At 42.4% G+C, this 131,228-nt stretch overlaps 3 protein-coding genes and 2 long non-coding RNA genes across 21 annotated transcripts in view; 2 read left to right on the top strand and 3 right to left on the bottom strand.

Annotated features, from left to right (window-relative positions):
* ska1 (spindle and kinetochore associated complex subunit 1) overlaps positions 1-4,258 on the bottom strand; it is a 16,692-nt gene extending 12,434 nt beyond the window's left edge. For 2 of the 4 annotated variants that reach the window (XM_037766187.1, XM_037766191.1), the window contains exons 1-2: positions 4,229-4,258; positions 3,658-3,668 (exon numbers count right to left, since the gene is read on the bottom strand). The gene's annotated coding sequence lies outside the window, so the exon portion shown is untranslated. The other 2 variants (XM_037766188.1, XM_037766190.1) reach the window with 2 other exon arrangements.
* The window catches only part of LOC119486230, a 33,871-nt gene extending 28,772 nt beyond the window's left edge, over positions 1-5,099 (top strand). The window contains exons 1-3 of one of the 2 annotated variants that reach the window (XR_005206489.1): positions 4,257-4,423; positions 4,533-4,645; positions 4,947-5,099. This is a non-coding gene — a long non-coding RNA (uncharacterized LOC119486230). Of the gene's footprint in view, positions 1-4,256; positions 4,424-4,532; positions 4,646-4,946 lie in introns of those variants that run through there. The other variant, XR_005206490.1, reaches the window with a different exon arrangement.
* Positions 5,100-26,646: 21,547 nt separating this feature from the next.
* On the bottom strand, positions 26,647-58,607 carry si:dkey-30c15.10 (uncharacterized protein LOC559353 homolog). 13 transcript variants are annotated; one of them, XM_037768009.1, is made up of 25 exons: positions 58,449-58,607; positions 57,684-57,777; positions 57,396-57,563; positions 56,899-56,967; positions 54,474-54,658; positions 54,045-54,137; positions 52,044-52,136; positions 51,252-51,339; positions 47,090-48,037; positions 45,939-46,270; positions 45,767-45,852; positions 44,359-44,488; positions 43,352-43,487; positions 39,034-39,228; positions 38,711-38,837; positions 37,503-37,551; positions 35,747-35,800; positions 35,619-35,663; positions 35,513-35,534; positions 33,533-33,642; positions 33,019-33,072; positions 32,387-32,473; positions 31,041-31,148; positions 30,807-30,964; positions 26,647-27,950 (listed from the first exon to the last, which is right to left on the bottom strand). In XM_037768009.1, the coding sequence occupies exons 2-25, from the start codon at positions 57,769-57,771 to the stop codon at positions 27,785-27,787; spliced, it is 3,591 nt and encodes a 1,196-aa protein (XP_037623937.1). In that variant the 5' UTR covers positions 57,772-57,777; positions 58,449-58,607; the 3' UTR covers positions 26,647-27,784. The 13 variants fall into 13 exon arrangements, with proteins under 13 accessions (XP_037623937.1, XP_037623942.1, XP_037623940.1 ...); XM_037768014.1 differs by having other exon boundaries at positions 35,631-35,663; XM_037768012.1 differs by having other exon boundaries at positions 51,252-51,336.
* A 2,517-nt stretch (positions 58,608-61,124) lies between these two features.
* tango6 (transport and golgi organization 6 homolog (Drosophila)) lies at positions 61,125-116,947 on the top strand. Its single transcript, XM_037766972.1, has 18 exons — positions 61,125-61,392; positions 64,056-64,714; positions 64,827-64,943; positions 68,167-68,326; positions 68,607-68,713; positions 69,831-69,993; positions 73,114-73,181; positions 74,953-75,065; positions 76,516-76,692; positions 76,921-77,047; positions 78,812-79,015; positions 81,477-81,620; positions 83,039-83,563; positions 93,678-93,735; positions 93,887-94,045; positions 104,535-104,686; positions 108,066-108,179; positions 116,575-116,947. The coding sequence occupies exons 1-18, from the start codon at positions 61,341-61,343 to the stop codon at positions 116,749-116,751; spliced, it is 3,276 nt and encodes a 1,091-aa protein (XP_037622900.1). The 5' UTR covers positions 61,125-61,340; the 3' UTR covers positions 116,752-116,947.
* LOC119486679 lies at positions 113,650-126,030 on the bottom strand. The gene is made up of 3 exons (XR_005206578.1): positions 125,959-126,030; positions 117,488-117,555; positions 113,650-113,780 (listed from the first exon to the last, which is right to left on the bottom strand). It is a non-coding gene; the product is annotated as an uncharacterized LOC119486679 (long non-coding RNA).
* Between the last annotated feature and the right edge of the window lie 5,198 nt (positions 126,031-131,228).

Genomic DNA, 131,228 nt, shown 5'->3' with positions numbered 1-131,228 from the left:
ACACTGATGTACCTTGACCTTGGAGTTCACCTCTAATCTCTTTGGAAGTTGTTCTGGGCTCTTTGGTTACTATTCGTATTATCCGTCTCTTCAATATGTCATCACTTTTCCTCTTGCGGCCACGTCAAGGGAGGTTGGCTAAAGTCCCATGGACCTTAAACTTCTGAATAATATGTGCAGCTGTAGTCACAGGAACGTCAAGCTGCTTGGAGATGGTCTTATAGCCTTTACCTTTAACATGAAGGTCTATAATGTTCTTTCTGATCTCCTGAGACAACTCTCTCCTTAGCTTTTTGTGGTCCATGTTCAGTGTAGTACACACCATGACACCAAACAGCACAGTGACTACTTTTCACCCTTTAAATAGGCAGACTGACTGATTACAAGTTTGAAGACACCTGTGATGCTAATTACAGGACACACCTTAGTTTAATATGTCCCTATGGTCAAATTATTTTCAATCTTTTCTAGGGCTACCATCATTTTTGTCTAGGCCAGTTTCATCAGTTTGTTTTTTAAAATGATTCTGTTGAACCACAATTCAAAAGCAACAGCTGATTTTCATTAGTTAATTTTCAGTAAATTTTTATTTATTATTACTTTTGTCAGTTTCAAGTTATTTCAGTGACCATTGTGGGTTTTTCTCTCTTTAACGGAACGTTACCAACAACTTTGCCTACGTCTGTATGTGCGACCACACTCAACTCTACAGATTTAAAGCATACTGGTGCAGTGGTTAGCACCGTCACCTCACAGCTAGAGGGTTGCAGGTTCAAACCTGGCTGGGGTCCTTCTGTGTGAGTCTGTATGTTCTCCCCGTGTCAGTGTGGTCTTTCTCCAGGTTCTCAGGTTTCCTCCTACAGTCCAAAGACATGCAGGTTCATGTTGACTCTAAATGTCCCGTAGGTGTGAATGTGAGTGTGAATGGTTGTCTGTCTCTATGGCTGCATCCCAAAGCTCTTAATTGCATCCCTGTTTCCCTCACTTGCGTCTTTTCCTTGCGTCTTAGTCCCTCCCACCAGGGAAGCATAGAGAGACGCAAGGAAACCATGCGAGGAGAGAGGAAACGAGGAAATACGATTTAAGCGACATGAGACGGTCGTTTCCTCTGAAGCGTCACGTGAAGCGACGTCCGTTTCTGATGACAGCAACAGCTGATCACATCTGGATCAGCTGTCAGTCAACTTTAACAGCTGTTTGTGTCTGAACTGTACTAATACTTATAAAGACAAGTGCAAGCTGCAGCCTGTATTTCTACTGTGGACTGAGTCATGCTTAGAGGACCAGGAACCATCTCTACTGGCACAATAACTTTATATTATTTATTCATTATTAGCGTCTGTAGTTATTGATATTCTGATTGTGAGTTAATTATTTCATAACCCAGAATATGACCATGGTGTTTTTGAACACTGGACATTATTTATTAGGCTAAAGGGAAAATGTAAATGATGTAATTCATATCAAACTGACATTCAGGAATCATCAGCCTCATGTGACTGAATGGAAATGAGGATAAATGATGTAAAAGGTGTTTGTTGCTGACAGACAGACTCTCCTTCTCTCTCTGACTTTAATAGTTTCATTAATAAAAGTTAACGGGGGAAATAACAGATCATGAAAAGAAAAATCATTCTAAAAAATGCAGAAAGTTATTTTAAGTCAGTTTGTCAGGTTTTATAAACCCCTCTGACTGTCAGGCTGCTTCACTGACGGTGTGTGAAGCAGAGATACTGCAGGTCCTTCTGCTGCTGCTCAGAGCTTCAATTAACACAGATTTGAACTAGATGGTGAATCAGAAGACAACTAAACTATAAAACGTTTAATCTGTGATCTGTTTTCACTCTGGTATAAATCTCCAGTGATGTTGAGAGGTAAAGTTATCAGATCAGTCTGATCGGCAGCAGCGTCCAATCAGTAACTGATCTCCAATAAGGGGGCGTGTCGGTCGGTAAAAGACTTCCGTGCAGGATACACTGGTGTATCCTCGCTCATAGCTCCTCCGGCAAGCCTCCTCGATCCTCGATGCACAAATAAGGGCTTTGGGACGGTCTTCAAAATGGCGCACCAGAACAACTTCCGGTTCAAGCGAGGATCGAGGAGCGAGGAAATGAAAATTAAGAGCTTTGGGACGTACCCTATGTGTCTGGAGACCTGTCCAGGGTGTACCCCGCCTTCACCAAATGACCCTGAATGTGATAAACTGTGACAGATGATGAATGGAAATTATGTGACTTGTGTCTTGTATAATTAAATGAAATTGAGGGGAAAGTGAAAAAACGAAAGCTACAGAAAAAAGACTGAGTAAAACCTTAAAGCTGCAGTAGGCAGAAGATTTTTGGCATCACTGGAAAATAATTCCATAATAACCTTTCAGCATATAAACAACATCAAATCTAGCCTGTGACGTGAGACTTTGACCACTCACAGGTCATTTCAGAGAGAGAGCGTTCCTATTGGCTGTTCATTCAACGGAGGCAGCTGTCAATCACTCACCAACTCCGATCAAACGGTTAAACTAGGCACCACTGATCAAATTTGAATCAATATGCTGTTATTGTAATGCCTATTTCTCTCCTCAGACGTTCCCAGAATCATCTTGTAGTGTACTGTTTAGCTGTAAAATGATAAAGTTTGCTCCGACTGGTGGGCGGTGCTTGGTATTTCCTCAACTGATCTCAACATGGCTGCCAGGTCATAAACTTTCACAGCTCTGACTGCTTGTTTTCCACCAGAAGACATAGAGACACATGATTTTTTTCAGATTACCTGTCTCACGCACTACTGTCAGGATATAGCAACTGTTTCATAAAAATAACTTTCTTTAATCATGTTTGCTCCATTTCCATCCACTGCAGCTTTAACATACGCAAATATATTAACCAAAACATTGTTAAACATGGTTTCCGATCAGGACAATAGAGAATTTAGAGACAACATTTCTGCTCAATATACATTTTTGCAATTGTACTGTTATCTATTTATGTATCTATTATCATTGTATTGGGCTACTAGCCCAGATCTAAGTAGTGTAACCTGGTCCAACGTTACGTTAGTCTGGATGGAACAAAGCAGTGAAATCACACTAACACAATCAAAGGTTTCCCCGGTTCCTCTCTTAACACGGAATCATTCAGCAGACTTCAGCGTCAATCACAGTTTAACACGAGACGTTTGTCCACCAAACGGAAGGTCGGGGGTTCGATCCCCGGCTGCTCCAGGTCACATGTCGATGTGTCCTTGAGCAAGACACTTAAACCTAAATTGCTCCCGAAGGCATCGGTGTGTGAATGAGTCTTTAGATTCGATCCTGATGGGCAAAGTTGGCACCTTAGTAGCCTCTGCCATCAGTGTATGAATGTGTGTGTGAATGCTGACATGTAGTGTAAAGCGCTTTGAGTGGTCGGAGGACTAGAAAAGCGCTATATAAATGCAGGTCCATTTACCATTAGCGCTAGTCGTTACTTCCGTGTTTAACTTTATCTGGTCCAACTAGTCAGCTAACAGCTAACAGCTCATTTTAACGTTGCCGTTAGCTTAGGGCTAATAACAGGCAGCATTGCTACAAGAGGCTATATATGAACGACTGAGACTCCAGCAGGCTCTCTGTCTCCGTCTATATGAAGCCGTCACAGGTTTAATGAAGACAACTTACACAGAGTCTTCTGCTTCTGCTTCTGCTTCTGCTTCTGCTTCTGCTTCTGCTTCTGCTGCTTCTGCTGCTTCTGCTGCTGCTGCTGCTGCTGCTGCTGCTGCTTCTTCTTCTTCTTCTTCTTCTGTCGTTCCCGGGTTCACTTCAAGCTACATTTGAAATGTGGACCAGAGACGTGACGCCCAACGCGCAGGCGCACACGCTCTCCAAGGCCTGTTGAAGGAGGTTGGATCTTACGTCATCAACGCCTCATATATTTGGAGTACAACACATGCGCAGTAAAATCTGGTGTGCACTCGCCGAAATTGAGCCAATCACAACGCACGACCGCAGCTTCAGTTACACTGCGCATGCGTCATAACCCGTACCCCCAAGACCCGTGTTCCGTCCGTGTTTTTATTGGTTTTGTTTTGATTTTTTATTAACATAATATAAATACAATAACAATTATGTACATTCAAAACTGTTCATGCCAGGATTACAATAAAAAATAAAATACATTAGTAAAATAAGAAATCTAATAACCAGTAGAGAGATATAGGTGTTCCCCCCGTGTCCCAGCCTCCTTTACTAGACTCTTCTTCTTCTTCTTCTTCTTCTTCTTATTCTTCTGGCGGCACATTGCTGCCTCTCACAGGTCGGACTTATGTTGTAATTCAGAGTTTAAAATCAATTCAATTCATAGTCTTTATTCAGAACCCTTTATTAATACCAAAGAGGAGCTATCCTGTTGCCATGTAAAGACCAGAGGCCAGGGACACACTCAGTATGGTAAATACTACATTTTAGATAACATGTAAATGTTAACTGTGTAATAATAGTCTGCCTGGGCTGAAGAATTAAAGCTGCCTTTACATTTAAGGTTTTATGTTGTTTGAAGGAAGAACACGCAGCCATCAACATGAACCTACATGATCTAGGAAACAGGACGTGATGCTGAACTTCATCTACCAGAAAGAGCTCTTCTTCCTCCCACAAGGCTTTGCAGTTAAGGTACTGCTATCAACGTGATGCACAACAGTATGAGATAGTTGGTGGTGTCAAGGTGTCTGTCCATGCATTTTCAGTTAATCCCATTTCTTAATGCATGATAGAAATGATCACACCTGTAGACGTCATGGAGTGAAAACAGGGATGTCTTTGTGAGTGAACATCTTAGAAGAATATCTGAGGAATGAACACAAATGTTGAAGGTCTGATACTCGTCTGAAGGTAAATATGGGATGTTTTTAATGGAGGTTTGGAGCTGTATGGTATCTTCACACAACACATTTTCTTTGTGGTGTTTCTTCAGGCCCTGGCCCTTCACAGACATCCAGATTTGCTAGAAGCTGATCAACAGCCGTGCAGATAATTCCTTCTGTTCGAGCTGTGCATCAGAGATGCTCATTCCTCCTCCTCCTCCTCCATGTTCACCTCCAACTGCTGCTCTTTTCAAAGCTCAATAAAGTCCATTAATCTCTGCAGTCATCAGATCAGTCATTTGAGTCCACAAGAATCATAAAACAGATTCATATCTGACATCTTAGAGGATTTTTGTAAATTTGAATGCTATATTCTCATGAGACATTTTCTCATTTACTAGCATTTCTTATTGCATTTTGCTAGCAGCTACCTGTTTGCATTAGTTTCATGGAGGAATGCTAAAAGTGATCAAGAAGCTACTTTGATGGATGTGTTTAAACTTAGTGAAATATTCAGTTGTAGCAACAATCCAAGCCAGTCCTCAGACTTCAGTCTTCATGATATAAACCTCTGAGCTTTGATTCAGTACAACGTTTTGTTAACTTGTGTTCCTTAGTTGTAGAACCATTTCAGAATTTATACAACCTAAAGTGATGCCATGCGTAACTATAGTGGTTTGGATGCCAAAAATAAAGTGAGGCCAAGGGGCGTGACAAAGCGAGAATGTAATGGAATAAGGCGTCTGGCTAGCAGTGTAGTGAAAGCAATAATCCTCTGCATGGCTATGGAAAGGCTGTCCTGCACCGAGATTCCAAATATAGCTGTGATGGGGTTAGGATCTACGGGAATATGAAATACATTTTTGATAAGTGTTGAATATTTCTGTCCAATAGTCAGTTAACCTGGGCAGGCCCACAGCATATGAAAAAGATTGGCAGGCGATTGTTTAAATCTATAACAGGCATCACTTAAAGTGGCAGTAGGCAGTATATTTTTGGCATCACTGGGCAAAAATCCCATAATAACCTTTCAGTATATTGTAATTCAAGTGTTCTGAGAGAGAACTAGACTTCTGCTCCTCCTCATGGCTCTGTTTTCAGGCTTTAGAACATCTAGCCTGTGACGGGAGACTTTGACCAATCACAGGTCATTTCAGAGAGAGAGCGTTCCTATTGGCTGTGCTCTGGTCATGTGACCGGAACTTGGCGTTCCTTTACCAGATTTCAAAATGGCGGCGGCGTCACAAACTTTCTCATTTTACAGCTAAACAGTACACTACAAGATGATTCTGAGAACATCTGAGGAGAGAAATAGACATTAACGTAACAGAATATTGATTCATATTTGATCAGCGCTGCCTAGTTTGACCGTTTGGTCGGAGTTCGTGAGTGATTGACAGACGGCTCTCATAGACGGCGGCTGGACAGCAGACCTCAGATCAGCTGTGATTGGTTGTTTTCCTCCAGTCTGTGAAATCTTGCAGATCAGGACTAGAGACCTAGAGCATTCAGAGGATGGATGGATCAAACTAGAGACCTAGAGCATTCAGAGGATGGATGGATCAAACTAGAGACCTAGAACATTCAGAGGATGGATGGATCAGACTAGAGACCTAGAGCATTCAGAGGATGGATGGATCAAACTAGAGACCTAGAGCATTCAGAGGATGGATGGATCAGACTAGAGACCTAGAGCATTCAGAGGATGGATGGCTTTCCTAGCTAGATTGACAATAAGGGGGTTTCTGAGCAGTTTACACAACACAAGTGCTCGCCATCCAATCACAGAAAAATGCAGAAATCTCCAAATGTCAAAAGTTTTTGATCCCAAATCACAGCATGTCTTTTTCTATGGTGTTCCTCAAGGTCTTGGTGTCTTAATGTGGTATTTTGAAGGGATTATTTATCATTTTTATCAATTCTCCAGTGGTGAAAAATGGTTAAATTTAGCACCAAATCTGTGTAACAAATGGTATCAACCCAGAGATTGCTGCAACAACTTATGAGACATAATAGAGCATGGGGATGACCATCATATACTATTTTAATTAATAATTCATGTTTATTTCTGATTTATGACGAGAACAATTTGACACACAGTGCTGAGCTGCATCTCAAGTTAATCTTCAGGTTCCAGCTTTCAGATGATGTACACCACTTCTATGTGACATCTACTGTTGACCTGCTATCTCCCCCTAAAGACACCCTGGACCCTCTAAAAAGAGGTCTATTGTGTGTCACAGAGGGTTAAGCTAGTTCAGTGATGAAAAGCAGAGTTTTTCATTCAAATGAGCTCAGAATGAAAATATGCTGGAGACATGAAGACAAAAATGTATAAAAGAAACAATTTGTGTCACAAAGAAGTACACCTTTCTGCCACAGAAAGAGAACTTTTGAGAAGTGTGTAAATGTTTGACCGCAACTCTACCTCGACTGAGGATCATCAATAACAAACGTATATTTGAGAACTTGTTGTGAGAAAGGACTCATTCTTATCCTAACCCCATTTACCACAATTCATTTTTGTAAGTGTATAAATGACAATGGCTTCCATTTTCTTTTTTTCCCCCCTAGAATAAAAACAAAACAAAAAAACTCTGCAGCTTGGGCCATACTACCAGTGAATACTGGATTTTAGGTTCTCAACCAACAGCCTGGTCTGTTGGTACATTTGTTGCCATCAGGTTTGAATCACATTCAGACCACTTCAGAATTGGTTTGTGAGCAGACCAAGACCAGTCTCCATGCAGTTGGAATTGTCCAGATCCCAGTAAGTTTAAAATAGCCGTGCACATATCTGCCCAAATACCAGTTAACTGGTCCCTGCACATCAGTGGTGTCATAAAAATGGCACAACAGAGACAGTATTTTTTGAGGTGTTTAAAGAAACATGGTATGTCCACAAAAACCCTACTTCTACTGGTCCACAATAGAAAGCATCTTAACTGGATGCATACTGGTCTGGTTTGGCAACATTACATCATATGACCACAAACAGCATCTAAAATGATTGAATCACTGTTACCACAGTTACACCACTCGCTGCAGGAAGAAAGCTCTTTGTATCATGCAGGACACAAGTCATCCAGCATATATACTCTGTTCTTTTATCTCCCTTCAGGGAAGCACCTACAGAGCATTAGAGCTCAGACCTCTCACCTCAGAGACAGTTTTTACCCTCAGGAAGGCAGTCAGACTACTGAACAGTAGCACTAAATGAATGCAGAGCTGTGGATTGTTTTATAAATTTTATTCTCAGGTATTGTAGTATTTATCAACTGTACCATTTATAGATTTTAAGGGCTGAGAGAGAGCCTGGGTAAAATGCATTTCACTGTACTTTTAAATGCATATGACAAATAAACTTGAAGAGTGTTGTGACATCAAGGGGTTTTGCAAACACAAGAAAGGAATTTTAGAAACAAAGAAGTTCTGAAAGCAGTTTATTGGCATCAGATCATGTAGGTGGAACAAGACCTGCAAAAGCAAAGACATTGAGTCAGTTGGTTGATAGAATCCTAGATATTTGATGAAGTATTGCGTGAACCGAGTCTTACCAGCAAGGTCTTAGAAGGCTCCTTTGGTTGGAGCTTTAGAAGTCCATCTGATGGGTCTGGGTACTGGCATGGGCTGGAAAACAGGCTCTCCTGGGGTGTAGCGGGTTTGAGCAAATACTGCTCTTCCTCGCTAGTAGCTTGAACGAGAGCTGAAGGAGTAGACTGGCTCCAGATCAGACACGTCACTGAAGACTGGCTCAGGGTCATCACCAGCATCGTAGCCATTAGCAGGTCCAGAGGTCCAGCTGTCCCCTACATAAGCACTACCTGAGCTGCCATAGCCACCACCATAGTTGCCACCTGGAGCACTGCCATCATACCCATACCTTGCATAAGCAAGCCCATCTTCACTGACCTCAGGGCTGTTAAGGGGTTCATCCTCTAAATTAGCATAGCCACCATCAAACCCATTATCCACAGCCACGTCGGTGCTGCTGTCACCGCCAGGTCCAGCACTTGAAAGGTCATCTTGAGGAGCAGGAAGTTCAGTAGCTTCAGAGCTTGGGTTGGGTGGACTTGGTAGAGGGGAGCTGCTGTCTGGGTCAGAACTCACACCCAGTCCACTGAACCAAGTCCCAGAAGAAAATGGCTGCTGCATGAAGCTTGTGGCAGCACCGTTTGCACCATGTCCTGGGGACAGAAAAACAGAGGACTTGGTAACAAACATTCATTTTAAGGCTGTTCAGTAGTTGACAGAGCTCTCAACTCAATACATTTAATTAGACCAGCTCAACACATCTTACCCTTTCCCACAGGGCCACAGGTGATGCTTCCAATCAGCAGACATGAAATCAACAACACCCTGTAGATACATTTCACTTTTAGATCAGGGTTTAACTTTAACAACTTAAGCCAGTAATTCAAGTAAAATACTTACCTCATTCTGCAGTTAAATGGGTCAATTCTGGATAGAGTTAACACTGATTTGTGACCTGTTCCCAAGACACTGCAAAATAGAATATTTATGGTTAGCAATGATGTTGCACCCATAATGACAATTAAAGCATTGTAGCTGAACCAATAAACTATTTCATACCTGCTAGCACACCCTGCAGCTCTTCCCAACAGTAGCCCTTCTGTAGTATCTACAGGAGCTAAGGGCTGCTTTTAAATGATTCTCAATGCTGGAGGACTTGATTGCTCAGTAGGAACAGCTGGTGGTTAATTGAGCTCCTCAGGTGAACAGACAGGCGAGAGCTTGTCTGCCTCGCAGCATGGAAACGGCCTCTGTTCTCTACTGTGTCCTGTCGTTACAACTGTATTTTATTAAAATATACATTATCTATAGGCTACATATCTACAGACTATCAGACTAGGAACAGGAAGTGCATTATTATCATACTGTCGGAGATGTTTCGGTGTTTTTGCTCTGCTTGTGCGTAGCTGACACACCCGCTCTCTGGAGCTCTTGCAGCGGTGCCAGTGGCGCGCAGGTCCCCGCAGGTCCCCGCAGGTCCCCGCAGGTCCCCAGGGACCGCCAGTCCAATAGTCTTATATTTAAATGTTATAAAGATGTTAATAAAATGTACCCTATTTCACAATATTACTACTGACATTCCTGACGTATTACATCACAACGTCTGCTGTATTAGCCGTGTGTTCACTACGTGTTTTTTTTTGCATATAGAGCGGAGAAGTGAGATCACAAGTGGTCACTGTAGACACATTCTAATGCCAGGTGTGAACAAGCGTACTTAAAGCTGTCCACTTGCGATCAGATCACTGAGAACACATCTTAATACCAGGTCTGAACAGAGCCTCAATCACCAACTCTGATCAAACGGTCAAACTAGGCAGCGCTGATCAAATATTAATCAATATTCTGTTACTGTAATGCCTATTTCTCTCCTCAGATGGTCATGTTGAGATCAGTTGAGGAAATACCAAGCACCGCCCACCAGCCGGAGCAAACTTTCTCATTTTACAGCTAAACAGTACACTACAAGATGATTCTGAGAACATCTGAGGAGAGAAATACACTGTAGTGATACCAAAATCACTTCACACATCATCAACGGCCTCTTCCTGGTAATACTAAAACGCTTATTTTGGAAAAATGTGCTTTTGCACATTTTGGTGTATTTATAATGGGAAATATATATTCAATGCAATTTGTAGACGGTCCCTGACCACTTGTCTCACAGCCGGCCGCGCATACAGACCATGGATGTATTTGTTATGGGTCCAGCTCAGAGGACTAAAGGCTCGTTGTGATTTAAATGAGCTTGCAGCTCATTGTCTACCTCACTACGGTTAGAAAAAGCCCTCGTTGGTGTTTTAACAACGTTTCCTTTATGAGTTATTGATCCGGTAAGTTCAAATCTGTCAATATTTTTCCAACTTTAGTGAACTAGTTTAGTTCTGCATTTCTCTTCCAACATGAAAAAGTGAATCAACTCTTCATCTGTAGAACGGTGTTGAATATGTTCACCAGTATTATTTTGTCCTGTGGTACACACATTCACCAGGGTGTTAATTATCTCATTATTTAGGATTACTGATACTAGATTTCGTGCTGACTCGCTCATAGTGACACACACGTTTAGCAGCATCAAGATCTGTACGGATAATGACCTAAAACCAAGATGGCAGCAGCGCCATGATGACGTCAGATTTCATTCAATATATTCAGGATTTCATTCCATATATTCAGGGTTCATTCAATATATTCAGAGTTTCATTCAATATATTCAGAGTTTCATTCAATATATTCAGAGTTTTATTCAATATATTCATTTTATTCAATATATTCAGAGTTTTATTCAATATATTCATTTTATTCAATATATTCAGAGTTCATTCAATATATTCAGAGTTTTATTCAATATATTCAGGGTTCATTCAATATATTCAGAGTTGTCTAACGTATCGAGACTATTTCTCCAGCCTACATATTCCATATGTATGGGGAATGACCTCTCCTGGGGCAGGTGACGTGGATACTTATATAAGACACACCGGCACTGCCGGCCATGCCTAGACGCAAGTCTATAAAGCGCATGCGTTTGCGTGGGATCATTGCCATTTTGACCTCCACTTTGGAGCAGGTGCAGTACATGTGATAGAAAAGAGGACAAAGAAGAAAGAAAAAAAGCTAACGTTAACCCAAACCAGAATACTGGATCAGGGTTACAGCATCAAGTCCACTTACTTGGTGTAAGGAGCGGGCGTCTGTCTTTGGCGGCCTCCCCAGACTGCTGTTGTCCCTGTCTGGTAATCGTGTCTCCGGTGTGGCTAATTCGGTTGACCGGGGTACCTCCCGCGGATACGGAGCACGTAGGCTGTGTCTACACGCTGTAATCGCAGAAAGCAGAGATTGTTAAGAGAGGTTTCGGATCCCTCTCCCGAACGCAACCCCAGCACACAGGGCCGGGCGGGCGTCCCTGCACCGGCACCTGCGTCCCGAGAGGAAAGAGACGCTGCTGGCAGTGGCAGCCGACATTACGAGAAAAAAGAAAAAGAGGTGTAAACAATCTCATGTGCCGCTTCCAGGTTCCATGTATCACAGGACTGGATACCTGGTGACATCACTTCCTTGGCATTAGAGAGTTGTTTCATTTCTAGGAAAAAATAAAATAAAGAAAAAGAGTGCAAAAGAGAGGCATTCTTTGGATTTAAAAAAACAAAACACTTTTGTTCAGTCAGTATGGAAGACACTGCAGGCCATTCCTGTTTTGGTTGTAACGTTAATTTGCCAATGGAGGATGGGCATGACAGGTGTGTTTCATGCTTGGGATATGACCATGCACTGAGGGCTAAAAATGACCCAGCGTCAAGCATGGATTGTTTTATTATGCCTCTTCGCACAAGGGAAGCCAGACTTCACTTTTTTAGAGGGAAGCGCCCCCGCTCCCTTTCCCGGGTTGAGGGGGCGGGCTAAGCGCCCAAGGCAAACCACATGGGGTCCCTCTTTATCTGGGTCTACCTTTGCCCGCTCACAGGCTGAGAGTCCTCCTTCGGAGGATGAGGCCCCAGCTTGGCAGCAGGCTGAGCAGGGTTTAGGGGCAGCTGAGCCACCAATGGCTTTCTGGTTTAAGGAGGTCATTGACAAGGCAGTAGGAGCGCTGAGATTCCCCTGCCTGAGAACCCAAGGGCACCGCCCTCTCGGTTTGAGGATAAGAGTGAAGCTCGACCTGCCCCAACCAGAGTACCCCTCCTTCCAGATTTTGAGGAGGTAGTGCAGAAGCAATTTCTTGCACCTACAGCAGCACACAGGTGGTCTGATGTCAGTAGGCGGATGGCAGACATATGTGGAGCTGAGAGGATTGGTTGTGGGCCACTGCCTCAAGTGGACCAGGCATTATCAGCCCTTATGTCTCCTTCTCAATCTATGCTTGGTAGGGTTAGCTGCCCTAGCAAAAATTGCAGGACCATGGATGGTCTACTATTTAAAATGCACAAGGCTATGGCTGTTCAAAGAAAGCTGGCCAATACTGGTGCCATCCTCTCATTGTATCTGCGACAATTGTCACGCAGGTCACAGGATGAGCAGGGGGATGTGGGCCTGGCAGAAGAGATACACCAGGCTTCTTCTCTTCTACCTATAATAATGAAGGAGCAGGCTGAGGCAGCAGGCAAAGCTATGGCGTCCCTTTGGACAGTGAGGCGCCACCTTTGGCTGTCGCAGTCCTGGCTGCAGCAGGAAGACCGAGACAGCTAGTTCCTGCTAGGTGCAACCCGGATGTGATTTGATCTTACCTGCCCATAGGGCTGGGCCTCTTTATCAGGTCCCCCTGTTGGGGTGATAAGTGTCTCCCCTCAGACAGCTTAGCGTCTTGCGAGCTGACCTGAGCGGCTTTCTTCCCGGTAGAGGCCTTAGCGTCTGGCAGGGCCTGTTAACTGGTTGGAGTGTAAATAGTGTACATTTGTAAATAGTTTGTTTGTTGTGGTGTACATACTTATTGGTCTGCACAGTCTCCTCGCGGTGTGTCTGACAGAGTTCCCCATACATATGGAATATGTAGGCTGGAGAGATAGTCTTGATACAATAGAGAACGTTTGGTTACGGTGTAACCTTTGTTCTCTGAGTGAGAGACTATCCCTCCAGCATGAGGCCGCTCGGAGACACGTTACGATCAAATCTAGCAATGATCCCACGCCAACGCATGCACTTCATAGACGTGTAGGCGTGGCCGGCAGTGCAAATAACAGTGGAAATTAATCTTCTTCCTCGTGTCCAGCCATCTTCTATATCACGTCCTTCCAGTGGTTGGCGCAGGCGAGCGCAGCGGCATTTGTTTCGGCCAGGTCATCTTTGGTGCATTATGGAGCTCGGCTACATCTCATGATGTGTTCCATGGTTTGGGATTCGCCACACGCACATGCATCTGAAGTTGTTATTTTCCACTTCTTCATGGACACCTTGCAGCGTCCTTTGCCGGCCCGCAGGCGGTTCAGTGTTTTCCAGACAGCCCAAGGTTGATCATGGCCAGTAGCGAGGCATTCATCTGGGGTGATGCCTCTCTCCATCCATTGGGTTGTCTGGCTGCCAAGGCTGCTCCACTGGTTCTACCATTCAGTAATCCTGGCATCAGTTGGGGTGGTCTCCAGAACTTCAGTGGTGTCCAGGAAACTGCTCCTTGAGCTGAGCCGTTTCTGGGCAGCAGAGTGCTCATGAAGTGAGTGCCGGTTGTCATTGGCCTGCTTTGTGCGCTCAGCTTTTGTGATGACTGCTCTGCGAATGTCAGGGGGAGCGATGCCAGAGAGGGCATAAAGGCAGTGTATGGGGGTTGTTTTGATGCACCCAGTTACTATCCTGCAGGTCTCGTTGAGGATAGGGTCTATTTTACATGCATGGTACGATCTACTCCATGCTGGGCAGGCATATTCGGCGGTGGAGAAGCACAAGGCTAGTGTACGCAATGTACTTGGGTGAGCCCCCCACTTTGAGTTTGTTAGTTGTCATAGAAGGCTGTTCCTGGTGGAGACCTTGGCTCTCGTCTTTTGGATGTGTGCCTTGTAACTGAGGGTTTGATCTAAAGTTACTCCCAGATAGACTGGGTGCTGGTGGTTTTCAAGCTTTATACCGTCCCAGGTTATGTCAAGCTCACGTTTAGCCTCTCTGTTTTTGAGATGGAAGCTGCAGATTTGGGTTTTCCCAGGGTTTGGGTGCAGGTGGTTTTCCAGATAGTACGCTGACATATTTGAGAGGCCTCGTTCCAAGGTTGACTCAATTTCTGGAAAGTTATGCTGCTGCGTTGCCATGGCTAGGTCATCTGCATAGATAAACCTGCTGCATCCTTCCGGTAGGGGCTGGTCATTGGTGTAGACATTGAAGAGGAGAGGGGCAAAGACACTGCCCTGCGGCAGCCCATTGGTCTGGTGGAACCATCTGCTTTTCCTATTGTTGAGTGTGACGTAGAACATCCGGTTGCTCAGAAGACATCTTATAACGTTACATCATTTTGCATCAGCTGTCATGTCGAAGAGTTTGTGTTGGACAGTATCATAAGCTGCTGACAGATCGACACCGGCAATGCCCGTTATCAGCTTCTTCTGATAGCCATCTTCAATGTATTGGGTGAGGTTTAGCAGTTGGCCTGTGCCAACAAACTCAAACCATCAACACATAGAATCAAGGAGAGCAAATATTTTCTACAGATGCTTTTTCACCACATGTTGCACAGTTATGATGTGCACTGATTCAAGATGACACCCAGTAGGTCATAACAGCTGATTCTAGGAGGAGTCAACCGTCCACAGTATGTGAGGACACGGGACTGTGTGTCCGACATGGTGGTCTGCAGTACGGGGGCCTCGCAGGGAACGGTCCTGGCTCCGTTCCTCTTCACCCTCTACACTGCAGACTTCTAACACAACTCACCTACCTGTCACCTGCACAAGTTCTCTGACCACTCTGCAACAGTCGGCCTCATCACAGAGGGGGACGACAGGGAGTACAGAGAACTGAATCAGGACTTTGTGGACCGGTGCCAGCGGAACCGCCTCCAGCTCAACACGGGGGAAACAAAAGAGCTGGTGGTGGATCTCTGCAGGCGCACACACTCCCCCCCGACACCGGTGAACAAGTACCTGGGTGTTCACCTGAACACTAAACTGGACTGGACTGTCAACTCAACGGCACTTTACAGGAAAGGCCAGAGCAGACTCTACCTGCTCAGGAGACTGAGGTCTTTTAGAGTGCAGGGGGCTCTCCTGAAGACCTTCTATGACACGCTGGTGGCATCAGACATTTTTTACGGAGTGGTCTGCTGGGGCAGCAGCATCTCGGCTGCGAACAGGAAGAGACTCGATAGAGTGATTAGGAAGGCCAGCTCTGTCCTGGGATGCCTCCTGGACCCAGTAGAAGTGGTGGGAGAGAGGAGGATGAGGGCTAAGCTGTCATCCATGATGGAGAATGACTCCCATCCCATGTAGGACACCATCTCAGCACTGGAGAGCTCCTTCAGCAACAGGCTGCTCCACCGAAGAGTGTGAAGGAACGCTATCGCAGCTGTCAGACTCCACAAGCAGCACTGCTCCCAGTAGACCACAGAAGTGGTCAAGAAGTGCAATATACTGTACACCGACTGTCTATCAATACTACTCAGGTTTAACTCAGTTCATACTGTGCAATACTTTCATGTGGAATCTCATTCCATTCACTGTGCAATATCAATGTTTCACCTGTTCAATTGTGTTAACATTCTGTTTATTGTCAATACTGTATTACTTTGTCTGATGCCATTAGAAGGTAATTTGTAATTTTCACTAGTGCTGTCTCTGTGCTATGGTGCACTCTAAATCCTGACTGATAATCCTTGAATAAATGATTGTTCTGTAGAAAGTCACACAGCTGACTGGTGACTGCTTTCTCGAGGATCTTAGAGGTAAAGGGAAGGTTAGATATAGGTCTATAGTTGGCTAGGACCTCAGGATCAGGAGTGGGCTTTTTAAGAAGAGGTTTAATTACAGCCAGGGTTGTAAGAATACATGGCTCAATAGAGCTGTGGCTCTCTGTCAGCCTGGCTACAGTGCTGAATAGAAACCTAGGGTTGTTCTTATTTTTCTCTATTAATGATGAGTAATGGGCTGCTCTGGCATCACAGAGAGCCTTCCTATATGTTTTAAGACTATCTTGCCAGACTAAATGAGATTCTTCCTGTTTGGTGGAACGCCATATCCTTTCCAGTTTCCTCGATGCTTGCTTTAATTTGCGTGTTTGAGGGTTATACCATGGAGCTGACTTCCTTTGTTTTATTAACTTCTTTTTTAGAGGGGCAACAGAATCAAGTGTGACTCGCAGTGAGTCTGTAGCACTATCTACAAGATGATCAATGGGTGGGGCTAAAGTTAGCATACGAGCCCTCTGTTATATTGAGACATGGTATTGAATTTAATGCTGATGGAATCGCTTCCTTAAATTTAGCTACAACACTATCGGATAGACATCTAGTGTACACACTTTTATCTGATGGTGTATAGTCTAGTAATAAGAATTCAAAAGTGATTAAATAATGGTCTGATAAAAGAGAGTTCTGTGGAAAAACAATTAAATGTTCAATTTCAACGCCATATGACATAACAAGGTCGAGGGTGTGGTTAAAGCGGTGAGTGGGTTTATGCACATTCTGCGAGAAACCAATTGAATCTAATAAAGAGATAAACGCAGTACTGAGGCTATCATTATCAACGTCCACATGAATATTAAAATCACCTACTATAATGACTATCTGTTTTCAGGACTAGGCTTGATAGAAACTCTGAGAATTCAGATAGAAATTCAGAATATGGGCCTGGAGCGCGGTACACTCTAACAAAGAGAATTGGCTGTTGTGTTTTCCAGGTTGGGTGTGAAAGACTAAGAACAAGGCTTTAGAATGAGTTATAATTTAGTTTAGTTTTAGTTGCTATGTATAGCAGACCGTTGCTATGTATAACAGGCCATTGCTATGTATAGCAGACCGTTGCTATGTATAACAGACCGTTGTTATGTATAACAGGCCGTTGCTATGTATAGCAGACCGTTGCTATGTATAACAGACCGTTGCTATGTATAACAGGCCGTTGCTATGTATAACAGACCTTTGCTATGTATAACAGGCCGTTGCTATGTATAACAGACCTTTGCTATGTATAACAGGCCGTTGCTATGTATAGCAGACCGTTGCTATGTATAACAGGCCGTTGCTATGTATAGCAGATCGTTGCTATGTATAACAGACCGTTGCTATGTACAACAGGCCATTGCTATGTATAACAGGCCGTTGCTATGTATAACAGGCCTTTGCTATGTATAACAGGCCGTTGCTATGTATAACAGGCCATTGCTATGTATAACAGACCGTTGCTATGTATAACAGGCCATTGCTATGTATAACAGACCTTTGCTATGTATAACAGGCCGTTGCTATGTATAACAGACCGTTGCTATGTATAACAGACCGTTGCTATGTATAGCAGACCGTTGCTAGACCGTTGCTATGTATAACAGACTGTTGCTAGACCGTTGCTATGTATAGCAGACCGTTGCTATGTATAGCAGACTGTTGATATGTGTAACAGGCCGTTGCTATGAATAACAGACTGTTGCTATGTATAGCAGACCGTTGCTATGTATAACAGGCCGTTGCTATGTATAACAGACCGTTGCTATGTATAGCAGACCGTTGCTAGACCGTTGCTATGTATAACAGGCCGTTGCTATGTATAACAGGCCGTTGCTATGTATAACAGACCGTTGCTATGTATAGCAGACCGTTGCTAGACCGTTGCTATGTATAGCAGACCGTTGCTATGTATAGCAGACTGTTGCTATGTATAGAAGACCGTTGCTATGTATAACAGGCCGTTGCTATGTATAACAGACCGTTGCTATGTATAGCAGACCTTTGCTATGTATAGCAGACCGTTGCTAGTTCGTTGCTATGTATAGCAGACCGTTGCTATGTATAACAGACCGTTGCTATGTATAACAGACCGTTGCTATGTATAGCAGACCTTTGCTATGTATAGCAGACCGTTGCTAGTTCGTTGCTATGTATAGCAGACCGTTGCTATGCATAGCAGACCGTTGCTATACATAGCATAGGTTGGGGCACGCGTGCGTAAAAGAAGTTGGTAGTAGTTCCTTTGTTTTTTTGTTTACGAGTGGCGGTAAACATTTGTTTGCTCGTGCACGAGCAAGTTTGTGATTGAGGGAAAGGACATGGTGCATTTGAGCAGGTTTAGCAGGGTAAGTGGATTTGTGGAGTTTTGTATATGGTTTAAAATATACATTTTATACAGCCTTTGTTTCTTACCTTGTAGTTGGTAGAGAGATTTAGTTCCTGGTGCCAGATTTTGGTTCTGCTGGTAGCAGGTGGACCGGGTGACAAGTGCGGGTTCTTTTGTGCATATTTTGTTTGATGGGGCGGAAGTTTTCCTGGTAGGCTGAAGCTGCGTTCCCCTTTGGGTTCGTCCGGGGGATCTTGGTAGTGTTGTGGCAAACGTGGGAGAGGCTTCGGCTTCGGTAGCATCTCCGTGGATTCGGGAGGGTTGCTAGTTCGCTAGTCGCCCCCCTGAACCAGCGGGCTTCAGTGCTTGAATACCCATCTCAAGTAATCGCATGAAGACTAAGGGGGAGCTTAGTCAGGGGCTCTGGCTGTTTAAGTAGCGGGGAAACTTCAAACCGGCTGAGGATTCTGTCCTCCTAGTGCGCACAGAGGAGCTTTGTGGCGTCTTTCTGGTCCTGTTTGAGAGTAAAGTTTGTTTGTTGAATTGTTTGTTTAGAAGGTGAAAATGGCTGAAAGTGAGGCCTTCATTGCTGCTCCATCCGAGGAGGCTTTAGAGAAGTGCACAAAGGAACAGTTGCTTAAAATTGCTGAACATTATTCTGTGGTTGTGCCAGATAAGCGTCTTAATAAAGAAAGCTTTAAAGTAGCTTTGAAGTTGAAATTGATTGAAATGGGTGTTATGACAGCAGACAGAGAAGAGCCCTCTCCTGGTGGAGCTGCTATTTCAATTCAGACACTGGGCTTAACATTTGAACAACAAAAAGAGCTTCTCTTGCTGCAGATGGAGCATGAGACGCGTAAACATGAACTGGATGTTAAAAAACAAATTGAGGTGGAGATGATACGCCAGCAGACAGAAAAGTCCAAGGTAGATCTGGAGTTATCGGTTGTCTTTGGGTAAAGATGTTAAAGGGCCCAGTAGGGATCAGGATGGGCACGTGTTTCACAGCGTTTCAGGTCTTGGGAAAAAAGAAATGGGCAGACATATGTTGAATTGACGCGAAATCTGACAAGTAATTTTAAGCGCTGGTTAACTTCTCTTGATGTTACTACTTTTGATGACCTCTGTGATTTGATTGTTTTGGAGCAACTAAAAAATTCACTCCCAGGCCGAATAGCTACATATATTAGTGAACAAAAAGTCACCAAGGTGGCTAAGTCAGCCGAAGAATTTATGTTGCTCCATAAAAGTAATTTTAGAGAGCGCACTGCTGTGCGTGATGACTCCGGATGGAGGGGACATGGACATCAGGTTAGCGCTGCTCCTTTTGACCTGGCACGTACAGGGAAGGCTGGTCCATTTAGATCTGACTCTAAGCCTCGAAGCAACTTTGACAGCAGTAAAAGTTGTAATTATTGTCATGAAAGAGGTCACTGAAAAGCTGACTGTTCTTTGTTACAGACAAGAAGCAGAGGAGGGAGGCATCATGGCGTTAAGCTGCTTTCACTGCGTCCGTTGGTAATGGAGGTGTTTCTGATGTGCTTACTTCTAATTCTTGTGAAGCTGACGTTTTGGCAGCTTACGCTCCTTTCATTAGAGGGGGTTTTGTTTCACTTGTAGGAAGCGATGCTAAAGTCCCGATAAAAATCCTGAGGGAAACAGGGGCTCATGACTCCTACATAGTGGACTCTGTGTTGCCTTTGTCGGCGGAGACTGACACTGGTGAGCGTATCCTCAGTCGCGGGATGGGGTTGACAGTTTTGCCTATTCCCTTGCATAAAATGACTTTGAGTTGTGAGCTGGTGAACGGTGAGGTACCGGTGGGAGTGCGCCCGGCGCTGCCCATCGACAGTATTTATTTCATTTTGAGAAACAGCTTGGCTGGTAGCCGTGTTTGGGCCAACACTCCTCCCTCACCTGTTATTACACTCTGTCCGGTTGACTCTGGTTCTGACGACTGCTCCAGTGGGTTACCAGAAGTCGGTTCGGCCTGTGTGGTCACACACGCAATGGCTTGGGCCGAGCTGGATGCGCTGTCAGATGGTAAATGTGATGACGTTGAGTTGGAGGTTCCTCCTCTCTCTGATTTTCCGTTGTCAGTGTCACATAGTGAGCTGAGTGACCCCTCTCTAAAAGAGATATTTGACTCTGTTATGTCTGCTGTGGAGATCGACAGTGCTGTCAGTGGATACTTTTTGCAGAATGGGCTGTTGTTCAGGAAGTGGATTTCTCTGCGTAATGATGTTGTGGGAGATGCAATATTCCAGTTGGTGGTGCCGGCTAAATTTCGTCCACTTAAAAGTGGGCCACGATGAATGTGGACTCTTTGGCGTCAGAAAAACATATCTCAACATCTTAAGGCATTTCTTTTGGCCGCGCATAAAAAGAGATGTCTCCTCATATATACAAACGTGTCATGTGTGCCAGTTAACGGGAAAACCGAACCAGTGTATCAAGCCCGCTCCACTGCAGCCCATTCCCGCTCTAGGTGAACCATTTGGTCATCTTATTGTGGACTGTGTGGGTCCGCTGCCGTGCTCTAAATCAGGTTGTAAGTATTTGCTTACCGTTGTGTCAGAGCACTAGGTATCCTGCTGCGTACCTGTGGCGCTCAATAACTACTAAAGATGTGGTGAAAGCCTTGTCTCAGTTCATTTCAGTGTTTGGCATTCCAAAAGTTATCCAGAGTGACCAGGGGTCAAGTGTTAAAGCTTTTGCGCATAAAGCATAATTAGTCGTCGGCTTATCATGCGCAAAGCCAAGGCGCTTTGGAGAGATTCCATCAGACTCTAAAATCACTCCTTTGTGCGTATTGCACTGAGTTGGACAGGGATTGGGAAGAGGGTCTTCCGCTTTTGATGTTGGCTGCGAGGGAGGCAGTGCAAGAGAGTACGGGGTTTAGTCCTAACGAGCTGGTTTTTGGACATACTGTACGTGGCCCTTTGGCAGTGCTGAAGGATAACTGGGTGGATACCGAGCCGCCAAAAGATTTGATTGACTTTGTAAACGGTTTCAGACATCGATTGTTTGTAGCTAGTGGTATGGCTAGGGAGAAATTACAAGTGTCCCAAAATAAAATGAAAAAGATGTACAGCATGATCGTCGTACAGAACGCCATGAGTTTAGTCCAGGAGACCAGGTCCTGGCTCTCATGCCAATTGTGAGGTCGCCATTTCAGGCTGAGTATACGGGCCCTTACACTGTCTCTGAGAAGATCTCCGATTTGAATTATTTGATTGCAACACCAGGGAGGAAAAAACAAAAACAGCTGTGTCATATGAATCTTCTCAAGCCATATTACATACATGTGTCTGATGCTGATGCGGGACAGGCTGGTGTGCGTCCGGATCTGAGTGTCAGTCCAGTCTTTGTTGCGCATGAGGGAGATGGCGTGCCGGAGCCGGATGAAAGTTTGCTCTGTGGCCGGTTAAAAAATTCTGAGTCGCTTGGAAACTTGGATAAAGTGTTGTCGCATTTATCTGAGTCAAAACGTAATGAACTGTCTGAGCTTGTACGGAGGTATCCCTGTCTGTTTGGCGACTTGCCATCACGCACGGATTGGATAGAGCATGACATTGATGTCGGAGATGCGCGGCCGATTAAACAGCGGTTTCATCGTATGTCACCAGATAAGCGCAAATATCTCCACTCAGAAGTTGATTACATGCTCCAAAATAACATCGCTGTGCCGTCGTCCTCTAGTTGGGCCTCCACTTGCATTTTGGTACCGAAGCCTGACAAAACACCTCGGTTTTGTACAGATATGAGAAAGGTAAATGCTGTGACAAAACCAGACTCCTTCCCGTTGCCACAGATGGACAACTGTATCGATCAGGTGGGGTCCGCCAGGTTCGTAAGTAAATTTGATTTGCTTAAGGGATATTGTCAGGTTCGTCTGTCTAAGCCCGCGCAAGAGATATCCGCGTTCATTACGCCGTCCGGGTTATTCTCCTATGCGGTAATGCCATTTGGACTCAGAAACGTGCCCGCAACGTTCCAGCGCTTAATGAAGAGAGTTGTATCAGGTTTGGAGGGCTGTTCTGTATATTTGGACGGCGTAGTTATTTACGGTGACACCTGACATTCTCATCTTTAGCGCATTCGTGCACTGTTTGAGCGGTCGGCAGAGGCGCGCCTCACCATCAATTTAGCTAAGTGCGAGTTTGCCATGCAACGGTGACATATCTGGGTCGTGTGGTAGGGTGGGGCCGTGTGACTCCTGTCCAGGCCAAGGTGACATCAGTAGCTGAGTACCCACAGCCTTTAACAAAGAAACAACTTCAGCATTGTTTGGGGTTAGTGGGGTAAAATAGGAGTTTTTGTAAGAACTTCTCCACTGTGGTGTGTCCTCTTACTGATCTGCTGAAGTCCAAAGCAAAATATGTCTGGTCAGCTCAATGTCAGCAAGCATTTGACAATGTGAAATCTCTGTTGTGCTCTTCTCCTGTGCTGCAGCGCCACAGTTCCATCATGCCTTCATGCTCCAGGTGGATGCCAGCCAGGTGGGAGCAGGTGCCGTCTTGCTCCAGGGGGATGATCAGGGGGTGGTGAGACCAGTCAACAGGAGGAGCTCCCCTGGTGGTTTACACGGATCACAATCCTCTGACGTTTTTACAGTCTCTGAGGTGTCATATTAAAGGAATCGATAATGTCTTAGCAGATGGATGGATGGATGGATGGATGGATAGTAACTTTTTGGATCCCGAGGGAAATTCAAGTTTCCAGCATCACAGTTCCATAGTGCAAAACATGTTAGTAAAAAGGCAGTAAAAAAGTTCGTAGTGCAAAGTACAAAGTACAAAAAAATATACCAGATATAAAAATACAAGGAGATGAAGAAAACTGTTAAAACTGAATATAGTGCAGAGTAACAGCTGTGATACACAACTATTAAAAAGTGAATATAGTGCAGAAGAGACTGTTAAAAGTGAGTATAGTGCATTATTATCTGTCCTGCAGACCGTCCTCCTTTGTCCCCCCCTCCCTAGAGAGGTGTTGTACAGTTTGATGGCTCGGGGGACAAAGGACTTCCTCAGTCTGTCTGTGGAGCACTTTGGGAGCAGCAGCCTGCCGCTGAACGAGCTCCTCTGTTTGGTGATGACGGCGTGCAGAGGATGGCTGGCGTTGTCCAGTATGGCCAGCAGTCTGTTGAGTGTTCTTTCCTCTGCCACCGTCACCAGAGAGTCCAGCTCCATGCCGACCACAGAGCCGGCCCGCCTGATCAGCTTGTCCAGCCTCGAGGTGTCCCTCTTAGTTGTGCTGCCCCCCCAGCACACCACAGCGTAGAAAAGGACGCTGGCGACCACAGATTGGTTGAACATCCGCAGGAGTTTTGTGCAGATGTTAAATGATCCCAGCCTCCTCAGGGAGTACAGTCTGCTTCGGCCCTTCCTGTAGAGGTGGTCAGTGTTTATTGTCCAGTCCAGTTGGTTGTCCAGCTGCAGCCCGAGGTACTTGTAGGCATGGGGGTGGTCTAGACTTCCTGAAGTCTATGACCATCTCTTTGGTCATAGCGACAAAGTCCCCCACCAGGCTCCTGTACTCCTCCTCTTGATCACCCTTAGCACATCCCATAATGGCCGTGTCGTCTGCGAACTTCTGAATGTGACACGACTCAGAGATGTAGTTGAAGTCCGCCGTGTAGAGGGAGAAGAGAAGGGGGGCCAGTACAGTCTCCTGTGGAGCACCGGTGTTGCTGACCACAGTGTCAGATGTGATGTCCTTCAACCTGACATACTGTGGTCTGCCGGTGAGGTAGTCCGTGACCCAGGTCACCAGGTGTGGGTCCACTTGCAGTCCTGGCCAGCTTGTCCTGTAGTACACGGGGCTGGATGGTGTTGAAGGCGCTGGAGAAGTCAAGAAACAGGATTCTGACTGTGCCGCCCGCCTCCCTTGTCAAGGTGCAAACTCCGTCGTACCATTGACCTACAACAATGATAAATAAAAATGAAAATGTAAACAAAAAACAGTTATTCATTTCCAGTTTTAAAAATCCCCACGGAGCCACTGGAGAGGGGCTGAAGAGCCGCAGGTTGCTGACCTCCGGTTTATATAATACATGTCACATAGAAAGGCTGAAATAAAATATGAATCTGTGATTCATATTTGTATACAGTCCCTTATTGTCTTCACTGTGTAACAGCATTAGACTACAGGATGCTAAACGCCTTTGTTAAACTAAGTTGTGTGGAAACAAACCAAAATGTCGACACAAGTATTGTATCTGTCTAACCTTCCTTCTGTCAATGTGCCTTTGTTATTCACAGTAACAAGGCCATCCACCTCAGTATCATCTCATGTGTCTTTACCACACAGGAGCCATGGAAGGAAGAGAGCAGAGGTTGACACACCAGGATGTTGTGCACAATGTGTTCCTGCTGGGTCACATTGGTAGAAAATTCACTGTGGATGTTCCCGGTCCCCAGACAACCTGCTGACCTCCCCTCTAGCACCACCATAACACCTGCATTTACAAATGTGCACACAAAGATGTAACACAATCTAATCAGCAAGAAACTGGTCAGATTGAGTGATGAGATGTTCACATGTTGAGTTTTAAAAGGACAGATCTGTATAATCAACTGGGGAACATATGTTTACAACCTTACGTACTGAACTTCAATTACTGCCATAAAAATTGGCCAATGCTGTGAAAGGTGAAAAACCCATAGAAATGCACTGCTCTGTACCACCGCCCAGCACCCAGAGTATACTAATGTTGTAACTAGGGATGTCACGATACCAGAAATCTAGTAGTTGATACCAATACCAGTGAATTTCCACGATTCTCCATACCACAGTAAATAAAAAAATAAAATAAAAAAAATCCCATGTAATGTGTACAAGTGTCTATATAAACTGGGGGAAAAAAGTTCGGAAACTTGTGTTTGGTGGATTATTTCTCTGTTGTTACAATGCTAATTGGCATTGTATCTTACATTGTTGGAAAGCCTGTTTATTTACCTTCACAATGATGTCCAACTTGTAAGGATCATACATTTGTGGGATGAGCAGCACAGCTGATTATGTCGGGAGCGCCCAAGAAAAATGTTCCAAAATGCTCTGCCAATGGTAAACAGTGTATTCTCATAAGGCTACCAGGAAGCCTGCAATGACTGCCCTTCACCGTCGGGCCCGTTAGCGCTGGTGTCGACAACACAGACAATGGAACCTGAACATGTGGGGGAATGTCATGTTCAGTGATGAGTCCAGGTTCTGTCTCCCAAAGTTTGATGGCAGGGTCAAAGTATGGAGACGACGCGGAGAACGCTATGCTGATTGTTGAACGGATGGAGTAACAGCTTTTGGTGGGGGCAGTGTCATGGTGTGGGGGGAGGGCATCTCCCTCACTGGCTAAACAAGGCTTGTCATCATTGAAGGCCATCTCAATGCAGTGAGATATCGGGATGAGATTCTGCAGCCAGTGGCGATCCCATATCTCCACAATCTGGCACCTAACTTCATCCTCCAAGAAACAACGCTCACCCCAGAGCCAGGGTTATCACAGACTACCTCCACAATGTGGGAGTAGAGAGAATGGAACGGCCTGCCAAGAGTCCAGACCTCAACCCAATTCAACACTTGTGGGATCAGCTTGTACATGTTAGAGTGACCAACAAAACCACGCTGGCTGACCTGCAACGAATCCTGGTTGAGGAATGGAACGCCATCCCACAGCAACGTGTGACCAGGCTGGTGATATATCCTCAGATTGCAAGCAGTAGTTTAAATTCACTGACATGGTGATATTTCACTGGGTAAAGGCTCCCAGAGGTGGGGCCAGGTCATTGTTTTGCAAGTCACAAGTAAGTCTCAAGTCTGTGACTCAAGTCCCAACTCAGGTCTCGAGTCCTAAACAGGCCATATGAGCTCTTCATCAAATGTGACGTCATTTTAACAGCAGAGTAACTGGATCCAACTGGTGCTCAGTAACAGAACGTTAGTTCTTCATAGTTTTCTCCTGAAACTTGATTGGATGCTGTTGGATCGGTTCAAACTAAGTGGATTTGGGGAGTCAACAGTAAGATAATCAAATGCAAGTCTCAATAACATTCACTGGAAATAAAGACTCCAAAGTTCAATAAAAACAAAACACCACTTTTCAGAGATTTAGCAATAATTCATTTTGTTCAGTTTGTACCAGCACTAGCAGGCAAACACCCTGCCTGGATTGCTAAAGACCATAAATGTAAACTGGTTTCTGGAGCCATTTCAATCCATCTATTTTATTGACACCTTCAATTAAGTGCATAGAATGAGAGTTCACAAGAATAACATTTAGAACAAAGTGACATGTAAAACAACAGGACATCAGACAGAACAACCTACATTCATTCTTTTACCTCACCAGTTCTCTCATCCACTGTATTACACATATAATATGGGTTTAAATGTACAATAATATGGGCTTATATATGTGCAGTAACACAAATCATGTACTTAGGAATATGAGTGACAGCAGCAGGCCACTGGGAAAGAAGTAAAACCCCCAAGACGCCAGTGACACGTTGTACAGACAATAGGGATAGAGTCACATTCTGACTGGTTACTTCTTCAGTAAAACAGTCACGTGTGTTGTTCTATCATATTTTACAGAAACAGCCAAACATCTGTTGGTTCAGTGGAACCTGCTTCTACCTAGAAAGATCAAAAACCCAACGAAAGGCTCAACTCAACTCTATATTCTAATAATTCATAGTGTTTCCTGCCATTTCAAATACATTCGCATCCTACATTAGTTTAGTAGAGTTAAAGATTTCCCTCTCCTTCCATAATTATTAGTGTATCTATATAAATGCGTTTAACCTTCCAGTTTAAAAAATGCAAAAATACAATTATGAATCTAAATACATGTGTCAATTATCTCAAAAATAGATAAGCTATAAGAAGTTTCACCGTAGCTATTGAAAGTGACCAAATCATATTGCCAACAAAGGCTAAAGCAGCTGATTGCCAAAGAAAAAAAAGTCTAAATAAAACCTTTTCCACAAAATCATGATAAAGAAAAACTCAAATGGTAACTTAGCAAATAAAAGTGAAAACCAACAGTAAGGATTCAGATGAAAATAAATAGAATCCAAATTAAAGATATCTCCCAAAAAGAAAAATCAATATGCGATGCATGATGTTTAGCCTTGTTTCATTTGAACTGTGAAACGGAGGCTATAAAGGAGGCATCCACGGTGTTTTCATGAAGCCCAGGCAGCAGAAGCTATAAGGAATCACATCTGGTGTAATTACAGGATGCTCTCCCTCAGGTTCCCACTGCTGGACGTGTTGGACCGCTGACTCTCTGTTTGGGTTGCTGATGTTTGGTTCCACGTGTGAAAGTCCAAATGTGCTTGATTGAGTTTCTCCATCCAGTCCGATCTCTCCTGTTTGGTGTCGGCTGAAAACCAACACCTGAACAAGAACAACATGCATCAGCATGGTCAGCACGGTCAGAGAAGCCAGACCGGTTTGTTATCGGTGCTGTCGAGGCTGTTGAAACATCTATCACAGTTGAAGTAATTGTCCTACTTTGGTAAACTCAATGTAAACTCATGGACAATTACTGACTTTTCTACTTCTTCCTCCAAATGTAGACCACATCCAGTGGCACACAATGTGCAATACGCTCTAAAAGAGTGTAGAGGCTGTTCATCTTTAGTCTTTTTACAGTAATTATACGGTTTCCCTATGGCAAGCTGTTTTAACATTTAATACCTCAGCTTGACTATCCGGAATTAACATTAGAGATATCTACAACTGTAATTGTAAGAAGTTAGAATAACATTGTGACTAGTAAGAATTCCTATTCCAGATATCTATAAGGTCATTGTGACTACTCATAACCCCAGTTAGAGATGTCTACAACATCATTCTGACTAGTCATAACTCCAGTTAGAGATATGTACAACGTCATTCTGACTAGTCATAACTCCAGTTAGAGATATCTACTACGTCATTCTGACTAGTCATAACTCCAGTTAGAGATATGTACAACGTCATTCTGACTAGTCATAACTCCAGTTAGAGATATCTACTACGTCATTCTGACTAGTCATAACTCCAGTTAGAGATATCTACAACGAACATTCTGACTAGTCATAACTCCAGTTAGAGATATCTACAACGTCATTCTGACTAGTCATAACTCCAGTTAGAGATATGTACAACCTCATTCTGACTAGTCATAACTCCAGTTAGAGATATCTACTACGTCATTCTGACTAGTCATAACTCCAGTTAGAGATATCTACAACGTCATTCTGACTAGTCATAACTCCAGTTAGAGATATCTACTACGTCATTCTGACTAGTCATAACTCCAGTTAGAGATATCTACAACGTCATTCTGACTAGTCATAACTCCAGTTAGAGATATCTACTACGTCATTCTGACTATTCATAACTCCAGTTAGAGATATCTACAACGTCATTCTGACTAGTCATAACTCCAGTTAGAGATATGTACAACCTCATTCTGACTAGTCATAACTCCAGTTAGAGATATCTACTACGTCATTCTGACTAGTCATAACTCCAGTTAGAGATATCTACAACGTCATTCTGACTAGTCATAACTCCAGTTAGAGATATGTACAACGTCATTCTGACTAGTCATAACTCCAGTTAGAGATATCTACAACGAACATTCTGACTAGTCATAACTCCAGTTAGAGATATCTACTACGTCATTCTGACTAGTCATAACTCCAGTTAGAGATATCTACAACGTCATTCTGAGTAGTCATAACTCCAGTTAGAGATATCCACAACGTCATTCTGACTAGTCATAACTCCAGTTAGATATATGTACAACGTCATTCTGACTAGTCATAACTCCAGTTAGAGATATGTACAACGTCATTCTGACTAGTCATAACTCCAGTTAGAGATATCTACAACGTCATTCTGACTAGTCATAACTCCAGTTAGAGATATGTACAACCTCATTCTGACTAGTCATAATTTAATTTTACATATCTAAAAAGAACAATATAGATATCTTCAGTTGAGGGGAATTAAAGATATCTTGAACTGGAATTATGACCAGTCAGAATTATATTGTAGATATCTGAAACCGGAATTACAATTAGTCATAATTCAATTGCAGATATCTGCAATGTGAATTATGGATATCTGCAACTGAATTGTGGATCGCCGTAATGACAAACCCCATACACGTGAGTGGCAAAAGTGGTTTGATTCGTTTTAGGATATCTAAAATTAGAGTTTTGCCTAGTCAGAATAGAATCAGGGATATCTTGAATTTGCAGATATCTCTAATGAATATCCTGTCTAGATATTAAATGTTAAAACGGCTTACCATAGTTTCCCTGTACATTTCTCGACACTGCCCAATCAGTGATGTCACAGAAGGGGTGTTTCCTATCAACTGTCAAAAGTAAAACACCCTCTCTAACATCACTAGTTGGCTGCAGCCAGAAAAGCTTCATGCTTCATGTAAACAAAAGTGTCTGAACAGACAGGCGGTCTGGGATTCACAGATGAATCCATGAACATGAAAAAAACAGAAAAATAAATCCTAAGATTTCAAAGTCATAGCATTATAAAGTAGTAAATTTACGTGTTATTTTAGAGGGGAAATAGTGTGAAAATGAGGAACGTGGAGCATCTTGTGAAGTTATACTTTAGTTTAGGTTTCACTAATAACCAAATAGTTCATCGTTTGGCACATCAGCACCACATTATCTTCAGTATCAGGACCTGGAATGGATTGAACAAGAAACTGAGTTTATTCTGAAGAAAGAACCACACGGACCTGATGGGGAAACTGACTCTTTAGAGGAGGAGGAAATGACTTTATTTCTCGTAAAGTTATGACTTTATTCTCCTAATATTACGACTTTTTCTTGTAAAGTTATGACTATATTCTCCTAATATTACGACTTTTTCTCGTAAAGTTATGACTATATTCTCCTAATATTACGACTTTTTTTCTCGGAAACTTACGACATTACTCTCGTAATATTGTGACATTTTTTCTTGTAAAGATATGACTTTATTCTCATAATATTACAACTTTTTTTCTTGAAATATTGTGACTTTATTCTCATTAATTTATGACTTTTTTTTCGTTTTAATATTACGACTTTATTCTCGAAATATCAGATTTTCCCTCCCCCTCATATGTGGCCCTAATACTTCGTCGTACTCAATTATAACTAAAACAAATTGAGTGTATTTCCACGTCACTAACACCCACAGATCTTTACTTTATTTTCAAAGTGTTTCGTTTCTATTTAATCTTACTTGGCCAAGGCGTCCTGGCTGGCGTCCTGGCTGGCGTCCTGCTGCTGTGGGATGTCGCTAACCAGCTCAAAGGTGAAAGGTCGAGCACACGAGTCGCTCTTCACAGGCTTGACACAGCGACTGGGGGAGCTGGACAGAGAAAAGCTGCCCTCTGCTTCCTGGGAGGTTAAAACAGAAACAGAATGAAAGCTACTGAAAGTACCTTGGAGACTCAGCCTGTTGGTCTATCCATACCTTAGTTTCTTTGTCATTGGGGTGGTTCCAGTAGTGCATGCTGCATCCCACCAGAACAAAATACCGGCGATGCCACACCCCATATCCACTGATCAACTCAAACATAGTCTGGGAACAGATCCAGAAAAAGAGTGAGATTAAGGCAACTGAATGCAGCGAAAATGCAGTTTAAAAGATTTTTCCAACATTTAAGGAAAATGTCTACCCCATCTCTTCTGATCAGCGTAAAACTGTTATACTCAGAAGAGAAGCAGATTTACACTACACTCCAGTTGGAATGTAGCTCCCATCTTTGCTAAACTCTGTGTGTTTTAAGATACTGACACTTGTTTTTAAACTATTATGACAAATTAATTCTCTCAACATTTCCTTTGTGAATCCTAAGATCTAAAGTCTGTATGATACTAAATTGCTTGTTAGCCAGACGAGACGAGCAGAGACCCAATCTGTCAAATGGGTTGACGTCTCTCAGTAGATGTCTGCACACCACCTGAAGCTAAACCATGACAATACTGAGCTGCTCTTCCTTCCAGGCAAGGCATCTCCCGTTCCTGACCTCTCCATCATCATTGAGGACTCGGTGGTGTCCCCGACTTGGAGTGAAAGGAACCTGGGTGTGACACTGGAAGACCAGCTGTCTTTCGCTGCCAACGTCGCTGCGACAACCTGTTCCTGCAGACTCAATCTCCACATCAGGAGGTTACGTATGTTCCTCATCCAGGAGGCGACGCAGGTTCTGGTCAAGGCTCTTGTCATCTCGCACCTTGACTACTGCAACTTGCTCCTGTCCTGACTGATGTGTCTCCATGTGCCATCCGACCTCTGCATCTCATCCAGAATGCAGCAGACCGGCTGGTCTTCAACCTATCCAAGTTCTCCCAGACCACCCCGCTCCTCCACAGCCTACGCTGGCTCCTGGTGGCTGCTTATATCCGATTCAAGACACTGGTGCTTGCCTATCGTGCTGTGAATGGCTCAGGCCCATCCCACATCCAGAACATGGTCAAACCATACACACCCCGTCCACTACGTTGCTACTGCCAATCAGCTACTCTCTCACTACGAAGGGGGCCCAGCTACCCAGCTATCTCTGAAAACTCATCTGTTCAGACTGCACCTGGCTCGGTCTCCTATTGTCTTTAAATGGAGCACTCAAAGTATATCAGCATATGTGATGAAAGTGATGTACTTGCACAGTTCTTGACCTTCTTGGGGTTGTGCCCACATGGTTGAATGCACTGATTGTGAGTCGCTTTGGATAAAAGCGTCAGCTAAACAAATGTAATGTTAAGATGGACATGTTTGCAATGTATCCAGAGAGTTGTGCAAAATATCACATTACTGACCAGGAAGCCTCGGTGCTGTACACTAGAGTGACTTTCACTGTCCAGTCGCAGGTAGATGTTGCCCTCTAGAGGTGAGAGAAAAGGCACCTGCAGTCCGGGGAGGAAGAGGGAGGGGACACACTGTTAAACTGGTATGATGTGGAAGACATGTAGAGAAGCAAGAAACAGAAAACCATATCTTTAAGAATTCCATTCCAACATGCTTTTCATCCACTTTGGTAAAGAAAAGCTTCCTGAAAATAAGCTCTTCTACTTTGAAGAGATTTAATTTCTACTCGATAGATATAGTGTCATTATGAGGAGGTATCACCACGATGTGTACTGCATTTTGGAGTGAAATTCTTGTATTATATTTAGACCACGCACGCACACACACACTATGTCATTTCACAAAAATGTAGAGTTTGGGAGTCAAAATACCAACATAATGGATATTGTCTTTGATTTTTGAGATCAGATGGGGAAGAGCTTGACCAGATAAAAGAAAATTCATTCACCACAAACAAAAACTGTCAAGAGTGATGCAGCGGTTCATTTGTACGACTGAGATCATGAGTCAGAAACAAGGTTAGTTTTTGCAGAGGGAAACGGTGAGAAGCGAAGGGCTGGCAGTGTGGTCAAAAGAGTGAAACCTTTTCCTGAAATTCATGTCCCAGCAGCCTCCTGATTTTGTCTTCAAGTTTCATCTGAGAGGAGGAAGCAAGACAGAGAAGGGGAGGGCAGACATGTTACATCACCAGTGAGCCCACCCACATGTAGAAACCTCTAACAGAATAATAAAAGCACCAAAGGGGTGTATAGTGGTGTCTGTAGCACTATGCTTCTTCTCTGGTCAGTCAGTGCCGGAGGTCAAAAATGAAATGCACAGAGAGGTGCAAACACCTGGTGACAGGGGATGTGTTACATGGGCCATGCTTTTCCCCTCTGAATGCTATCATTCAATTAACAATTATAGTACCACAAAAAGTATTGACATGTCTGCACTTACACAATAATCAAACTGCATTCCTGAAAGGTTATTTTTTACAATACTTGCCAAATTGACAAGATATCAGAGTTAACGTGGCTAGGGCTTGTTTTATATCACTGAAAGTTTCCAGAGAGTGCATCTCTTCCCTTCTCAACACTACCATGACAGATAACTACCTTATCCAAAGGGAACTTGCTGTGTCCCAGCGAGGCCAAAGTGATCTTATGGGAGCCCACCAGACAAAAGTTGCTGGAGCGGCGAGCGTTGAGAGCAGGAAGAGCTGCAGCTGAAGGAGCAAGAAGCACAGAATGAGAACATGAAATGGTCAGTCAGCAATGCATGACCATTATGACCAATGAGTTTAATGTTTAAAATAGAATTGCTTCTAGCGGGTGGAAGAAAATATTGAAAAAAAATAGAATAATGCGATATTATATTTTATGATACTGTATCGATTCCCAAAAACCCTGTCTCGGTTTTTATTGCATGGCTTTGTTGAATACTCAATTCTGATTGGTCAATCACAGCGTTCTATGATCTGTTATTTCTTTATAGCAGACCATTGCTATGTATAGCAGATCTTTTGCTACGTATAGCAGACCGTTGCTATGTATAGCAGACCGTTATGTATAGCAGACCGTTGCTACGTATAACAGACCGTTGCTACGTATAACAGACCGTTGCTATGTATAGCAGATCTTTTGCTACGTATAGCAGACCGTTGCTATGTATAGCAGACCGTTGCTATGTATAACAGACCTTTTCCTACGTATAGCAGACCGTTATGTATAGCAGACCTTTTGCTACGTATAGCAGACCTTTTTTCTACGTATAGCATACCGTTGCTACGTATAGCAGACCTTTTTTCTACGTATAGCAGACCGTTGCTACGTATAGCAGACCTTTTTCTACGTACCGTTGCTACGTATAGCAGACCGTTGCTATGTATAACAGACCTTTTCCTACGTATAGCAGACCGTTATGTATAGCAGACCTTTTTTCTACGTATAGCAGACCGTTGCTACGTATAGCAGACCTTTTGCTACGTATCGTTGCTACGTATAGCAGACCTGTTGCTACGTATAGCAGACTGTTGTTATGTATAACAGACCTGTTGCTACGTATAGCAGACCGTTGTTATGTATAACAGACCTGTTGCTACGTATAGCAGACCGTTGTTATGTATAACAGACCTGTTGCTACGTATAGCAGACCGTTGTTATGTATAACAGACCTGTTGCTACGTATAGCAGACCGACCGTTGTTATGTATAACAGACCTGTTGCTACGTATAGCAGACCGTTGTTATGTATAACAGACCTTTTGCTACGTATAGCAGACCGTTGTTATGTATAACAGACCTTTTGCTACGTATAGCAGACCGTTGTTATGTATAACAGACCTTTGTTATGTATAACAGACCATTGCTATATATAACAGACCTTTGCTATGGGCGTAGTTCTGATGTCGGACTCTGGAGGACCGTTTTTGTGTCAAATTATTGATTTATTAAGTACATAGCCGTGTAATAAGCAGGATAATATACAGCTAGCGGGTCATTGTTGTGAAATAAACCCCTTCAGGGCGATGAGAGACCCCTCTGCTTCACGGCGAGGTTTATTTCACAATAATGACCGGCTCTCTGTACATTATCCCTTACTTAATTAATAATTTACATGTGAAGATTAACTTCATTTCATTTGCAAAGAGATGCACCCTCTCAGTGTATGAGCCCTTTCAAAGTAGTGTTTTGATGTTGGATGTTACAGGGACTGTGATAAATGCAGATCCCACTGTTCTGACTGCATAAAAAAGTTAACTTCTTTAACTCAGATTTTATGCATATGGTTGTGTGTTCTTTATAGGATGACAGTTTTCCTAAAATTAGAAAATCACAATATGTCGCCTTATACATCGCAATATATTGAATTGTTACCCTTTTATCATGATACGCATCATATCGCCATAGCTCTAAAATACAATACATAGCTCTAATCGCCTCGAATATCAAAATCACATTTTATTTTTTTGTATACAAAATTCTTGTAAACATTCACTAGCTATTCCAGAGTCATTGTCGAGACGAGTAAAACGGGGGAAACAATGAATTCTCCTTGTACTATTACAAATACTGACCAAAATAAAGCTCAACTTACATGTCAGACCTTTATTGGATCTCTGTTGAAAACAAAAGAAAAGGTTTATGTGGGAGGTGGAAACACAACAATGTATACTGTATAATATTTGAGCATGAAGTAAAACCTGGATAGTCACGGTGAGAGTGTTCAGAAGCTTTCTTGGTTTGATCTGAATATGTAAAGACAACATAAATGAATTAGACTGTTATTAATAAATGCACACCTGGCTCATTATTTGGCTCACTGACTTACCCTCGACTTGGTGGTGGTCCGGTCCATGCTGCAGTTACTACCTGAAGTGTTGGACTAGATGGCACAAAAACAAGCACATTAAAAACCCACAAATGACATCAGATCCAACAGTGCTGTGCAATTCACCAAACAACTTGTTAAGACAAATAGCGTGATAAGATAACTTGCATGCTAGTAGTACGCTAAGCCATGCGTGCTGCCTGACCCATCAAATAAACCTCTTCATCTACCTCACAATCAACAACGCATTCATCTCTGTCTTAAACCGTTAACCCTCTGAGACCACGCTCCAAAGTTGGACTACATTTTAGCGAGGAAAAACTGGCATGGTCATTTTCAAAAGGGGTCCCTTGACCTCTGACCTCCAGATATGTGAATGTTGAAATTATATGTATATTATATGTGAAATTATTCTAAAAAATGGTTTCTGCATACTGGGGTCCATACACAGTCTTGAATTCCATAAATTGGGTATCACTGTAAAGCTGAGACTCTTGTGGATCCAATGAGCCCAACTGTATTCATGTGTGATGATGTTAGTCCCCATAGGAGACATTTATGATCTCCAGGTATAAAATGACCTGTGGTGACCTCTAGGATAATCACAGCCTCATGAAACTTTACAACCATAAACTAGAGACCTAGAGCCTTCAGAGGATGGATGGATCAAACTAGAGACCTAGAGCATTCAGAGGATGGATGAATCAGACTAGAGACCTAGAGCCTTCAGAGGATGGATGGATCAAACTAGAGACCTAGAGCATTCAGAGGATGGATGAATCAGACTAGAGACCTAGAGCATTCAGAGGATGGATGGGTCAAACTAGAGACCTAGAGCATTCAGAGGATGGATGGATCAAACTAGAGACCTAGAGCATTCAGAGGATGGATGATAATGACAATAAGGGGGTTTCTGAGCAGTTTACACAACACAAGTGCTCGCCATCCAATCGCCGAAAAATGCAATTCTTGCAGAAATCTCCAAATGTCCAAAGTTTTTGATCCCAAATCACAGCATGTCTTTTTCTCTGGTGTTCCTCAAGGTCTTGGTGTCTTAATGTGGTATTATGGAGGGATTATTGATCAGTTTTATCAATTCTCCAGTGGTAAAAAAAAGAGGTTAAATTTAGCACCAAATCTGTGGAACAAATGGTATCAACCTAAAAACTGCTGCAACAATGCTAGAGTCATAATAGAGCATGGGGATGACCATCATATTCTTCAAATCATAATGTTCTAAGCCCTTATACACTTTTACAATTCATTTTAAATAATTCATTCATTAATTAATGTTTGTTTCTGATGTATGACTAGAACAACTAGACACAGGGCTGAGCTGCCTCTCAAATTAATCTTCAGGTTCCAGCTGTCAGATGATGTACACCACTTCTATGTGACATCTACTGTTGACCTGCCATCTCCCCCTAAAGACCCCCTGGACCCTCTAAACAAGACTAAAACAGGTCTATTGTGGGTCTCAGAGACATGCCAGCTAACATCACGTTAAGCTAACAGCATGTTAGGCTATCTACCATGCTGCCATGACTGGCATACTCCCATGTGTCAGTGTTATGGAACATAGAGGATATGAATAACAATACAAACTTGTAAATGTGAATTTACAATGGAGAAAAATACTTCTGGAACCTGCAGCCCCAACCTCTACGCTATTCTATTCATTTGATTTAAATTCATATTTTAATGTATACGTAACAAAGAACGACCGCACATCAAAATGTCAAATGTTTTGTCTCACCAGGCTGTAGACCTCCACATCAATCTCAAAGGATGAGCGGATATCCTTCCTGAAATATCAAGGGGACAAAACAATATCATATGCAATAATCTATAGAATGATCACATTGACACAGGGATAGGATTCCTCGAATTCAAAGGGCAAGTGAGCAAAATCATGTTTCAGAGCTTCAACATGAAACCGGTGCAAAAAGATCCAAGTTAGGGATGGAACGGTTCTGGTAAAAAATACGAACCGTTCGGTTCGCTAGTCAGGGTTAGTGGTTGATAAAACGGCAACTGTGATTAAGCACTGTGCAACACGTGTGGTTGATGCTAGCGGCAACACTTTGGGTAGGAAAGAGCAACTCTTTCTCCCCGCAGCATTTAAACAGCCTCTACATGCAGACTCAGACAGGGCAAAAAACATATCTAAAGCACTGAGGAGGTTTATAGTGAAAGATATGCAGCCTTATGCAGTCGTGGAGGACGCTGGATTTCAGCAGATGATTAACGTAACGTTGCTTGAGCCACGCTATACACTTAAGCAGCACAGTAATTCCAGCAGCACAATCCCTGTAATGTGTTTTATATTTATTAATTCTTTTAAATAACACAGTGGTACAAAATCCAACAGTATTCCTCCAAATACTGCACTTTATGAGTGGAAAAACTAATCTTTCAATTAAGAGCTGATAATCAGGGAACTGAGACATATGTTATACTGTTGTTGTTTTTTAGTATAGTTCTTTCTGGTTGAGCTTATGCTTCAATTGATGTTGATGGCCTTAGTCTATAATTACATCATATTTATATGAAAATAACAAAGCTGCATTTCTTGTCTGCACTAATGACTATAGAAGACATATTCTTTCAGTTAAGATTTGACAATGAAGAAGTGTTTATGTTCCTTATGGAAGCCATACTTTTGTTAAGGCAAACATTTGTTTGTAAATGAACCAAACCAAACCGAAAACCGTGACCCCAAAACCGTGATATGAACCCAACCATGAATTTTGTGAACCGTTACACCCCTAATCCAAGTGCATAAAAGAGTGTCCCAATTTGGCTGAAGTTGTCTGGATGTGACAATTAAAAAAATATAAATATGAACCAAGACACCCAACAGATTGACAAGTGATGTCCATCACTGATTGAAGAAAAGGAAAGTAAGATGTAAATGCAGCAAATTAGTTCTAGCAACAGTGCATAAGATTCAAAGCGGCTTACAGCGTTACAGACGTAGGGAAGGAGATGGTGTCTCCATTCTGAGCATCAGCAGCCGTGGCCAGCGGGGTGGCGACGATGTTGCAGGGCCCGTAGCGGATCAGGACAAAGAAGTAGTGACTTGGCCGACCTAAATAGTTACATAAACAACTCAGTCCCTTCAAAGTGGATGTCAACCACTATACTGGTATTAAGGCCTGGATTTTAAAATAGAAGTTGTTCTTTTTCATTGAAATCATACAAATGCATCATAATAATATTAAATGAGGCAATTAAAAATGAAACCAAATAATAAAAAGAGTAGAAATGTTTCCTTGCTGTGCTACCTGTGCGGTTGTGTGAGGAGCAGACAAATTCCACCTTAAGAGGCAGCTGAATGTTTGTGATGCTGACAGTCCCTCTACAGGCCTGCTGGGGAACATACTCAGTGTCCTCTCCTGACTCAGTGTCCTCTCCTGACTCAGAGTTCCTCTCCTCCCTCAGTCTGGCCACCTCTGCCAGCAGGGCACAATGTTTCTCACCTGAAACAGACAAGTATCACAAGAATAAGAAGAAACACAGAAGAAACTTACACTTACTTTTCTGAACTGTTCTATTATTGTTGTCGCAATATCGATATTGAGGTGTTTGGTCAAAAATATTGTGATATTTGATTTTCGCCATGTCGCTTTGGAGGAGAGGTGCAGATGTAATATTAAAGCTAGGGTAGGCAATTTGTTGTATAAGCATTTTTGGCTGGACCGCAGAGGGCCAGCCCTACAAACGCAAAAGTCTGTCACTGAGTGACTGACTGAGTGATGAAGTTACAGGATTGGTCGGCCGACTGTTGGAGTTTCCTTATTGGCCGTTGCTCTTTCAAAATGAAAAGGCAGAGAACAGTTCAGTGTTAAGGTTTTCTGGGGAGCGTGTCAGCGGTTCAATGTATCATTACATCGTGCTGTTGTTGTGCATGAGCTTTTGTTTATGTTCGTTTAAGTTCCGTTATGTTGTGCTTCGTATTGTGTTACCGTGCAAATGTTCGCCTCACTTTCCTCCATTTGAAATTGATAAAAAAAAAGATAAAAATCTGGTATCTGTGACTGTCGTAGGCCTGAAATAAGCCTGGCCTACCTGCCTGTCTACCTTCCTGCGTACTTGTTCGCACTCTGCCAGTGCACTCATTGTGCCTACGCAGAGTCTCCCTCAAGGCTACGCAGACAACATTTCCCAACACTAACATGCTAGCTTGACAGCTCTGAATACTAACAACAGCCATGTTGGTTATTTACTATATTCATTGTGTTAACAAGTGCACGAGTGTTGAGAACGGGCCAAATGCTTGGCCTGTGCAGGGGCAGGCTTTACCGTTTGGCAAGGTAGGCAACTGCCTAGGGCCCCCAACTGCTATAGATTTATTATGATGACAGAAATAAAAAAATAACAAGGTCCCCAAAGTATTTAAAAAATGCAACTCAACTGTATACTACTTAAGGTGTACTTCCACTTCAGAGGAAAACATTGTAGTACTACATTTACTTGACACAGAAATGTTACGGGTTACGTTGCATATTTGGATTTTTCTCACAAAATATAACAATCAAAATACGATATTCATTAAACTATCAAGCATCATGTTAGAATTGAAAGCTCCACCTTGAACAGAGGCCTGTACTACGAAGCGGGTTCAACATACCCAGGGTATCTTCTCGTTATCTGCCTTAACTAACCCTAACAACCGAGATCCGCTAAGCGCTCCTACGACGGTGGTTATGAACTCGGTAAATCAACCCAGGGTTTCTCCATCTGGATATGAGCGCGTTCACATAAAAGGGGAGGTGTTTGCAGCATATAACCAATCACAAACGTGGACAAGACTACTGTCAGCAGAGCGGCATATTATACAAACAAAGAGTAAACTATTATATTAGACAAATACGAAGAAGTTAAACACACAGTCCAGACTAAAAGTAACAGTTGAAGCAGCCACATGCAGGAAGGACAGCTGGCAAAAGAAGAAAATGCCGATGTGTCAATTAACAGATTTATTAATTTAACGTCCTGAAAAGGTTTTTCAGGGGTGATCTACCCCCGGTAAGAAGTGAACCACCGTCGTAGGAATAAAAACCCTGAAGGGTTAACCCTGAAATTACCTCGCTAAATGCAAATCCTGCTTTGTAGTACGGGCCTCAGACGTTAAGTAAATGTATGTTTACTGTGCTGATAATCGCTCTTCAATTGAGGTGAACATTTGAATGCAGGACTTTTACTGCTTTTGCTGTGTGACTTCCCATAATTAAATGAACATGATCGACTGCAATATTGACGTTTAAAATCTATACTCCACTCATAGAAAACTCCGCCGCATGTGACATCAAGCGCTTCCTAAACTAACAGCCAGCCACCAGCCAACTATGGAGATGTTTTGCCATCATTTTTGGGGAGCGGTTGTACCGCTGTATGCACACGCTGCATCGGCAGCCGGTGAAAACTTTGCTGAATGTTGTGGCTGCAGTACAGAGTAGAAGAGTAATACACTGCATGTGAATCATTTTGACTATCAAAACGAAAATGCCCTGAATTCAGGTGAAGAAGTAGTCTTATTTTGATGCAAATATTTGTACAGTAGCAGGAATGTATCACATCATGGAAGTAAAACCAGTCTGTTTATTTAAAAATGAAAGTGCAATAATAATATTTTGTCCCTAAAATCAATGATTATCGTGATAAATAATTGTGATCTCAATGCTGATCAAAATAATCGTGATTATCATTTTTGCGGTAATCGTCCTAGTTTTACTTCAGAAATACAGTAGTAGTTTTCAATAGCTAACTCCGCCCTTGTATGTTTTACTCCTTCCTGCACCCGCAAACATTCTGTCAATAACGATTCTGTAAATATGACATGTGATATTTGTGTTTTGGTAAAACAGTATCAGTTCAGAGAGTGGTACTGCAGCAGCGGCGAGAGGCTTCCAAAATTAAAACCCACAAAAAAACAAAACGCTCATTAATTCAGATGAAGTTCTGTGAGAAGTTGATGAGAGAAAAGCTACTAAAATCAGGAAGACACCACAGTAACACGGTAAAATAAACACGTGCCCTTTGGTGGATTATGTTTTTGCTGAATTACAGGAGATGCTTGGACAGATTCAGAAAAGATGGTGAATTCATCGGTACATTTGGTCGGTAATTAGAGCTGCGTTATCTTCCTTCTTTTGTTAACAGAGTTCTGCTGATAGAGACACCAGCTCAGAGCGGGACTGTCTGCAGAGCCCTGAAGCCCCGCCTCTGCTGCTGAACAGAGCATTGTGTGCTTGTTTATTCAAAGTTTATTAATATTGACCTTATCACATGTCCAAATTGCACCAAATTCGACAAAGCATTCCATGGGGTCCCCAGCAACACTCAAGATATGCGAGGGACATACCCACAGACAGAGATTCCTTGCTTTATAGTTAGATGTTGGTGTTTTATGAGAATGAGACATGTGATAGTTGGATAAGGTTAGCAATGACAATGATGTGCTCCTTTCCAAACACTCTCATGGCCTTGTCCTCCTCCAGTAGTTGGGGGGAGTGGCTTTGGAAGGAGGCCTGAAGGGAGGGGCTAGGATTTTTTCTGTTGGATACTTTCAAAATCTAGCTCACTCTTGCTGGTTCCAAAGTTGCCTACCCCAATTTTAAATTCAAAATTCAACACATTAACATAGCAGCAAACCACTATTTGCAAAGTAAAGATATAGTGGAGTAATGTCTACCTGAGCACAGAATGAAGTCAGTCTTTCTCTATGTGTGTTGTAATCTGAGCTTCTCCATGCATTGTTTACGTAGCCAAGCTGGAATGCATTTTAGTGCATGCAAGTCTCTCTGTTGTGCCCCACTGGCTAGCTAATGGCCGCCACTATGCAGTGCGCTCATACGGCGGTTACCACAGATAACGCTGTCCCGACCAATGGCGTTAAAGAGTAGCGCCCACCTCCGATCTCTCCAGGGTTAACACTCATAGCTTTGTTAGCCGTCTCCATGTTGAGAGCCATGTGGAGGCAATAGATATGAATTATGTATTAAGCAACTTTAAATAAACAGACAAACTGGTTTGTATGTCTTTTGTTATTAATACTATTGTTATTCTGTTCATATTATTTTATCAACTGTATGTAAAAAGAATGCAATTGCTGTTGAAGCAACATTTTCTATAATAACAGAATAGTGTGAACATGGCTTCCCATCTGCGGTACACAAAGAAGGGACCATTAAAGCTTCAGTAGGCAGTATATTTTTGGCATCATTGGACAAAAATTCCATAATAACCTTTCAGCTTATTGTAATTCAAGTGTTCTGAGAGAAAACTAGACTTCTCATAGCTCTGTTTTCAGGCTTTAGGACATCTAGGACATCTAGCCTGTGACGGGAGACTTTGACCAATCACAGGTCATTTCATTGAGAGAGCGTTCCTATTGGCTGTGCTCCGGTCATGTGACCGGTACTTGGCGTTCCTTCACCAGATTTTATAATGGCGACGTTCTAATTTTACAGCTAAACGGTGCACTACAAGATGATTCTGAGAACATCTTAGGAACGTTTTATAAAAATAACTTCTTTTTTAAATCATATTTCCTCCCATCTCGCCTACTTCAACTTTAAACACAAAATGTTGTGTACATACAGGAGACCAGCAGTAGTTTCTCAGCTTCAGCCTCCTCCAGCGAGCCTCGTCCATGCTCCTCATCAGTACAGCAGCTCAGAGCCTGCAAGGTCTGGTTGATCACGGTCTGCAGCTTCCCTGCTTCTTCATTAAGAGCCTAGATATAGACAGGACAATATGCAAGATTGTGGGTTACTCACCTGTACTGTGTTTAATGCCATCAGAATGAGGCCAATTTCATCAGTTGTACTGCAGTTTACCTTTTCAATTGACTGAATTAATAGTATGTAATAAAAGTATGTACAGTGTTTTCCATTAACCGCAAGTTTCACAATGAACCGAAAATATTTGTACACTTCTTAACAGGTGAGGTCCACGCCGTCTGCCTGGGGGATTCAACTCGGTGGATCAGGGACAGCCGCTCGGTATGGGAGGATCCCCTCATGAGACCTTTCCCTGGCGCTGGCTGGCCTTCACCATGCGCATTTCTTCTGCGGCGGTGTGCCGTGACTAGGTCTAGGTCGGCTTGGAAAGGCCCGGGGTGAAGGTGGCTCGTGGCTCTGGCCGTGAGCTTTACGGCACCCCTCGGCACTTCCCGTGGCCGTCGACTTAGTGCTCACTACCCCCTCTCTCCCTGTAGGGAGGCAACACACCCGACCCGCCTTGTAAACATGGAGCCCATCCCGTTTACCATGTTTTGTAAGTGCGTCTTTTTTGGTGTCATCACGTTCATATCTTTACAACCAATGTGTTTATGATGAAATTGTTTACTACACACAATTATTTTCAAGAGCAGAGAGATCTAGCATCTCAATTTTGCTCACAAAGTGCACCAGATTCACGCATTTTAAATAAATCCCCCTAGAGGGTCTGAGGTCCACCCACCAGTCTCACTAAATCCTGTGGACAACACTGACGTACATACTTAGATCTCATCCTGAACACTGATTGACCTACTGTGAAATGAATTGATTACCACCACCAACAACAGTTAATGGGTTAGTCTTGTTGAAAACAATGCCACACACCGCAATTTTCTCCTTGGTGTTGACAGAGGGTTGAGGTTGGGACTTCTCTGAAGCTCGTCTCTGAACCCCAGGAGTGACACTCTGAATGGTGGGCAGGTTTTTTTGCCTTTGTGTGCGGTAGGCATCAATACTGTAAATCACAGAACAAACCACAATCGAATTACAGACACATGAGAGTACCAACCAACTACACAGTCAAATTTACGTATGTTAAGATTAAAAAGGTATCATATGCAGCATTGGACCCCACGTGGAGATGTAACCCCTAGCCAATAACAGCGTGCATGGTGTGCAGCCCGTTCAGGGCGTCAAATACTGCCGCTTTGTTGCGCCCCTCTGCGTCTTATACTGTGGCACAAGACCCCCTTTAGCGTCTATATGACACAAAGCAGTGGTATTTGACGACCTGGGATGAGAACGGGTTGTTACATCACTGTTTTTATGTGCATTGTTGTAGCACATCAAAAAAAAACTCACATGCTAGCATACGTCTGACGTATCATCATACATTATATTTATATAACCACGATAACATTTTTCCATTTTTCTAGGATGATGACATAAAACATGACAACAGACATTCAAAGTTTCATTGGAAACCCTCAATAGAAGCTTCGAATGTAAAAGAAAAAGAAAAAGAGACATTTGGTACAGCCCTACAATTTACAGCTGCCCTTGCATATACATTACAGCCACTTTGTGGTCACGTATAGGTAATAATTGCATTATATGCATCTCCAGTCCATAGATATTTATATTTATATTTATGTGTGCCTCTCTTCAGCTTTTTTTTTGGACGATAATTACGTATATCGTTTTTCTTAAAGAAATATCGTCAGTAGGGGAAATTCAATATCGCCCAACCCTACTGTGTGCAGAGAGCTGCTGTTGGTTTGTATGTTTGACCGAGAGCAGGGGTGAGTCAGACACACACACAGGCGCATACAGGCGTTTAAAAGTTTACTTTTTTATGCAATCAGAACAGTGGGATCTGCATTTGCATATACAGTCCCTGTAACATCTAACATCATAGCACTAATTTGAGAAGGCACCTGGACTGAGATGGAGTATATCTTTGCAAATGAAATAAAGTATTGAATGACTAAACTATTAGTTAGCAAGTGTTTTCAATATTCTCTCAAACCCTTATTCATAAGTGATTTTGATTTGATTTTAAACATAATTTAACAATGCTATTTCATTTATTGTGTTTTCTTGGCCAAACCACCAGTGTGAAGATGTCAATGGTAAAAACCTTGGTTAACAAATACAACATTGGGCTTGTATTTCCTGAGATGTGTCACAGCTCTGTTGTCTGACAAAAGACTACAACTGATGATTCAAGACAGAGAATTCAATCTGGGTTTATTCCAAACATAACTTGTACAAATGGCTATGTTGTCATTACCTGTATAGAGGAGCAGATTCAACGACGGTCTGTCCTGGAGTCCAGAGCAGAGAGAGAGGATTGGACTCCTGGCTTGCTGCCAGTCGCTGTTGGTGGAATATGGAACATTTAATATTTTTCCAGGTTCTGAATTTATCAGAAAGTTCAGCTCAAAGTTATGAATTTTTCTTACCAGAGGGGTGACCACAGCCTCTACAGACTCGCTGAGAGGAGAGAGAATGCCGCTGTGAGGAAAAGTCAGCAGCTCATCTCTGTTGCTTTCAAGCTTCTTGCTCTCATCATGTTCTTCTTCCTTGGACTCCCCGTCTTCTTTCTCCTTCTCTGACTCTGTGTCCATCTTATCTTTGTCTCCAGAGTTAACGCCAATGCCACTGTCGTGGTCCCCAGTGTCTTCATCATCCCCCCTCTCCTCCTCTATCCTTCCAGCATATTCCAGCACCTCCTCGAACATCTGGTCAATTATTTCAGCGGTATTGGTCTCATCATGAGAGCTCAGTTCAGCATCTGTGGAAAGAAACATTCACAAATGTATAAGGCCCTTTCTGAAACAAAGCCACCCATCTTGTTTCAGGTTTATGCCCAGATACATTTATTCCCTCAAGGGCACCTATGCAATACCAACAGTGTGCTTGTGGCCCCACATTAGGGCTGTCCCGAATACGATTTTCTGGGCTTTGAAGCTTCAGTGAGAAATATTGGAAGGTATTTGAAGCTTCATGGTGTGGCAGTCTGACATGTTCTTCTGTCCATCTCCCGTTTCAGTGCCCAAGACAGTGCCGCTGCCGTACACACAAGCACCTCTACACACAACAAACAGCGATATCCGTCTGATAGTTACTGATAATTAATGTTGAATATGAATAATTTAGTGGGATTATTCCTTATTTCATGGGCTATTTTGGGATTTAAACATTATTATTACATACTTACATAAAAGCAATTGCCAAGACCATGGCAGTGGTGGAAGCTTCGAAGCATTCGGGTCAGCCCTACCCCATATTGGTCTCTCTACTAATAAATATTAGCCAACACACTGCTGACAAATTTAGAGTTGCAAAGATATACACTTTCAAGTAAAACAGAAACAGACATAGGAATTTTTCCCGAATAACATCTGTGCATATTTGCAGTGTGGAGAAGCATGTTCAAATCTTTAGTCACCCTGTGATCTAGAAAACATGCTGCGCTCAATATGAACCCAGCATATGCAGTTTACCAATGGTCAGTGATTTCTGTCTTACCAACTAACTATTTCACCCATGTGCTCCACTTCTCCTAAGGTGTCCTCGGGAGCTCACACCTTCACCTTCTTACTGTTCTCACCTGACATACTTGTCTCTGCCCTGGACTCCCTGGAGGTATTGGTCTCAGACAGGGTGGAGACATTGATTAGCTCAGGCTCCAGGATAAAGGTGACTTTCTTTGAGCTTTCTCCTCCCTCTACCTTGGGCATTTCTTCTACAACACCCTGCCTTTCATCTACTGCATCTAGCTCCATTTCCTCTGTCTCCAAAATGTGTCTCTTTAAATTAGAGCGGTCTTTCACAAAGTCTTCTAAACAGCTTTCTGACTCATCCTCCTCAGGTCTAGGTTTCTTATCTTCCTGCATTTCAGAGGAGCCAGCAATCTCAGCAGAGACATTACCCCAATAACATTCACCATCCTGGATGTCAGAGGGTTCACTGTGATCTGCAACACTGCCTCTATTCTCTTTTTCCACTCTGGATGATTCCAGCTGCCTGTCCTCCTTTTTAACACACTCATCTTCCTCCTGTTCTTCAGCTATGATAGTCTCTTCCTCCTTGCACACCTTGCCTTGAGGATATCTCCAGGACCTTAACTCCTCATCTGTTGAAGGCTCGATCCCCTCTTCGCTGTATGAAGAACCATCAATTTCTTCCCATGAAAACATCTGAGACCCGCCCTGTTCAGTTCCTATGGAAACATCAACTTGTTCCTTCATGTTTGATTCTTCTGTACGAGTTGATTCTAGCATGCTTTGCTCATCACCTGTAGGCAACTCGGACACATTCTGGTCCTCACTGAAAGGTGCTTTGGAGCAACTCTGATCCTCGCTAAAAGACAACTTCAATACAGTCTGGGTCTGTGGTTGTTGGGTCCCTAGCTGCTTTTCTTCATTTCCTGTCTCCTCCCTGACTTTATCAGCTCGATGAGTACTTTGCTCCATCCATTCCATGTGCAGCCGACCCTCAGAGTTTTCAAGCTCTACAGACTCTTCAGGAGCTTCAGAGTCTGCGGGTGCCCTTTCGCCTGTTGAAAAAGTAAACTCACATCTTAACACTAGGCTACCTAAACTTCATACTTGGGATACTTTTGAGTAGGTACTGACAATTAATATGTACACTGATCAGCCATAACATTAACAACATTCAGACCACTGACAGGTGAAGTGAATAACATGGATTATCTGGTTACCATGGCACCTGACAGTGGGGGGGATATATTAGACAGCAAGTGAACATTTTGAACTTTGAACTTTGTGTTGGAAGCAGAAAAAATGGGCCAGCGTAAGGATGTGAGATACTTTGACAAAGGCCAAATAGTGCTGTCTAGACAACTGGGTCAGAGCATCTCCAGAACTGCAGCTCTTGTGGGATGTTCCCAGTCTGCAGTGGTCAGGACCTACCAAAAGTGGTCCAAGGAAGGAGTATCGGTGAACCGGCGACAGGGTCAGACTCGAGGCTCATTGATGCACGTGGGGAATGAAGGCTGGCCCGTGTTGTCTGATCCAATAGAAGAGCTACTGGAGCTCAAACTGCTGAAAGAGTTAATGCTGGTTCTGATAGAAAGGTGTCAGAACACACAGTGAGGAGCAGTTTGTTGCGTATGGGGCTGCATAGCCGCAGACCGGTCAGGGTGCCCGTGCTGACATAATGTTATGGCTGATCGGTGTATTAATTTATACGAAGAAGGCGTCGAAAGCTATTTAAATTCCTTAGTGTAAGATACTGATTGTGTTGGGAAAAACATAACACACATTGACAAAGGAAACACATCTGGCATGATAAAGAACGCAAGGACTGAATTTTAGAAATGTGCCATCTCTCTTTGTACTTGTAAAGAACACAGTAGGGGTGCACTAATCACAAGCTTTCTATCCTGATATTGATTCTGGTACTTAAACTTAGGGTATTGGTTGACTACTGATCTGAAATCGGTGCTCTTTTTTCATTTGAAAATAAAAGTCTGTACCTTAGGGCTGGAGCGATTCTCCAACATAATCGACGTCGATTTGCATAACGTGTGTCGATGCACCGCAAGAATGGCTGCACCCAATCAAAGCATGCATTCCCCCGGAGAACAAGCTGGAGCTAAACAATCTCACCCCCAATCCCGAAGTGGGGAAGTATTTTAGACAGAGACCCAACAACGTTGTGTTCTGTAAAGTCTGTATATTGGAAATGGCTTATCACTGCAGTACCATTGTTATGCACGAACACTTCCGAAAGCAAAAGCATCCCAGAGCGCTTTGTCAAGAGGGCAGCGGCAGCAAGACAGCCTCATGTCCTGTTTACTTTTTGTCCTGACTAAAGCATGATATATTCGGATTATCAACATGCATTTCAATGTGTTCTTCGTCGCCCTCATGTTAATAGTAATTTCTGCACCGCTGCTGTATGAGTGAGAAAATGGTTTAAACTAACGCTACAGACTGTGCTACAGACAGTGCTACAATCTGTATGTCTTTTAAATTATTTCCCTTGCCCCACACTGATGCCAAAATACATTTGCCAGTGATTATCTTAACTGCATATTGCTCTAGTGATTAAATCAATCCATATCATAACCATTTAAAAAAGGTCCCATATTGTAAAAAGTGAGATTTATATTATAAATTGCTTTCACTACTGTGAAAGTATCAAAACGCTCAATCCACACAGCCCTTATTCAGAAACTGCTTTTGAGACAAGCCATCAGGATTTCTGTCCATTTGTGATGTCACAAATCTACAATATATAGAGCATTTCACAGTTTTAAAGGGACTCTATGTAAGAATCAGAAATTGCTTGTTAACAGCGACACCTGTGTCCGTTAAGTCAATGAAAGTCAGCGTCCTGTTGCTCGCGCTCGCTCTACATAGACATGAACGAGTATCAGTCAAAACAGTGAGGCGACACACGTCAGCTAAAAGCACAATATCACTCTATATTTCAGCTGCTTGGCAGTAATGTTAGCTGACCAAACAAATGTTTCTCCGTGAATCAATGCTGATACTGTGTTTTCTGCTTCAGACTCTCGTCTTCTACAGTATGTAGTGTGCGCGCATATAGGTGAGAGGTGGAGCGAGTGAGAACAAGAACGAGCGCGGTGCGTGAGTGAAGGCAAGCAGGCAGGCAGAGGAGCAGAGCAGCAGAGACTCCGGCCCTGGAGAACAAAGCTACGGTCTCCCCTGTGTCTTCTGACCGCGGTCGGAAGGCTGGAGCAGGAAGAGTTGACACTGTTTTGCAAGACGGGCTTCACTAGCTTTTGTAGTTTGTGTTGGAACAGTGTAGCCACACGTGAGTGCAGATGAGACACCGACCCGATTTATATGTGTAAGAAGTTACAAACAGTACCTTCAAACAAACATTCTAAATGCGTCCCAGTTTATTTCCTGTTGCAATGTATGTGAATGCATCAGCTGACAGGAAGTACACATGGACCCAAACTGTTGCCTGAACATTACAGAATGTAAACATGTTCTAGTAGAAACACAATACAAGCACAAACCTGAAACTGAGCACAATATGGGACCTTTAAGTTTTAAGTCAAGTACTTTAGTATAAGTACTGATTGTCCAGTTCAGGGAAAGGGTTGCTGTGTTACATACAGTGATTCAATTAATCTACAGTATGTGTCACAGCAATCCTTTTGAACTTGAGGTCTAGTATTCTGATCAGGCATCTGACCGGTATGGTCTATTATCCTGTTACATTTGTTTGTTTTTAAGAGAATATGAATAAACACAATATTGAAATATTAATAAGAACATTTTTTATATTTATTTGGGGTAAATTAAGGGTTATATTAATCGGAATTAAACAAAAAAATCTTCAGAATAATCAATCAATTAGTCGTTAGATTAATCGATAAAATAATGGTGAGGTGAAGTCCTAGTATACCTCACTGTCGAAGTGTTTGCGATCATTACTCTACTTGTAAAGTAACATCAGATTGTAACTACACATCACTTCTGAAGTGTAGATGACCAAACAACAGCATGTTTAGGGTTGTACTACAAACTTTATACTATATTGTTCTAGCAGGTTTATAAAATTGTAGTGCTCCAACTTTAGTGACTGTGGATCAGGTGCATCACTGTTTGGGAATAGATAACTACTTTAAAAGAGTAGTGTTGGGTTTTGTTTTTACAATTGTCATACTCCGAGTACATATTGGTCCTGCAGATCAGTTTAGGACATTCCTATTTCTATGGCTACCGTCTGTCTGCTAAAGTCCTGGTGTGTATTAATGAGGACGGTACCTGTTCCATCTGAAGACTGCTTCTCTGCATGTGATGTAGAAGCTCCAGGGAAGCTGGCATCTTTCATCTCTGCATCACCATCTATCTGCTGGAAGCAACAATATCAGCACAAAGAAACAGAATTAAGAGGTAGTGATGCAGAGCTTTGTTTCATGTTTATCGGTGTAATGTAATCAAAGTAAATATACAAACTAAAAGAAAAGTAACGTAATAGTGCATCTTGCAGTTATTGAGATTTAGGCCATGCGTCCAACAACCAGAGAAACACATATACATGTTTCCAAACACCTCAAAGGTGACTCTATGGAATACATAGAGTTATCCCTGCAAATTACAGAGATCATATCATTTCAATAAAATCTATGAAACAAAACGGGAATCTGGGATTTCTGTGAAGCAGTTGCTCACCTTGTTCTGGTCCTGCTATGACATCTCAGATCAGACAGTTAAGGTTCACTACTGATCATGACGTGTGAAGTGAAAAGATAATCCGTTGTGTGAACAGCCAATTTCCCCAAAACAATACCAGACTTAAATAGGTGCACTATTTAAGAAGTGAACTTTCTTCCTCTAAAAAGACAAACACCTGGAGCCACGTATTAGGTTACTCATTTATTAGCCGATAAAAGCTGTATACTTGTATGCTCGCTGATATTGCCTTGTTCTGTAATCCAATTTAATTCTTATCACTGCCAAAATCAATATTGCCCATTCTGGTGGCTCCAAGTATTGGCCGTATGTGGAAGCACAAAAGTGACCAGAAAGAGAAGGGTTATTTGGTCACAGACTCACATCCCGGAGCTGCATAGGAGGGCATTGAACTCTCCCTCTAGGTCTAGGAGCCCAGGTGTAGGAAGATGATGGGACACAAGGGCTCCATACCTGCTAATGTTACATAAACTGGTGTGTAAAAGAAATCTCAACAAACTGGGTAAATGACTCACTAAACATAAAAATACATCCACAAAAAAACTATTCAAAATAGGAGTTGTCATTGATCTGTAGAGTATGTCATTGTTACTCTGAACGTACTATGTCAGCCAAAGGGGACATCCTATTTGTAAATGTTTAATAACCATCGTATGTCACTTAAAGTGGCAGTAGGCAGTATATTTTATTTCCTTCTCATGGCTCTGTTTTCAGGCTTTAGGAAATCTAGCCTGTGACTGGCGTTCCTTCACCAGATTTTACAATGGTGGCTGCATCACAAACTTTCTCATTTTACAGCTAAACTGTGCACTACAAGATGATTCTGAGTACATCTGAGGAGAGAAATAGCCATTAACGTAACATAATATTGATTCATATTTGATCAGCGCTGCCTAGTTTGACCGTTTGGTCGGAGTCGGCGAGTGATTGACAGCCGGCTCTCATAGACGGCAGCTGGACAGCAGACCTCAGATCAGCTCTTACTGCTTGTTTTCCTCCGGTCTGTGAAATCTTGCAGATGCCGTTGGGAGCACCGGAGGACACAGAGGAACATGATTTTTTCCAGGTTACCTGCTTCATGTACTACTGTCACGATATAGCGACCGTTTTATAAAAATAACTTTTTAAATCATATTTGCTCCAATCTCGCCTACTGATGCTTTAATGGGCGGCTGGAGCTCAGGAGGTAGAGCACTAATCAGAAGGTCGGTGGTTCGATCCCTGGCCCCTGCAGTCGTGTCTCTCTCTACCACCAGTGTATGTAGTGAATGCTGGCTTGTGTTGTAAAGTGTTTGAGTGGTTGCCAAGACTAGAAAAGCACTATACTGTATATGAATGCAGTCCTTCTACCATGGCAGTCCAAGAACAAAACGGCCTCGTAGAGCCACTTCTCATCTATCAGCATCAGAGAAATGCTGAAAACAGTCAAGACTGAGTGAGTTTGATCTCGTCGATTTTTTATGAGCCAAGTCAACCACATCTACATCTACTTCAATATTAGGGCTGTGTATTGGCAAGAATCTGGCAATACGATACGTATCATGATACAGGGGTAACGATTCAATATATTGCGATACTGTAAGAACGGCAATATATGTCAATTTCTTTTCAAATCTAATTTGACGAAAACTGTCATAGTATAAAGACACACCATGAATTTGAAATTTGAGTAAAGTCACTATGTGAATTGGGAACATCATCACACATGACAGTCATACCCAATGTATGTAATTCATTGACTGTTTAGGGACCCCAGTATGCAGAAATATTCAAACATCATTTTAGTATAAGTGAAAATAACACATGTATACTGCATTAAAAAAATGCATGCGATTATCATAAAGTGGGCATGTCTGTAAAGGGGAGACTCGTGGGCACCCATAGAACTCATTTTCATTCACTGATCTGGAGGTCAGAGGTCAAGGGACCCCTTTAAAAATGGCCTGACAGTTTTTCCTCACCAAAATTAAGTATAAATTTTGAGCGTTATTTAGCCTCCTTTGCAACAAGTTAGCATGACATGGTTGGTACCGATGGATTCATTAGGTTTTCTAGTTTTATTTTCAGTTGGTTTATGGTGCCAGTACCTTCACTCTAGCTTTAAAACTATAGCTTTTAGGGCCTGCTACAACGTCCGAAAGATAGAATAGCGGCCGGGTCTGCCGGCGGGCCGTCAGGTTTAACCAGAAGAGGTTAATTAAAAATCGATACAACGTTTGGGAGAATCGATACAGTATTGCAAAACATAATATCGCAATACTCATGTGTAGGGATATTTACTTACACCCCTCTTCAATATAATAGAAAATTAAGTATGACAAGACACTACTGACAGTTGTGACAAAAACATCATCACAAACCCACCTTAGATAACGAGGGATCAGAGGTGCTCCTTTTCAGCCAGGCATTCTCACTGATTGGTTGGAAATGCAACCGGCTCAACTCCCGTTCCCGTTCCTGATCAGTGAAACCACGGAAGACATAAACTCTACAGGTGCTCCGGGGAATGAATGACATTTTATGTACGAAGTATAAATCAGTTCATTCATTCTTAAATTCATATAATTAAGGGTACTGCAGCTACTAGTAGCTTTAGTTTAGAAAGATTTATGGACACCATTGAGGAGTACTGATATATTATATAATATAATATATGTGTGTAAATGGTTTATATCACCAGACTTTTGAGTTCATTTGCCCATCTCAGTAAAAGAGCTTGAGCTCTAGAATGGTGTTGATGCAAGTCATTTAGGTACTGCTAATACATTTCTGTAAAAAAGCCTCTGAACCAACCTGGCGAATGTGAGAAGCCTGCCCGGAGCTGGGTGCAGGAATGCCTTGGAGTTTCTGCTGAACGGCAGACACCAAGTTGGAGCGGGTCCGCGGGGGGGGGTTGGCAGGGCGCAGTGTGGGGTTGGGTCCAGCCTGGAAGACTGGCACTTTAAAACACTCCATTCGCTGATTAAATTCTCCCTCACCTGAAGGGAAAACATTTATAGAGACTCACTTTCAAACATAAATAGAAATTATGTCAAATTTAAATCTAGAAATTGGTAGCAATATCCCAATCAAAAGGTAATATTGTTCCATATATAGAAATTAAGTTCCAATCTGATATGTATATTTTCCCATACATTACAGCAGTATGGTACTTCAAGATAATTTGAGCTGTCCTTGACATTTATTAAAACTAAAACAACAACAACTTTTTATTAATTTTTCCCAGCACCTCTGAGCGAGCTGCCTGACACTGAATGTCCTTTTCTGGCCGTCTCCCCATTGCTTAAATATGCCTGCTGGAGGTTTGGCAGATCCAAGCATGGCTCTAATACTAATCTTAAGCATCCACAGTACAACAAACATTTCAATGCAGGATCTTATCAAAAAAAATCATTACAGGAAGCTACACCTGCCAGGCATTGTTGGGCAACAAAATAAGCTGACCTGTAAACGCTCTTCTCTAATGTTACATTGATTCTCTCTAGAAATGAGTTAACGGTCTCACTGTAGTTTTCATTTGTGAAGTTTTGTTTGTTTTTGTAGCACAATGCCAATAAAGCATTTTGGCTCTTGTGGAAAATGGATGTCCCATCAATTCAAATATTATTAATGTTCAGTTCATTAATTTCTATGATACAAATTATTTATGACAAAATGATCTAAAAAATATCAAAATTATTACAAGAAAATCTACATACATATTCAAGTAAGCAACACACTAAAAATATGGTTCTCTCACTTTTTTATAACGCAGTTACACGTTTCGTCAACCTTCTTTTCTAACTGACTTTTAATCTTTTGCCTGCCTCAGTACTGATATAACTGAACTCATGTCACAATTAGGGTTGCAAAATTACGGGAATATTTAAGGTGGAAACTTTCTATAGGAAAAGGAATAAAATGGAAATATAGGGATTATTTGGTCAGGCTTTATTTATTATGTCATATGCAGATATAAACAAACATTGACCATATCATGAGCAGACACTAGGGCTGTACCAAATGCCTTTCTTTTTTTTTTTTTACATTCAAAGCTTTTATTGAGGTTTTCAAATGAAGCTTTGAAAAAATGTCTTCAAATCTTATGTCATCATCCTAAAACAATGGGAAAAATATGATTTTGTGTTATTGTGGTTATAGGAATGTAATTTATGGTGCTGTTAGATTGCTGCTAAGCCACCCGTTAATACAGGTGCGTGCCTCTCTTTGTGTTTTTTGACCGCAGTGAAAATTATGTTTTTGAAAGGTTAAATAGCAATATGGATTGAAGCAGAATATTTTGTTAGATAAATGTAAGGGGTACAGCGGGATAATGTTTTGCCTTAGTATCTGCTTGTACTAATCACCTGGATTCTCTCTCTCCTCCTGCCTCCAGGTTTCCCTGCGATAGATCAGACAGACAGCTAACTTGTATCATATATAATACACTGTATTCTTTTGGCCTGTATTGTTTTCTAATCGATTATCAGTGTGTTTTCTTGTGGCTCACGGACAAAATAGATCAGACAAACGGTGAAACTACCGCTGCAGGTGGCTAGCCGACTGCAGAGCTCTGCAGCACCAGGCCTGTGTGTGTTCAGCTGTGTCATTCTTAGAGCGAATTAAAGAGCAGGCGAGAAAGCAAATAAGTATTGAAAAAGTTTCAATTCAGAATCGATGTGTCTTCTGATCGGCCTTTGCAAAGACCACCGATCAAACTATTTAGATTGAATATCGGCCGATAACGATCGGTGAACGATTGATCGGAGCACCCTTACAAAACATGCCATAAGACCTTCCCCCCAATTAAGTTCACTATTTAAATGTATATTTATATTCAAATTGCGCAAAAATTCCCAAATTCCCAAACTTGACTTCCATCCCTTTGCAACCCTTGTCACAATCAATTTAGCCGGAGTTTAGCCTTTGTGCACTAGTTGTTTTTATTAAGGACTTTGCAGCTGGGTGTGGCAAATGTTTTAACTGACTGTGAGCTGGAGTCCGACCTTACTACCCCAGGCTTGGCCCTCTGGCCGCTGTTAGATCTGAGCTGAATGCCAGAGACCATTTTAGTCTATGCATTTGATAGGTCATTATATTGACTTCCAGCTATTATCGTTTCAATGTCTGTAAAAGAATAGAAAATAGAAAACACAAAACTAACTGTGTATTCAACAGTGACAAGTCTGATGTTCATTCGCAGAGGTTTTTGAATGTGTGTATTCATTTGTATCCTCACCAAGGAGATACTTTCTGAAGCCGTCAGCCCCAGGATCCAACAGGCGCCGCTGGGCCAGAGGAGCTCCCCCTAAAACAACAAACTTCAGTATTTATCGAACACACTGTCACACTGGCTCCACACAGATGGATCAGCGCCTTGACAATAGTAGTTCTTCTCTAGCATGCATATAATCCAGCTTGACTGTTGCCTTGACATGTCACCATCTTGAACAGTGCCATAAACACTCCCAAAATACTCAGCCATTCTCTTGTATGTACAGACTGATTTCCTGTTTATTAGGTCCACCTAGCTTAAACTAATACAACAGACCTGCGATAAATTCTACCTTCATAAATGTTTTTTGTTGAATCCTTTAGAGGTGTTGATGCAACTTTAAGGTGGGGTTGTAGTTTGTGAACAGTAGTCTGTTGACTTGCATTATACTGAGGATATGTTTCTACTATTTAGTCTATCCACATTGATAAAAATATGCAGGACAAAATATTTAGGATTACCCTCTGGTCGCTGGGTGAGTTGCTGGACTGGGGACTGGACTGGAAGAACCATCGGTGTGTCTGCCTTGGTCTCCTGCTCAGTTAGCCGTCCAGAGGTGGATGGTTCTGGACTACGATTCTCCTGGCCAGCTGCTTCCAGACGCCGCCGCTTCTGGTCATCATTCACCTCTGAGACATCAGACAGAAAGATGAACAACGACAAAAGTCACAAATATAACTGCAAAGACTGCTGTGAAAATGATAAAGTTATGAACCTTTACATTCTTGTTAATAGAGGCACAAACAAACCTGATGGTGGGAGGACATTGTCTTCAGAATCTGACAGAGGTGTTCTCTGTCTTTTCAAATTGACACTATTTCCCTCGCCAGCTTCCATACTGAGCTGCAAACAGTGACATGACAGACTGCATCAGATGTTATTGAACAGAAACCTTTTACTAAAACAGCGTCAAGCCACGTCAGTTTATTTACTACTTCTTCCTCTCTCAAACAGCTGCTTCCTAGGATTCAAACTGCCCCGTGAGAGTTCAAAACCAGATACAAAGGAGATTTCTTAACAAGGACATGCAGGTAATGATGATGGGCTAACGTTAAGATCATAGAACTAACGTTAGCCAAGCCATGGAAAAGACCTGGCTAAAATGACTGCAGCTACATTTCACACGTTTTGACACAGACAGAGGAAACTCTAATATTGGATCAAAACGCTTCAGCATTAGCACAAATCCAATGATCCGTGACAACGCCCAGCGGGTCAGCTCAGCTCGCTGCTCGCTAGTTAACCAACATAGTGTTATCTGGTTAACACGGCCCACACTACAAGAACCCCAGAGCTAGTTACAGTGCATTAGCCAGTGGTACTGTTCCGTCTCCGAGCAGTGAAAACATGTACACTTGAAACTAGCTAAAGGAGCTAACGTTAGCAACACTGTGCTTTGAGTCCGTTCTGGTGAGCTCACTTCAAGCTATCGCTAGCTAACGTTAGCAGGACCACGTTGTCTTAACAGAGTTAGCAGAGTCATGTACATGCTCAGCAAGTCGTTTTTGTCTTACCTGAGAAGAAGTGTGTAGTGAACAGGTCAACTGTTGTATGTTTTCAGTGAGTCTCCTGCAGGTCTCCTCCTCCAACTTTGAATTTCAGCGGGTCTTCAGTCGTTAGCGGAGTACCGTAAATACTCTCGAAGAGCGCCAATCAAATAACAGGCCCCTGATTTGCTCTGCACCACGTCGTTTTACCGTACTAAATGGAGTAAAGACGCAAAACAAGATTCCACTCACTGACTACGTCATCACAATGGTATTGTAGGAGAACTTTGACAAAACTAGCAGTGAGTGAGGTGTGGAGTGTGGCACGTAGCTTTAACGTAATAATAACGAATCATAAGATGTTATATGTTGGGTGAAGTTTGTTTAAAGCCGCAGTGGCTAAAATATGATTTTAAAAGAGTTAAAAACGCCACTTTTGGATGTGTAGTCTTTCTAATTACGTATTTTCAGTCTTATACTTTACTTAGACTTTCTTTACTTGCAAAATTATGTTTTAAATTGACAAACATCATATGTGGGATTCATCGAGCAATTCAAATAGGATCCAAACAACATTTGTCTCTTGTTGCCGTTGACTACCGTACATATTTTTTCCAAAATAAGGTCCCATGGTGGTCCACCGGAAGGGGCGGGACTTCATCTCTCTATATCTCTCCTCAGATGTTTTCAGAATCATCTTGTAGTGTACTGTTTAACTGTAAAATGAGAAAGTTTGTGACCCGGCAGCCATGTTGAGATCTGCTGAGGAAATACCAAGCACCGCCCACCAGCCGGAGCACAGCCAATAGGAACGCTCTCTCTCTCTCTGAAATGACCTGTGATTGGTCAAAGTCTCCCATCTAGATTTTCTAAAGCCTGAAAACAGAGCCATGAGGAGGTGCAGAAGTCTAATTTTCTCTCAGAACACTTGAATTACAATATGCTGAAAGGTTATTATGGAATTTTTGCCCACTGATGCCAAAAATATACTGACTACTGAAGCTTTAATGCCGCCAACATATTTTTACACTCAGATTTTTTCACACATTGAGTATTGTTTTACTAACTGGTCACTACAGGTGTAACAACACCTAAAGGGACTGTTTGTAAGAATCAGAAATTGCTTATTAACAGCGACACCTGTGGCCGTTAAGTCAACGAAAGTCAGCGTCCTGTTGCTCGCTTGTGCTCGCTCTACATAGACATGAACGAGCATCGCTCAAAATAGTGAGGCGACACACGTCAGCTAAAAGCACAATATCACTCTATATTTCAGCTGCTTGGCAGTAATGTTAGCTGACCAGACGAAGGTCTCTCCATGAATCAATGCTGATCCTAGTGTTGGCTTTTCCTGCCTCAGCCTCCCGACCGCGGCCGGAGGGAACAGGGGAGACGCCGGAGTTTTGGTCGGAGACGATAACGTTTCTCTCTGTGGAGCCCCGTCACTTCACAAGACACGGGAAACCTCTGTTGGTCTGGAGGAGCTGCAGCAGTTATTTCTGCACAAACATCCACTGTACATTCATTAGATATTCTCAGAGCTAAACTAACTCTTCTGCAGTGTGGAGTGTGGGCACATGCACATGAGCTGGAGCGAGCTGAGTGAAAGCAGGCAGAGGAGCAGAGTACAGCAGAGACTCCGGCCCTGGAGACCAAAGCTACGGTCTCCAACGCGTACTCCAACCGCAGCCAACACTGTTTAACAGACGGGCTTCACTAGGTATAACTTTACGGTTTTGGTGCTTCCGTGTAGTTTGTGTTGGAGTCTGAGTCTGAACAGCGTAGCCACACGCAAGCGTGCATGGGAAACCGACCCGGGTGATTTATACATGTAAAAAGTTACCATCAGTCCCTTTAAATTAATATAATTACTTTTCAAGAAAGCAGTGAAAGTGTATTTTGTCATTGTAGCATTCTCAAAAAATATAATCTACTGAACTTTGAGAATTGAAAAAAATTCCCAAATGTTTCTTTTATGTATAAGGCTTTGCTTGTGCTTGCCCCACCTCCTTTAAATTATTTCATTAAACAGATGACTGACAGTGGCATTGGCACCTGGGCCACCACTACAGGAGACTGTGAAGTGTCACATATAGGCACACCACATTTGGTCAAACTGTCAGTAAAGAGAAGTAAATATTGGAATGGCTTACCAACCGCAATAACGGAGTGCCCTACATATTCCACCTTTAAGACCCATCTCAAACAATGGCTTAAGGCAAATCAGAACTGTGATCACTTTTAACGTACCATGTTTCATAATTTATTTTGTCTCTTCTACTTGTTTATATTGTATATTTTTATCTGTATATTGTTACATGCCTGGAGACTAAGGATGGAAATGAAATCAAATCATAATTCTTGCTAACTCCTTCATGTTTGCATCCTGTATTTTGATTTTCATTAACATGCTCTGTGCCTATAATAAACTAATAAATGAACGAAAATGAACAATGCAGTGGTGGTTATTCATTAAATCTCTTTTTCTAATATTTTTTTTAACACTGTGCAGTGGTGGAATTATTAATCAAATCATTATTTTATAATAATGTTTGTTTTATCTATTTATGTGCAGTGTTTGTAATTATTCATCAAATCATTATTTTTGATAATAATGTTTGTTCTATCTATTTATGTGCAGTGTTTGTGAATAATATTGAGAATTTAGTATTTGTGTTTTCCTGCCAGATGAGTGACAACAGACAACTTTGCTCAGTTTGTGTGACCAGTGTAGCATGAAAGCTCTACGTCATATCTACGGGACGATGCGTGGTGACGTATAATTTCAGCGCCTTTTCAGATGCAGCATGTTTTTAGCCGAATAGTACATCCATGATTCAATCCATGGCATGATTAAAACAAGTGCTGTAATCGTATCAAGACTTGACTGTGAAGTTCAGTTGTCTATGTGATGGCGAGATGACTTCAGCTATCCTCTCAGCGATTCACACTTTAACCAAACCTCTTGGCGGTAAGTGGAGAACTTAGTTTGACAGCCCGATAATAATAACAGAGGTAACAGTAACGATACAGTTAACCGATGGTGAAATAAATAGTGTTTAAGTACAGCACGGCATGGAGAGCTCTTTGCACGCATTACGGACCGTATTTGAAGAAGCGTGAATAAATGAGTGTTTCGTAGTCACTATGCCAGTTTGAAGTTGTAAAGTCAGAAGCCTACATGTACACACGTAGGCAAAATTGTTGGTACTCTTCCGTTAAAGAGAGAAAAACCCACAATGGTCACTGAAATAACTTGAAACTGACAAAAGTAATAATAAATAAAAATTTACTGAAAATTAACTAATGAAAATCAGACATTGTTTTTGAATTTCGGTTCAACAGAATCATTTTAAAAAACAAACTAATGAAACTGGCCTGGACAAAAATGATGGTAGCCCTAGAAAAGATGTAAAATAGTTTGACCATAGGGACATGTTAAACTAAGGTGTGTCCTGTAAATAGCATCATAGGTATCTTCAAACTTGTAATCAGTCAGTCTGCCTATTTAAAGGGTGAAAAGTTGTCACTGTGCTGTTTGGTATCATGGTGTGTACCACACTGAACATGGACCACAGAAAGCTAAGGAGAGAGTTGTCTCAGGAGATCAGAAAGAAAATTATTGACAAGCATGTTAAAGGTAAAGGCTATAAGACCATCTCCAAGCAGCTTGATGTTCCTGTGACTACAGTTGCACATATTATTCAGAAGTTTAAGGTCCACGGGACTGTAGCCTACCTCCCTGGACGTGGCCGCAAGAGGAAAATTGATGACATATTGAAGAGACGGTATGAATGGTAAGCAAAGAGCCCAGAACAACTTCCAAAGAGATTAGAGGTGAACTCCAAGGTCAAGGTACATCAGTGTCAGATCGCACCATCCGTCACTGTTTGAGCCAAAGTGGACTTAATGGAAGACGACCAAGGAGGACACCAAATCATAAAAAAGTGAGACTGGAATTTGCCAAAATGCATATTGACAAGCCACAAAGCTTCTGGGAGAATGTCCTTTGGACAGATGAGACAAAACTGGAACTTTTTGGCAAGTCACATCAGCTCTATGTTCACAGACGCAAAAATGAAGCATCCAAAGAAAAGAAAAGAACACTGTACCTAATGTGAAACATGGAGGAGGCTCGGTTATGTTATGGGGCTGCTTTGCTGCATCTGGCACAGGGTGTCTTGAATCTGTGCAGGGTACAATGAAATCTCAAGACTATCAAGGCATTCTGGAGCGAAATGTGCTGCCCAGTGTCAGAAAGCTTGGTCTCAGTTGCAGGTCATGGGTCCTCAAACAGGATAATGACCCAAAACACACAGCTAAAAACACCCAAGAATGGCTAAGAACAAAACATTGGACTATTCTGAAGTGGCCTTCTATGAGCCCTGATCTAAATCCTATTGAACATCTGTGGAAGGAGCTGAAACATGCAGTCTGGAGAAGGCACCCTTCAAACCTGAGACAGCTGGAGCAGTTTGCTCACGAGGAGTGGGCCAACATACCTGTCGACAGGTGCAGAAGTCTCATTGAGAGTTACAGAAATCGCTTGATTGCAGTGATTGCCTCAAAAGGTTGTGCAACTAAGTATTAAGTTAAGGGTACCATCATTTTTGTCCAGGCCAGTTTCATTAGTTTGTTTTTTAAAATGATTCTGCTGAATCATAATTCAAAAACAATGTCTGATTTTCATTAGTTAATTTTCAGTAAATTTTTATTTATTATTACTTTTGTCAGTTTCAAGTTATTTCAGTGTTATTTTTCTTTCTTTAACGGAAGGGTACCAACAATTTTGCCTACGTGTGTATTTTGAGTATAACGTTATTTCTATCAGTCATGTGTTAAGACAGAGATTAAAGCCCCCATTGTGCAGCTGTTCAGTCAGTAACGTTAAAGTACAATGAGAGGTAGCAACTGTGTGAACTTCAGCTATGAGCTCATTCTTCCAGATTTACAGATCAACTTTTTTAGATTATAATTTACAGTCTTTAATGCACATTTTTCTGTAATATGTTCATATGTAAATATATTAATCCTACTCGGTGTACACACAGTATATAGACATCTCCACATGTACACACTGTACATAATCATCCAGTCCATGTACATCATCCAATATTTCATTCTTTGCACCGTTTGTATTGTTTACAACTTGCAGAACACTTGACTTGTATATAGATATTTTATTTTACTTTTTTTATATTCTTTTATTCTGTTATATATATATTCTGTGTCAGTACATGGAGAGAGCTGCATAAAACCAGACTCAAATTCCATGTATGTATATACTTGGCGAAATAAACCTAATTCTGAGCTGACCCGCTGCACATTCGCTAACACATTCATGTTATTTATTTGTCTTTTGTCTGTGACGTTATCCCTGACGGTGCTTGATAATTTGTCAGATGAAGCACAGGAAAACAGGCTACATACAATCAATAATCCTGTACCAGAATTAGTCCTACACAACCAGGGTTGGAAAATTAGCACCAGCCAAACAGCCCAAAAAACTATGGTTATCTATTGAGTGGTTGGTAGATTTTGGGATCCACCAGCCACAGGGGCAGGTAGACCAAAAACATTTATTTCCAAATCTGTACACAACCATAATGCAATGTTCTGTGCTATTGTCTGTAGAGTCATCTGTGCATGATGCTCGGTCCTCCCATCAGGAGGCTCTCCTGGCAGCGCTGCGGGCCAACAGGGCCCTTCTCCTGGAGCAGCTTCAGAGTGAGAGCAGCTTTGAGGAGGTGAGGAGGCTGAGGGAGGAGGTGATGACGGCGGCAGACTGGTTCTCCCGTGATACAGAAGACGCCACGTGGGCCTTTGTCCAGGAGTGTCTCCTACTGCTCCTCACCTTAGCACGACACCTTTCTGTTGAACTGGAACTTTTCAAGCAGACCCCCGCTCCATCTGCAGCTAAACAATGCACCCCCGAGATGGCTCCACCTTTACCTCCTGATGTCCTCAGTGTCACCCAGCAGAAGACGCTTGGAGCAGCTCTTCAGTTTGTGGTTTCTCTGGGGCTCTGCCCATACTCAGCCCCTGGAGTGGGTGTGTCACTGGGTCGCAGGTCAGCGTTTGGAGCCATGGTGGAAAAACTTGTACGCGGCGGGACGGTGCCAGCAGCGGAACGCCGCCTTCTTACCACCACGAAGGTCCTATTGCAGTTGGCAGAACTGTCATCACTCGCCACATTGGTGTTCACACGGCATCTGGGGGACGTGATGGCAGCACTGTGCCAGCTTGGCTACCAGCCACACCGGGCAGAGAGAAGTGGCACAGAGGAGGAGAAGGTAGCACATCTGGATATGATGGGATTCGGTCAAAAATTCTTTTGATGCGTGTAGTCGAGAGAAATAAAAACCATCTGTTTTTTTTTCTTTCTTGTAAACGTTTTACCTGCAGGGGCTCAGTGCTGAAGAATGTCGAACTTGCAAGAAGGCCCTCAGAGGTCTTCTAGGGAAAGTCTACCAGCCAATCGTTATCAAGGAGCTGCTGATCCTCCAAGGTGGACCCAAGCAGGTGTGCATATCTATAAGCCTTTCCCATTTCCCAGTTTGTATATCCTTGATTCCTTTCCTTGACTCCTCCTCACGTCTTCCACGGGAGATGCGAGCGGAGGAGGCAAGGAAGAGACATGAGGACATAGGAGCTGAGGCAACAGGCATTTAACAAATGAGACGTCGTTACCTCGGAGCCGCCATGTTAAAGCGATGTCAATTAAATATGACATGTGGCACAGCTGCATTGTTTTATTACACCACTGTATTTTATGATCTTTGTCAGATTAGCAGAACAGTGTTCATGACAATTTATAGGCTATATTTACTATTACTAATTCAATTCACAACGTGGCATCATGTGACAAGAATGACTGGACACGCATTACAGCTTTTATATACCGTATTTTATTGTGTGAAGCACTACAGATGTTTGTATGCAAAGTACTATACTATACAAATAAAGATATAAAGACAAATATATATATATAGATCTCTATATATATAGATAGATATCTATATATAGATATCTATCTATATATATATAGATAGATATATGATATATATATCTATCTATCTATATAGATATATGATATATATCTCTATATCATATATATCTATATTTCATATATATATCTATATAGATATATATGATATATATCCATATATATAGATCTATATAGATATATATCATATATATCTATATAGATCTATATATATGGATATATATATATGATACATACATATGTATATATATACACATATATACATATACATATATATGTATACATATATATGTATGTATATATATGTATACATATATATGTATACATATATATGTATGTATATATATATATGTATGTGTATATATATGTATATGTATGTATATGTATATATATATGTATGTATATATATATATATGTGTATATATATGTATGTATATATGTGTGTGTATATATATATATATGTATATATATATTATATATATATGGCGACTTTCTTGCTAGATTTAGGGGCCGTTCACATGCATGTGGAGAACGCCAGCCATGCTGCTTTCATCCTTTTATCCAAGGTGCTTGGGAGGTTGCTCTACTGCCGCGCCTGCCGTTACTAAGCAACCAAAACCTGCGAGCTGCAATGAATGAATCCTCACTGACTAAACTAAACAAAGTCAAAACAAAGATAAATGGATTTCCAGCACCGTAAATCCCTCACAGTAACATTGATTTCTCTGTGTCAATTCGGCTGACGTGTTGTGACGTGTTGTGACGTGTTGTGACGTGTTGTGACGTGTTGTGACGTGCCTTGTCGGCGTCGCTCCCACGTTTGAGCGCACCTGCTGCGCATCTACATTGACATCAATGGATTTGAGCGCGCAAAAGTCACGGCATGTGTATGGTCCCTTTGGGACTTTTGGAGCTTATTAGCTACTTTCATTGGAAAAGAGTTGGCAACACTGAGCTGAGGATTCTTTTTTAAATCTTGTGAACTCTTGCTAGTTTCACAACCCTTCCTTTAATATGCTGTTGGCCTGACCCATTGGCCTCATTTCCTTTTACCAGTTGCTCACATTCAGTTCCCACTGAGGGCAGCACCTCATATTAGAAGTGTGAGTGACAGTGAATGTCACCTTACTGGGAAGTGAGTGAGCAGCTATATTTTATTTTTAAGCTTTAAGCTCCAAGGCCAGTTTATAGCTGTTGTGTAACTGCTGTTGTTTCTGGTTTGATCTTGTTAAACCTACAGTGTGTGTTTGTTTATCACGTAATACTAACAAGTTTCCCACTTTACATTAACCCAAATAATAGGGAACATTTTGTTGTCAGTTTTCCCAATATAAGTGTATGCAGTTGTGGAAGAAGTACTCTGAAGCTTTACTTCAGTAAAAGTAGTAATACCACAGTGTACAAATACTCTGTTACAAGCAAAACTCCTTACTTACTTAATGAGTAAAAGTACAAAAGTATTAGTTAGTAGTATATACTTAAAGGGACTGTTTGTAACTTCTTACAGGTATAAATCATTGCTGGTCGGTTTCCCATGCGCGTTGGCGTGTGGCTACGCTGTTCAGACTCAGACTCCAACACAAACTACACGGAAGCACCAAAACCTCTTGGTTGTATCTAGTGAAGCCCGTCTGTTAAACAGTGTTGGCCGCGGTCGGAGTACGCGTTGGAGACCGTAGCTTTGGTCTCCAGGGCCGGAGTCTCTGCTGTACTCTGCCCGTCTGCCTGCCTGCTTGCCTTCACTCACACACCGCGCTCGTTCTCGCTCCACCTCACGTTCATGTGCGCTCACTCCACTCTGCAGAAGACTTCGTAGCTCTACTTGAATATCTAGTTAATGTACAGTGGACGTTTGTGCAGAAATAACTGCTGCAGCTCCTCCAGACCAACAGAGGTTTCCTGTGTCTTATGAAGTGACGGGGCTCCACAGAGAGAAACGTTATCGTCTCCGACCGGGTGCCGGTGTCTCCCTCCGGGTGCGGCCAGAGACGATAACGTTTCTTTTCCTGCTTCAGCCCCGGAGGCTGAAGCAGGAAAAGCCAACACTAGGATCAGCATTGATTCATGGAGAGACCTTCGTCTGGTCAGCTAACATTACTGCCAAGCAGCTGAAATATAGAGTGATATTGTGCTTTTAGCTGACGTGTGTCGCCTCACTGTTTTGAGTGATGCTCATTCATGTCTATTTAGAGCGAGCAAGCGTGAGCCCAATGCTGACTTTCATTGACTTAACGACCACAGGTGTCGCTGTTAACAAGCGTTTCTGAAAGTTACAAACAGTCCCTTTTAAAGTTTCAAAATCAAAGTACTCATTATGCAGAATGGTCCATGTCAGAATAATACATATTATATTATTGGATTATAATTGATGCATTACTGTATACATCACATGAATATTGCAGCTGGTTATGGTGTGGCAAATTGTAAATACTTAACTGCTTGGCAGCTTAATCTACAATAAATATAATTTATTAGTTGATTCAGATTATTAATACAAAACATGAATGTGTAAAGTAACTAAAGCGGTCAGATAAATGTAGTGCAGTAAAAAGTACATTTCCCTCTGAGATGTAGTGGAGTAGAAGTAGAAAGTAGCAGGAAATGGAAATACCCAAGTAAAGTACAAGTACTTCAAAATTGTACTTAAGTACATGTACTTAGTTCCATCACATCACTGGGTGTTTGTAATGCTCACAGGTCTGTGAGGCCTTGTTTTAAATGTCCTGTTTCTCCTTCCAGTCTGCTGCAGTGGGGAGCTCCCGTGGTTCCAGCGGCAGAGCAGCTCTGGGATCAGCTCCCACCTGGCTGAGGCGTCTGTGTGGTCAGCTGCTGTCTGAGCGCCTGATGCAGCCTAACGGTGTCCAGGCGGTAGTCAGAGCCATCTTGGAGGGAGGAGCAGGTGAGTAAGAGGGAATGGGAAGAAGGAACAGTAGTGAGGAGCACAGTCTGACTGAAGCAAGTAGAGACGTAAATATCCACTCAGATGTGATGCATGTTAACTGTTCAACAGCACTAAGGTAAAACATAAGGGTTTCATTAGTTTCACTGATTCATCTGTCTCCATCACACTGTGTTTGCCTCTAATATACCATCTGCTTAATATCTTGTATTTTATACAGTAGAGTGGAACTACTATTAGATGTACCCATACCTAGTGAAACCCTGTTTCTGTCCTCTAGGGGGCGAGTCAGACTGGAGGAAATGTGACGGCGTGGCCAGGATCCTGGTGACCTGCCCTCAACAGTCTGCCTCAGCAGACGCCTACTACAGACAAGTCTGTCCTCAGGTCAGCTCAACGCACACACACACACACACACACACACACACACACACACACACACACACACACACACACACACACACACACACAAACTTGAATACGCACTAAACCCTGCAGTGTAGACAGTGATGTAGACAGACATAACGCCATATGCACGCTGTATCATGTTTCAGTTTGTTTGGTACCGGAGTCATGGCAGAGAGAAAAAACAGCGCTCAATAGCGTGGCGCTACTAAACCTGAGGGGACGCACCCTATTTCTCCCTGATAAAGCGACACTGTGAACAACAAACCTGTGGTGAAATCAGCAGGAGAGTTAGTAACGTTAGCTGTTAGCAGCCGTTAGCAGCACAGTCCTGACTGGTTAAATAACGGAGCTACTAATGGAGGTGCCATTGAGTTACATTATGGTGTGTTCAAGTGTTAAAAAAAATGAGCATTGGGCAAAGGTAAATTCTAACTTTATCATGATGTATTCAAATGTAATCTTGTAAAATTAAGTTTTTGGTGAGAAAACTTCTCCTTCAAACAGTTGTTAAGCCAAGATTTGTTTTTTATCAAAGCAAATATTTAAATAGAAATACAATCATTTATTTCCTAAACATTTCAATAGTGTTTTTATGCAAATAACCTCTATAGATGGAAATGACAAAGTACAGTACAGCACTGTGTACAGTACCCTCCTACCCCTGAGAAATGGGGCTCCCCCAGAAGCTACAGTGTAAATCAAACACTGCAATTAACATAGAATGTTTTTTATGTAAAATATATAACATAACATTGAATGACTTCAGATCTAAAATGTTATTCCTTCATTTAGCGCAGAGATTTCAAAAGTGGCAGATAAAAAAATCACTTGAAACATTTCAGACCCTGCTCCTAAATCAAACTGCGTGTGTGCGTGCGTGCGTGCGTGCGTGCGTGCGTGCGTGCGTGCGTGCGTGCGTGTTTAAAGGATCAATTTGGTTTATTACAACTTCCATGTCCCTTGTAGGCATCCATCCTAGTTTACAGACACACTATCTGGTTCAACTATGACTTTCTGTAGACCCCTGATGAGTATGAGTTGGACCGCATCAGAATGTGTTTATTTGAGTTGTATATCTGTTGTTGCTGTTGTCTAGATCCTTGACCTCCTGCACTTCAAGGACAAGCTGGCAGCCCAACAGTTCCAGGTTGTGGCCACCAGGGCGGTGCTCTTCATCGTGCAGGAGAAGCCCAGCTTTGCTCAGCAGTACTTGCTCACTCCTCTGCTCACACCTCTCCACCGCTGCACCACTGCTTCCAGTCAGTAACATGACCTAATGACTAATGGTGATAGTGAAAACTAAAAGGAGTTCTGTTTGGTTCCAGAGACTACAGTTGCACAACATCTTCCAGCTTTGGGAAATAATTAGGGCTGTCAATCGATTCAAATATTAAATTGTAAATGAATCATAAATTTTTTATCTGTTCAAAATGAACACTAAAGAGAAAAGTTGTTGTATTCAAGTACAGCCAAAAAGAATCAGTTACTACATTTAAATGAGCTGCAAATATATTTATTAGGGTTGTCAATCGATAATATTTAATCGTAATTAATCGCACTATTGTCCATTGTTAATCATGATTATTGCAAATTAATTAATTAATATTTTCAAAAGTATGAAGTCAATACTCATCTCTAGAAGTTAGCCAGGGTTCAGACATGAAGACTGAAGCATGCTGCTTCAGATACTCATGAGATAATGGAATTACGGCTGTCAATCAACTAAAATATTGAATCGCATGATTGTCCATAGTTAATCGTGATTAATTGCAAATTAATCAAATTTTTTTTTATCTGTTCTAAATGAACCTTAAAGGGAGATTTATCAAGTATTTAATCCTTTTATCAACATGGGAGTGGACTAATATGCTGCTTTATGTAAATGTATGTATATATTTATTATTGTAAATCAATGAACAACACAAATCAATCACAGATATTGTCCAGAAACCCTCACAGGTACTGCATTTAGCATAAAACAATATGCTCCAATCATAACATGGTAAACTGCAGCCCAACAGGCAACAACAGCTGTCAGTGTGTCAGTGTATTGACTTGACTATGACTTGCCCCAAACTGCATGTGATTATCATAAAGTGGGCATGTCTGTAAAGGGGAGACTCGTGGGTACCCATAGAACCCATTTACATTCACTGATCTGGAGGTCAGAGGTCAAGGGACCCCTTTGAAAATGACCATGACAGTTTTTCCTCGCCAAAATGTAGCTTGTTTGTAGCGTTATTTAACCTCCTTCATGACCAGCTAGTATGACATGGTTGGTACCGATGGATTCATCAGGTTTTTTAGTTTCATATGATACCAGTATCTTCACTCTAGCTTTAAAACTGAGCCGCTACAACCTAAAAATCACAAGTTGCGTTAATGCATTAAAGAAATTAGTGTCGTTAAAACTAATAAGCGTTAACGCGTTATTATCACGTTAATTTTGACAACCCTAGAAATAATATTTTAGTTAAATCTTTAATTTATTTTAATCTACATACATGTACAATTTGGTCGCAGCCTGTTTTTGGTCCATCATGGTATTAATCAATGCTCGTCTCTCCCTGCCTGCACTTTGATCATCAGTGGCGTTTGAGTCAGAACCTCTTGTTGTCTCTACCTCCCTCGCATATGCGACCATTTTGGTCGCAGTCTGGAGCCCTGAATTGGGGAAATGCTCCTTCTTAGCAGTAGTCCTGCACAGTTTGAGATGCATTTTACTCAAATGAGCAAGCGGCAACCTCTGGTGCTGGGAAATGAAGCCAATGTGGAAGTACCAAAAACTGCAGTCTCTCTAATGGCCACTTGAGGCTCCAAGAGGGAGTCAATCCCCCAGACCTCCATGTTAAGATAAAATAGAACTTTATTAATCCCGAAGGAAATTCTTGTGCAAGGGATTGCTCAAAAATACAACAAAATTATAACAAGTTCAAGTGTATAAAATAAAAGTCTATAAAATGAAAAGTACTATTTCTAGCACCAGTGCCTAAAAGAATAACAATTAAGTAAGATACATTTAGTACTCATTTAAAATGACCAACTTTACTGCAGAAATAAACACGTTCACAGCCTGGTAGAAAAAACGCATTGGTCTCCATAGCTAATTTCCCCGTTCATGACTTTATATAAATTATATTAAGGCTTAAAGTTATGCATAATTAAGGCCGTGGCCGCTTTGAGTGACAGGTGGGTACCTAGATGTCAGCTCCACCCCCGAAGATCCACTTCTTTGCCCATTTTTGGATTAGCCGGCTGTGTCGTCACTGCCAAGACGGCGACGGCTGTTGGCAGCTCTTTGAGCTTCATTTGTGCTCCTCAGACACCTATAGGTGACGTCACGGGGACTACGTCCTTATTTCATACAGTCTATGCAATGAGTCACCCAAACATTTTTTTCACATGTGGCCATTTTGTTTAATTCCTTTACAGAAATAAAGGCAATTATTTATTTATATTAGGGCTGTTAACGTTAACTCAAATTAGTTTTAACGCCACTAATTTCTTTGACGCGTTAACGCAACTTGTGATTTTGTTGCGGGCTCAGTTTTAAAGCTAGAGTGAAGATACTGGTATCATCTGAAGTTTGGCTAAATGTTGGCGAGGAAAAAACTGTCATGGTCATTTTCAAAGGGGTCCCTTGACCTCTGACCTCCAGATCAGTGAATGTAAATGGGTTCTATGGGTACCCACGAGTCTCCACTTTACAGACATGCCCACTTTATGATAATCACATGCAGTTTGGGGCAAGTCATAGTCAAGTCAGCACACTGACACACTGACAGCTGTTGTTGCCTGTTGGGCTGCAGTTTGCCATGTTATGATTGGAGCATATTGTTTTATGCTAAATGCAGTACCTGTGAGGGTTTCTGGACAATATCTGTCATTGTTTTGTGTTGTTCATTGATTTCCATTAATAAATATATACATACATCTGCATAAAGCAGCATATTTGTCCACTCCCATGTTGATAAGAGGATTAAATACTTGACCATCCTCCCTTTAAGGTACATTTAGAACAGATACAAAATGTGTGATCAATCCCGATTAACTATGGACAATCATGCGATTAATTGTGATTAAATATTTAAATCAATTGACAGCCCTAATTTATATATTACAAGCAATACATTATTAAGGAAAGTAGAGTCAATCTACTAAATCACATATTTCCACTTGAAAGGCTGTGGAGCTTACATGCTATACATGTATACGGAAGATGTGCAGGTTGTGTTTAGATGACTTTTCTATCAGGAGAGCAGACATTAGTTGTTGTCCTGTTTGTCCTGCTAGCTAGCATCACCTCGTCTCAAACACAGCAGATGGATGATGAGTCAGATACCAGAGCTGAACACTGTGCTGCATATGTGTGTTTTCAGACGAGGGTCATTCCCAAGCTGCTGTGGAGGAGTGGGAGCTGACGCGTTGTGTGAATGATGTGTACAAGGTGAGGACACCCAAAGGCATCCACTAAACACTACCATGCTGCACCTCAGAGTCACAGTAGTGATCATAGCTCATGCCCTTGGTAAGGTGTCATGGACTGTGTAGTCAAAGAGACCTTATACAAAGACAATGTACCCATGATGTCTCAGTTTCTTTGGCAGTACCGTATGCATGATGGAGGACAATATTCATGATGAGGATCCAAAGAAATGATGTGTATAGTGATATTTGCTAAAATATGTAAGAATCCGGTCTATGCTCACTGCACACTAAATAATAAAGCTGTGGCTAAATGATATTAATGATACAAATACAGTAAGTTGATCATAATTCCTTAATGACATGAGTCTGTTAAAGGGGAGTCATTTCATTATTGTCCAGCCTTGAGGGGTTTCGTTAACAAGACGGGTGTCTGCATTAACAAACTCAATCAGAACTAACTAACTAACTCTGAATAATAATGCTTATATAGAGTGCTCCAGGGAACCAGGAAATCAACCAGCCAATGGGATTGTTCCATTGGGTTTTGGAATATTGCAGAAAATAAACTCTGTGGTAAACACACGGTTATGATACTGACATGGTGTTCAGCAAGATAATCTCCACTATTAAACACCACTTTATGATTTTTGAAGCGTGAATACAATCAGCAGAAGTAAAAAGCTAACGTTAGGCTTTAAACCAACTACACCACCACGGTCACATGAGAGAGAGTAAACACAACGAGGCTGTAAAGGAGGACGAGTCGGCGTGATGACGTTTAGTCTCATTTAGTCACTTGTTAGCAACCAACTTTTTAACAATAATAACTTTATTTATACAGCACCTTTCAAAACAAGGTTACAAAGTGCTTAACAATAAAAGCACGATAAAAGTAATTAACACCCAGAACTTAAAATCTAATGGAAATCTTTAAGGATTCAGAATTCAAGAGTGGGATATTTATTGATGTATTTTATATCGTAGAACAAAACGTTAAAATCTCTTCAGCTTGTGTTAACCACAGACCTGATTTCAGACATCTAACTAAAAACCCATTGACTTCCAGACGAGGGAACAGGAAGGGCTAAAATGCTGACTCACTTCTGGGTTTTAGGACTCATTCCTGTAGCTCTATGTTGATGCAGATGTTAGTGGTTATTATAGTATATACACCGATCAGCCATAACATTATGTCAGCACGGGCACCCTGACCGGTCCCCATACACAACAAACTGCTCCTCACTGTGTGTTCTGACACCTTTCTATCAGAACCAGCATTAACTCTTTCAGCAGTTTGAGCTCCAGTAGCTCTTCTATTGGATCAGACAACACGGGCCAGCCTTCGCTCCCCACGTGCATCAATGAGCCTCGGGTCTGACCCTGTCGCCGGTTCACCGGTTCTCCTTCCTTGGACCACTTTTGGTAGGTCCTGACCACTGCAGACCGGGAACATCCCACAAGAGCTGCAGTTCTGGAGATGCTCTGACCTGGTCGTCTAGACAGCGCTATCTGGCCCTCGTCAAAGTCGCTCACATCTTTACGCTGGACCATTTTTAAAAAAAAAAAAACAAGTTCAAAATGTTCACTTGCTGTCTAATATATCCCCCCCACTGTCAGGTGCCATGGTAACCAGATAATCCATGTTATTCACTTCACCTGTCAGTGGTCTGAATGTTATGGCTGATCGGTGTACACTGATGTTCCCTGCTAACACTGTATTTGTCTTACTGTCTCTAATCCTTATCATGCCTCTCACACATTGTCTTTGCTCTTTTATCTCTTGCTGTCAGATCTGGGTGGTTGGAAACAGTCCGTCAGCGTCTCTTCTAAAAGCTCTGGAACAAGTTCTTCCTGTTATCTTCACACTCTTCTGTTTCACCAAGCAGAACGTCTGCCACCTACGGTAATGTCTTCTCTGTGTTATTAGCTGCCTGGAATGTTCACGTACAAGAAGTGGAAATAACCACTACAGCGGCCTTACTGCCACAAAGTGAATGTAGGAGACATTCAAGAAGGACTGTACCATGTTTTAGCCCATTAACTCCAAACCATGGAGATCTGAGCTTATTTTCACCCTTTTGCACACTTTCTAGATTGAACTTCCAACTTCCTGTCATTAGTAATGATTCATTTCAAGTCCAACTGAAATGAATTCATTTGAGTGTGCTACAGCATACATATCTGCTCTGTAAATCACCTGTGTCGTGTCCAGGAATATATGTTTTATAGTTTTTGATTTTGTGATGGTGACCTAATTTCGATACAGCCAATCAAATCTTGCATGAAGCAGTAATATCAGCGTTCTTGAGCCACACAGAAACTACACAACACAAGAACCACAGACTGTGAACCACAGCCACATTAGCTTTCCTGCTAAAGTCTCCTTCTCATCTAAAGCCCCGTTTCCACCGCAGGAACTTCACTCCGGAACTAAGAACCTTTTGAAGAACTCATTGCGCTTCGACTGTAGGGACCAGGGTCTAAATTAAGTTCATTTTACGGGGCCTTTTTACCCCCTAAAAGGCCCTGGTCGGGGGGGGGGGTAGTACTTTCTGAAAGTACCAGAACTTTTGGGGTGGAGTTTGCAGGGATGACCGTCACTGATTGGTGAACAACTTTTCTTTCTCTCATTCACACCACGACCGCGCTGTCTCCCTCGTTACATTACCGCTCACCCTCTCTCTCACCCTTTCTCTCTCTCTTTTTCTCTCTCTTTTCTTTAATGAGTCAGGAAGCCGAAAGCAGAGCCTGACTTTACTTTTAATGTTATCAAACACAGAGAAATGTCCTCCCCTCGTCCTAAAATGGTCCTAAACCGATACTAGAGTACTTCCTTGTTTATGAATGAAGCGGTACATGAGTTGAAGCCGTTGAAGCGGTGGCGCTGTGTGTCTGTTTCACCAATCAGTGACGGTCATCCCTGCAAACTCCACCCCGAAAGTTCCGGTACTTTCAGAAAGTACTACCCCCCCCCCAACCAGGGCCTTTTAGGGGGTAAAAGGGACCATAAAATATCCCCAGAACTTAATTTAGATCCTGGTTCCTGCCCTGGGATCAAAATACAATGAGTTCTTCAAAAGATTCTTAGTTCTGGGGTGAAGTTCCTGTGGTGGAAACGGGGCTTAAGTCTCTACCTCTTTAGCCTTTAGCCAAAAGGCTGCCTGGCAGGAAATTACTTAAAAAAATGTGTACTTTAAAAATAAAATATAATACTAATAATAATAAAATAATAAAGATGTAAAAAAAAATGTAAAATAGTCAGCAGAAATGTAAAGTACACATGAATCACAGTGAATGTGCTCTAGAGTAGGACACTGAAAATGAGCTGTATGTGTGTGCTCTGGGCTCCACAGCGCTCCCTGTCAGGAGATTTTGCTGTGGTACCTGAGGAACACTGAGACGTTTGCAGCGCTGTCAGCACTGAGGCAGCTTTCAGGTCTGCAGGGACGGAGAGAGGAGGTGGTTGCAGACTTCCACTTCACCCCGGGCAGTGATGGAGGAGCCAGACTCAGCTCCAGAGAGAGCTGCAGGTGACAGACACTCAGAAACACACGATGGACAACCCAAAGACATGATGCATAATGCAGAATAGGACAGTTCCTTTAAGTCCTTTATGTCTTGGTGCAAATCAGCCATAAAGTAGAAGAGCCACCCTTTGTTTATCTCGTTCCAGCTTTGCTGCGATGATGGTTGTTAGTATAAGTTGCCTCTCTTCATTTCTCAGTGTCTTCTCTCACGTCTCTCTTTTTGTCTCCCAGTGAAGAGGAAGATGCTCTGTATGAGAAGCTGTCAGGAGAGCAGTGGAGGTTGGAGTGTCTGATGCAGCTACTTGCTGAACTCAAAGAATCTGACCTGCCTGGAGACTTCTTCCTGGACCTGCTGCAGGTTAGGTGAACACACACCTGCAAATAGGGATGGGTACCGAAACCCCGTATTAAATGGGCACCGGTCCTAAATTAGTAAAGACCGGAGTATTGATAAGCTCTGACGTTATCGGTGCTTTTATCTGTACTTTTTAACGTTTTGGTGTAATTTATTATCACACTGCAGCATCTCCTCTGCTCTGCGTCGGGGCTGAGCTTCTCCAACCACACACACACACACACACACACACACACACACACACACATGGAGTGAAGTCATCCAACAACACTCCTTGACAACATAAACACACACACACACACAGCACATACCGCCGGCCTCTGACCTCAAGACAGCCATAGCAGCAGCTGAAAATGATTCTCAAGTCAATGAGGTAAACTTCCTAGTCTTAACGTTACCGGTTAGCTAACGTTGGACTGTTCATGCTGCTCCTCTCCCCATGACAGCAGCATCTTGTCCAGCAGCTCCTCCACCTTTAGGATGTACCAGCAGCAGCAGGGTTCTAGCTAGCAGGGGGCCGTCTGCAAAGTCTTGGTTTTTGACCAAATGTTATTTTTTACACATAGAAAATATTTAAATTGAACTTAGCTGCATTGTTAACATCCGAATTAAAACAAACATGCAAAGTAAAAAGTAAACAAATTCAAATAATATTTCAAATATATTTTTTTTGGGATAAATTATAAATTTATGAAAAAAATAAACCACTTCATGTTCGATTTATGTTAAAGGTCACTTTGAATGATCAACTAATGATATTGTAGAAAAACAAAGATTTAAAATTTGGGACAGTCCGCATTCATTTGGGAACGGTTCCCGGAGGAAGGTGAAAAGAGTTAGTTTAGAGCCCTGGCGAAGAGGCGGCAGTGGAGACGACTACGACAACTACGCTCCTTACTGTAAGTGCAATAAAACCTTCACGAGAAAAATGCCAATACTTTATCAATACATCTGTTCAACGAGCATAAACGAGATGTTCACATGTAGAAAAGTCATATTTCAATCTGCTCTATCCACAGTCTCTCATCCACCGCTGCTATGTTTACACAAGCACAACGCGTTAGCTCGGCTCATAGCGAATAGTTACAAACGAGCTAAAAGAAAAGCGGTCTGTGTGTAATCTAACTGTTTAGCTTAGTTTACCACGTATCTTCAAATTCTTGTAAACTTATCTGTTGGCTGAGACAAAGCAGCTCCTCCTCTCCATCAGCAGAGGGAGGAGGACAGAGGACAGGAGGACAGAGGACAGGAGGGAGGACTGATACTGACTGACGTCTTTGTTCTTCATTCTTTCTTAACTTCACTCAGGAATATGATTTATTATGTTGACATTCTAGATTAGTTTCCAGTGAGATATAATTGCAGTTATTGAGTGATTTCCTGTTGTAAACATTACTGTTGCTGCTCTAGAATTTAGTTATATTTAAAATATAAATCAATTTGAATCCTGATCTGAATTTATTTGTTTTTTAAATAATATATTAAAAAGCAATTATTTAGTATCCATAAAGAACCGAACCGATAAGGAGTATCAAAAAGAGTAGTAGTATCAATAAACCCTACCGATACCCATCCCTACCTGTAAAACACGACTCAAACAGTGTAAGAAAACTCTCTGCTAGTGGCAGAGAAATTTGTTCACCTCTGTGGTCATGTTGAGGTTGTAGTGTGTACATTGTATTCTATCGTTGTACAACGTTTCAGTTATTTGTTCTCTCTACCTGGTAGAGAAGTAGACAGTCCATCATTTACTTACTTCTCCTGCAGGAGCTGGCCAGCTGGGCAGCGGCAGCAGATGAAGAAGAGGAAGATGAACAGGAGTTGGACGTATCAGCCATGACCCTCCTGGAGGTGGAGCAGCAGCTGCTGGCTCCAGCTGCGAGGCGAGGCCAGAGACTCGCTGTGCTTCAGGTGTTGGCTGTGATGGTTGAGTGTCTGCAATATACCGTGCTGCTGAGAAAAACCTCACAGGTGAGTGGAGAGATATGCACCCAACAGGAGGAGCACAAATGCTAAGTTGCAAAAACCCAGGCTCAAAGTAGACATTAAGTTATCTGCTTGTATTTGGTTAGTTTTGTTTTTCACAACTCTAACTAGCTGTGGTTGTGTTAAAATCACCAAATGATCCCAACTGGATCAGGAGTCAACAGCATCTTTATGTTTATGCCTTTAACACCAACCGACTCTGATAGCCTCAGCTAAAAACAGGACTGTAACGTGGGACTGTAACGGTCCTCAAACCTAAATTCTATTGATTTAGTTTAGATTTAGTTTGATGTTAGAAGTTAGATCAATATTGTTTGTAGATTATTTCTGTCTGTCCTAAGTCATTAATCACTGTATTAGCATTGGAAAGACACTATTGCCTATTATGGTCTTGAACAGGACTCAATTTGCTCTGGACTTGGACTTGGTCTTGACTGTCATTCAACTTGACCTGGTCTTGGACTTGATTAAGTTGGTCTTGCTTGCATCATTTAAAGGTGCTATGTATGATATTCAGAGCATTAATATAGCAGAAAAACAACTATTGGCAATGTAAAGATATAGAGATATCTACCTGTGTGTTTTAATTCAAGCTTCTCTGTGCTTTGTTTTCGTAGCCGGGCTGGCTGTGCATGCTTTTAGTGCATGTTTGTGCACTAGCTCAAGGCCACGGCTCTGCACCGCTCTCATATGGCGGTTACAGCTGATAACGCCGTCCCGACCGATGGCGTCGTCGTGGAAGTGTAGCACCCCCCAGGGTTAACGCTGTTAGCTCTGTCAGCAGTGAGGCCTTTGTTTTCACTGTTTTCACTGTTAGCACCGTTAGCACCGTTAGCTAGGAGCTGCCGGCTCAGTTGTCCCCAGCTAGATATATTCATTTGCCAAAAAGGAGACAAAACAAACAATAAACAAAGTTAAAGAGGAATTTGACTGACACATTTTCTATAGATATCGCGATAGTATCGCTATCATGAATTCTTTTGGCCACGATAACCGTGTAGTGAAAATCTGATATCATGACAGCCCTAGTTAAAGGGTTACATTTAATGACTGTAATGTTGTAGGGCATGTTACACTTTTATGTTGAAACTGCTCTTAGACAAACTGTGTCTGTTATGCCTAGTTCACACTACACCACTTTAGCCCTGATCTCCTGCTCCCTGACAGTTCTTGGAGCTCCCTGACAAAAGCCCCAGATCAGAGGCAGATCGGCGTTGGCTCGCCGCTCGCGCATGGGCGCTCGAGCGTCATGTGTGAAATGTTCAAAATTTAAGCTTTTTTTTTGTGTGCATATCATGAGTACATGTACCGATCAGCGATAACATTATGTCAGCACGGGCACCCTGACCGGTCTGCGGCTACACAGCCCCATACGCAACAAACTGCTCCTCACTGTGTGTTCTGACACCTTTCTATCAGAACCAGCATTAACTCTTTCAGCAGTTTGAGCTCCAGTAGCTCTTCTATTGGATCAGACAACACGGGCCAGCCTTCACTCCCCACGTGCATCAATGAGCCTCGGGTCTGACCCTGTCGCTGGTTCACCGGTTCTCCTTCCTCGGACCACTTTTGGTAGGTCCTGACCACTGCAGACATCCAACAAGAGCTGCAGTTCTGGAGATGCTCTGACCCAATCGTCTAGACAGCTCTATCTGGTCCTTGTCAGTCGCTCACATCCTTACGTTCAAAGTTCAAAATGTGCACCTGCTATCTAATATGTCCCCCCCCCACTGCTAGGTGCCATGGTAACCAGATAATCCATGTTATTCACTTACCTACCACTGGGTGTATAAAATGCAAGGAAAAAATGTTTTTCAAATATACTATTGCAAATACTGCATATATTGTGGATGTATAATTCATGAGTAATTTGCAACAAAAGTATAAAAAAACAGGGACATGAGTTGAGGGTAAACCTGGGGGGAGGAGGGGTCGTCTGTAACATCAGGAACTCACTGGATGTGCTGCATTTGCAACCCAGAGCAAAGTTGTTGTTGCATCTAGAGGAATAACTAGTAGAAAAGAGAGTGGAAACAGGCTATTTAGTGAACACATGCCAACAACAACATCAGCAACGTGTCTCTCGTATGGTATCACGTCATTTACTGTATTTCTCATGGGGGGGGGGGGTGAGGAAGTTGGCTGCCTGGCTGTCTGCTACAGTAGGGCCAGCAAACATTCCCTTACTGATTAAGAAACGTCTCTGATAAACTGGCCTCACCTCACTGGATGGATAATGTCTTATTTTTAGATGTCTTAAAGGACTGAATGTTTTCTGGTAAATTCTACTTCCTATTAAAGTTCGCTCTAGTTTCAGGTCCTTCATTAATCTTAGTCCTTTTACAATCTTCACCTCCAGGTTTCATTTTTATATCGGATACATTTGAGCCCCTGAATCTCTTCCGGTGTATTATTTGTCTCCGTGACTCTGCTTGTCTTTCTCCAGGTGGTGGACTTCATGGTGTCCCTGCTTCAGAGGGCCTGTGTGGGTCTGGATCAGGCCACTGGTCCAAATCGTGGTAACCCAGTAGAGAGCCAGACGCTGAGCATGGGGATCGGCCTGGTGGCCACTCTGCTGTCTGGACCCCAGGTACTCCTCGCTGATAACATGTTGCTTATTAAACTATGTCTACCTTATGATGCATGTACTGTATTCTATGTATGCAGTATAGCAAACTGTTTTTATAGCTGATATTCACTTGTTATAATATATTATACGAGTGAACCTTGTAAGGCTTATGGATATGTTTTTTAGGTGAATTAAAGTGAAATTCAGCCTCACTGTGCACCGTCGGGCAGTACAGCTGCTGTTAGAGTTACACTGTGGAGCAAAGACAGTTAAATATACATTCAAGGATCATTTATTGTCATCCTGCAACACAGGGTTGCACAACAAAATGCAGTTGTAGCCGAGTCAATTTATGCTTAACAAGAGGAACGTGACAAACAAAATGAAAGAAGTAGTGCGTTCCAGCAGGACCCAGGAGCTGCGGTGGTGCTCTGCTGCCACCCGTTCAAAACACACAACACCAATGTCCCAGGTGGCCGGCACAGAGGTAACTACTGGTTGTCTGAAAGCATCTTTAAAGCTGGCCCACACTGAAAGATTTTTCAAATCTTAACAGATGTGTAAAATGTGAGAGAGCCCACACATAACATGTTATTTTAAATGTAACAGTTTTCTTCCTGTAGTGTGTGGAGAGCAACGATTAGGCCCAAACATCCCAAACACACTAACAGATTCATTCATGAACAAGAGGCCCCACTGAAAAAAACGGAAATCTCGCAAAATATCTTGTGATCAAACGTGACTTTAGTGTAAACCAACAGGGCGGACGACGGGCAGGAGGAATTAGGGATGTTAGTTTTTACTTTGTACTGAAGATTCATGAAGGATGGATGGATGAAGTCATGGAGACACATTAAATAAACACTCATCAACCAGTTGCTCCTCCATCTCTGAGCTCCGTCTTGCTACTACTTTATGCTTCATGTTTAGCATTAGCTCATACGTTAGCCGCTGGTTGTCCTTCCTTCTTCAGTCAGCTTGGTTCTCTATTGGCTGTCGTTCTTTCCCACGTGACTGCATCATCGTCTGTTCTCGGGGTTCCCCACACACAACAGGAGATCCCATCGGAAATATTCAACATGATTAAATTATAAATTATTGAACAAATATTAAACATGTTCAGTATTTATAATCAGATATCCTGTTGTGTCCGACACATTTGAGCTCGGTGCAGCCAGGATGGACTTCAGAGCCGATCGGGGGATGTAAAAGCACTCCTTACATACATCACACCACAGGAACATCTGGAAAGATCATCTTTAGAACCATTAAATAATCTGGGCTTTGCTGACCATCGTCAGGAGGAATCAGGACCAGAATCAGCTGGATTCTTGTGTAGTGTTTGACGTTTGACATAAGTGTCAAACGTATGATCTTCAGGGTCTCCTAAACACACCCTGCTCTCTCCCAATCAACCTCTCCTCTTTTTAATATTGCAGCTTAGTGCAGAGGATTACTCTTCTATGTGGAGACTGCTCCCACCATTGGAGACACTGTCTCAGAAGCACTCTGACGTGGTCATCCAGGAGCTGGCATCCAACCTCAGAGCTGTCATCGCCACTCACGGTGCCTACCGGCCGGAAAACGCCACTGCCGTTGCTCAGCCCTCCAGAAACCCTGAAACGACAGCGACGAACAACATACCTTTTAGGAAAAAACAAAGTGAAACAATCGACTCACAGACTAGTTCTCATTCATCTCCCCCGGACAGCAGTTCACATGGCAACACCCACATCAGACACCCAGCATCCTCCGGAAGGTCTACAGCAGGAATAAGTCCAGAAGGTGGAGGTAGGACCTCTGGCACCAGTAACCTTTGCCCTCCTACCAAGCCCTTTTCTGATTGGCTGCTAGAGGCATGTGACCCGGACGTGCCAACCAGAGCGTTCGCCCTGAGGGTCCTGACCCAGATGGTGCAAAAGGAAAACCCAGAGGCTGTCCAGGCCCAGGAAAAAGTCCTCATGGTGGGTTACGTACTTCAACTTTCTTATTCTTGTTTTAGTATCTAGTCTGTTATGACACTCTGAAAATATTGATAAACAAGTTTTATCATGATTTTTCTGAGAACTCGCAGACGTTTTAAAAACATGGTTTAAAAAAAAAAAAAAAAAAAAAGTTTTACCCAAATATGACATTTAGATGATATTCTTGATATTTTTTTTCTTCCCACTTCAGTTCATAGTAAGTCATAAATCCCAAGAAAGTTGTAAGTTAAATGAGTAAAACTATACTAATGTTGTTTAGGTCTTCAGCAAGGCCAGGTTTGGCCCTTTTTCTTACTTCATCGTTACCAGTGTGGTGTGTTTTCATCACCGTGGTGTCAGCCAGCCTCTCTGGCCCTGATGCATTCTCCTTCAGTGGGCATCCTGTTATCTCTTCTGTGCACCAACACCCTGAAGGACTTCACTAGTAGGGCCCTGGGTTTACTCTCTACTACAGTACTTGTATTACAATATGCAATGAGTTGTAACAAATCAAGATGAATAGTATATGAACAATCTGATATCAGAGAACAGTTGGGACATGAATTATAGAGAGAACATTTTCAGTAGGGCTGTCAATCGATTAATATATTTAATCTTGATTAATCGCATTATTATTTATAGTTAATCGTGATTAATCACACAGTTTGTATCTGTTCTAAATGTACCTTAAAGGGAGATTTGTCAAGTATTTAATACTCTTATCAACATAATAACAACAATAGCACAATGTCTAATAGGTGGCTGAGGCAACACAGCTTCTGTTTCAACCAAGCAACATCCAACATGGCTGAATGATGAAGCCAGTGTGGACGTATCTTCACCCAGCTTCTAGAATAACTGCTATGGAAGCAAAGAGGAAAATGTCTAATATTTTCAAAAGTATGAAGTCAATACTCCTCTCTAGAAGTTAGCCAGCGTTCAGACATGAAGACTGAAGCATGCTGCTTCAGATACTCATGAGATAATGGAATTACGGCTGTCAATCAACTAAAATATTGAATCGCATGATTGTCCATAGTTAAGTGTGATTAATTGCAAATTAATCCAATTTTTTTGATCTGTTCTAAATGAACCTTAAAGGGAGATTTGTCAAGTATTTAATCCTCTTATCAACATGGGAGTGGACAAATACAGACGTGGACAAAATTGTTGGTACCCTTCCGTTAAAGAAAGAAAAACCCACAATGGTCACTGAAATAACTTGAAACTGACAAAAGTAATAATAAATAAAAATGTACTGAACATTAACTAATGAAAATCAGACATTGTTTTTGAATTGTGGTTCAGCAGAATCATTTTAAAAAACAAACTAATGAAACTGGCCTGGACAAAAATGATGGTACCCCTAGAAAAGATGTAAAATAATGTGACCATAGGGACATGTTAAACTAAGGTGTGTCCTGTAAATAGCATCACAGGTATCTTCAAACTTGTAATCAGTCAGTCTGCCTATTTAAAGGGTGAAAAGTTGTCACTGTGCTGTTTGGTATCATGGTGTGTACCACACTGAACATGGACCACAGAAAGCTAAGGAGAGAGTTGTCTCAGGAGATTAGAAAGACAATTATAGACCTTCATGTTAAAGGTAAAGGCTATAAGACCATCTCCAAGCAGCTTGATGTTCCTGATGTTTCCAAAATGCATATTGACAAGCCACAAAGCTTCTGGGAGAATGTCCTTTGGACAGATGAGACAAAACTGGAGCTTTTTGGCAAGTCACATCAGCTCTATGTTCACAGACGCAAAAACGAAGCATACAAAGAAAAGAACACTGTACCTAATGTGAAACATGGAGGAGGCTCGGTTATGTTATGGGGCTGCTTTGTTGCATCTGTCACAGGGTGTTTTGAATCTGTGCAGGGTACAATGAAATCTCAAGACTATCAAGGCATTCTGGAGCGAAATGTGCTGCCCAGTGTCAGAAAGCTTGGTCTCAGTTGCAGGTCATGAGTCCTCAAACAGGATAACGACCCAAAACACAGCTAAAAACACCCAAGAATGGCTAAGAACAAAACATTGGACTATTCTGAAGTGGCCTTCTATGAGCCCTGATCTAAATCCTATTGAACATCTGTGGAAGGAGCTGAAACATGCAGTCTGGAGAAGGCACCCTTCAAACCTGAGACAGCTGGAGCAGTTTGCTCACGAGGAGTGGGCCAAAATACCTGTCGACAGGTGCAGAAGTCTCATTGAGAGTTACAGAAATCACTTGATTGCAGTGATTGCCTCAAAAGGTTGTGCAACAAAATATTAAGTTAAGGGTACCATCATTTTTGTCCAGGCCAGTTTCATTAGTTTGTTTTTTTAAATGATTCTGTTGAACCACAATTCAAAAACAATATCTGATTTTCATTAGTTCATTTTCAGTGGATTTTTATTTATTATTACTTTTGTCAGTTTCAAGTTATTTCAGTGACCATTGTGGGTTTTTCTTTCTTTAACGGAAGGGTACCAACAATTTTGTCCACGTCTGTATGCTGCTTTATGTAAATGTATGTATATATTTATTATTGTAAATCAGTTAACAACACAAAACAATAAGAGATATTGTCCAGAAACCCTCACAGGTACTGCATTTAGCATAAAACAATATGCTCACATCATAACATGGCAAACTGTAGCCCAACAGGCAACAACAGCTGTCAGTGTGTCAGTGTGCTGACTTGACTATGACTTGCCCCAAACTGCATGTGATTATCATAAAGTGGGCATGTCTGTAAAGGGGAGACTCGTGGGTACCCATAGAACCCATTTACATTCACACATCTGGAGGTCAGAGGTCAAGGGACCCCTTTGAAAATGACCATGACAGTTTTTCCTCGACGAAAACTTCCTTCAAAGTAGGGCTGGGCGATATGGCCTAAAACTAATATTGCAATATTTTTAGGCAATATCGCGATACACGATATATATTGCGATATTTTCAAATATCCTCTAGGCACTTCATAAATGCTCGATTTAACCCTTTGATGCATACAATCACACCAATATGATGATTCTTGAAGTCCCTGCAGCATATGTCTGCATTAAGATCTTCCTGTTTATATTCATTAGTGGTTTCTATTGGAACTATTTTAATCTTGCATGCAAAAAGGGGGAAATCACAAGTTCAATTTAACAAAACAGTATCCGACAGTATTCACTTTAACCAATAGTTATCTGGCAATACATGCTTTATATATTTTGATAAATACATAACACACACACACACAGTTTTTAATGGCGTGTAATAAGTGTTAAGTAACTTATTGTTATGTTTACCAGTAAGCTGTTATAACATTTCTGATTATAAAAATGATTATTTTCCCAGCAGTGTAGAAAGACTCACCAATCACGAGGTGCAGCCTGTTGCCAAACCTGCAGTCTTTCCCACTTCTTCAGGCTCACAGCTTTGGTTCTGTTAGCTGGACGTTCATATTTTGGATCAAGTGTCTTAATGAGTCTTTTGAATTTGGGCTTTTCAACTACGCTAACGTTGCGATGTAGTTCACAGCGACTGTGATTTCTTTGCATCTTGTACTTTTTTTATCATATGGGATTGCTTTGGAAAGCGAGGAAGTCAGAGTCATTTGCCTCTGGGCTGGTTCTGGTTGCTTTGGTCGTGTTCTCGCTACCGTACTTGCTTTGCCGCTTCAGTTCTTTCACTTTCTCCGGGCTTTCTCTCTCTGCTGCTTCCCTCCATAAACAAAAACACGCCGGCCGATTACGTCACACACACTCACCCAGGAGAGAGGTCTGGATGGAGGCGGAGTCTGTGACGTGTGGGTCTGTGAGAGGGAGCCGAAGGGAGAGAAGGAAATGCCAAAGCGAGTTTCATGCTGGCGGGGTGGCTTAAAAACATCACATGACAATTTGTAGTCGATGTTCGCGATATAGTCATTTTATATACCGTGCGTGGGACAAGCCTGCGATACATCGACTATATTCGATATATCGCCCACCCCTACTTCACGTCCATTTTCAGGGCTAAATTTGCTTGATGGAAGGCGAATGTCAGCATACCTGACGGCCGTGTTCAGACCAACAATAGGACTGCAATTAAAAGTGTATTTCATTGAGTCCATAGCGTTTGTTTAGCAGGGGTCACAATGCAGAGGACTCTAGCAAAAAACAAATGAATATGTAGTAATACGTATGTTGAAAAAAAATGTAACCTTCAACTTGTGCAGCAACACAATGTAAAGCCATCCAGCCAATCAGATACATGCAGGCACACATCAGAGGTAGATCACTTTGTAACGTGAAGAGCCAAACTCAGTTTACTGGTCAATCCTTGAGACGGAGGATGAAATGATAGTGGCCGTGAGATGTAAAATGTCCTAGTATTAGGAATGTCTGTGCAGGATTTAAGTGTCTGATAAGCTTTCAAACTAGTCTTCAACTCCTAGATTGTATTCCATTTAGGACAGTCAAAGTTAACGCGATAATAACTTGTTAACCCAATTTTGTTTAAACGTCACTAATTTCTTTAATGCGTTAATGCAACTTACGATTTTTAAGTTGTAGCGGGTTCTCATCGGTACCAACCATGTCACACTAGCTGGTCATGAAGGAGGTTAAATAACGCTCCAAACTTACACCAAATTTTGGCGAGAAAAAACTGTCATGTCCATTTTCAAAGGGGTCCCTTGACCTCTGACCTCCAGATCAGTGAATGTAAATGGGTTCTATGGGTACCCACGAGTCTCCCCTTTACAGACATGCCCACTTTATGATAATCACATGCAGTTTGGGGCAAGTCATAGTCAAGTCAGCACACTGACACACTGACAGCTGTTGTTGCCTGTTGGGCTGCAGTTTGCCATGTTATGATTGGAGCATATTGTTTTATGCTAAATGCAGTACCTGTGAGGGTTTCTGGACAATATCTGTCATTGTGTTGTGTTGTTAACTGATTTACAATAATAAATATATACATACATTTGCATAAAGCAGCATATTTGTCCACTCCCATGTTGATAAGAGGATTAAATACTTGATAAATCTCCCTTTAAGGTACATTTAGAACAGATAAAACAAATTGGATTAATTTGCAATTAATCACACTTAACTATGGACAATCATGCGATTCAATATTTTAGTTGATTGACAGCCGTAATTCCATTATCTCATGAGTATCTGAAGCAGCATGCTTCAGTCTTCATGTCTGAACGCTGGCTAACTTCTAGAGAGGAGTATTGACTTCATACTTTTGAAAATATTAGACATTTTCCTCTTTGCTTCCATAGCAGTTATTCTAGAAGCTGGGTGAAGATACGTCCACACTGGCTTCATCATTCAGCCATGTTGGATGTTGCTTGGTTGAAACAGAAGCTGTGTTGCCTCAGCCGCCTATTAGACATTGTGCTATTGTTGCTTTGCATGCACTGTATGTGTGCATCGGGAGTGGCTAGGTAGTATTATCTCTGTCTCCCGGGACATTACGAGCAAACATGTATAATAAATGAGGCGGTTGAACCTCTTTTCCCCAGGGGAGCCAGGGGGGACCACGGTGCTCTCTAGGGACTTATTAAGGTGGTATTGGCAAGAAAGGGTAACAACTCATTTAGTATTCTCTGTAATCAGACATCCCCCCTGTACACCTTAGATAACCTTCAACCCCCCACTGTAACAGCAGAAACAGCCTTTATTGATTTTCTCCTGTTTGTGTGGTGGTTGGGTTGCAGTAATGCACAGGTCACATGTTCTATCCTCCCAATTTTACCTAGAACTTCGGCACATTCTGTCCAGCTTGTCTAAGAAACCCGTTGTTTTCCCCCTCACCCAATCAAAGCTATATCTTCAAAGATGCCTTACAGTACCTGGGGGTAATGTTTTGATTATTCCCTTTGATAGTTGGTCCTATTGTTTTTAATGTATTCAATGCTGTGCCAGTATTGATCCTCTTTGGCTCTTCTGGACAGATCCATATTGGTGACATTTTTGATGTTTTTTAACAGAAATGGCAAAATATTCCCAGTAGGGTGAAACGGAGACGTATAGAACTCTACACCAGTCTATAGCCCCGTTTCTACCGCAGGAACTTTCCCCCGGAACTAAGAGCCTTTTGAGGAACTCTTTGTGTTTCGCCCGCAGGGACCAGGGTCTAAATTAAGTTCCGGGGATATTCTACCCCCCAAAAAGCCCCTGGTTGGGGGGGGGGGTAGTACTTTCTGAAAGTACTGGAACTTTCGGGGTGGAGTTTGCAGGGATGACCGTCACTGATTGGTGAAACAGACGCACAGCGCCGCTGTTTCAACTGTACCGCTTCATTCATCAACAAGGAAGTACTCTAGTATCGGTTTAGGACCATTTTAGGACGAGAGGAGGACATTTCTCTGTGTCTGATAACATTAAAAGTAAAGTCAGGCTCTGCTGTTGGCTTCCTGACTCATTAAAAAAAGACAGAGAGAGAGAGAGGTACTCCCATCACAACAGGGCCCTGAGTCTCTAGCTAGACTCTTCTCCTCTGTAGTCCCCCGGGGGTGGGATGAGTTACCGACCTCCACTCGATACGCAGAGTCCTTTTAAAACTTCAAGAAAAGCTGAAGACCCAACAGCTCTTTCATGAACACCTCCGCACCTCATGACACTGATGCTATTGATGATGTTGATGACGATGATATAGAGGATGTTGTTTGATGTTGAATCGAAGCCGGAGAATCAGAGCAGCGGGGGCGGTATTGCATTCGCTTTACCGCACTGTTGTGACGAAAAGATTGAAGAAGATTGACCGGTAGATCGAGAGCTGAGCCGGAAGGCAAAGTCAATCTTCGTTCCTACTCTCACCTATGGTCATGAGGGCTGGGTCATGACCAAAAAAACTACATCGCGGGTACAAGCGGACGAAATGTGTTTCCTCAGGAGGGTGGCTGGCGTCTCCCCTAGAGATAGGGTGAGAAGCTCAGTCATCCGTGAGGGACTCGGAGTAGAGCCACTACTCCTTTGGGTTGAAAGGAGCCAGCTGAAGTGGTTCAGGCATCCAGTGAGGATGACCCCCCCCCCCCGGGCGCCTCCCTAGTGAGGTGTTCCAGGCACGACCAGCTGGGAGGATGCCACGGGGAAGACCCAGGACTAGGTGGAGAGATTATATCTCCACGCTGGCCTGGGAAGGCCTCGGGATCCCCCAGTCAGAGCTGGTTAATGTGGCCCGGGAAAGGGAAGTTTAGGGTCCCCTGCTGGAGCTGTTGCCTCCGCGACCCGACCCCGGATAAGAGGTTGAAGATGAGTGAGTGATGAGTGTTGATGTCTGTTAGGATATTCATGATGATATTGATGACGTTGTTTATGTTGTTAATGATGATGATGATCTGCTTCTATCCACCCTGAGCGTTCCCTCTGTGCACTTCCTGTCGGCACCTGAGTCCGATCGGACTTGAAGCTGTTGTTGGCACTTAACTCACGTTGTTCCCTCCTATCTAGATCCTTGCTTGTGTTGTACAAACTCTCAGATGTACTGTACGTCGCTTTGGACAAAAGCGTCTGCTAAATGAAATTGTAGAATTGTGGAGATCATGCGAGCAAGCTGAGAAACTCTCAACAGATGATTTACTGAGGAGACAGACGCTCTTAGTTTCATTTCATTCATTACATCCAACGTGCAGCAGTATATACAGTGGAGGAAATAAGTATTTGATCCCTTGCCGATTTTGTAAGTTTGCCCACTTACAAAGAAAAGAACGGTCTATAATTTTAATGGTAGGTTTATTTTAACAGTGAGAGACAGAATATAAAAAAAAAATCCAGAAAATCACATCATATAAAAGTTATAAATTTATTTGCATTTTAATGTGGGAAATAAGTATTTGATCCCCTAGCAAAACATGACTCAGTACTTGGTGGAGAAACGTTGTTGGCAAGCACAAAGGTCAGACGTTTCTTGTAGTTGGTCACCAGGTTTGCGCACATCTCAGGGGGGATTTTGGTCCACTCCTCTTTGCAGATCATCTCTAAATCCTTAAGGTTTCGAGGCTGTCGCTTGGCAACTCGAAGCTTCAGCTCCCTCCACAGATTTTCTATGGAATTAAGGTCCGGAGACTGGCTAGGCCACTCCATGACCTTAATGTGCTTCTTCTTGAGCCACTCCTTTGTTGCCTTGGCCATATGTTTTGGGTCATTGTCGTGCTGGAAGACCCATCCACAACCCATTTTCAGTGTCCTGGCTGAGGGAAGAAGGTTGTCGCCCAACATTTCACGGTACATGGCCCCGTCCATCCTCCCTTCGATGCGGTGAAGTCGTCCTGTCCCCGTAGCAGAGAAACCCCCCCAAAACATAATGTTTCCACCTCCATGCTTGACGGTGGGGATGGTGTTCTTGGGGTTATAGTCAGCATTTCTCTTCCTCCAAACACGGCGAGTCGAGTTGATGCCAAAGAGCTCGATTTTGGTCTCATCTACCACATCAACTTCTCCCAAGCCTTCTCTGAATCATTCAGGTGTTCATTGGCAAACAGACGGGCCTGTACATGTTCCTTCTTGAGCAGGGGGACTTTGCGGGCGCTGCAGGATTTTAATCCTTTACGGTGTAGTGTGTTACCAATGGTTTTCTTGGTGATTGTGGTCCCAGCTGTCTTGCGATCATTAAGAAGTTCCTCCCGTGTAGTTCTGGGCTGATCCCTCACCTTTCTCATGATCATCGATACCCCACAAGACGAGATCTTGCGTGGAGCCCCAGACCGAGGGCGATTGATGGTCATTTTGTGTTTCTTCCATTTCCGAATAATGGCACCAACAGTTGTCTCCTTCTCACAAAGCTGCTTGCTGATGGTCTTGTAGCCCATTCCAGTCTTGTGCAGGTCTACAATCTTGTCCCTGACGTCCTTAGACAGCCCTTTGGTCTTGCCCATGGTGGAGAGGTTGGAATCTGATTGTGGACAGGTGTCTTTTATACAGGTAATGAGTTGAGACAGTTGTCTTTTATACAGGTCACGAGTTGAGATTCGGAGTACTTTCTTAAAGCGAGAGGACTAATCTAACCGGTCTGTGGGGGACAGAATTCTTGCTGGTTGCTAGGGGATCAAATACTTATTTCCCACAATCAAATACAAATCAATTTATAACTTTTATATGATGTGATTTTCTGGATTTTTTTTTTTATATTCTGTCTCTCACTGTTAAAATAAACCTACCATTAAAATTATAGACCGTTCTTTTCTTTTTAAGTGGGCAAAATTTCAAAATCGGCAAGGGATCAAATACTTATTTCCTCCACTGTATATACAGCAGTAGATATATACAGCAGTAGATATATACAGCATTAGATACATACAGCAGTAGATACATACAGCAGTAGATACATACAGCAGTAGATATATACAGCAGTAGATATATACAGCAGATATATGCAGCAGTATATATATACAGCTGTATATATCTACAGCAGTAGATATATACAGCAGTATATATATACAGTAGATACATACAGCAGTAGATATATACAGTAGATACATACAGCAGTAGATACATACAGCAGTAGATATATGCAGCAGTAGATATATACAGCAGTAGATAATACAGCAGTAGATATATACAGCAGTAGATATATGCAGCAGTAGATATATACAGCAGTAGATAATACAGCAGTATATATATACATGCAGCAGTATATATATACAGCAGTAGATAATACAGCAGTAGATATATACATGCAGCAGTAGATATATACAGCAGTAGATACATACAGCAGTAGATGTATATATATACAGCAGTAGATATATACAGCAGTAGATATATATACAGCAGTAGATATATATACAGCAGTAGATATATACATCAGTAGATATATGCAGCAGTAGATATATGCAGCAGTAAATGTTTTTTTTCCAGTATGTATTTTAGAGTAAACAGGCGACACACTGAGCTGCAGGCTGCAGAGTGAGTTTACTGATGTGACCACCAGCAGCCCTCATCACGTCATGTTGCTTTTTCATACGTCAGCAGACTGATTTACCTAATCTCTGTAGGTCTTTAGACCGCGGTGGAAACGTAGACAACAGTGGGCCGAAGGAACCTTTTAGTTCCATGAAAAGTAGTTCCAGGGACTAAAAGTCCTCAACTGTTGATGGAAACTCAGCTTATGTGATTCTTAATCATGCTGATGGAATGTCTTCTCCAGCTCTTCTTAGAAAACCTGGAGCATGAAGACTCATTCGTCTACCTGTCAGCCATTCAAGGTAATATAATGATGCAGCTTGTCCAAAATTCAATGTTATTATTGATTTTTAGATTATCGATCTACAGAATAGTCACTGATGCTATTAACTTCCTAGCTGAAGCCGTTGTCAGTAATTCAAAGCAGATAAACTGAGTATGAACTGTCTGTAGGTCTGGCTGCATTGGCTGATTCATACCCCGAGAGGATTCTGGAAAGGCTCCTAAAAGACTTCCAACATGGTTCCTCCCTCCCTACATCCAACAAGGAGCACTCCCTGGAAACCCGCCTCAAAGTGGGAGAGGTCCTGATGAGGGCGAGCAGGGCTATGGGTGAGCATCATCTGTTATTTGTTCACATTCATGTTTGTATGACCAGATATTCACATGACTTGAGACCCATCTCCTGACCCCTGAAAAGGCAGCAATTCATGTGATGAGCACATAGCTTTAGAAAGCGTGTGCTCCATGTTGTGACTTAAAGCTGCAGGCGGTAGAAACGGAGCAAATATGATTATAAAACAGAGAGTTATTTTTATAAAACGGTCACTATATCCTGACAGTAGTACATTAAACAGGTTATCTGAAAAAAAACATGTGCCTCTGTGTCCTCCGGTGTCCTCCGATGCTCCTCCGAGCTGCCGTCTATGAGAGCCAGCTGTCAATCACTCACGAACTCCGGTCAAACTAGGCAGCGCTGATCAAATATGAATCAATATTCTGTTACTGTAATACCTATTTCTCTCCTCAGATGTTCTCAGAATCATCTTGTAGTGCATGGTTTAGCTGTTGAGATCAGTTGAGGAAACACCAAGCACCGCCCACCAGCCGGAGCACAGCCAATAGGAACGCTCTCTCTCTGAAATGACCTGTGATTGGTCAAAGTCTCCCGTCACAGGCTAGATGTTCTAAAGCCTGAAAACAGAGCCATGAGGAGGAGCAGAAGTCTAGTTTTCTCTCAGAACACTTGAATTACAATATGCTGAAAGGTTATTATGGGATTGCTGCCCAATGATGCCAAAAACGTTCTGCCTACTGCAGGTTTAAGTATGGAGCTGGTGTCAGGCATGGTTAGCCTTACTTACAGTAGCATGAAGACTGGAAGCTAGCCTGGCTCTGTGGCCGGTGTGTGTGCGTCTCACTTGGGGCTCTCTTCTCTGCTCCACTAGGTTTCTGTGCTGGGTCTGTTTTTTCCAGAGCAGCTCACATCTTCAAAACATGAAATTCCCTGATGAATGTATGTAAATGATTGTATTTACTGGCAGTTAACCTTAACCCTTAACCTTAACCAAAGTAAACAGGCAGGTTAATGACGGCAGCTGTGCTGTGAGATTGGCTGTATTACCATTTCAAATGAAAGCGATAACAGAGAAGGTTAGAAGGTTGTTGTATTCAAGTACAGCCAAAAAGCATCTGTTACTACATTTAAATGAGCTGGAAATATATTTATTAGGGTTGTCAATCGATTAAAATGTTTAATCTCGATTAATCACATGATTGTCTATAGTTAGTTAATCACAAATTAATGGCATATTTTTTATCTGTTCTAAATGTACCTTAAAGGGAGATTTGTCAAGTATTTAATCCTCTTATCAACATGGGAGTGGACAAATATGCTGCTTTATGCAAATATATGTATGTATTTATTATTTTAAATCAATTAACAACACAAAACAATGACAGATATTGTCCAGAAACCCTCACAGGTACTGCATTTAGCATAAAACAATATGCTCCAATCATAACATGTCAAACTGCAGCCCAACAGGCAACAACAGCTGTCAGTGTATCAGTGTGCTGACTTGACTATGACTTGCCCCAAACTGCATGTGATTATCATAAAGTGGGCATGTCTGTAAAGGGGAGACTCGTGGGTACCCATAGAACCCATTTACATTCACTGATCTGGAGGTCAGAGGTCAAGGGACCCCTTTGGAAATGGACATGACAGTTTTTCCTCGCCAAAATTTAGCGCAAGTTTCAAGCGTTATTTAGCCTTTTCGGGAAAAGCTTGTATGACATGGTTGGTACCGATGGATTCATCAGGTCTTCTAGTTTCATATGATACCAGTATCTTCACTCTAGCTTTAACACTGAGCCACTACAACCTAAAAATCAAAAGTTGCGTTAATACATTAAAGAAATTAGTGGCGTTAAAACCCGATTTTCAAGAACGCGTTATTATCGCATTAACTTTGACAGCCCTACTCTAAAACTATATTATAAATGTGGCTGCTGTAGAACAGACTCTCTTCTTCTGAAAAGTTTCCTGTGGACGTTGAAACTGCGAGCAAGCAGCGTCTGAGCTGAAGCACAGCTGGAACGCGGTGCAGCAGGATGCTGTGTTCCACATAAAAGGAGAAATTGTGATTTTAGAGGGGTTTTGAACTGGCACTGTGTCTTAGTGAACAGCAGCCTGATGCCTGACTGCAGCTATATACAGTATATACATACACAGATGTGTAACAGTTTATAAAACAGTATGTAGGGATGCACCGGTACCAATACCGGATCAGATATCAGATCGGGCCCATACAGACTCAAATAGCTCAATTTTAAGTCCTGTTTAAGTTTTGACCACTTTGTTGCTGCATTAAAAAGGTTTACACTTTAACTGTGATTCCTGTTCATTTAGAAGATTTTTTTTTTACCAACTTGCTGGTGTATAATTTATCATTTTAATAATAAATAACAATTCACTACATTTTTTATTTGTTACATTTTGTTTTACAAAGTTAGGAAAGAGATGTTTAAGTCCAGCCTGATGTTGCCTTACACATATTTTAATGATCCCAGTCTCTTCCACACAGTGAGGCCTACAGCTGATTAATCAAACACTGGTATCGGTACTCGGTATCGGCCGATACCCAAAGCCCAGGTATCGGTACTCGGTATCGGCCGATACCCAAAGCCCAGGTATCGCTACTCGGTATCGGGACTGAAGAAATTGTATCGGTGCATCCTTAATAGTATATAAAGTTAAATAAAGGTAAAGTTAGACAGAAGTCGGGGAGTAGTTGAGTTTGACCTTTGACCTATGGAGGGTTGCCACATCTTTAAAATGTTTGTATCTGGCTTTGACATTGTAGGAATGATAATATAAGCTTGTTTATTCATGTGTCCATATTGGTTTACATTGTTATTTGTCTGTGGTGGACAGCTATGGGCATAAAAGCAGCTCACCACAGAAGCCTCAGTGTTTCCATGCAGATCTCTGTTCAGAAGGGACCCTGTGTATCACAACCTTTCCCTGATTGAAAACCCTGTTTCGTTTTTTTCCTCCCGCTCTGGTTTTATCTGCCAGATTGCCATCGTACCACTTCCCTGGGACAATCGGGGGGTTTATGTCCTTGCTGAGAGATTGGATAGACCTTCAGTTTGCTGCGCAGACATCCAGAGAGCCTCTGTGTTTGTCTTGAACCTCCCCGAGTGGCCAAGATTTGCCTTTTGCTCGGCTGTCATTTGTAAATAAGAAGGTTTTCTTAATTGAGTTGCCTGGTAGAGAAGCAGAGAAGCACTCTCACAGTCCTGTGAGCTGCGATGACGGCAGAACATGTATTGAAAGAGAAGAACTCGGCACCAAATGATGTTTATTAAGACTAGGGCTGTGTGTTGGAAAGAATCTGGCGAGACGATACGTGTCATGATACAGAGGTTACATTCAATATATTGTGATACTGTAAGCAAGGGGATGTATTGTGATTTTTTAAATCAGGTTTTAGGAAAACTATCAGTGTAAAGAACACGGCACCATGTGGACAGAACACATCACCATGTGTAAAGAACACATTCCCATGTGTAAAGAACACAGCACCATGTGTAAAGAACACAGCACCATGTGTAAAGAACACATTCCCATGTGTAAAGAACAAAGCACCATGAGGACAGAACACAGCACCATGTGTAAAGAACAAAGCACCATGAGGACAGAACACAGCACCATGTGTAAAGAACACAGCACCATGTGGACAGAACACAGCACCATGTGTAAAGAACACATTCCCATGTGTAAAGAACACATCACCATGTGGACAGAACACATCACCATGTGGACAGAACACACCACCATGTGGACAGAACACAGCACCATGTGTAAAGAACACAGCACCATGTGGACAGAACACAGCACCATGTGTAAAGAACACACCACCATGTGGACAGAACACATCACCATGTGTAAAGAACACATTCCCATGTGTAAAGAACAAAGCACCATGAGGACAGAACACAGCACCATGTGTAAAGAACAAAGCACCATGAGGACAGAACACAGCACCATGTGTAAAGAACACAGCACCATGTGGACAGAACACAGCACCATGTGTAAAGAACAAAGCACCATGTGGACAGAACACAGCACCATGTGTAAAGAACACATTTCCATGTGTAAAGAACACATCACCATGTGGACAGAACACATCACCATGTGGACAGAACACACCACCATGTGGACAGAACACAGCACCATGTGTAAAGAACACAGCACCATGTGGACAGAACACAGCACCATGTGGACAGAACACAGCAACATGTGTAAAGAACACAGCACCATGTGTAAAGAACACACCACCATGTGGACAGAACACATCACCATGTGGACAGAACACATCACCATGTGTAAAGAACAAAGCACCATGAGGACAGAACACAGCACCATGTGTAAAGAACAAAGCACCATGAGGACAGAACACAGCACCATGTGGACAGAACACAGCACCATGTGTAAAGAACACATTCCCATGTGTAAAGAACACATCACCATGTGGACAGAACACATCACCATGTGGACAGAACACATCACCATGTGTAAAGAACAAAGCACCATGAGGACAGAACACAGCACCATGTGTAAAGAACACACCACCATGTGGACAGAACACATCACCATGTGGACAGAACACATCACCATGTGTAAAGAACAAAGCACCATGAGGACAGAACACAGCACCATGTGTAAAGAACAAAGCACCATGAGGACAGAACACAGCACCATGTGGACAGAACACAGCACCATGTGTAAAGAACACATTCCCATGTGTAAAGAACACATCACCATGTGGACAGAACACATCACCATGTGGACAGAACACAGCACCATGTGGACAGAACACAGCACCATGTGTAAAGAACACAGCACCATGTGGACAGAACACAGCACCATGTGGACAGAACACAGCACCATGTGGACAGAACACATCACCATGTGTAAAGAACAAAGCACCATGAGGACAGAACACAGCACCATGTGTAAAGAACAAAGCACCATGAGGACAGAACACAGCACCATGTGGACAGAACACAGCACCATGTGTAAAGAACACATCACCATGTGGACAGAACACAGCACCATGTGTAAAGAACACATCACCATGTGGACAGAACACACCACCATGTGGACAGAACACAGCACCATGTGTAAAGAACACAGCACCATGTGGACAGAACACAGCACCATGAGGACAGAACACAGCACCATGTGTAAAGAACACAGCACCATGTGTAAAGAACAAAGCACCATGTGGACAGAACACAGCACCATGTGTAAAGAACAAAGCACCATGAGGACAGAACACATCACCATGTGTAAAGAACAAAGCACCATGAGGACAGAACACAGCACCATGTGTAAAGAACAAAGCACCATGAGGACAGAACACAGCACCATGTGGACAGAACACAGCACCATGTGTAAAGAACACATTCCCATGTGTAAAGAACACATCACCATGTGGACAGAACACATCACCATGTGGACAGAACACAGCACCATGTGGACAGAACACAGCACCATGTGTAAAGAACACAGCACCATGTGGACAGAACACAGCACCATGTGGACAGAACACAGCACCATGTGTAAAGAACACACCACCATGTGGACAGAACACATCACCATGTGTAAAGAACAAAGCACCATGAGGACAGAACACAGCACCATGTGTAAAGAACAAAGCACCATGAGGACAGAACACAGCACCATGTGGACAGAACACAGCACCATGTGTAAAGAACACATCACCATGTGGACAGAACACAGCACCATGTGTAAAGAACACATCACCATGTGGACAGAACACACCACCATGTGGACAGAACACAGCACCATGTGTAAAGAACACAGCACCATGTGGACAGAACACAGCACCATGAGGACAGAACACAGCACCATGTGTAAAGAACACAGCACCATGTGTAAAGAACAAAGCACCATGTGGACAGAACACAGCACCATGTGTAAAGAACAAAGCACCATGAGGACAGAACACAGCACCATGTGTAAAGAACACAGCACCATGTGTAAAGAACACAGCACCGTGTGGACAGAACACAGCACCATGTGGACAGAACACAGCACCATTTGGACAGAACACAGCACCATGTGGACAGAACAAAGCACCATGTGTAAAGAACACATCACCATGTGGACAGAACACACCACCATGTGGACAGAACACAGCACCATGTGTAAAGAACACACCACCATGTGTAAAGAACACAGCACCATGTGTAAAGAACACAGCACCATGTGGACAGAACACAGCACCATGTGTAAAGAACACAGCACCATGTGGACAGAACACACCACCATGTGTAAAGAACACAGCACCATGTGGACAGAACACAGCACCATGTGGACAGAACACACCACCATGTGTAAAGAACACAGCACCATGTGGACAGAACACAGCACCATGTGGACAGAACACAGCACCATGTGGACAGAACACAGCACCATGTGGACAGAACACAGCACCATGTGGACAGAACACAGCACCATGTGTAAAGAACACAGCACCATGTGGACAGAACACAGCACCATGTGGACAGAACACAGCACCATGTGGACAGAACACACCACCATGTGTAAAGAACACAGCACCATGTGTAAAGAACACAGCACCATGTGGACAGTCTGAGGTCAACAAGGACAAGTTGATGCACTCACAACAGTGAACCTGCATTTATCACAGTCTGTAACACCAACATCACAGCTCTATACTGAGAGGACACATAGAGGACACATACACTGAGAGGACACATAGAGGACACATACACTGAGAGGACACACACACTGAGAGAACATACACTGAGGACGCATACACTGAGAGGACGCATACACTGAGAGGACACATCTCTTTGCCAGTGAAATATAGTATTGGCTAAGTTCATCTTTGCGTGTAAACATAATATGGTGATACTAGATATGTTTGATATTTTCTTACACCCCTACCAAAGACATACGGTTTATTTACAAATATGAAGGGGACATCCACCGACGAACCAGAACATTATGAGCAGCTGCCTAATATTCAGTAGGTCCTCCTGACCCGTGGAGGCATGGACTCCACGAGACCTCTGAAGGTCTGCTGTGGTATCTGGCACCAAGCCGTCAGTAACAGATCCTTTAAGTCAGGGGTTCTCAACCTTTTGCAACTGAAGGCCCACTTGTGATTGTCAAAACATTTCCGAGGACCACCTTCCCAAATAAATGAGTAAAAAACCTAACATGTTTATAAAACAAATAATAAACTGGGCTGTAGATATGTGTTGTGCCACTGTCAGCTGTAATGACCAAAATACATATTCTGCTTACCCTCAGTGAGACACTTGGGCTTGCCTCTGGGAAATAATGAGATCAAGTCGTGGTGGGATGGGTGAGAGGCTGACACGCAGAGTAGCATTCAAAGTTGCTTTCAGTTTGTTCCTTGCCTTTGATTTTGTGACAGTCACAATGGAAAACCCTGACTCACATAAATAGGTGGTGGTGAAAGGCAACAGAAATTTGATTGCCTGTTTTGACAGAGAGGGATATTGACTGGCAGCCAGTATCCAGAATGAAGCAAGGTCTACTTGTGTGAGCTGAAGCTTCAGGCTGCTGTCTGCTGATAGTTCCATCAGTTCATTTTCCAACACAGTGGAGAGAGCTATGTCTTCTGAAGCAGGATCCACAGAGAAAGGGTCCAAAATCCAAAGGTTTCCATCTCATGCATCTTCTGGGAAGTAGTCTGTAAACTTTCCTGACAACTGAGTCAAATGCTGGGTTATAACACTGGATATGTTGACATGAGGAGTGGCTTCCAAAGTTTCACTGTTCCACAGAATACGTTTTTTCTTGAAGCCCTCAATTTTGTCTGAAACCAAAAACACTGTGCTGTTTCTGCCTTGCATTGATATATTGAGCTGATTTAACTGGTCAAATATATCTGATAAGTAGGCCAGTTTTGCACAAAAGTTACCATCAGTGTAATGCTCAGCAAGAGGGGAGTGCTGCTCTTCCAGAAATGTGTGCACTTCTCATATTTCCTCACCACACACTTCGGAGCTTTTACTGGCGCAGGGTTGTCTCCCACATCACTTTTTCGCTTTAAAAACCGATCCATTTTGTCTCACTGCATCCGAGAACGTTAGCTAGCTAACAGTGGCAAACACGTTTGTCTCTACCTGATGATGTTTGGTGTTTTTACACAAGGCCTATTGAAGGAGGTTGGGTCACACTTAATCAACGCGCCTTCGGGGTACCGAGCTCCAGTCGCTCTTCTATTGGATCAGACAACACGGGCCAGCCTTCGCTCCCCACGTGCATCAACGAGCCTCGGGTCTGACCCTGTCGCCGGTTCACCGGTTCTCCTTCCTTGGACCACTTTTGGTAGGTCCTGACCACTGCAGACCGGGAACATCCCACAAGAGCTGCAGTTCTGGAGATGCTCTGACCCGGTCGTCTGGACAGCACTATTTGGCCCTCGTCAAAGTCGCTCACATCCTTACGCTGGCTAATTTTTTCTGCTTCCAACACAAAGTTTAAAGTTCAAAATGTTCATTTGCTGTCTAATATATCCCCCCCCCCACTGCCAGGTGCCATGGTAACCAGATAATCCATGTTATTCACTTCACCTGTCGGTGGTCTGAATGTTATGGCAGATCAGTGTATGTAGAATACAGTTAAGCAAATTTGGGAGCATCTGTGGGAGTGTTGCATCAGTTTTCTCAGGTGTGGGTGTGTGTGTGCGTGCATGTGTGCTAACGTGCATTAGTATGCTGATATTCCCGATGACTCACACTCTTTCATTAGATCTGTTAGAGCTGTAACAGCCTATTGAGACAGGGAAATGAAGGCAGAATAGCTGAGCTGGTGTGTGTGTGTGTGGGTTTGAATCTTGTGATTGTGCTTTGCATTCTAAAAGCGTAATCTAGGACGATCTAAATAGATCAGTGTGTGTGTGTGTGTGTGTGTGTGCACACATGGGTCCAGCAGGTCTTACTACTACTAGCCAGTCAGCTGGTTGTGTCCTCTCCATGGAGCTCTCTGGCTGTCCTCCCTGCTGCTTGGCAGGAGCAGCTGTAGTCAGCAGTCGGCTCTGTTCTTTGTGTGTCTGCCTATGTAGCGGTGTCACCCACACACAGCTTGTTAATCTGAGTATGACTGCACTCTGTAAACAACAATATTAGTCTTGTGTCTGTCAAGATGTGGATTTAAATGGCTGGAATACATTTAAAGCTCCTTCTCTGGTGTCCGCGCTGCTCTCAGAAATCTCATTCTCTTGCCAAAACTCCGACTGCTACTTCTCCCCTCCCCTCTACAGTAATCATCTTGTCTCTCTTCTTTTGCTTTCAGTATTTTGGCAAGTTACTGAGCTGATCTGAGCTGTGTTTTTCCATTTGGAGCTGGCCTGAGGCTTATTTCTTCTTCTGCAAATCAGTGTTGGATGCTTATTTATTAGGGCTATCAAAATTAACGTGATAATAACTCGTCAACGCTACATTTCTTTAATGCATTAGCACAACTTGTGATTTTTAGGTTGTAGTGGCTCAGTTTTAAAGCTAAAGTGAAGATACTGGTATCATATGAAACTATAAAACCTGATGAATCCGTCGGTACCAACCATGTCAGACTAGCGTTTCCCGAAAAAGGCTGAAACTTGCCCTAAATTTTGGCGAGGAAAAACTGTCATGTCCATTTTCAAAGGGGTCCCTTGACCTCTGACCTCCAGATCAGTGAATGTAAATGGGTTCTATGGGTACCCACGAGTCTCCCCTTTACAGACATGCCCACTTTATGATAATCACATGCAGTTTGGGACAAGTCATAGTCAAGTCAGCACACTGACACACTGACAGCTGTTGTTGCCTGTTGGGCTGCAGTTTACCATGTTATGATTGGAGCATATTGTTTTATGCTAAATGCAGTACCTGTGAGGGTTTCTGGACAATATCTGTCATTGTGCTGTGTTGGTAATTGATTTAAAATAATAAATATATACATACATTTGCATAAAGCAGCATATTTGTCCACTCCCATGTTGATAAGAGTATTAAATACTTGATAAATCTCCCTTTAAGGGACATTTAGAACAGATAAAACATGTGCGATTAATTAACTATGGATGCTATTAAAGCTGCAGTGGGTAGAATTGGAGCAAATCTGATTAAAAAAAGTTATTTTTATAAAACGGTCACTATATCCTGATAGTAGTGCATGAGACAGGTACTTTGAAAGAAATCATGTTCCTCTGTGTCCTCGGTGCTCCTAGACCGAAGGAAAACAAGCAGTCAGAGCTGATCTGGAGTCTGGCGTCCATATACTGCCTACTGCAGGTTTCATCGCAATTAAATATTTGAATCGATTGACAGCCCTTCTTATGTCACATGATACAAGTTTATTTTTCTGATGCTGCTATATTTTCCACAGAAGATGCAGGCTGCTGTCAGCCAGGGACTCAGAGAGCTGATATCTTAATTGAACCTGATAAATAATAAGGTCTATATGTTATTACTGGAAACTAATCCGTCTGCCTGCTCTTCCTCCTGTCTCGTCCTTCTCCAGGGGAACTGGCGCCCCACCTCGGCCGTCCTCTGGTTAGCGTTTTCCTGCAAGGAACCAGGGATACGGACCAAAGCGTCCGGGCCAGCAGTCTGTCCAACCTGGGGGAGCTCTGTCAGAGGCTGTACTATGCCCTAGGAACGCTGGCTCAAGAGGTGAGAGGGAGAACACTTCCTCCTGGAGGAACTAGGTTTTGAGTACAGTAGTAGCTGTACATGGTAACAAGTAGGACTTTGTATTGGCAAGAATCTGGCGATACAATACGTGTCATGATACTGGGGGTGTGAATCTTTTGGTGTTGGGTTTCAAAACGATTGCTGATTTGAGAATTGGTTCTTGATTCAGTACATAGGGGTGCTAATGTCAGGATATACTCCAGTCCGCTGGGCTCTAACTATGGCATGAAAGCAGAGTAAAAAAATTAATTTTTGGGAGTTGTGAATCGATTCAGAATCTTAGAGGTAGGGCTGTCAATCAATTCAAATAGTTCAGATTAATCACACTTTTTTTTATCTGTTCAGAATGTACCTTAAAGGGAGAAAAGTACATAAACAAATATTTGTTTGTGCGCATGTGTGTGTGGGCTGCACAAACACACATACAAGCCCACTCACTTTGATCAGGGTCTCAGCCCACAGTCACACACACACACACACACACACACACACACACACACACACACACACACACACACACACACACACGCACACGCACACACACACGCGTGTGTGCGTGTGTGTGCGTGTGTGTGTGTGGGCATGAATAAGCAGCTCTGTCAGCTGGAGGAACAGGGGTGCTTATTCATGAACCTGCCCACTTTTGCTTTTTCACCGTGTGTGTGTGCGTGTGTCCCATGTTGATTTGGAGGTCTGACCAATACATCAATAGATCCAGTTTAGTTGGTACTAACCTCAGCAGTGTGGGCCTGCAGCTGATTCAGGATGCAGCACAGCTCCATATTCAGCTGTGTTTCTCACCTACGATCACTAACTGTGTTTCAGCTCACGGTAACACTTTATAATAACCATCATTTATAAATGGTAAATAAATAGTTAATTCAACTTAGTTAATAGTTATTTTAATGTTAAATAACTCAAATATAATAATAGTAATAATAACTTTATTTATATAGCACCTTTCAAAACAAGGTTACAAAGTGCTTTCCAATAAAAGCATGATCAAAGTAAACTCTGGAAAACAAGTTTGGAAACTTTTGTTTGGTGGATTATTTCTCTGTTGGCTGACCTGCAACGAATCCTGGTTGAGGAATGGAACACCATCCCACAGCAACGTGTGACCAGGTTGGTGACCAGCATGAGGAGGAGGTGCCAGGCTGTTGTGGCTGCATATGGATCTTCCACCACTACTGAGGCTCCTGACGGTGGATTAAATGAATAAAGTGTAAAATAGCCAATATGTCTTGTTTGTTCCTTGTTACTGATAGAGAGTTCAATCATCCAATCCACCAAACAACTCAAAACAAGAGTCAACACCAACAGGAGAATACACTGTTTACCATTGACGGAGCATTTTGGCAAATTTTTCTTGGGCGCTCCCCACATAACCAGCTGTGCTGCTCATCCCACAAATACATTATCCTTACAAGTTGGACATCATTGTGAAGGTAAATAAACAGGCTTTCCAACGATGTAAAATACAATGACCATTAGCATTGTAACAACAGAGAAATAATCCACCAAACACAAGTTTCCAAACTTTTTTTTCCGAGTTTAATTAACTCCCAGAACTTAAAATCTAAACAAAATAAAATCATATAAATAGTTACAACAGTGCGCCATCAGTTAAGAAAAAGCCATAATATAAAAGTGAGTCTTAAAAAGAGATTTAAAGGAAGATACTGAGTTTGCCTGGTAGGGAGTTCCATAGCTCAGGGGTCCGGACAGCAGAAGCCTGGTTGGTCACCTTTGTTGACCAGTTTGGATCTTGGAACTGTTAGTAGGGCCCTGCCAGAGGATCTCAGGCATCGATCAGGCTCATAGGGAGTCAGCAAATCACCGATATAGGCAGGAGCCAGACCATTCAAGGCTTTAAAAACCAGCGGTAAAATCTTTAAATCAACTGTAAAACTCACAGGTAACCAGTGAAGGGCAGCAAGGATCGGCGTGATGTGGTCACTTCTCTTATACCAGTTAAAGTATAGTTAATAATATTGACTAATTATTAGTTATGCTATAATTTATGTTATTTTAACAGTTTATAACATTTTATATACTATATCAAGTGCTTGTTAATGATTACAAAATGATTTGTAGACCTTTAAGGAATTTTTTTGTACAACATCTATAAACATTAATTAGATAGTTAGTTTGTCGATGGTTAATAATTGGTTTGTAAAGCATCTTTAAAGGGACTATTCGTAAGATTCAGAAATGCTGCTTAACAGCGACACCTGTGGCCTTGAAATCAACGAAAGTCAGCGTCGAGCTCGCGCTTGCTCGCTCTAAATATACCTGAATGAGCATCGCTCAAAACAGTGAGGAGACACACGTCAGCTAAAAGCACAATATCACTCTATATTTCAGCTGCTTGGCAGTAATGTTAGCTGACCAGACGAAGGTCTCTCCATGAATCAATGCTGATCCTAGTGTTGGCTTTTCCTGCTCAGTGCAGGCTTCAGCAGCGGGGCTCCTCAACGAGTTAAGTTATTGCCTCCCAACCGCAGCCGAAGACACCGGCACCCGGTCGGTAACGAGACGATAACGTAACTCGTTGAGGAGTCCCGTCACTTCACAAGACACGGGAAACCTCTGTTGGTCTGGAGGAACTGCAGCAGTTATTTCTGCACAAACGTCCCCTGTGCATTCACTAGATATTCTCAGAGCTAAACTAACTCTTCTGCAGTGTGGAGTCTAGAGGTGGAGCGAGACAGCGAGGACGCGCGCGCATTCTGAGTGAAGGAGAGCAGGCAGCGGAGACGAGGCTCCGGCCAAACGTGAGCGCGCATATGCGAACGCGCATGTGTGCCGACCCGCTACATTTATACGCTTAAAAAGTTACAAACAGTCCCTTTAAACATTATTTAGATAGTTAGTTTGTCGATGGTTAATAATTGGTTTCTGATTCATCTATATATGTAATGTTTATAGAAGTTTTAAAAACGATATCTTAAAAGTTTACAAATCATTTGGTAATTATTAACAAATACTTAATATAGTATATCAAATATCATGTGTACAATAATAAACTGATAAATACTCATAATGTAATTATTATTGTCTCTTATCAGCTATGATACAATTTCAATGTTTGTTAACAGTGAAATAACTATTAACTAAGTTTAATTAACTATCAATTTACCATTCATAAGTGAGGGTTATTATAAAGTGTTACCCATCTTTTTGCCTATGCTCTCATGTTTATATCACTGTAAATGTCACTGTATACTACTATAAATACCACTGTACATGACTGTAGATATCACTGTACATGACTGTAGATATCATACGTGTGTGTGTGTGTGTGTGTGTGTGTGTGTGCGTGCGTGTGCGTGTGCGTGTGCGTGTGCGTGTGCAGCTCAGCTCCTGTCTGACTGCTCTGATAAAGACAGAGAAGGAGGCAGAGGTGAGGAGAGCCGCTGTCCATGTTATCACCCTGCTGCTCCGAGGCCTCAGTGACAAAACCACCCAGGTACACACACACACACAACTGAGCATGCAGGATACACTCTTGTGCACTATCCATTTTACATCAAACCATACAGAACATTTCCACAAGCAGACGTAAATGACCTGTACACTGTGAACAAGTCGCTCTGTGCCTTTGAACTGTTTTCATTAGGACCTGAACTTGATCGAAAATGTCCCTACTGTTCACTTTGACCTTCAAGTATCAATCACTCATTCTAGTATTCCCCAGGTGTTTGTTCTCCCTGTTAGATTTACAAAGCACCCATCTCCCCCCCTCCAACCAGCAACAGGAAATAAGTGGTGTTCTCATAGCTGGTAATATTCCATCAGGACGCACCGTGCTCTCAGGTGGTCTCAAAGATTCCAGGGACAGAAGGCTGTATGCTGAAAAGTTAACCTTGATTGATAATAAAAGTGAAGTTTGTGATCAAATGTCAGTCTTCAATCTAATATGAGTTCATGTTTAGAAGGGAAACTGCAGATGTTAGGAAAATGATCTTCAATTTTGTAATATTTTTGTCAGTGAGGAAGAAGGACATTTCTTTGTTATTGGCATTCTGACAAAATGAAATATAATATATTTTCCTGTATTTGGCAAAAAGAACAGCTGAACTTTGAGGACTGAAGAGCCACCTGCTTTTTCTTACTCCATTTTTAGCCTTTAAAGCAGCAGAAGGTAGAATTGGAGCAAATATGAATCAATATTCTGTTACTGTAATGCCTATTTCTCTCCTCAGATGTTCTCAGAATCATCTTGTAGTGTACTGTTTAGCTGTAAAATGAGAAAGTTTGTGACCCGGCAGCCATGTTGAGATCTGTTGAGGAAATACCAATCACCGCCCACCAGCTGGAGCACAGCCAATAGGAACGCTCTCTCTCAATGAAATGACCTGTGATTGGTCAAAGTTTCCTGTCACAGGCTAGATGTTCTAAAGCCTGAAAACAGAGCCATGAGGAGGAGCAGAAGTCTAGTTCTCTCTCAGAACACCTGAATTACAATATGCTGAAGGTTATTATGGGATTTTTGCCAAATGATGCCAAAAACATTCTGCCTACTGAAGCTTTAACTCATGTATTAATCGAGAGAATTCTCAATATGTATTACAAACAGCTATAAGACCTCCGCTGATGAGCTGCTAAACCTACTGTGTACTTTGGTCAGTATTCTAAGACTGACGGGATGATTGGAGCGTGTGTGTGGATACATGTTGGTAAACTTTACTCACTCGTGTGTTTACTGTAGGGATGCACCGATACCGATGCCGGATCGGATATCGGTGACAATGTGGCCAATCTATTCAATTCAATTCTGTGTTAGTTCGTTCTGTTGCTATATAGTATGTTTATATACTATATATATGTTATATATATGTTATATAGTATGTTTACATACTATATAACATTATAAACAGGAATTTTAATTCCCGTTTAAGTTTTGACCAATTTGTTGCTGAACTGTAATTCCTGTTCATTTAGAAGATTTTTTTTTTTTTTAAATGTTATTTTTTTGGGGGCATTTTTTAAGCATTTTTTATTGATAGGACAGTGTTGAAAGGGGGAGAGAGAGAATTGACATGCGGAAAGGACCACAGGCCGGATTCGAACCCGGGTCCACCGCTGCAAGGGACAGAGCCTTGGCGATACATGGGCGCTCGCTCTACCGACTGAGCTAACCAGCCGCCCAGAAGATTTTTTTACGAAGTTGCTGGTGTATAATTTATTATTTTAAGTAAAGGATAATGTACAGCTAGCAGGTCATTGTTGTGAAAGAATCAAGCAATGACCCGCTAGCTGTACATTATCCTGCTTATTACGCGGCTACTTACTGAAGAAATCAACATTTTGACACAAAAACGGTCCTCCAGAGTCTGACATCAGAACTGCACCCATAGCAACGGCCTGTAATACATAGCAATGGTCTGCTATACAGAAATTACAGACCGCAGAACGCCGTGATTGACCAATCAGAATCGAGTATTCAACACAGCTGTGTAATAATAATAAATAACAATCAGGTATATGTATTTATTTGTTACATTTAGTGTTACGCAGTTAGAAAAAGCAATGTTTAAGTCCAGCCTGATGTTTAAGTCCAGCCTGATGTTTCCTTACACATAAAGAGTGATCCCAGTCTCTTCCAAACAGTGAGGCATACAGCTGATTAATTAAACACTAGTATCAGATCGGTACTCGGTATCGGCCGATACCCAAATCCCAGGTATTGGTATCGGCACTGAAAAAGATGGGTCGGTGCATCCGTAGTTCACTGCCATTGTATCAACAAAGACACAGGGCCAAAAGGTCAGAGTGGTCAGTGAGGACCTTCTCTATCACCATGGTTTAAGAATGTCCCCTCTGTCAGAGGGAACAACTGTAAGAAAACAAGAATAACTTAGAAGAGTTTTCTGTTGTTGGAGACAGAAGGACTCCATTTGTCTTCAGGCTTTAAGCGGGCTGAATAACGTGGTTCAGGGTGTGTCTTTGAGAGTGAGAGGCTGTTGTTACAGAGCTGGACGGGTCCTGTAATCTAGTCCCAGGTTCCCTGTGGTCATCACTGGGGTTATAGACTAAATGTTAGCTTCTCACCAAGCACAGGAAGGAGACTCTCTCCAAACACCATGTTTGACTCTCTTTCTCACTGTTTCACATTCTTCACTCAGTGCAGTGTGTAGTTACTGCAGTGTGACGTGTCTGCTGAAGTGTTGCTCTTAGATAGTCGACCACGGGGTCCAGACTAATCACATCACAGTTCTTCTGCGTCCTGAAATGGAGGCAGCACTGACTGGATTTCCTAATTCACTGATCACTGTGCAGGCTTGAGGGTTCAACACGTTAGTAACTCTACCAATATATGTATTCCTAGTGCTGTAAAGGCCCAGACGCACAGAGCGGACATCAGAGAACTAGCGGCGATGAAGGACGACTGTTGCATCGCCTCACGTTACCTTTGTCTTGGCCGACAAGTTGCATTTGAACACACCGCAAAGACGGCAGCTGACGGCCAGTCAGCACGTACGTTCTGCTCCTGGTGAGAGGGAATAACTCTCAACACCAGCAGGAGGCGGTAGTCTGCATTCATCATTCAAAAAGAGGAAGAGTGAGGACAGAGGATATACAAGCCGTTGTTATGATACGTACGTGAAACAAAGCGGCGTCTGTTGACCATTTTCACACCACTCTCACTCACCGCTGAGCTTCATTCCAGATGTTCATGTTGCTGTGAAGATATCTGTGTGTTGGAATGATCAGATGAGATGAAGATGAACAATGAGAAGAGTCTTCTGTGTGTCCTCTTGACTTTACTCGTTGGCTTGTTTTCCTCACTTCTGTTTCTCTTCTCGTGCACTGATTGGTTTAATCTGAACAGACAATCAGAGTGATTTCTCTCACCGACGGGCACCGCCACTGATTCAACATGCTGAATCGGCCAAAAAACCTCCGACAGGGGCAGATTAGAGCCGACGGTGAAGGACACACCGTGAAAACTAGACAGACGCTCACTGATGGGAGGAAGCATAATTAGCAGAATGGAAAGCACTGTCTTATCACCGGCTGCGTTAATCAAATGAAAGATTAGATCATCAAAATGCAACAGTAGGACTCTTTTATGTCTTTTTAATCTTTTTGGAAGACAGTGGAGGTCTTTGTCTCTAGCACTCTGTCGAGCTTTGATACACAGACAGTGCTTACTGTAGAAGGAACAATTCATTGTGCTCTTTTCACTGGGTTTACTGGTGATAAAAGATAAATTAACATTAGCGTTATCCTTTCAATCGCATCCCGTCTGGCTCCAGTTGAAATCACTGGAGTGTTCTATCAATCAGAAAGATCTGCACTGAGTTAATCTAGGAACAAAACCTAATCAATACAGTCTCTCATCTTTAGACCATAGACCGTATATAAGAACTGGACGTAGACACTGTGACGTCACCCGTTGGTTTGTGGACTACGATTTTAAAGCCTTGAGTCATTTTGGCCGTCGCCATGTTGTTATTTTGCAATCAGAGGTGACACAGAGGGAGGAGCTAAGTACAGCCGAACGCTGAATAAGACACTTTTAGGCGACCGAAAAGGTTCTAATTAACCTTGATGAAGTGAAAACACACAGTGAAAGGGTTAAAGTTATAAGACGAAAACACGGACAACTCCCAGACCGGACAACGCCGTGGTAGCGACCTGCCAATCACAAGGTAGCCCCGCCCTAAAGCATCCCCTGCTTTATGGTCTGAGTCTAAATGGGACCATAATTTACTAAATGGACATCATGCTGTATTGAAGAAGACTTGAAACTAGAGATTGAGACCATAAACTCATGTTTACAATGTTTACTGAGGTCATAAATCAGAGGCCTGTACTACGAAGAGAGTTCAACATACCCAGGGTATCTTCTCCTTATCTGGTCTAACTAACTCTAACAAACGAGATCAGGCTAAACAGTCTTACGAAGCTGGTTATCAACTCAGTAAATCAACCCAGGGTTTCTCAGTCTGGTTATGAGTGCGTTCACATGAACGGGGTGTTTGCAGCATCTGACCAATCACAGACATGAACAAGTCTACAGACTTGCAGACAGACAGGCAGAGCGGCACATTTTACAAAGGAAGAAACTATATTAGACGAATACGAAGAAGTTAAACACATAATCCAGGCTTAAATTAACACAGTTGAAGCTGCCAAATGCAGGAAGGACAGCTGGCAAAAGAAAAATATGCCGATGTGTGAATGCGTAAATTAACAGACTTATTAATTAATTTAACGGAACACTCAAAAGTCAGATATAATCGTTCAGATACATACAGTTTTTGGAAGAGTAATGGATGAAAGGATTACACTTAATTATGCCCTATAACACTGATATGGCGTGTATGACTAGTTCAGCCTTCTTTCAGCTGCGTCCCGTCTCCGGCGGTGTGAAACGGACTCAAGATCAAAAAATAAATAAATATAAAAACATAATTCAAAGCGGTAAACACCCACAGCATAAATCCAGCTGTTCTTCCTGCATCTGTCAGTTTAAACAGTGTTGTTTTTAGTCTGATTATGACTGTAACTTCTTCATATGTGTGTAATATTATCATACGATCCGCACACCGAGCTCTGATTGGTCAGTAGGCGGTGCTTTTATACGAGTTGATCTCTTATCTGGAAGATAACAGGTCAGGTGTTCAGCATCAGTTACCATGGTGATCTATCCGGTAAGAAGTGAACCACCTTCGTAGGACTGAAAACCCTGAAGTTACCTCGCTAACGCCACATCCTGCTTCGTAGTACAGACCTCAATTGAGAAGTAGGCTCATTTTCTTATAGACTTCTATACAACCAGAGGAGTCGCCCCCTGCTGGCTGGTAGAGAGAATACAGGTTTAAAGTACTTCCGCAGTGGCTCCACTTCTCTGACCCGGAGGTATCCCACTCCTGCGGTAGCCCAATAGAAACACACCTATATGTGAGCTGCTGGCCGCTGGCTCAGGTGTGATGTGTGATGATGTCTGGAGCCACTGTCATGACAGTCAGCTATCCAGCTGCTGGTCCCGGTCCCAGGTCCTGGCCCCAGGTCCTGTCATTACTGGAACAGCTGGAAGGGCAGCACCAGCTGTACATGGCTAATGATACACAGAGAGACATGAGAACAGATCAGAGGGGCAGACCAGAGAAGAACAGCAGGCCAGGTGTAGTGGTGTGGATGGTGGAGGAGGTGTTGGGCTGGCTGGGAAGCAAACAGAGACAGAAGACCACCGAGGCAGGAGTCAGGGAATCCACTGATCCATGGAAAGCCTTAAAAATGTGGTTGGATGCTGTTGAGGTTATAAAATCAAGGCTCATCCTGGTAGATTTGGTGACAACTGTGATTACCGTGGTAACAGCAAATGTGGTTTAATAATTCAGCAAACATTTTTTGGGCAGCTACTTTGTCAGAAATACAACAGAACAGCAACTGGTGTATCTGTTTACAGTCAATAATAATTAGTCTCATGCTGCACACGCTGCCAACAGCAGGACGCTGTAACAGGAGTCGGTTACCTTGCAGAGGAGTTGGAGTAAATACAAATAATGACTTAATAAATAAATAAATATGTCATTAAATGCAGCAAAAATAATATTAAAAATAAATTTTGGCATTAATGAATAGATAAAGTGTGACATAAATTGTTATTTCTGTTGTAATTTGCTTCTTTATTTATTTATTTTATTATTTTTGAATTTATTTTTGCATTTATTTGTATTTATATAATATAAATAAATGCAAAAACAAATAAATAAATAACTATAAAAGTAATGAAAAATAAATGCATAAATAAATAATCAAATAATCTCTGTCAAAAAATGACCGCTGTCCGGTTTTGTAGATAGATTTTTGATGATGATGATTGATCAGTGCTAACCTGAGTGACAAATTCACTGTTTTCTGTGACTGCCTTACAGTCAAAGACACCCTGTAATAACCTAATACAGCTGTGGGACAGCTGTGGCACAGCAAACGGTAAACAGTGAGGCTGATATCAGATATCAGAAGATAACATCGCCCCGAGTTAACCCTCTGAGACCCACAATAGACCAATAGAAACAGCTTTTAGGTTGATATCATTTGTTCCACAGATTTGGTGCTAAATTTAACCATTTTTTTTACCACTGGAGAATTGATAAAAATGATCAATAATCCCTCCATAATACCACATTAAGACACCAAAACCTTGAGGAACACCAGAGAAAAAGCTATGCTGTGATTTGGGATCAAAAACTTTTGACATTTGGAGATTTCTGCATTTTTCTGTGATTGGATGGCGAGAACTTCTGTTGTGTAAACTGCTCAGAAACCCCCTTATTGTCAATCTAGCTAGGAAAGCCATCCATCCTCTGAATGCTCTAGGTCTCTAGTCTGATCCATCCATCCTCTGAATGCTCTAGGTCTCTAGTTTGATCCATCCATCCTCTGAATGCTCTAGGTCTCTAGTCTGGTCCATCCATCCTCTGAATGCTGTAGGTCTCTAGTTTGATCCATCCATCCTCTGAATGCTCTAGGTCTCTAGTTTGATCCATCCATCCTTTGAATGCTCTAGGTCTCTAGTCTGGTCCATCCATCCTCTGAATGCTCTAGGTCTCTAGTCTGATCCATCCATCCTCTGAATGCTCTAGGTCTCTAGTTTGATCCATCCATCCTCTGAATGCTCTAGGTCTCTAGTTTGATCCATCCATCCTCTGAATGCTCTAGGTCTATAGTCTGATCCATCCATCCTCTAGGTCTCTAGTCTGGTCCATCCATCCTCTGAATGCTGTAGGTCTCTAGTTTGATCCATCCATCCTCTGAATGCTCTAGGTCTCTAGTTTGATCCATCCATCCTCTGAATGCTCTAGGTCTCTAGTCTGATCCATCCATCCTCTGAATGCTCTAGGTCTCTAGTTTAAGCCATCCATCCTCTGAATGCTCTAGGTCTCTAGTTTGTGGCTGTAAAGTTTCATGAGGCTGTGATTCTCCTAGAGGTCACCACAGGTCATTTTATACAGTGAGGTCAATGAAATGTCTCCTATGGGGACTAACATCATCACACATGAATACAGTTGGGCTCATTGGATCCACAAGAGTCTCAGCTTTACAGTCAGACCCACTTTATGGAATTCAAGACTGTTTAGGGACCCCAGTATGCAGAAATATTCAAATACACCATTTTAGAATATGAGATAATAACACATTTATACTGCATGAAAAAAGCTGCATGTTTTTGCCCCAAACTGCATGTGATTATCATAAAGTGGGCATGTCTGTAAAGGGGAGACTCGTGGGTACCCATAGAACCCATCCACATATCTGAAGGTCAGAGGTCAAGGGTCCCCTTTAAAAATGGCCATGACAAAATTTAGCACAGGTTGCGAGCGTTATTTTGCCTCCTTCACTACAAGCTAGTATGACATGGTTGGTACCGATGGATTCATTAGGTTTACTAGTTTCACATGATATATATATATGTATCTTCTCTCTAGTTTTAAAACTGAGCCGCTACAACCTGAAAATCACAAGTTGCGTTAATGCGTTAAAGAAATTAGTGGCGTTAAAACAAATTTGTGTTAACACGTTATTTTCACGTTAACTTTGACATCAATGTTGTTTGTTTTGGTTTTTTTTTATTAATACACCTTACATTTAACTTCCAGGTTTATTTTTTCTTGCTCTGCCCACCTGTACTTACACACTGTAGAGAACTTCTAGTTACTTATAACTTGGGCCTTATTTTAGTAGTTTTGCCCCTCAGTTCTATTAGTAATTACCGAGTTAGTTGCCAGAATTACTTGGATGAGAAAACAAAAGAGGGCAGTATTAACAAGCTGTTCACAGTTGGTCTACAGACCAGTCTAACATGTTCCATCAGTGTAACCTCCGTCTCTCTCCTGTGACTTCTCTAGGTTCTCAGTGATGTTTTGTTGGACCTGTACCGAGCTCTAAAGTGGGTTGTTCGCTCAGACCCGGATGGCGTTGCGGTGCTCCATGCCCAGCTGGCTCTGGAGGAACTGGACGACGTCATGAGGAGGTTCATCTTCCCTGAGCAGAAGCTGGAGAAGAAGATTGTTGTCCTGCCATAGAGCTCAAATGTTCGGACTATATTTTGATATGCTCTGATTGTAGGCAGCACTAGTTCTGCCTCCATGTGATGTGGATTTATGGTGAGGACGTTTTAGAACTAGAGGCCAATAGTCTGTATCTCTCCTTAAAGAAAGGTACAGTGAGCCTCTACCATCATGTTCTACTGTACTACCAAAATAAAGGTTTAAAAACATACTGTTCTCCATTTTTATTATAGAGTATACAAACTGTTTATACTGATACTGCCACTATCTCACCCAGGATATACTGCCGAATTCAAACAGCTTATTAGTGATCACATAGCCTGGATGGAGGAAAACAAGAGGGCAGGATTGTCTTAACCCAAAGAGACAGACAATAGACCTGTTTTTGTCTTTTTTTAGGGGAGTCCAGGGGGTCTTTAGGTAGGTACAGGGTCCAGGGGTTTTTTAGGGGGAGATAGCAGGTCAACAGTAGATGTCATATAGAAGTGGTGTACATCATCTCAAAGCTGGAACCTGAAGATTCGTTAATGTGGCCCGGGAAAGGGAAGTTTGGGGTCACCTGCTGGAGCTGTTGCCCCCGCGACCCGACCCCGGAAAAGAGGTTGAAGATGAGTGAGTGAGTAGTTCATCAGTGTGTAAAGTTCTTCTGGTCATAAATCATACGCAAATGCAACAGATTCTCTTAAAGCACTCGATGTAAAATTCTAAATCACTGCAAGAATAGCATGTTAAAGCAGAATTGTCTTCTTACCTCCTTGAGTCAAGTGCAGACCACGAGTTTTGGGTTGAAGAAACCGATCTCACAAGCTCACCAGGGGGCTATTTCACAAAAGCAGAATAAAGATATCCAAGATAAGAGAAAGCGAGGCTTGACCAGAGAGAGTTCAACATATCCAGGGTATCTTCTCGTTATCTGGCTTAACTAACTCTAAAAAACAAGATCAAGCTAAGCGGTCCTACGACGCTGGTTATCAACTCAGTAAATCAACCCAGGGTTTCTCTGTCTGGTTATGAGCGTGTTCACATGAACAAGGTGGTGTTTGCAGTATATGACCAATCACAGACATGGACAAGTCAACAGACAGGCAGAGCGGCACATATAACAAAGGAAGAGCAAACTATATTAGACAAATACGAAGAAGTTAAACACTTAATCCAGACTAAAAGTAACACAGTTGAAGCTGCCAAATGCAGGTAGAACATCTGGAAAATGAATGAACTCCCGATGTGTGAATGCGTAAATAAACAGACTTATTAATTTAACGGAATACTCAAAAGTCAGATATAGTCGTCTAGATATAAATAACATTACTATATGTAAAGCATGGATGGATTACACTTTTTTTACCCTGTGATTACATGGTGGCGTTTATGACTAGTTCAGCCTTCTTTCAGCTGTGCCCCAGTCTCCGGCGGTGTAAAACAGACTCAGGAGCAAGTAAAAACATAAATATAAACATAACACATAATTCAAAGCAGTAAAAACCCAGAGCATAAATCCAGCTGTCCTTCCTGCATCTGTCAGTTTAAACTGTGTTGTTTTTAGTCTGATTATGACTGTAACTTCCTCATATTTGTGTAATATTATCGAACAATCATCGCACCGAGCTCTGATTGGTCAGTAGGCGGTGCTTTTATACAAGCTCTTATCTGGAACATAACCTGCTCCGAAGCAGGTTAGGTGTTCAGCATCAGTTACCATGGTGATCTACCCCGGTAGGAAGTGAACCACCTTCGTAGGACTGAAAACCCTGAAGGGTTAACCCTGAAGTTACCTCGCTAACGCCAAATCCTGCTTCGTAGTACAGACCTCTGGTAGTGAGTTCATCCTGGCTTAATGCATTTCACGTTGTCCAGGCCAGGCTGCAGAGGAGCGATTAGGTTGAGCCAGGTGAAAGTAATTTGGATTGATAAGCATTCACAGCTCTCTACAACAGACCACGGGGTCAATCACAGACTTACTGATGCTGGAATGGAGTAAACGTATTCTACGCACTTTAAACCCAGTGAGCATCATCTACTAATTAAAGCGAAGTAAAGCATAAATGTGTAAAAAGGAGACACGGCCGTCGGCTGCTGTAATAAAACAGCGAGAAAACAACGTGGCAGATTGGATTAACTGAATGTGTAAGTAGCCTACAAATATACAAACCACTGCTGTTAACTGAAACCGTCATCATTAAACAGTTCAAGGAGTTACTGTCACTTCACCTTAAAAGTGAGCGGTGGAAGTTAATATATTATTTAGGAAATTTACCATGAAGATTACTTACAACCACTAATCCATAATGCTAGAATATCACAAATACTGTATAGATAGATAGATAAAGATAGATCCCGGCTTAATACGCTATCTAGGTTTTGTGAAACAGCCCCCTGGTTTGGTATCATTACTTTGGTTTTCTACACAAACTCAGACTTGCGTCCAAAAGTGCCTGTTTGGAACAGGCCCGTTGCTTGGCCTCCGGTGTTGCTGCTTGCAGCTTTCTCAAGAGCCGCTCATCCAAACAACTTCACACTCAACACTGCGGCAAAGAGTCTAGAAGCAAAGAGACAAAATGCCGCTGCTTTTCTGACAACAGCTATCAGATGACACTGATAATAATCAGTAATAATGGATATATTGGCTGTAATTCATCACTTTTATTATCTTCTAATTCCCTGTATGGCTGTATGCTGTAAACCTGTACCGTGGTGGATGTATTATCGTCTCTGTTCCCAAACAACCGGCTATCGGCCAGTAGCTAGTAGCGCTAGTAGCTAGTAGTTCTAGTAGCATGACATCAACAGGATTTAATGGAGTTGTTTATTTACTAACACGCAGTGCAAAAGACCAGGACACAACCTCTTCTACATCCATGGTCTGTGGTCTAGTGGACCCTCTTCTACATCCATGGTCTGTGGTCTATTGGACCCTCTTCTACATCCATGGTCTGTGGTCTATTGGACCCTCTTCTACATCCATGGTCTGAGGTCTATTGGACCCTCTTCTACATCCATGGTCTGTGGTCTATTGGACCCTCTTCTACATCCATGGTCTGTGGTGTAACGGCCCTCAGCCAGACAATGGTGAAGCGTACTGATGTTTCCAGAAGCCTTTTATTTATGTTCAGCCGTCAGCCATATTTTGAACACAAATTCACTTTGCTTTCTGTAAAATCCTTCCTTCAGAAAACACCTTTCTTCCTTAAACACCGTAAGAGCTAAAGGACAGACAAATAAAATAAAATGAGCTCTTACTAAAAATGTAAACATTACAAACCTTGTCCATATACTGTATTTGCAATACATATTAGCATTAATCAAACCATAAGCCTAATATGTGCACATGCTAGAAAGCTAGCATTACAGCGATGTCCATGATAAGCGAATGTTACCAAGACCGTCAGAATGACAACACAATTAAACACACACACTGTAAATGTGTCCACCTAAATCACATAATGTTACTGCATATAATCATAAAACATATTAAACACACAATACCTTGTTCCCGTAGTGGCTAGGCACTTAATTATCAGTTTATGATGACAATATAGCAGCAAAATTGCGTGCTTTCCCTCCTTCAGTAAATCTCCGTAGCAGTATCCTTCTTCCGCCAGGAGGTGGCGTCAAAATAAAACTCACGTAATGTAAAAAGGACGACTATCAAAATAAAAGCTTGTAGAAAGTAATTACCTTATAAACAGACCTTAATACACATTTAGGAGTCATTTACACTCCCACCAATCATTAGTGCATAATAGAACACCATACAGTTTGTTTTAAGCACGAATGATTTATAACTGAAAATGACCTTCACTCTTAAAGGAGCACAGGTAACTTGTGCCAAAAACTGGAAAACCTTTATTAGCTATAGAAGATTAAGAAGGAGGTATTATGAACTATACGGAGGGGGAGGCAGACTTAGCAAGTCTCCAGCAGCAGGACAAGCTTCTGGACTGGGCGCTCGACTTCTGACATCTTGTGGAGACGCTCACCTTTCTTGCCAAGCTTTCTGTCACCGAGGCAGACTTTAAATCCCCTTACTAGTCCGTCCTTGTCAGTAGTGGTCTCTGAGATTCTACCCAGTCTCCACTCATTCCTGTGCACATCATCTTCCTTCATCATGACAATATCTCCAACTTGCAGATTTCTTTTTGGGGTATGCCAACGCTGTCTGAGAGCAATGTTGGCAAGGTATTCCTTTTGCCATCGACTCCAAAACTGTTCCGCAAGGTATTGAACATGTCGCCACCTTTTCCGGCCATACATGTCTTCTCGGACGAATTCACCTGGAGGAGGTAAGGCCTTGACAGACTTCATAGTCAGAAGATGATTAGGGGTGAGGGGCTCGAGACTATGGGGATCACTGAGGTTGTTAATGGTCAGTGGACGACTGTTGATGATTGCCATTGCTTCATAAAAGAAGGCTCGTAGCGAGGCATCATCCAGCCTACCACATGAAAGGCTAAATGTGTGCATCAGGATGCTTCTCACTGTCCTAATCTGTCTTTCCCACACCCCTCCCACATGGCTTGAATAGGGTGCGTTCATGTTGAAGTCGCATTGTTTCTCTGCAAGAAATGCAGCCAGCCGGTCAGCATTAACTTCCTTTAAAGCTTCTTTGAGTTCATTTTTGGCTCCAACGAAGTTGCTTCCCTGATCAGACTTGATCTGACATACAGCGCCACGTATGGCAATGAAACATCGAAGGCCATTAATGAACGCATCAGTTGACATGTCGACAAGCATCTCAACATGAATGGCACGGGAGCTTAGGCAAGTGAAGAGAAGTCCGTACCTCTTGTTCTCCTTTCTTCCTTGCTTCGTAAGGAACGGGCCAAAGCAGTCCATTCCGCAGAAAGTGAATGGGGGTGATGGTTCCACATGCTCAGGGGGTAAGTCAGCCATCCTTTGCTCCTCCGTTGGTTTCCGAGGCCGTCTACATGTGACGCATTGACGAATGTAGGATGCTACTGCCCAGTTGATTCCTGGAATCCAGTAGCCGTTGAACCTGATTTCATTAATGGTGAGACCTTTACCTTGGTGCTTCATCCTGTCGTGGTGATGAGCGATAACCATCCTTGTGATGTGATGATCTTTGGGAATGATTGCAGGGTGCTTGATGGATTTGGAAAGAGAGGCATTGCACAGTCTTCCTCCCACCTTGAGGATACAATCTTTGTCAAGGAAAGCATCGAGAGAGTATAATGGATTGTGAGATGGTAGGGGAATCCCTCTGCTCAGCAGTTTCAACTCTTCTCGATACACGTTTTCCTGTACGTCTTTGATTATGCAACGTTCTGCATCTTCTCATTCTGTTACAGTAGTGAGACTGTTTGACCTGTTTTTCCTGATGCACCTTAAAATGCGTGCAACAGATCGAGTAGCCAGTGACCAAGATGAGATCTTAGACAAGCGATCAACGAGGCTTACTCGTTCTGTGGTTCTTGTGGTAAGTGCTAGAGCACTTCTGACTTCAGGATCACCGATTGTTAACTCCGGAATCTCATCTGCTGGCAGCTTCATTTCTTTGTTCCATAAGAACATAAAGTACCATCTCTCACCTTCACTCCCTCTATCTTCGATTTGCTCTGCCTCTCCATTTTCAATGACTTCCTCCATGAACTTGACATATTGCTTAACATTCCCTTAACAGAGACTCTGTGACACAGACCTCTTGTGCTCAGCGAATCATCACCTTGTGATGAGCGCCCTACAATACTCCATCCTAAATCCATCCAGCACAGCATAGGGTTCCTCGTTTCCTCCTAGAATGACTTGCCTCGGTGCCATTGCTCTGGAGCAGTTGTAGCCTATCAGAAGGCCTACTTCACAGTCCTTCAGTGGTTGGATTTCACCTTCGATTTCTTTGAGATGACTCCATTGTTTAGCCGTCTCACAAGTTGGAATGTGAGCCCGGTTCACCGGTATGTGGTCCTTCGTATAAACAGCTGATAGATTGATTTGAATGGCAGAACTGTATCCCCTTATACAAAGACCAGAAATTCTCTCACTTGTGACAAGCGTGTCCTTTCCACTCAAGGTGGTCAGCTTCAGCTTCACTGGATGCTTGTCAGCAGTAAGACCGTGGCTCACTTCTTGGTCAATGAAAGTCGTATCATTTTGTGTGTCGAGTAGAGCATAGACAAGTTTCTCAGCGGTTGGATTGTTCTTAGATGACACCCACACTGGTACCACCATTGATGTACTAGATGAGCCTTCTCCTGTTAAGCTGAGTGACGTGGCAGCAGCACTTTGATTTGTCCCTGAAGGCCTTTCCTTTCTATAGTTGTCGTCATGGAGAGCTGTAGGATGCTTTCCCTTGCAGGTGTCACAGAAGTGACGATGACGACAGTCTTTCGCGTTGTGGCCAGGTTTTAGGCATCCATAGCAGAGTTTTTCTCCTTTACATAGTTCCGTCGTTCGTTCAACAGCATCTCGGTGAACTTGAAACATGTATTAAGCTGGTGTCTATTGTCTTGGCACAAAATACATGGTAGCTTGACCTTTCTCTGGTCTGACCTTTGGCCTTCACTGTCTGTAACTCTTTGAGTTGTGAGAACACTGGCCTTGTTTCTCTTCATGTCTCTGAAATTTCTTTTCTCTGCGCCAGAGTCTGATGAATGAAGAGCACGAAATGACGTAATTGGATTGCAGGCAATCTCAGCTTCAGTTGACATGAATCTGGCAAAGTCCTTGAAACTTGGAAATTCTTGCTTCTCGTTCAGCCTTTGCGTGACTTGTCGGTTCCAGCGAGAAGCTGCCCAGTCTGGTAACTTATGAATGAGCTTCTGATTCTCTTCACAGTCATTTAATATGTCGAGACCTTTGACATGGGGAATGGCATCTTGGCAGATGTTCAGAAAATCTGAGAGTTTTCTGAGTCCTTCAGCGTCCTTAGGTTGAATCTTTGGCCAATTTGTGAGTTTCTCTCTGAATGCTCTCTGAATAGTGAATAATGGCTGGCCATAGCGACTATTCAGCCTATTCCAGGCATCTTGGTAGGCATCATCGTCGTTTCGGTAGAAGGTGCCATCTAGAACTTGGCGTGCTGGGCCACCAACATATTTCTTCAGATAGTAGAGTTTTCCAGCTAGAGCAATTGACCTTTGGTCAACGAGTGAGGTAAACACTGCTTTCCATTCAATGAACTGTATTGGATCACCATTGAAGACAAATGGCTCTGGAACAGGGAGCCTATTTAAGGCTATGCCGCCTTGAAAGACCTGAGCGAGAGCGGAAATGTCAGCATTGGAGTGTGTTGCAACATGGGATGGATGTACTGCAGATGTAGGCATATTTTTTGCTTCCTTGTTCCTTTCATTGTTAATGTGGGCAGGAACTTCGCGTCTCGTCTCCTTGTCGTAGACATTCAGCTTAGCTTGAGCTGCCCTCACTTCCTTCTCTGCCTGTAGTCGCTCCAATTCACGTTTTTGTGCCTCCAAAGCTTTCCGTTGTTGTTCTTCTAATTCTCGTATCAGTTCCCTTTGTCTTTCTTCCTCTAGCAACATATCATACTCCGCTTCCTTCGCAGCCAGTTCAGCTGCTGCATGTGCACGTATGGCTGCAATAGATGAAATCAATGAGTGATGGTCGGACTTACTGTGACTTGTCAAGGAAGCAGAAGAGCCATAGACAGACCTTGCAAAATCACGGTAGAGCAGATCATGAAGGTGGCGTCTTTCCTGTTCGTCATTAAACTCATCCTCCTGGTCTACTGTTCTGCTGTAGGCAATGGTGACGATTTCTGTGGTTACTGATTCACATGAGTCAATCCGTCTTCTTATGTCAATGGAAGGTATTGCAAGATCTCGAATTCCACAATACATGCTCATTATGTTTTGCTTACTTTGCTTGAGTTCATCGATGAGAGGCCAGAGCTGACTCTCTGGCATGTACGCCTTAAGTTGATCTCGTGCTTTGCGTACAAGGACCTTCCATTTCTCATACATGGAGAGCAGCTTTTTCTCCCTTTTCTTGGCCTCTTCACATCGAAGTGCTTGCATTTTTTCCGTAGTGTGCCGTGTACGTTCAGAGCGTCGGGGACCTTCAAGTGGCTCATCAGATGTGTCTTCCACTGTGTGGAGCTCACTCCGCAATTCTTGAAGTTCACACTGCAAACCAGCCGTCTGCTCCTCCGACTCCCCCTCACTAATTGGCTCTGCCATTATTAACTTAAGTAATGAGATTCTTAAGATAGAAGAAAGCTGTTAAACTCGGATATAATGAACCTTTGCAATAAACAGCATAAACGTAAGATAGCAGAGCATTAGTACGAAAACAACTAGCACAGATGCAATGATGTAGAAACACTCAAATAACTGTATAACAGTGTAAATATACAATAAACACAATTATCAAAGTACTTGAAATATAGAGTCCAAAAAGTGTCAAATGTCCTTAATTATTAATAGTCCATTGATCTTGTGAGAATTTGTCAGTGTAACGATGGTCCTTTAATTTTGCTGCAGTTGAGGTGAGTATTAAACGTTCACTGGTTCAGTCCAAGAAAATCTTTTTCCGTGGCTCACCTTGTTGGCAGTCTCAAAGACTGTATAATAGGGTAATACTCACAGTTCTGCATCAATGTCAGTGAATATGACTGTACTTGACCATTGCATCGAAACTATATTGCAGAGTAGATCAGGCTGCTGGCTGGTACCATGTGCTGCTCCATGAATCCACATGGACAGCTAGTGGCCGTGTAGCAGCAGCAGGCACGCTGTGAAGACCCTCCGTCGTGGCCCGTCGTTGATGCAAGATGTCGTCAGGATCGATGAGGGTCAAGCTCTTACTGTAACGGCCCTCAGCCAGACAATGGTGAAGCGTACTGATGTTTCCAGAAGCCTTTTATTTATGTTCAGCCGTCAGCCATATTTTGAACACAAATTCACTTTGCTTTCTGTAAAATCCTTCCTTCAGAAAACACCTTTCTTCCTTAAACACCGTAAGAGCTAAAGGACAGACAAATAAAATAAAATGAGCTCTTACTAAAAATGTAAACATTACAAACCTTGTCCATATACTGTATTTGCAATACATATTAGCATTAATCAAACCATAAGCTTAATATGTGCACATGCTAGAAAGCTAGCATTACAGCGATGTCCATGATAAGCGAATGTTACCAAGACCGTCAGAATGACAACACAATTAAATACACACACTGTAAATGTGTCCACCTAAATCACATAATGTTACTGCATATAATCATAAAACATATTAAACACACAATACCTTGTTCCCGTACTGGCTAGGCGCTTAATTATCAGTTTATGATGACAATATAGCAGCAAAATTGCATGCTTTCCCTCCTTCAGTAAATCTCCGTAGCAGTATCCTTCTTCCGCCAGGAGGTGGCGTCAAAATAAAAGTCACATAATGTAAAAAGGGCGACTATCAAAATAAAAGCTTGTAGAAAGTAATTACCTTATAAACAGATCTTAATACACATTTAGGAGTCATTTACATGTGTCTATTGGACCCTCTTCTACATCCATGGTCTGTTGTCTATTGGACCCTCTTCTACATCCATGGTCTGTGGTCTATTGGACCCTCTTCTACATCCATGGTCTCTGGTCTATTGGACCCTCTTCTACATCCATGGTCTGTGGTCTGTTGGACCCTCTTCTACATCCATGGTCTGTGGTCTATTGGACCCTCTTCTACATCTATGGTCTGTGGTCTGTTGGACCCTCTTCTACATCCATGGTGTATGGTCTATTGGACCCTCTTCTACATCCATGGTCTGTGGTCTACTGGACCCTCTTCTACATCCATGGTCTGTGGTCTATTGAACCCTCTTCTACATCCATGGTCTGTGGTCTGTTGGACCCTCTTCTACATCCATGGTCTGTGGTCTGTTGGACTCTCTTTTACATCCATGGTCTGTGGTCTATTGGACCCTCTTCTACATCCATGGTCTGTGGTCTATTGGACCCTCTTCTACATCCATGGTCTGTGGTCTGTTGGACCTTCTTCTACATCCATGGTCTGTGGTCTGTTGGACCCTCTTCTACATCCATGGTCTGTGGTCTATTGGACCCTCTTCTACATCCATGGTCTGTGGTCTATTAGACCCTCTTCTAAATCCATGGTCTGTGGTCTATTGGACCCTCTTCTACATCCATGGTCTGTGGTCTATTGGACCCTCTTCTACATCCATGGTCTGTGGTCTATTGGATTCCATTTTGGATCCTTGACATGAAAAAGTTTGAGATTGATCTCAGAATCTGTGTGCTGGATTTTTCTAACTTCCATTTATGTCCATCGCTTACTTTCTGCTCCTCTGGGAAGCAGCCAGGCTAAAGTTTAATAAATAAATAAGTAAAGTTATAATTAAGTTATAATATTATGAATATTTATAATATTTGTATTTTTCAACACAGGACATTTCAGTAGAGACATTAAATATGACAATAGAATAGAAATAAATTAGTTCTACTTTAGTACGTCTCTTTGTAGGAGGACGTTTTACTGGCATCTGGTAGTCGCTCTCAGTCCAAAATGGTGGAAGTGTAGCTCTGCTGCTGGGCGCTGATGTTACAATGAAAGTTAATGGGAGTCCCCTCTCAATACATTACACAGTGTGTAGGCCTACATAACGCACTACTAATAAATACGTCCTGTTGAGCTCGTACACCCGCCAAGTGTGAAGTCAACAGGATGAACGGTTGTGGAGGAAATGGAAGGACAGACATACAGAGAGAGACTCCTTCCATTTCAGTTGGATAGTTGGATGGTGAAATGATTTCTTCTTTGGCACATATTAACACAAACCTGAGGAGGAAACTGGACAATAGCTGGATACTCTACTATGTAAACAAGGCCAAATGGGGTCCAAGAAAGTTTGGACAGAGTCAGGCTGACAGAGTGGAATGAGACATTCCTTCTTTTGTTTCTTGCATTGGGCAATAGGCTAACAGTGTATGAGGCATGACCTTCTCCGTCTCTCTCTCTGTGTGAACATTCAGCCGGCAAACATATGAAGCGTCAGCTTTGTTTGCAGCCCATGGATATTTCCCCCAACGCGGAGTCGAGGTATCACCGTGGCAGGCGGTCTTTCATCATGGTGACAGATTTAGGCCTCTCCAAAGCACCGCCACCACTTGTGTTGACCTTAAATTTGATCTATTTTTATCTCTGATTTTTAACACTAACATTAAAATATGTTTATCTTGTTTCCCCTTTTCCCTAACTATACTTCAAGCTTATTTGACAAAGTACTTAACTATAATTCAAGTATATTCTCAAGTATACTTTATGTAGTAAGTATACTAATATCAATGTACTAGTTGAATACTTCTTGGGACTAAATTGGCCCACTTTTTAGTTTATAAAAGTATACTTTAAATTTAAGAGTAGTAAAATGATCCTCTGATTTGCAGACGTCTCTTTACATGGTCACAGACTCATTGGCGTTTTCAGTCCAAAATGGCGGCAACACTGTAGTCAAAAAGCAGAGTTTCATCTCTTTGCTTCTATACACTTTGTTGTAGTGATGAATCCACAAAGAATTACCACCAACTCTGCAGTCTCTGAAGAGGGTTTTTGTCACAAGTACCACAACAACCTTCCACTCTTTCTTATGCTACCTGGTTTGGTTTATCCTCAGTAAAGGAGTCATTGTTTCCACATATACCCCTTTATTCAGAGGGAAAACATCACACACTACCAATTGAGCTTACTTTGAATGCACAGTGCAGATGTCCTTTGATGTTTTATTCATATCATTTTTGGTACAGACAGCCAAACAATGGCAGTAAACGAGAGCCGTGAGATACTGGAAGAAGTTCTTAGCAAAGCATTTCTGCCTTCCAGCAACTCAAACTCTGGGCAGAATACTCATTACAGTCAAGGTCAGGAGGGCGGCTGTACCTCTGGGAAAAACAACGGTTTGTTTGAATATTAGCTGACCTTGTCTTTTATTGGGATATGATACTGTTCTCTGAGCCAGACAGGTTTTTACCATCAACCTTGTTTTCTGCAATTAATGACAAAAAGTTGGAAAATGCTGAATAAAATGCAAATGGATCAGACTTTTGAATCCACTCAGCATTTTGGGCCAAGGTCATTCCTACTTTTGAACAGCTGGATGCCCCAACGTGCCAACACCGCATAGTGCAACACACATGGGAGGCATCACCAATGAACTTGGCAGTGTTCATGGCAGAAATTGAATCTTACCCGGAAGAGAACAAAATTGTATTACAATCGAATATTCAAATCAAACATGGGATAAGTTGTGTTACCTTTGGATTTCAGCTTCAAGCCACTTGAGTACTGTAGGACACGTCATTCTACCAACGTTCGTTCTCTACCAACCATTTGCAATCTTGTCCCCCTTTCACATCCTCAGGATCTTCTTCATCTCCAAATAGATATTAACTACTGTATGCAAAAACATTTAACTGAAACGGTTGGTTCAATTAAATAACAAGAAGCATATTTCTGACTTACCCCTGGTGGTATCAAACCATACAGATAGTTTTAGTTTTATTAGCCAAGATTGTCAGATATCCAGCACAGATTTCTGCCGGTAGAATGGAGGTGAATGGAATTTTATTTGTGATGCTGGAGAAGTTTACGGTACATGGTTGTTTTGGTTGATAGACGTTTGCGTGTATCTCCGCAGAAGCGTAATTCCAACTTGTCAAATGGTGCTCTCAGGTTGCATTGTGGGCATTGTAGGATCCAGCATTTTTGGATCTTTACCCATACTAGGGACTAATGGTCAGCGCCTCTGCTGCTTTGATTTTGAACATTTTAATAAAACTCTAGTTCCCCATGAGAGTGTATACACCAGACCAGCACATGCAAGTACTAAGCAAAAAGTCAAAAAGTCAAGGTCACGCCCCCTTTTGGGGGATAGAAACCCGAAGATCTCATAGACTTCAATGCAATCTGACATATGTAGGGATTGGAATTTTGACAAGTTTGTATGCATTCTTCTCTTGTTTTACAAATGTTTGTTTTATACACATGTCTAATGATTATTTTTGCGACCATGCCCGAACCTGAGCGTTGGCGATACTTTAGTAAGTGAAGGTTGATCACCGCCATGTCCCTTCAGTCCTCCTCCGTCCAACACAGTGGAGGATATTACTGATCCAGACATCTCTACATATCTGATAGAATCCCGTTAGGCTAAGTGTTGTCTGTAAATAACCAACGTGTTAATAACCAACTGTTTGATCTATAGGCTGAGATTTAGTTGGATGCTGTTATAGCGTTAATGTATGACTGTATCACTGTATCACTGCAGCAGCCTCACACTCAAGCTAACGTTAGGTAGCCATGCTAGTCACTGTCACCAGCAGCATTTAGCCATTTAGCACACTGACAGTGAATATTCACATATCATATGAGCCTCAGATGTCAGTGTGAAAGCCTGGGTTAACCCGCTACACAACAGCTGTTCATCATTTCCTCTCCTGTGACAGCGAGTTTCTTTCCCCCAGAAGGGAGCGCAGCCCGCGGCCTGTTGGAGGAGGCTGGGTCACGCTTCATCAACACATGCGCAGTCAAATCTGGTCTGCACTCACCGAAATTGAGCCAATTGTAACGCACTACCGCAGCTTTAGTTACACTGCACGTGTGTTGTACCCCATACCCCAAGACCCGTGTCCGCCCGTGTCCCAGCCTCCTTCCATAGCAATGCCAATGATGCCATGCTGGTCTGGTCTTTTTTAGGACACGGCAGGGGAACTAATCAGAAATCAGCGTTTTGGGATTTATTGTTGGTGCAACCAACTACACAGCAACTCTTCAGCATAGCATTATTACTATTAACGGTTTGTTTAAAGTAGAAGTTTGGAGACATGTTTCAACTTCTGCTCTTTACTCTGTTACCGTCTACGAGGGACACGGGGTTGTTGTCCCCCAAAAGGGGGCGAGGTCATACGAGCCTGCCCTGGATGACGTGTTGCAGGTCTGATGTACAGTATATTCAATCAATGAACTGGAGTAGGTTGCTCATTTTAAAGGCAGAGTAGACGATGTTCTCCAGTCTCCACTATTTGTTCTATTGGTTGAAATGGTCTCTACCCCCCCGACAGCGATCCATTACTGATGAGCTCTGATAAAGGAGCGGAAAAGAGCCGTCATCTGTAGCTGCTGTAATCCTGTAAAAACGTCTACCAATCACTGCCTCGAGATCCGCTTGGAAAGAACCAATCAGACGCCTCCCAGCCTTCCTGCTCGTACTCTAACCTTGGTGTGCACCGGCCTGAACTCAGCGCGTCGTCGCCGCCGCACGTTTCCTGGAGAATGGAAGAGAAAATTCAGCCCTGCAGTAGCACTGCCGAGGTTACTTGTCATGAGGTAGCGTTGCTGAGTTGAGGTCCTCTCTCTGCTCTGTGTCTGTGAAGTAGTTACGATGTGACGGTGTGTGCGGGGGGTTAGACGGAGCTTTCCTATCTTTAAGGTAGCCTACTGATTCTTTTCAATTCTCAACCTTGGCTAGTTGAGTTTTTGTTCAGTAAACTCTGTTAGTGTGTCTCAAAGCC

Source organism: Sebastes umbrosus, chromosome 4, assembly GCF_015220745.1.
Source record: "Sebastes umbrosus isolate fSebUmb1 chromosome 4, fSebUmb1.pri, whole genome shotgun sequence".
Classification (NCBI taxonomy): domain Eukaryota; kingdom Metazoa; phylum Chordata; class Actinopteri; order Perciformes; family Sebastidae; genus Sebastes; species Sebastes umbrosus.
The sequence above is the reverse complement of the archived record's forward strand: the minus strand, read 5'-3'. Positions and strand labels throughout refer to the sequence as shown.

Excerpts from the sequence above, each read along its gene's own strand:
- si:dkey-30c15.10 (XM_037768009.1), bottom strand. The coding sequence starts at position 57,771 with ATGGAAGCTGGCGAGGGAAATAGTGTCAATTTGAAAAGACAGAGAACA. Across the intron at positions 48,038-51,251 it reads GCAGTCTTCAGATGGAACAG|GCGAAAGGGCACCCGCAGAC; the intron begins GTACCGTCCTCA and ends CTTTTTCAACAG. Across the intron at positions 32,474-33,018 it reads GACATGAATTTCAGGAAAAG|GTGCCTTTTCTCTCACCTCT; the intron begins GTTTCACTCTTT and ends CCCGGACTGCAG.
- tango6 (XM_037766972.1), top strand. The coding sequence starts at position 61,341 with ATGACTTCAGCTATCCTCTCAGCGATTCACACTTTAACCAAACCTCTT. Across the intron at positions 64,944-68,166 it reads TCCAAGGTGGACCCAAGCAG|TCTGCTGCAGTGGGGAGCTC; the intron begins GTGTGCATATCT and ends TTCTCCTTCCAG. Across the intron at positions 79,016-81,476 it reads TGCTGAGAAAAACCTCACAG|GTGGTGGACTTCATGGTGTC; the intron begins GTGAGTGGAGAG and ends GTCTTTCTCCAG.